The following is a 140,712-nucleotide window of genomic DNA, read 5'->3' as shown; positions in this document are numbered from 1 at the left end:
TGCTTTACAGCCCCTCAGCAAACTGCAGTGCAGTGCTGTGAAGCATCAGGTGTTCTGTGCCTGGGAAAACCTCAGGTAAAGAGGGAGGTGACATGTCTGAACACACACACACTCTTCTGTTACAGTCCTATTTCTGCAAAAATGATGAACAGAGCAAAGCTGAAGCTTCAGCAAACTGCAGGGCAAATTCTGTGAGCCAAAATATGCTGAAGATCATGTGATATCCTTTTAAATCTTGTTTGGAACTAAAATATTCTGTTGGATTTTTTTTTTTCTTCCCCTCCGAACAGAAAACATGGTCTATTGTTACTTAAATAGCATATATTTCTGTAATAGTCTTTTAATGCAGAGCTGTTTTTCTTTAGAGCCTTGAATATATGCAAATGGAAGTGAAGAAAAGAGCTGAAGTAGAAAGGAAGCACAGTAGTCTGGAAAAAACAGAGGGGCGAGTGACTGTAAAGATCAATGGGCAGAGCAAGCTTATTAGGCTTTTGCGGGAGGAAGGGGGAGTTATTAAATACCTCATGCCTCATCCTATGTGAATGTAGCTGCCTTATTGCAGAGGCTCTGCAGAAGTCAGAATGTGTGAAGGAAGCAGCCTCCACTGAGATAAGTGATACAAATCAGAACGTTTCCATTCCCTCAGCTGTGATGCCATCCGACTCCAAAAGCACTGTTCAAATATGAATGGCATCCTGTTTATGTGCATATTAGCAATATGTGTGTCCATAAAGACCTGCAGAAATGCAAATATTGCTCTGCACACAAGTGTCTCCCACTGAGGCTTCCTGGAAAAGTAGCATCAGGACACAAATTGGTAACAATAAGTGCAGCTGAAGCCAATAATGAGGTAAAATACATATGCATGTGTGAGGAGTGTAAAACCTTGGCTCTGAATCATGAATCCTGTGCCTCTTCGAGTCTGGTGATGCCAACTCCCCAGTGCCTCTGCCCCTCTGTCCTCGGTTGCAGGTGTGACCAGCAGATCCCTCCTTCTACTTCCAACACCTTGGATGAGTGTCCATTTCACATGGCAGAGGCTGCCAGAGCAGAGCAGATGGGCTAGGAACAGCTCTTGTTGCCCAGGTTTAAGCAAATGTAGCAATTATGCTGAAATTTGCTTGAAATGAAGATGAAACCTAGGAAAGGGTGCACAAACAGAAAGGCTGCAGTGCAGTATTGAGTGGGTAGGTCCTGTCTGATCAATGAATGCATTAGTGCAGCCCAGTTCACAGCAATATCCTATGCCCAGGCTTTCAAGGAAGGGGTCAAGGCAATACAATTCCCAGTATGGAAGTTTACAGGTTTGTGTCTTTGGTTATTTCTGCCACGTTATCACTGGGAGGCTCACGGAAGGTCCCTGTACGTGGAGTTGGTTTTTTTCCAGCTCATCAGCTGTTTTAGTCTAATGTCCTCAGCTACGCTGGAAATTCTGACTACATTGATTTTGTTCCAGCCAAGAGCTTGCCAAAGCATTATTTGTGAACACTCATTCAGAGAAAACCTTAAGATTTGCCTATAGCTGTTTCTCATCAGCATTTGCACCAGTGATGCCACTGTGTCTGCCAGAGCGTTGGTGGAGAGCGCGAGCCTTGCCAGGGTTCATGTGAAAGCGTCTGCATGCAAATTCACAGAGGAGGATTTCCCCATCCCCCCATCTCTTTTTACTGGTTTTGCCATAGAAAGGGTAGAAATTGATCCTCAGAGAACACGCACGGTAGGGGATTTCTTCGTATCACATATCTCTGAATTATCACCACCCCCTCCCAAAGTGCAGCAGATGACTCTTCCTGTGCCTTCGTGCCAAGCTCCCACCAAAGCTCATACAGCCTGCAGAAAGCAGGTTGGATGGAAACAGGTCATTAGACCACTTTCCTAACAGTGAGAAGTGTCGTGCTTTTTGGCTTAGCTGAGAATAGTTAACCGAGAGAATCTTCTGAGTGATATTTCTCTGGAGAACTCCCTGAAATCAATTATCTTCTAAGCATGGGTAATCTCAGCCAGAAAGCTGAACCTCTGAGGAGCCAGGAGCTTTTGGTACAAAGAGAAAAATTAAACTATTTGCAGGAAAAATTCCGACACTTACAAGCCAAGCTAGTTACAGAGGATACGGGTGCATCACTTTTTAATTATTCTCTGTCTGTGTCAGTTTGTATTTGGTCTCTGTACAGCAGACCATTGTCTCACCCACAGTGAGGAATCTTTGGGGTTTTGCAGTGACAGGAATCTTTTTGCTGCAACTTTTGTTGTTTACCTCTCAAATTTTAATGAAATGGAAGTTTAGACGGGGGGAGGCTTGGGGTTTTTTCCCTTAAGCATTATCTTACTACCTTGATTCAGAAAACTTCCAAACTGTATCTCCTGAAGACAGAATTAATAATCATATGATCTGTCATGGGGAATTGACTGTCACTTTGACAAATGAGATATTAAGCTCTTCCAGGCTGGAGAGCTGAGAGGGTTTGGTGTTTTAGCAGGTGCTGAGTGCTACTTTTGCTTTCTTCCTCAATGTTTCTCAATCCAAAAATGTCCAGCCCATGAAGCTCAAGGGAGTTTTTCTCAAGAACAGCAGGATCTGAAATGCTGCAGGCCAACACTACCTAAAATTCAGAGGCATGACCAGCTTTAAAAAGGACCAGATATTACAGCTAAGATGCTGCACTGTAAAGAGAGACAGAGAGCGCTGCCTTTACCCCAGAGACTATATTGTCTTTATTCCCATACATGTATGTTTAATAACCCTGCTGTATCCTATACATTATACATTATGCAGTAGTTTGTCTATAAGCTTCTCCTTGTGTGGAAGGAGTCAGCCCCTAGCAATTTACAGTAAACATGAATGCCCAGGGAGGAACTCCCTGAGAGGGGCTTGAAGGATGCAATAATGCTGGGAGCATTTACCTCTGTACCTCAGACTGTGCTTAGGTGCTTTCCTCCTTGCCTAGGTGTATTGATATACTTGTTTCAAAGACCACAGAGGTACATGGGATGGGGTGAGAGGGCAGGGTCCAACCAAGCACTGCTTAGCCCCAGGCAGGGCAGAATGTGTCACTGTTCTGAGCCAGATCCTTTCCCAGGCTGACTCCTCTCATCCTTCCACTTGTCTTTGGCCCATGGAGCCAATTTCAGGGCTAGCCAAACTCTGTATCCCTGAGGATTCTCCCCTGCTCTGAACACCTGCATCACCAGCTCTCTCTGCTCTCTCACATGCTGAGGCATCATGTTTGGTGGCAGGAACAATAACATTTTCTGTCCCCAAGCTTTGAACATCCACCGAGGACCAGAGCTGCAACACCCTGCCAGTGTGTGAAACTGGGAAGCTGGAGGTGTCTGAGGCTCACAGGCTGGGAAAGCAGCTGTACTCACACCCAAAGCTGAGCCCAGTGGTGGGGCAGAAGCTGAGCTAATGGTTCATTGCTGTGGGGCCAGGAGCCTGCACTTGTCTGTTCTGACACCCAGCCTGGAGCAGGTCACTGCTCCTTGGGATGCACAGAGCCTGGTGACCCAGAGCTGCTGGAGCAGGAGGCAGCCACCTCTCAAACTGCTGCTAAAACCTCTCAAACCCACTTCTGGCCTGCCCAAAACCTCACTGCCCAGCAGCCTGGCTGCATTTTTGACCTGGAGCACAGCAGGTAAGAGCTGCAATGAGTCTGCCTCCAAATATGTACAGGACTGAAGCAAAGCATCCACTAATACCAAAGTCCTGCTCTCAATTTGCCTTCACTTTTTTTTTTTTTTTTTTTTCCTCTACCTCACTGATTTTCTACCATTTTGGGATGTCTTTTTCCAATTGAAATGAACTTACATTCTTTGGGGCACTGAGCAAGAAAGATTTCAGCGTTCCCTGGGAAAATTGAGCTTTTACACACTTTTTTCTCAAGTTTTGGTCACAGCTGGGATTTGGCTTCTTCTTTATTAACCAGCAGATGTGTCTGGTGGGACACCACAACCATCTAGGTAGTGCTGCTGTGGGTGTAAGGTTTGGCTGGATTGTTGCTGGCAGTGCCCTGCTTGCCCTGGAATTCTCAGAAAGAAAATAAACTCTCTTGCTCATCTCTTTCACTGCAAATTTTTATCCCAACTTGAGATATGGCTCAAAGTCTGAAAGCTGAAATAATTTAATTACAGCTGTATAGGCAGCAAATGAGAGTGTGCTCTCACTCACAATCCCTGCAGTTGATATAATAAGAGAAATTCCATTACACCCTCCTTTTCTGTCTCAAGAAAGTCTGAATTAAATCTTTCACTCTATTTGAATGGCTGTAATTAAACCAGTGCAGTGCTCAGGATTTTAGCTGTACCCCAAGTTGAGGAGCAGCCCCTGCAGAGACCATTCCTGCCTCTGAAAGCTGCTATCATCAGATTAAGAAATCCTTCTGAAAACCAAAATTATCAGTACACAATATACACTGGTATATTGCTTTTCATGAAGCACCTACATGAAGTCCTGAATGGTATTGGCCCCTGGAAAATGGCCATTATACATAGGCTGTAATCAAAGCACAACTTCAGACAAAATGAGATTACTTCAAATGGTCAATCCAGCTGTCAAACATCTGGTAAATATGCAAGGATTAGGGGGGAAAGTGTTTGTTTACAGACAGGAATTGCCTGTGTGTGTTTTGAAAAATTTCCAACTCAACTGTTAATTTAACCCCTCAAATTCTAGGCTTACAGCTGTTTTCTGGTGGCTACAAGCCTCAGTTGAATGGTGTTTATTCAGCTTTCAGCTTTCCAGTGGGGTAAGAGTTAAGGAGGTGGGATCAGTCATGTTGGATGGGCTCTGAGGACCTGACAGAATGAATGGCATCCCTGGCTCTGTTGGGAACTGGATGGTCTTTAAGGTCCCTCCCAACTCAGGTTCTGTGATTGAGTCTGTGATTCTCTGATTCTCTAACACAATTCTGTGATTATGTGATAACACAATTCTGTGATTCTCTGATAACACAGTTCTGTGATTCTGTGATTCTGTGATTCTGTGATTCTGTGATAACAAAATTCTGTGATTCTCTGATAACACAATTCTGTGATTCTGTGATTCTGTGATTCTGTGATTCTGTGATTCTGTGATTCTGTGATAATAAAATTCTGTGATTCTCTGATAACAATTCTGTGATTCTGTGATTCTCTGATAGCACAATTCTGTAATTCTCTGATAACACAATTCTGTGATTCTCTGATAACACAATTCTGTGATTCTCTGATTCTCTGATAACACAATTCTGTGATTCTGTGATAACACAATTCTGTGATTCTCTGATAACACAATTCTGTGATTCTGTGATTCTCTGATAACACAATTCTGTGATTCTGTGGCTCTCTGACTCTGTCACTCTGTGATTCTGTGACCACCAACCTGTGGATGTGCTGGTCTCTCAGTGCCAGCCTGCCCAGCTGCCACGGTGACCCAGCACCCTCAGGTCCCATGGGGAGTTCCTCAGGACTGGGCTCTGTCTTGTTTGCATGTTTGTTTTGCACCAAATATCAGAAAATGGGGAGAGTCATGGGTTGGTGAGGGCTGTTGCTGCTTCTGCCCTGCCATGGACATTCTGCCTGCTCCTAACATGATTCATTTCTTATCCCAACACAGAATATTGGTACTGGGACTGGAACCTGGCCATGATAACTGCATTTTTTATTTTTTCATTAAACTAAACAAATAAGTCTCAAAAGATACATTGTGAGCCAAAAGGGGCTTTACCATTTTTTTGCCAATTTTCTTATTGCTACTATAAATGCATGACGAGATGCATTCTAGGGATATAGTTAAAGACCATGCCAGCAGAAGAATTGAGATCTTGTCCAAAATTAACAAATCCAAGTGTTATTTCTCCCAGAGGTTAGATGGTGTGATTTTAAATTTTTTTCCATCATATTTAGGTAGCATTTTCTATAAACTCTGCAGCCAAGGAAACTTCTGAATAATCTTAGCCATTATTAAATTCAATTTTAAAGACAATTATCCAAGCCTGGCTAGCACATATAGCAGGATGAGGGTTTATGCACCTTTATTGGACAGGTAGGAAGTGGTGTTTATTTTTCCTGGATTACAAAGAGTCTGGGTGTCAAGACATGTCCACAAACACTATTGTTTCTGGGGACAGTCAGCTGTGTATGTCCATGGATTTAGCATCCTCAGAGGCTGCTGCAGCCTGCAGAGAAAGGCACTGGAAACTCCATCAAGATTAGAGATCAAGCCATGTGGCACCAAAACTATCTAAAGAAAGGAGCAAAGGAAAATGAGAATAAACACCTTGGTAAAGCTGTTCTCACATGTGAGGAAACAGATGATGGTATATGATCTCCTGTTTTCATTTAAAGTTTTCAGTTAGGTGGAGCAGTTTCTCCACTCCTCCCTCTCCAAAAAAAAAAAAAAAAAGGTTAATCTTAAACTTTATTGCATCTCCAGCCTCAAAATGCTGCCTTGTGTCAGCATGTGAATGACCAGAGCATTACTTCTTGTCACAGTGACAGAAGGGCAGGAGGATGGTAAATTGAAATTTGGTTTGTGACTGCCTCAATGTTTTCCCCTCTGCTTACCCTGTGTTGACAATGGGTGTTTATGTCAGATGAAAAGAGTCTGCAGATACATCAGCATCTCACTTTTCTCTGTCCATCCAAATGTGTTGGCAAGTCAATTTATGAAAGCTAAATTATAAGTAGTACACAAGAGAAGGAAAGTCTTTACTGGATGAAAGAGGCAGTGCAGGGTCCGGCTCTCTGCCTGAGAACTTACCCGATGCCAGGCTGACAGTATTGCTGCCTGCTGGAAATTACTGCTCTTTGAAAGGGGTATGGAGTGAAACAGGTGAAAAAGCAGCACAAAAGACATCCTGTCTGCTCCAGAGTTATCACAGGTAGCTACACCATGCTGTGTGACAGCTGTGGAGAAATCCACCCAGAGCTGGAGGTGCCAGCCTCCAGGACAGATCACAGAGCGTGCCTCCGACGGGTGGATGTGACTGACCCTAAAAACAGGCATGCAGGTGACACCAGCACCATTAGTTTTCAAAACTCCCAGCGATCACATACACTATTTTATCCAATTAACTAAAATCAGTTTTGTGCATTGCGTGCCAGAGGTGTTTCTAAGGCTCTAGGGGTGAAGACTGGGATGAACACTCTGCTGGTTCAGCAGACAATTAGGGTTTGCCCTGGTTTAACAAGGCACTTCAGCACATGCATAAACTGAAATATTTGAGAACTCCTGCTGTTGACTGTGGAACTGTCAACAAACTTTAGGTGCTTCAAGCTGAAATAACTGAATAACTGCTTAAATGCTTTTCGGAATGTGACAATGTTGAGTAAAACGGCACAGATCTGGAGCTTTTAAACATCATGTCAGGCAGAGCAAACACCATTAGTGAACACCAAGTCCCTGTCAAAAATTTTAAAAATTTGCTCCTCCAGGGCAAGGGAAATTTTGAAGTGGTGCTGCTGTGTGGGAGCAAAGTCAGATCTGACTGTAATTCACTGCACACTTACTTTTGCTTGCTGCAGAGACTGCCTCCCATCTCCTCTTTGGTAGCAGCTTTTTAGTAGAAACAAAACCCAAAAAAGTCACTCATAATCTAAGATCAAATTCTTAGTTTCATTCAAATTAGGGGCCACGGTGTGTTTGATCCCACTTAAGAGCTGGACTCATGATCCTGTCCCTTCCACCTCAAAATATTCTGTGATTCTTAGGCTTCTGTGATTCTTAGAACACGTCCAAGATGTACTGATCCATTGAGGAACTTCAGAGGCTGCAAAATCCAATGACAATTCATTTTTTGTTTCAGCAGATTGAGTAAGAAGCCAGGGAGGGGCAGGGGTGGAACATTTCCATGGCTGATATTGCATCCATGAATCCAGCCCTTTGTTCAGCTGGGGGCTGCATGCTGACAAATGTGCTGTTTCCTGAAAGCCATAACATCTTTGTCCTGTGTCCAGGTGCGGGATGTAGGATACAGACTGGGGTAGTCTGTTTCTAAAAAGGTTTGAGGTTGGTTTTTTTTTAATCATTTTGAGATTAAGAAAGCAACCCAAAATCTCAAGATATGCATAAGATCAAAAGAATTCCAGCTCAATAAAATGTTAGAGCCTCTTTTCATTCCCCAGCTAGCCATCTTTCTCCCCCACTGAAGCCTGGTTCAATCAGCTATTATCTACCTTTTTTCACAGACACTGCCTTGTTTATTCTTTCTGAAATCTTGATGAGCATTAGGTCTTCTGCAAGCTACAGATTAGGTAGTTGTGTGTGTATTGAGATACGGTGTCAGCCTTCTCCTTGGCTGGACAGAAGGCCAGCTCCGTGACACTCAGTTCGTCAGGAATGGTAATTCCTGAATGCTGACTTCTCACATATTGTCACTTCAGATCATTTTACCCTTGGATTGCCTCAAGACACAAGATAACACCCAGTCAGCCTCTCCGTTTCATGCAGCAGTTCCCAGTTTCAAAATCAATAGGAGGTAAGGAGAGGGTAGCTGTGCCCCATGGAATTTGACAGCTTGGTATTGAAGCACAGCACACACCTCTTAGCAAGAAAATGTGGTACTTGGCTCGAAATACACATCACTTTTTTGGTGCAGTGGTAGAGCTCAAAAATTGAAGGAAAAAAATACCTAGTAATTTTTTTTTTAGAGAACAAAAGATTCCTTGAGGGCGTTTTAAACAAGAATGGAGGCTCTTAGAAACAAAATACTGGATCACAAGTCTTGGACATGAGCTTAGACACTGCTCAAAAAACTATTGAGGAAGAGCTGTTCTTGTCTCTCCACCTTGGTGTGGTCATCCTCACTGCAGAAAGCTACTTGTCTGACTTCCCTCATGAACACTGCCCACAGTACTCTAGCAGGGTACCCAACTGATGTCTGAGATCTCCAGCACTTGGACCAATGAGTGTCTTCATTACTGACTTATGAAGTCCTTTTTAAAATTGTTTCTCATGTTATAATGGATGTTCAGGTGTTTCTTTCTGCTGAGTGCCATAGCTCTGCCAGGACATGAGAGCACAACCCTCTGGACCACTTGGTGGCCAGAACCTGCACCTGGCAGGGACTGACCAGATCTTGGTTATAATTTTTATTCCTGATTAAGCAGACAAATCTTGTAGTATACCAAGTATGACATGCTCTGGAATTGTACTTTATCTGTTGAGCTATCATGGACCAAAGACTACTCCACGAAAAAATAACAGGATCACTTGGATATGTCAAAATTTCAACATTCCCTCTTCTTTCTTTTTTTTTTTTTTTAATTACATCATAACTATTTCTCAAACTTAACTTGAAATGGAAAAAGATTTCCTTTGATCTGAAATTTCATTCCTTTTAAAATACACTTTTTTTTTTATTTTTTTTAACAGAAAAACAACAGGCCTACAGAGAAGCAGCTAATATGTTTTTACAGCTGTAGCTATTAAAGGACACATTCACGGCCCAAGCAGGATCCAGCCCACAGTGAAGCCAACACAAAACCACTGAATTAAATGGGCCTCAGGCAAGCCATGAAGCTCTCTGGAGATAGCATATAACTGGATATCAGAAATAATATTTAACCAAGGGGAATCATTGCAAAAGATAAAATCACACTACTGCTTTGCCACCTAGCTGCTGGCCAGCCTTAGAGGATCAGACTGTGTTGTCAGGAAGCACTGGGCTGTAACTCCACTGCTCATCCAGGTGTACTGGACACTGGTTATTTACCTGGGAAAGGGAAGGGACAGGTGGGAATAGTTTCTTATCTTGCTGAGCAAGCTTCTTCACAACTCACCTTCAATGTCTGTGGTGAGTCCCAGCAGCCTTTGGGAACACATGGGTGTCACTGTTCTGGTCTTAGGAAGATGAATGTTGCAGCAAAGGGGCCATTGCCTCAGTCAGACCCACTCTGTGCAGGGCCCCGTTCCAACTCCTGTCCCAGCTCTGCTAGCAAGAGAAGAGCTCTCCAGAGAAGAGCTGAACTTGCAGCATCCCTGGAAATCACAGAGCCACAGAATGGGTCAGTTGGAAGGGATCATCATGGGTCATCTTGTCCAACCTCCCTCCTCAAGCTGGGCCATCCCTGAGCACACAGCACAGGATTGTGTCCAGAGGGTTCTGGAATATCTCCAGTGAGGGAGGCTCCACACCCTCTCTGGACAATCAGTTCCAGTGCTTGGTCACTGCACAGGAAAGAAATTCTTCCTCATGTTCAGGTGGAACTTCCTGGCCATCAGCTCCTGCCCGTTCCTCCTGTCCCATTGCTGGGACCACAGAGCAGAACCTGGTCCATCCCCTGACCCTCCCTGCAGACCCTGGCAGACAGGGACGAGGCCCCTCTCAGATACCTCAAGGTTGAACAGCCCCAGCTCCCTCAGTCTTCCCTCACTGAGATGCTCCAGTCCCTTCATGATTTTTGTCACCCTCCACTGGATCTGCTCCAGGAGCTCCACATCTCTCCTGTACTTATGAGTCCCAAATTGGACACAGCACTCCAGGTGATCCTCACCAGGGCTGAGCAGAGTGGCAGCATCACCTCCCTGACCTGCTGGCAGTGCTCTTCCTAATGCATCCCAGGATCCCATTGACCCTTTGGCACAGGGACACGGTGCTGGCTCAGGGACAGCTCCTTGTCCACCAGGACCCCCAGGTCCTTCTCCCCGGAGCTGCTTCCCAGCAGGTCAGTCCCAGCCCGTCCTGGTGCCTGGGGTTGTTCTTCCCCGGTGCAGGACCCTGCATTTGCCCTTGCTGGATTTCAGGAGGTTCTCTGCCCATCTCTCCATCCTGTCGAGGTCCTTCCCAAGGGCTGCAGGGCTCTCTGGGGTATTGGTCCCTCCTCCCAGGCTTGTGTCACCAGAGAACTCACTGAGGAGGCATCTGCCCGCAGCCAGGTCCAGGTGGATGACACCAGCTTCTCTTCCCTCAGCCACCAACACCATTACCCATCACAGAAAGCCACTGAATTAATCAGACATTATCATGCTCCTAGTGAAGCCAGGCTGGCTGTCACCAATCCCCTCCTTACCTTCCATGTGTCTTAGCATAGTTTCCAGAAGGATCTGCTCCACGATCTCTCCAAACACAGGATTGACTCTGACTGCTCTGCATCACTTCTTTTTCCTGCAGGAATGTCACCAAGACGTCTGGTGCCCACACAGCCGCTGTCATTTCACGGGTCTTGTGCAGATACGTTTCTGAGGTACACTAAGAGTTAAAAGCTGGAATTTCAGGACAGGAGAGCAGCAGTGGGGGAGGAAGATCTGCTATGCAGGCACTTGCCATTAGATGTCTCCAGGCCCCTGGCCTTGGAAGCAGAGGGAGCCAAGCGTGACAATCCACGCCAGCAGAAGGTGGGATTGCAAAGCTGGACATTTATCCTCCTGGTTAGCAGGCAAGGGCTGGTATGAAGTGTCCATTTGCTTGGGAAGGAGCTCTTGGACTGCAAACTAAACTTCTAGATCAAGGTTCTCTTTGACCTCTGGTGGACTTGGATTTTCTCAATTAAGCAGTCCAGTGCCCCAGTGGAAACAGAGAGTGGTGGAACATATTCTGAGGTCAGAATGCTCTGCGAGTTATGAACAGAAGCCTAAAGAATTTGCTTCTCAATGGTTGAGAAAGCTGCAGTTATTTTTCTCAGTTTAGTTTACTTATTTAAACAACACAATAGATTTTCCTTGTGTAATTAACAGGGATTTTTCAAAGTAATAAAGCTTCCACTTTCAAAAACACCAAGCTAAGCAAAGCCAAGCTTTATCTTAGTTGAGGCTGGAATAGGATTTCAATATGGATCAGCTTGCTATTTCTATTTTATATATGAGTAAAACAACCCAGAGCAAAGTGAAATAATTTGCAATGGACACTGTGCAAGTTAATGGCAGAGTTGGAATTTGACTAAATGCTTAGTCTCTTTCTAACATTTCCAGGCAGCTGATCACAGAAGAGAATGACAAATCTCTTCTTTGTGGTGGGCTCACTGAAAGTAATTAAGAATGGCAGCAGGTGTTAAGATTAATTAAGATCTCAAAGGTAACGACACAGATAGGAAAAACTGCAAAGCAGTGATTACATTAATTGTGATCAGTTAGAGGAAACTCCTCTGAGCAGAAAGGTTTTGGGGAACTTGCCTCATGAACTTGGCTCAGGAGCTCAGCAAAACCTTGGGGGCCCAAAGCTAACTGGAAGAGTCAAAACAGCAAAACTAGACCAGCAGCAGACATTGGAAGGGCTCCACCATCTCAAACCACAAGTCTGTGTCCCCAAGAATGCCTGAAATTAGAGGTCTGGGAGTGGGAATAAGCCCGTGGCAAAGGTCTGCTCCTTGCAGGAGGCTCTCCTCCTGCTCTGGCTGTGCCCGGGCAAAGGGAATTCTCACACCTGGGCATTCATGCTGTCGTGTGTCTGCACCATTTGCCTGGGCACCCCAGCCCAGCACAGAAGAGCCACAGGCACCAGCAACCCTCCTAAGGGCAGGTCCCTCGTGGGCAGGCTCAGGCCAATCCTGCTGTGTTTGGCTGCATCAGACTTTAAATCACCAGCCATGAACAGCTGAAAGGCCACATAAATAAAGAAGAAGTTCAAGATTTTCTGATAGTTTCTGTACTTCTTGCAAAAAAAGTCAACAAAGACGAATGAAGCAAATGCTAAATGTTTGAGATTTATGGTCTGCATGATGACCTTCCTTTGAAAGAGTGTCGGTGTCATTCCCCTTGCTGGCTGAGTGCACATACACTGTCTCTGCAGCAATGCCCAACCATTTCTTTCTGACTTCACTTTTTCTCCACCCTGATTTATAAGGATGTGTCCTGTCCTCATGTCTCAGGGAACACACTGGACTTTTCAGTAAACATACACAATGCAGTTCCTTTTTTCCCAAGAGCCAAAAGGAAAAGGCTCCTCCAGACAAGATAAACAACCCACCCACCCATTCCCTCAAGCAAACACATCAAGGAAAAGATGACCAGCTCTGTTGTGCCCTGGAGGTTTCCAGCAGTGGAGAGCTCTGTGGGTGAGGGCTGTCTCTTGAGGGTGCTCTGCCATGGGCCATCCCAGGCCGGGTCTGGGACTCTCAGACCCAGCAGGATGTGATGCCTGGCTCCTCCCTTACCCCCTCAGCAGAGAGACAGATGTTTTCCACCAGGGCAGTGTAATGCCCAAGGAGCCAGGCATTACACACTGCTCTCCATGGCCTGCAGGAGCTGATCCAGTTGATCCAGCTCATGCTGCACTGATATCAAGTGATTTCTCTGCCTGATGACTGAAATGTCTTTTAGACTAATAGTGTGGTATGGTTTTGATTGAAAAAAAAAAAAAAATCCATTGACCTAGGGACCTTGAAACTTGTCAAATTTGTCTTACAACCTGACCCCAAGACCATTAAAGTCAGTTTAAAGTCCCCCTTTGATTCCATCAAACTTTAGATTGGCCCTTGGCAAATGTTTCAATTAACCTTTGCCAGGTTCCATGTTTATAATGAAATCTAAATTCATGTTAGTTTTTGCAGTTCCCATTTCTATAACAAATGTTCTTCACCGCCTTGTTCCCAATAAAAAGATGTCCTTAGGCCCTACAGACCAAGTACAGCCTTAGATAAGAGATAAATCAGTGGCCACATGGGACCTGTTTTTAGAAGGATGCCAGAGCAATGTCAGAAACAAGGTGGTTATTTATCAGAAGATCCCAAAACCACTTTTCACCTCAGTCTGCTTAACCCTTTACCTCTGTAGAGGAACAGTCCTGTTATTGGAGCACAGCACTGACATGGTTACCTGAGGAGGGAGGAAAGAATTGAAGTAAGAAATGTCTCTAAGAAATGCATTGAAGTAAGAAATGTCTCTTAGGCAAAAAACCAAGCAATGAGACACTCATCCAGGCTCAGACAGAGAAACAAGAGAACACAGGAGAACCAGATGCCACCAGTCAAGGGGTAGAAGACAACTGTCTACATGGCAGCTCTTGAGCTGCAGAAAATGTGAGGTCATTCACACCAGCATAGACCTCTCTCATCTTCCAGGAGGATGCAGAGATCTCAAATTATCCCACATTTGCCACCTTGCAAATCATCAGGGACAGTTGCCATGGATCAGCAGACACCTGATAACTTGTTACCCAGCAGTGAGTTCTTCATGTGTTCAAACTCGTGCTCTCCCTTGAGACTGAAAGGTGCTCTGCAATGTTTTGGAGTGTGACAGGCTTTCTGTCTAGCACTCAAATGCTGTTTACCTCTCTTTGATGCCCCTTTATTGCTATTTATTTCTAAGAATGCCTTCAAAATTGCAGTTCCTGCTATCTTTTTATTAACTGGAATTTCTTGTTATTCACCTGCTGAGTGGAGTGATTATTTCAGAATACCCTTAGCGCTTGCCCCTCTCCTCACTGCAGCTTAAGGACTATCTTTTTGGAGACTACTTTTTTCTGGGATGGCTGTGTTTGGTGGTACCTTTGAGTGGGAATAAATTACTTCCAGATGGGCTGTGAAAATTGGTCCTTCAAAACACCAATATTAATCAGGCTCCTGCACTTATGTTTTGTATTGCGGCTGCTTGTCTCCCTCATCCCACCAGAACCACGAGAGCTTAAATTAGCTTTCAAGGACACAAGTCCTACATCATTTTCACTTCCATTCAATTTTGTTTACTTTCTGAACAGTGTTGGCTCAACAGCACCCTGGTATTCCCATCCAGTGCTTACTCAAGATCAGTCTGCAGAGCACATCTTCTGATGATAACTTGCATTTTCAATTTGTCGTCCACAAAGGGCCATGGTATGAAAGTGGCAACAAGCTTTGGTGCCTTCTAGAATAAAACCTTGCACAGGCAGAAGCCACAGGCTGTGCCAGAGCAGAAAGGCAGGCTGGATTGCACATAGCATATGGGAGACCTGGAGAAATGGATTTGGAGCAAATCTAGCTTCCACGGCAACCAGAAGCAGTGTCAGGTCCTTGGGGTATGTTCTGCCAAGGAACCCTCTGATGATGATGAAGCTCAGATCTTACTATCACAGGAGAGTTTCCTGAGGGCTGAAACGCTGTGGCACTTCAGTTGCCATCGTCACCTTCTGCTTTTGAGTGTCATTTCAGCCCTGAGTGCCATGTCAGCCCTGTGTGCCACGTTCAGTGCACGTTTCCACAGAAGTAATTGTACATAATAATAATAGCTCATGCTAATAGTCAGTGCTTCATATTCTGCAGCATGATGACTGAACACAGTGAAATCCCTTGCTGAGGTGCAGTTTGGGTGCCTTTCTTTACTAGTCAGCTAGTAAACTAGCACAGATATCAGCTGAACGAAAATTCCTTTCACTCAGGATTTAAGGCCCCACTTCTTGAGGAATGTGACAAATGTGGACTAAAAAGCCATTTTAGATAGTAACGCACTGCAAAAGATGGATTTAAGAAAAATATGGTATTCTTTACCAACCCCAAGATAACTGTGTTGTGTTAGAGAACTCCTTTCAAGAGAAAGATTGGCTTGATATGAGGCAAATCCTTATGCCTGACTCGGGGTGGTTAAAATAACAACAACAAAACCCCTATAAAGCAAGAAGTGAACTAGAAGGACAAACAGGAGCAAAGGGCAAAAGCAAATGCAAAACATACAGAGCCTTGGAAAGTACAAGAAAGCAGAAAAAGCCTATAAATACTTATGTCAATAAAACAAGCCACCGGTCCTCATTTAATTAGCAATTTTTATTAACAGTGGTTTGTTGACTTGTGCAGTGTTTACCCAGGGCCAACATAAAAAGTATTACAATCAGGAGACAGTGGCATTTTAATCCCCCTATTCCCAGTGTGGAAATGAAAGTGCTAAACTGGTCATTTGTGTCCATCAATAGATCAGGGGCAGAGAGATCACCAATCTTTGTATTTTCCTCAAGAGTCAGGACACAATGGGGTATAGCCATGGGCCCAGCTGAGCTGCAGTTTGCAGAGAGGCAAGAGGTAAAATAACTTTGGCAGATGTCATTTCATCTGTTGCACATGGATTCATAAGACCACAGCCAGCAAAACAACTGCTGGCTCCCAGATCCATCTCTTCCTGCTAGTGGTGTAGCAGGATACAAGCCCGAGGCCACATAATTTATTCCAAATCTTTGAACTCAAAACCCATTAATTATAAAATCGTGTCTATATTTAAAATTTAGGATTCCATTCCAGAAAAGCAAATCTGCTGGAGGTTTTGGGCTGGAGGTAATGGGCCAGGACCCACCTTACCTGGTTTATTTACCACTGTGCTGAGTAGTAGAGTGATCTCTCTCTGTCTGTGTTGGTAAAATAGGAAACATGATGGCCCATGATCATTTATTTCAGCAGTTCCTTTCTAGAATTCAGAAGACATTGCTCTCTGCCCTATTTCTGTTTCCCTTAATCTGAGGTCAGGCAGGGGCTGAGCCACATCCAGAACTGTCTTTAAAGGTCAGAAAGAAGTGTGAGATGAGGCTGCTAAGGGTGACCCCAGGGGATCAGTGCACTGCTGAGATTTCTGGTCCCTCTCCTTTCTTGCTAAGTGTGCTGTGCCTGCCCAGAAAGGTCTGTGCTGCCAGGGGCAGGGGCCTGGTGACAGGGAGCTTGTGACACTGCCTCTGGGCACAGGGAGGGCTTCCCCCCATCCTCTCTGTCCCAGGTGAGCTGTGCAGGAGGTCAGCCAAAGCCACCAAAGTCCGGATGGTGTGGGAAGGCACCAGGATGTTGTTTGCAGTCCTGGCCTGCACCCAGCAGTGGATCATCCCCTTGCTGCTGGATCCTCAGCCAGCTGTGGGGTGGCAGGAATGGGTGCACGGAAGGCTGGGGTGCCAGGAATGCCGCCTGTCTGGGCTACAGAACCTGCAAGCCCGAATTAGTCAGATGCTCCCATTCAGCCGCAGGTGAGTAAGTGGGTGTGGGCTGAAATCCTCTTCCTGGTGGCTCCAGGGGCTGGCATGTGTCTGGGACAGCAGCCAGCCCCCTGCTGCTGTGGGCCAGCGCACTGGCAGGGCTGCTGACACCTCACGGTGTCCCTGTGCCTGCCACATCCCAGCTCTCCTCCCACCACCCTCAGCATGCCAAGGTCAGGCTGTGCAGCCAAATCCAGCAAGGTCCCCTTGGCACCTGCTGGGGCCACCTGTGACTCCTCCTGGCTTTGCCCCTGGCTCGCAGCTGGCACAGCCCTGGGATCGGTGACACTGGAGCCACCAGCAAGGCTGTGCCTTCAGCCAGCCCAGAGCAGGCACCCATCCTTCACAGGCACCCCTGTGATGCTGACATCCTTCCACTACCTTAAATAATTCACCTCTCACACCTCAGCCCACTGCAGTGGGCAATGAAAACACAGCTTTTTTTCCATCTTACAGTTTCCTCAAGAATGAAGGAGACTGAGCTGTCCCTGGCTGCAGGAGCCAGAGTCAGAATTTCTGACTTGCTGCTGGTGCTGGGGCTGGGTGTGAGGCATACCTGGTGGCTGATGGCATTAATGACCTTTGCCTCCAGGAGCAAGGAGAGCAGGGATAACTCAGAAATGGCTTTAATGGGTAACTATAAATAACTATAAATATAATGGGAGACTTGCAATCACATACTTGTCTGTCTAATCCATCCATCCATGGTACACACACTTCATTGATCACACACACACACACACACACACACACACACACACACAACATATATCTGCAATATGTATATATATTTGTAAAATGCTTGACAAATCATCCATGGTTTGGAAGATTTATCCTACTTGTCATAGCTGTTCAGGCTGCTCTTTCCATTACAGCTATTCTATTCCAGCGTGCCTAACTTTCTTCAATGTGGTTCTTTTCTACTGGCATTTAAATGTTGTGTTTCAGCAGACTCCAAAAGGAAAAATAGGAAGAGACCTCATTGGGCCACTTTTACATTCACTAAAAATGAAAAATTACTTTTGCCATGTTTTTGTGGTAATAACAAATTTGTGTGCTCTCTTTGACTGATGATGAGACAATTTACCTGGGGTGCATTGTGATTCTCTCAGCAAAATAAAGCAAGAGACTTCTGTAACTCTCCCTAGTCCTAGCTGCCTCAGGGGAAAGGAAAGGGGGAAAAAAAGGCAAATAAAACTATTTTCTTCCAAGGGAAGGAAAGAAAATCTATGTAAAAGAAAGAAACCTTTATGTCTGGTTTATTAGCAGTATTTGTAAATATTCTCCAAGCTTAAAGCCTTTTCCTTCCTTCTTTTCAATTAAAAAAAATGTGGGGAGGGATTTTATCTCCTTCCATGAGAAGACTTGAGCTGTGTCATTGTAGGTGGGGATGCCATTGCCCTGCTAACCCCCTGCTGCAGTGTAGCATTGCCAAAACAGGAGAGCTGTGAGGAGTGTGAGGGCAGGTGACACTAAGCTGAGAGTTTGAGACAGCACAGTTTCTAAAGGTTCATCTGTATATAAAAAGAAATAAGCATTGATTTGGGTAATGTGTTTCTTTTCTGTTTCCAGCACTGACAGAAATATGTGGAAGTAGGGGTGCAAAGAGTGCCTCTCCCTCAGTGTGTGAGCTGGGCTTCTCTCTGTTCTGCCTCGTGCAGGAGATCAGAGGGATGCACAGGCAGGCTGCCTGCTCTGGAGAGCTTTAGGTCCAAAAGGTGTGCATGGGAAAAAACCTACAGGTATGCCCATGGCCAAAATAACATTGTTTTAGAGTCTTAATTCTTACATTTCCCTCTCCTGTAGCCAAAAGCCAGATATGCCAGGACAATAGCTGTAAAGCAGATGTTGAACCAAAGATTGCGGAGGCTGAGCAAATATTTCTAACTTTGGGATCACTGTGTGCATGTCCTGTGCTTTGCAAGCCTCCCTATGCAGCTGATGGAGACAAGGCAATGGGTTAGAACAGAACAGAACAGAATAGAATAGAATTGAATATTTTTCAGTTGGAAGGGACCTGCAATGATGGTCTGGTCCAACTGCCCAACCAATTCAGATGGATCTCTGATATGACCTGACGCAGCGAGTCTTATTTTCTGACATGTTATCTGTTAAATCCTCTCTGTTTAGGTCTATTACAGTACAAAAGGTGACTGCTCAGTCCTTTTTAAACTGCATTGGAAAGGTGTGAAACGTCCCAAACTCCTCTGGGAAAAACAAGGTGGTGTTACTGCTGCTGCCCCACGTAGCAGTGACCGAGCTGGTGGCTGGGATCAGGAGGTTGGTCTCCACATGAGGCTGCAGATGCTGGAAGCCAGGCTGGGGAAGAGGAGATCTGGGCACCATGGTGTCAGTGTGGAAGGCATGTGAGAGCTGAGGGTGGATAGATGGTGAATTTTAGGCAGCTTTGCTGTTGATTGCAAGATGTTGAAGGATTGCCCTGATACGAAGGATGTTTCTGTAAGCAGGAACAGATTGGATTTTTTATTTTTTTAAATAATTGGGCTATCCTGACTTGAGCACATATGTCAGTCTTTCTGTGGTGTAAATTAGTCTTAGCTGGTGATTTAGACCCACTGAAGGTCCCGTGCTGAAACAGTACAGCCGAGCTGATCACACAGCTCGGTGTGGGTGGGTGGGATGGAGCAGCTGCGTGGTCCTGGGGCTGGGATGGGCTGGAATAGCAGGGAGCAGGGCCAGCACTGGTCCCAGCAGAGCTCCTGCCCCTGCTGTGACACTGCAGCTGTGAAACCCCACAGTTCGAGCTGTCTGCCCAAAAAGCTGGCACTGCCCGTGTGCCTCTGGCGTGAGAGCAGCATCATAAGGGAGGGTGCCAGTGAGCTACCAAACCGTGACCCTCTTCTGAAAGGGTGTCCCCTCCCCACCCGAGCTGTGGGCCACCAACCAGCCCTGCCAGCCCAGCGACACTCACTGGCAGCTCCAGGGGCTCCATCCCCTGGGGATGGGGCAGGGAGAGCCGGGGCAGCAGCTCCGGGTGAGAGCCGGGGCATGCAGGAGCCTGATGCCAGCAGCCCCCCTCGCTGGCTGCGGGATTTGGGAGTGCCCGGCAGCTTGTCTGGCATGCCCCGGTGCTGGGCACGTAGATAATCCCAGGGCAGGAGCCGTGCTTGAACTGCATGTGAACCGTAAATCCCCGCTCCCAAAGCGGAGGGCAGCTCCCGCTGGCGCGCCCGCTGCGGCGCTCAGCCCGGGCCCGGCACCGCCGCCCGAGCAGCCGGCTCGTCTCAATTGCTTTATAAATGGGCCAAAGAACTCCGGCTCCAGCCTTCATCTGAGTAATAAATACACAATAAAGCAGCCTCGGTGGCTGAGGGAGGCCAAACAAGCAACACTTCCAAAACGGGGAGGATGCTCTTACTGAAAAGAGGTCGTCTTTTGTCATGTTTTAGCCCTTTTCTGCCCCTTTTAAGGATTTCTCCCGGAGGAGATGGAGTAGAGGCTATGTTTAGCCAGCTGTATGCCCAGATGGTCACAACATTTATGAACAACATCCCCTAGGAATAATTGTATTAAGTCTTCTTTGGATTTTATACTCTTGGGTGGGGTGGTGTTTTTTTTGTTTGTTTGTTTGGGTTTTTTTGTTTTTGTTTTTGTTTTTGTTTTTTTTTAATAAGAATCTTTAATGAATGGTTTGACACTTCTGCATTTGATTACTGTATTAATAAATCAGCCAGTGCCCGATAGGTTTTTGTAACCACCTCCAAACATAAGACATCACACAGAACTTTGACTTCTTAATGAAAGGCTGGAAAGTGTATAATTGAGGCTGAGGTAGGATGTGCTGACATGCCAGAAAGGACATTTGAACCCTGCTATACCAGTATGCCCACATGGATTTAACCCCATACTCAGCAGCCAGGTGAGGAGCTCCTCTCACAGGGACAAGAAGAGCCAGTGAAGAGTTTCCATCCTCCTGTTAAGCAGCGCACATGGGAATGAATGTGTGCTCTATTTGGCTTGCAAATTTTACATCACCTATTGCATTTCCACTCACTTCTTTCTTTGGGGAGAGAGAAAGGAAAGCAACCAGAGAAAAGAAAGCAAGCAAAGGAAAGAAAGCAACCAAAGAAAAGAAAGCAACAAATAAGAGAGATCAATGAACCATGGCAGAGCACTCTGCTGCACACACACTTTGCACCCGCCTCGGGAGAAGGCAGGGAAGGGTGGGGGGAATGAGGGGATTAATGAAGGCAAAGCCACACAGTTCAGCTCGGGAATGTGCTGATGGTGGGAACTGGCTAAAAACTTTCCAGGGAGACCATTTGGAAGGGTAGGTAAGTTTTAAAAGCTAGCCTGCCCTTTCCTGGTGCATCCCAGTGCATCATAAAGTGCTTGGCGAGAAGCAGCACTGCCCTCTTGTTAGCAAACTCCTGTCTGATGACACCTATTTTACAGAAAGGGACACTGAGGCTATTGCAAGGAGAAATTAACCTCCACTAGGGAAAGATAGATAACACCTGTGATTGCAGAGAACTAACTTTGATGGCCAGGAGGCCCTTGCCCAAAAACATGTATTTCTATTTATTATTGCAGTGTCATAAAAGCCATGAATAGAGACGCAAAAAGGATCTGCAAAATATCCACCCCACACCAGCATCACCAATACTTCTCTGCAACCCATCACAAACTGTCGTCAATGACTGCAGCCATAAGTGTTATATTCAGTAAAAAGCAGCTGAAAAAGGCATGACCGGTGGTCTGGGTCCTTGTGATAGCAGGGAATGTATAAAATTGCTAAAACAGATATGAACACTGCCTATTGCTCCAGTGAGATCTTGGACACCAAAGATGTCCTGCATGTAGGGCATGGGAAACTAAATCCGTGCTTCCCTGAAGCCACAGCAGCCTACAAAACATCACAGCACAGGCAAAAGCAGCTGGTCCTGGCCCAGGAGACCCCAGCAAAAACCAGCTGTTTGGTGTCAGAGGAATGGGAGCGTTGCTCTGTGCCCCATGTTTGGTAGTTGAGCTCTGAAAAGTGGCTGCTGCAGGACTGCCCAGGCTTGGGTGTTAGCGCGCCTCAGTCCGAGAGGCTGCTCTGGCAGCTGGGAACAACAAGACTGCAGCAGTAGCCTGTCAGTCCCTGCCATGGCCCCTGGTTGGATGCTGTGGGGGAGTCTGGCAGATTCTGGGGGCTTTCCTGCCCCTCTCTGTTCCTGCACCACTGCAGGCAGCTACAGCAAACCTCATAACTGAGGCTACTGGCATTATCCTCCCACCACACATAGGATTCCTGTCTCTAAAACAGAGCAGGGATGAGATTAGCATCTTCTCCCTCTCTTGCTATGCCAGCTTTTGACAGACAGAGGGATGGGGGAGTAGAAAATGGGGTAAAGATAGAGCTGTGTGTTTTGATAGGAATTGTCATTACCCTGATAGCAGTGAGGTTATGTGGGGACACCGTGGCTCTGACTTGCTGCAAGCCACTGGCTGGAGGGAAGGGTGGCAGAGGAGCTCACCATGGGGTGAAGGGGCTTTCCTTTAGTGTAGACCATGGAGTTATAGGGATAACAAACCTCTGCTGGCACCATGAACATGTAATGCACAAACCCCAAGAATCTCAGGTGACATGATTGATCCTACTGAATCCCACAGCCCGCAGGATCAGGCACAAACTTTAAACCTGTTTAATGTATCATTCAGGAATGAAGCAGGTCTCTTTTACCTGTCTTTTAGAAGGCACATATTTCTATTGTATATGCTCCAAGTAGAGGCTAAAGATCCAGAAGCTGTGGCCATGGAGTTCTGGCGTTCCCTCTCATCAGTTTGGTTAATTGCTCGTTTCATTTACTAGCTGGGTTTTAACTTTCCTATGGATCACTTGGCTCTTGAAATTCCGTAAGTACTGAAAGTCAGCAAATTTTGGGAAGTGTTCTCTAGAGGAAAGTCCTGGAACTCTTACAACAGGCATAATTTTCATTTGTGCAGGTTTAGTGCTCTCACAGAATAAATAAGCATTAACTATCCCACAACTGCGCCAAAATGCAGTCAGTTTGTAGCCTGCTGTGTGCTGCACTGGAAGCCTGAGCATTTTACCTTGCAGGCTAAATGCCTCTGTGAACAGAAATTGGGATCATTACTCAGGAGATACTTTCCAGATGAAACCTCACTCAAAAATAGCTATGCCTGGATTTAATACCTGTAATACCAAGACAGTGGTATTTGCATTTAAACACTGACTTCAGTGTGAAGGAACTCATATGGGAGAAAGGTGTATTTTTAACTAACCCTTCTAGCCACTGGGTGCCACTAGTGACTTGTTGGGTTGAGGGAAGAGCAGCTATCCTAAAACTTCAGGGGAACAGCCCACACGTAAATCCTCACAACATATTTATACATAGGAAGTTGACCTTCAACCTATTCAATTTCCTTAAAAAGCATCCACCCTCCGTGTCTCTGATTTCTCTCTGTTCTAATTCCCAGTGTCTGTGTTTCAGTGCCAGGGTATCATTCAGGGTGCTGGGTTAGAGGCTGTGGAACCAGCTCTTGGAAACCCTGGTGAAGCAAGCAAAGCACTCAGGCCTATGCTTACATTTATGACAACTGAGCAGCGCCTTTGCAATCAGTGAAACTGCTCACGTGCTTACAGACAAGCACATATTTGACTGGATTAGTGCATGAAATGACTGGAGCTGAAGGCATGGTCAGCAAAGAAGTCCAGTGAGCTACTGCTTTTGTTGCTGGCTATCCTCCCCAAATTCATCCTTTGCAATGCAGATGCCATTCCAGACACTCACGTATGATACATATTATGGCTGCTATTAGTTCTTACTAGGGGACAGGATCAGACCCCTGGGTGTAATTGTCTGCTTTTCGTCTCTGTAATCCCCATCCCATCTCTCATTCTGCTTTTCACTTCAAAATTGTTTTGCCTGCCTCTCTATCCTTCATTCTTACTGTTCTGATGTTCTCTGCCACAATTTCTCCAAAGGCAGGATGGCAAGGCAGTTCATCTGCAACAGTCCATTTCCACAAATAGGCAGATACTGGTGGAAATATGTACATGAGTTTATTCTACATCTGAAAACATACAGGGCAAAACAAACCCCTGGAATCTACTTGAACACTGCACCTACAGAGAGATCTCCACTATTTTATTATCTGATTTAAACTAGAGTGATTCAAATTCTGTGTAGGGACAAGTCTTAATGAGCCAGTAATTTGCACGTGTACATGAAACCCCTGCAAACCAGGTTGAAATAGAAACTGAGCCCTCGAATAAGAAATCCAACAGAGGAACAGGTTTTTGGGGGCAGTGAGCTACTGTGTGTCAGCTACCTCAGAGCAACAGCCTGGCTGCAATGCCCTGAGCCAGTGGTACCTGCAGTGAGCAGGTCTGTACCCTGTGTCTGTGCCAGTCCTGCTTCTCACATCTCCAGTGTGAGAGCAGCACCAGCGCTGTTGCACTGCCTGATGTGCTGTGGATCCACACGCTGCTGTATCTCACCATAGGAATGCCCACAGACCCCAGTTCACCTTTTCCTTTCTTTCCTCTGGTTCCAGGGCTACCCAAAGCCCTGCCTGTGCTCGCCCTCCCCTCGCTGCTGCCGCTGCAGCCGCAGGGGCTGGCTGCTCCCACGCTCCCATTTGTATGTCACTCACGCGTCTCTCCCCACTTAGAGCTGTCTTCTGTTTCCTGCTGCCAAGAACCGTCTCTATTTGAGACTCCATTTCAAACCCATGATTACCAGGAGCTTTCCTCTCATCTCATCTCTCTTCAGCTCTTTCTTACCCTTCGCTTCTTCGTCTGCATTTTATTTTGGTCTGCGAGCGCGTGCTCTGGGGCAGGGAAGCCCCACGCTCGCTGTGCTGTGGGAATGATGTGACAGCGTGATCCTCGCTGTGCAGAAGTGACCTGGGAAAAAAGGCACCTCGTCATCTGAAGGCAGCAGGGAAGCTATTGTGATGATTTTTTTACTATTATCCCTGATTTCGTGGTTGGGAATACTCCCATGCCTTCCTCCTGCCACTGAGGCAACCTTCTGGATCTAGAGTACGGGAGAAGAGGAGCAGAAGTGTCACACAGCTGCCTCAAGTCCCAGGTGATCCTCCCTGCTCTGGGCCACCTTCTAGCATGGGCTGGGGACCAGGCTGGGAGCAGCTGGGTGTGTCAGGCTGACGGGAAACTGTGGGTGCAGACAGGCTGAGCAGCAGAGTAAAAAGGTTCCAGCCAGAGTTTCACTTTCCAGTAGCTGTACTGGGTAAATAGGGCCAGGACACAGACAGATAATGTGCATTGCTGAGGCCAAGTTCATGGTCTGTGTTCAACTGCTCATACTCACTAGGACTCTCTTTTTAATTAATAAAGATTTTTCTCCTTTAGACATTTAAAAAATTGCTCAGACAGTTCCTTCGAGCTGCAGGTTTCACACGAGAGAAGGGTTGCAAGAAATCACCATTTAATTAAATAAACATCTCTTTGAACAATGACCCTTCCCCAAAGTAGGAACCTCCTTGCCATCATTAGAGCCCCACATAAACTGTAGCAGTTAGCAGTGTGCTTCGGGATTACAGTGCTCCTAGCAAGAGAAATTGCTCCTGAGATCATTTAACCTCCCTGGGGAGATGACAGGAAGGAATTAATCTTCCGCTGCTAATCCGCCCTGTGCTGCTGGATCAAAAATTGGCATCGATGGGGGTGCCTGCGCAGGGGAGCCTGCGGTGGCATTTTCCATCCGCGAGCTCTCCCTCCCACCTCCTCCTCCTCCAGCACGGCTCAGGAAACAGGGGGCAGCTATTTCAGGAAGTCTGCGTAACATACTATTAAACCATTTGTGCTGGCTGTGAAGGAGATTTGGTTTCTGGCATTCCCGTCCAGTCCTAGCTGTGTCAGCAAGGTGAACACTACAGAAGGGCTTCCACTTTCGTCCCAGGAATCAGGCTGCTCATGGGCTTTGTCACTACTTGCCATCTATTTTATTTTATATCAATTTGGTTTATATTATCATTGTTATTATATTTGTTAGTCATTTATATGGATTATTCACCAGTGCCCAGGTACACCAGGTTTTTATCCCTCAGAGCACTTGTAGGAAATTGAATGTGCTGATGTGACCCTCTGCTCATGACAGCCTTTGTGTCAAAAGCAGTTCTGCATGGAATGGAAACCTCCATTTTTATTTGTTTTTTCTTTTCCTGGAGAGTAAAACAGACCCAAGAAACAATTCAATATTTGCGAGCAATCTGCGTGCAGAAAAGGGGTTCAGGTTTACAGAGCTGAGGTGGGACCAGTCCTGGAGCATGGAGAATTCCTTGGGATACAGCACCCAGCCACACAGAGAGAATAGCAAGTAGTGAACGCCCTTAGCAACTGCCCTGTGGAAAAAAAATTAATTTGCTAAAGAGCATCGGCACTAAGTCGCCTTGAAGAGTTGTAAATCACGAGGCTGTAGAAAGGGAAACCTGCTCCTGCATGGTCTGTGAGCAGAGACAGACTATTATGATGGGTTCAACTATTCCTAACTAATAAGAACTTAATAGAGTTCATAAAATGCTAGGCTCATCCAAATCAAAGACCAAATTCCTGCTGATGTTGGCAGAGGCAGGATGGGACCCAATGGGCAGATTCTTCACAGTAGAAGACAACAGCTTGTTTCCTTCTCCACAGAATTTTTGGTTTTCAGCCCAGGACCAGCTGCCCCTGGCAGACCTTGTGCCCCCACAGCTCCCACCTCAGCAGGACCAAGGGGATCCAGCAGGATGCCCAGCTCAGGCCCTGGCACAGAAGGTGCTGTGGATGGAACAGCCAAACCCAGAGCAAGACAAAGCTGCAGTGAGGGCTCTCAGGAAGGCCCAGCTGGAGGAGGGGAGCAGCCCCTCAGGCTCTCAGGAAGGCTCTCACCAGCTGGGTGGTGTAGGAGCAAAGTCAGACCCTTCTATTGCTATAAACCAACCCTGACACAGGATCTTTTCTCCCCGACTGATCCAAACACTTGCAAAAGACAGGTTTTCTTTTCACTAGCAGCACACCACCAAATGGGATTTGCAACAAGGAGGTGTGAGGGATAACAGCCCATCCCTCATACCCAGCTGAGCCTGCAGGCTTCTCTTGCTGCTTTCAAGTTTCCTGTGCATTAATCCCCACAATAACACACGATTACCAGAAAAACCTTAGGAAATAGGGGGCAGGGGGATATGGACACTTTTCAGAGAAAGAGATATACAAGGAAGCAAAAAACAATCACAGTGGAAAAACATTGGTCATTTGCTCTTCCATTTTTCTGTCAAATGGTGATTAGAAAAGAAAATGTTCTTTCTGTACCAGTCGGGAAAGGAAGAAACATGTTCCATTTCTCTCAAAAAAAAAAAAAAAAAAAATAAAAAATCCAGTGAAATAAGAGTGATGCCATTTCTCTAACTCAGAGAAGCAAAGCAAGTCTCCAGGAGTCTGTGAAGGTTTGTGAAGGTGCCCTTGTAGTTATTGTGTTAAACACTGAAAAAAATCTTGTTTCCTGAACATGTAGGGTGGCACAGATGACTCCAGCAAGCTGCTTGTCAGTTCTTGGGTATCCCCAGCTACCCAAACCTGCCTCCTCCACTGTCTCTCACCTGCAGTTTCAGAAAGTTTTCTGAAGGTCTGGAGAGTTTCTCTGTAGATGCTCCCCCATCCCTCTGAAGATCACAGAATGACCAGGTTAGAAGAGAACTCCAAGATCATTGAGCCCAAACCAGCCCTAAAACCTCAGCTAAACCAGGGCACTGAGTGCCACATCCAGTCTTTTCTTAAACACATCCAGGGATGGTGACTCCACCACCTCCCTGGGCAGACCATCCCAAAACTTTAATCACACTTTCTGTAAAAAACATTTTCCTAATATCCAACCCGTATTTCCCTTGGCACAGCTTGAGACTGTGTCCTCTGGTTCTGTCAGTGCTGCCTGAGAAAGAGCCCAACCCCAGCTGGCCACAGCCACCTTTCAGGGAGCTGTAGAGGGTGGTGATGTCCCCCCTGAGTCTCCTTTTCTCCAGGCTGAGCACCCCCAGCTCCCTCAGTCGTTCCTCCCAGGGTTTGTGTTCCCAGCCCCTCTCCAGCCTCATTGCCTCCTCTGGATGTGCTCAAGTGTCCCAAACGGAGGGAGCAGAACTGGACACAGCACTCGAGCTGTGCCCTCACCAGTGCTGAGTACAGGGGCAGGATGACCTCCCTGCTCCTGCTGGCCACACCATTCCTGATCCAGGCCAGGGGCCATTGGCCTTCTTGGCACCAGGGCACACTGCTGGCCCATGTCCAGCTGGCTATCAGCACTCCCAGGTCCCTTCCTGCCTGGGCACTGCCCAGCCACACTGTCCCCAGCCTGTAACACTGCAGGGGGTTATTGTAGCCAAAATGTAGGACTGGGCACTTGGACTTATTAAACTTCATCCTACTGGACTCTGCCCATCCCTCCAACTGTTCCAGGTCTCCCTGCAGAGCCTTCCTACCTTCCAACAGATGGACACAGAATCCCAGCTTAGTGTCATCTGCAAATTTACAATTAAAGATTCAATACCCTCATCCATGTCGTCAATAAAAATATTGAAGAGAACTGGCCCCAGCACAGACCACTGGGATGGCATTAAGCCTCAGCAGTGCTTGTCCTGACATGTCTTGCTCTGGCTGTACCCTCCAGATGTTGGTACTGGAGGAAACCAAGGTTCCCTCTGAATAAATCTTTTGACTTCTCTGCTGCACAGTAGGAAGCTACAGGTAGGAACTGGGACATACTGAAATGCATTTGTGGAAAAGACAAACTTTGATGTTCTTTATTTCTGGTCTTGGATCATGGGTTATTGTATTCTTGAAGCAATGATAACTCAGATGATACACACCTAACAAGTATATTTCTAGCTCATCTCTTTCCCTCAGCATTTCTGCATTGCGATGCCTCTTTTTTCATACAATGAGCATTTTTAAGTTTAAGCCAAAAATTATGTTTGGATGTGTTTAGGATAAACCTATTCTGCATTTTCTTTCAAGGAGAGCACATTTACCTATGCCAAGGCAAGTCCAAGCCGCTTGCTAATTAGGCACAGACTGGAGCTGCCTGATCAATGTGCAACAACGAGTGGGGCAGAATTCACAAATGGCCATGTCACCCCTGTGGGCTCTGGCACCACAGTTCAGCCAGTCCCAGTGCCCAGCCATGGCCTGTGTTAGTTTTGTGGGTGACATGCACAAGCACAAAATTGTCTCATTTAATACCATGTCACACAAGGAGTCACTCAGGCTGGTGGGTGTAAAAGTCCTTTATTCCACCTGGCCCTCTGACAGACAATTCGTGCTCCCCATCTAACACAACATGGTTAAAAACAAGCAAACAACCCAGTACAAAACGTTAGCAGCTGCAGCAGAATATATATTTCATTTTTACATTAAAAACTACTTACAGTGATAGATGACAGCACGGTACAATCCAGAAACCAGCTGCCTAGATTATGCATTATATCAATATTTATTTTAATTCTAAAGAACTATAGTCTGGGGACTTTTACTAAAATAGACACTGCAAATGGTATCCTGATGGATTATTCTTCATTCCAAAGTAACTTTACTTGGACATCTCTGAATTCTGTTTGTCACTTGTTCTTCTCTCAGTTTTTCAGCATGCCGAAAAAAAGAAATGATAGAATAAAAATAGAGCTAACTGTGTAACTGAGGTGAGAATAATCTTCCCTGGCAATAGAGCGCAATTGGTCTCCAATTGTAATTGCTGCCTTTCTCATGCTCTAACAATAGGTCTGAAATGGTGTTTTGGGGATGCAGGGCTTTCCTTCACAGAGCCTTTGCTGTGTGATTCCCTGTGTTGAGTGGCTGTGCTTCTTCCCTGCCCCCCTTAAACCTTTCCCAGTAGCAGTGACAAGCTGCCTAAGCAAATACCACACACGTGCAGCACGTTGTGATGTGCAGAGGGAATCAGCTCAGCACATAACCCGAGCTGAGGCTCTGCCAGCACTGCCCATGCTGCAAACTCTGCTGGGAGCAAGGGGAGCCAGTGCTGGGCAGGGGGGCAGCCAGAGCCCCCTGTGCACAGGAGCTTGTGCTGCCCCGAGTGACCCAGGGTAGAGGCTCCTCGAGGCCACTTCTTTCACAACAGACAGGCACTCAACATTCAGAAGCCTCAAAGACCATAAATAAGGACATTTTGCTGCATCACTAATCTACAAGATTTTTCAGCTGCTCTTCCCTTGCAGAGCCAGAGGTGAAGTAGCGTAGGAAACACAATTCTGGAGTTATCAAAAAGGAACACAGACAATTTTCCTTGAAAATGTGTTTATGTTTTTGTGTCATCTTCAATGCATAATTGCTCTTTTTGGTGGGCAGCATGAATAAAATGTAGCATTTGTGTCTATTGGAAATTGGAAACAGTGAGCTATTTCCTTGGTGCAGCCCTGTTTATTTGCAAGCAATTGGTATGTAGAATGCAGGATGAATCAATCAAGAGGAAACCATTTCTTTTCCTCCAGTTTCAACTTAGTTTCTGGAAGTACTTTAACCCCAGAACTCTTTCTCTGAGCATTTTCTCAGTCCTGCTAAAAGTGGTGCTATGATTACTGCTTGTTTGCTGACTTTCCTGAAGCTGTCCATGTGATTCCTCTTACTAACCATACATACAAGCGTCCTCTTCTACTCATTTCCATAGCTACCTATTTCAGTTTAATCAATCTTTTAAGTGAAAGATGGTGGTTGGACCCTTCATTTCCCATGTAACTGTATTAGTCAGGTTAATGATGATATTTAAAACTCAGTACTTTCTTGAGGATATTAAAATAAATGACCATTCCTTTGTTATTGCTGTTACTGCAATGATCCAGAATCACAGAATCATAAAATCACAGAATCACAGAATGGGTCGGGTTGGAAGGGACCACCATGGGTCATCTGGTCCAGCCTCCCTGCTCAAGCTCTGGGGAGCACTTGGCACAGGATTGTGTCCAGATGTGTCTGGAGTATCTCCAGTGAGGGAGACTCCACACCCTCTCTGGACAATCAGTTCCAGTGCTTGGTCACTGCACAGGAAAGAAATTCTCCCTCATGTTCAGGTGGAACTTCCTGGCCATCAGTTCCTGCCCTCTGACCCTCCCTGCAGACACTGGCAGACAGGGATGAGGCCCAGCTCCCTCAGCCTTTCCTCATTGGGATGCTCCAGTCCCTCCATCATCTTTGTCACCCTCCACTGGATCTGCTCCAGGAGCTCCATGTCTCTCCTTTCCTGAGGAGCCCAGAACTGGACACAGCACTCCTGGTGATCTTCACCAGGGCTGAGAAGAGGGGCAGGATCACCTTCCTCAACCTGCTGGCAGTGCTCTTCCTAATGGACCCAAATCCTTCAGCCGAAATCCTTTTGGGGCACAATTTCAGAGGGAAGCAGCCACTGCCATTTGCTTTGTGCAGTCTGTGCTCCCCTCTCGTCTGCAGGATGGCTCCTATGCACAGAACAGTGCCAGCATCCTGCTCCTTGCTGAGTTCTGCACTGCCTCACCACGGGGAGCTAGGGCAGGACCAGCATGTCATCTCCTTCCCAGCACCAGAGGAGGCACCACAGGGGCTGCATTTCCAGGAGATCCCAAGTAGGGTCTGACTCTGAGGCAGATCCCTGTGGTGGGATACAATTTTGTCTTGGGTAGCTTGCAGCAGGCTACGACCAAGCTCAACCCTGGCACAAGAGCTTTTCATCATCTTCAGACTGTTGGCTCCAGGAATGAGCATTTCTAAAAGTCTTGAGTTGAAAAGTTGTCTAATCTCCCAGCAAATCTAAGAAAATCAAATCCCACCTCAGAAACAAGTTTACTAAAATGTTATGATGCTTTTATTATTGATATTAAACCACAGCCAAATTATCCTGGGAGATGCTCAGTGGTGACAAGGCTTTTTCTGCCCTTGCATTATTTAAAGGTTAAAAGTAGAAGGGTATATAATTTAAGATATAGGACAATATATATATATGTATGTAAAGATAATGATCCTTCAAATAGTGAACCCTGAAAAGGGCTGCGTGGGTGTAGCCTAAGGAATGACATAAACATCAACCAATTATTTTTACATTTTCTCTTTCTTGGCGTAAGCTTCAGCAGCTGGGTCCCATATGAATATGTCATGACAGATGACAGTGATGTGAGCAGATGAACCCCAAGGCAACCCTCTATCCTGTCAAGGAGAGGGCAGAGCTGGGTCCCCTCAATCTGCATAGGCTGTGTCACTGACAGCAATTTACTGTTGTGGTCAGGCGCCTGGAGTCTGTATTCTTCCCCAAGAAGCAGGTTTTGAAATATTTTTAGCATGAATACCATTGAAGTTTGTCTTCAGTAAGAGTCACTGACAAAGGAGAGCCCGATCTTCCACAACCTGGTGAAATTCTGCCCTTTTTTATCTGGCATTTAAAACGATGCTTAACTAAGCCCTGCCAGCTGCTTTACCTAGCAACATTAAACTGAAAAGATAGGAAAAGAGGTTACTGGGATGATTTGTAATAAATATTTACATTTTATAATAGGTTTACTATTATTACTAAACCTGGGGTTTTTTTCTGGCTGTGTCCATGTAGTTCAAAACACTGAAAATGGAGGCAATTGTACAGTTTCTTCTTTTGAAGGTGAGGTTTCCAGCATCAGAAGGGTGCAAAAGGAGTGGCCAACCCATTACCTTCATTAGGAGCTGTATAAACAAAGCAGCCACCCTGTGATGCTGACAACACACAGCCTGTTGCTCGAAAGGTTGGATCAGTTCCTCTTCTGGCTTGCACCACAAAAAAAAGCATAGTGACTATCACAGACTGTGTTTGACAGTGCAAAGCAAGGGCTGAATCTTGCTCCTGGTGTTTCTGTAATGTGAGGAATTCAAGAGCCTCATTTAAATATTAAATCTTTCCTTTTCCATGCCCCATTTTCAGTAGGTTTCTCCATTTCAAATACTTTCTCTGCTCTCAAGCAGTGACCAAAATCTCGCCATGGTATTTTGAAGGGATGCCAGTGATTTCTTATGGCAGGGATTCATATTAGGGGAAGCTGGTTTGCATACTGCTGAAATGAACTGTGCTCAATCGAGTAAAAGGGGGGATGTTAGTGCTAAGGTCACAGTTAAAGCCAGTCTGGAATTTGCAGCCAAAAGAAGAATCAAATCCCTCTGTATCAAACTTCCTTGGCTGGGTTTAATCTCCAGATTTTAGAGACTAGATCTTGCATAAGGCACAGAGGGGTTAACATTATTTTCTGGCATATCAACTGATTTCTACATTATGTTCATTTTCTTTCTCATTTATTTCTAAATAATTGTAAATACCAGATTTTACAGATGGAAGATCTGATGGCACCTCAATGTTCCTGTTGCTTTGTACCTGGGGAATTTCAGGCACCACAATTTATTCCTCCTGCCTTGGCTGGCAGGTCCGAATTATGCTGAGTTTAGCCAAAGAGAATGGTTGGGTTTGCCAGTAATGCGAGTTTAAAAGCCTTCCACCTCTTGCATTGCTCACCTGATAATAGAAACTACGGAGGTGGATTTTCAAGGTAACAGGGGAGTGAGATGTGTGGGATACATGTGCTGTGCACATGATGCGACGAGCAAGTGACAGCACTGGGTGTAAGTGCTTAAGCCCCACTAAGCCCCAAGTGCTCCAGTGCCTCTGCAGTAGAGGAGGAATGGACTAAGCCTGGCTCTGGGCCCAGGTTCTGCACCAGATCAGCAGCACGTGCAGCTGTCCTTGCAGTCGTCTCGCCCACGTCACCTTCTCCTCCCCTGCTCTCAGCCCATGCCAAAGCAGCTGCACCTTTGTGCTGGTGTGTGCCAGCCCTGACCGCCCCACAGAGCTGAGACAGGAGCAGGGGGCTTCCCCATGGGGTTATGGGGTCATTTACCCCTCCAGGAACCCAGCTCTGGTCCTGCTCCCTCAGTCTATCCTGGAATGCTGTTTATCTGCACCACAGGAATCTCAGCTGGCAGGGCAGAGGGGGGCAGGCAGCTGCAGCAGTGGGATTGTGTGGGGCAGCATGGAAGGGAAGGCAGAGCTTACATGAAAGCTGCTCAGGGTAGAGGGGCTACCCAGGCTTTGTCAGCTCACAGTTCCTCTGTTTCTCCCTGCTTGGGTCCAGATTGACTACAGAGCCAGTTTTCTCACCTCTCCCTCCCCCTTGGAGCTTGTCAGTCCTGAAAACCGACAGAGAACATTACAGACAAGCCCCCACCTACACTTCAATATCTTTACCACCTCTTCTCATGCTGCCCTCCTTACTGTCCCACACATACCCCCTTTCTCTTTCTCTTCTCCCTCACTGCTTTTGTTTTTTTTCTCTCTGTGCCCATAATGGATCAACTCTCCAGTGATTCTGTATAAACGAGCAGTGAAAGAGTTGAACGAAGAGTCAGAAAACAGAAGAAAAGAGTTAATCTGGGCTCTAGCAGCATATAGAATTCATCCAGGACATAGTCTGGAAAAGGGGAGAGAGAGAAGGGGAGTCTGGTAAAGAGGTAGAGAAAGCAAGGTGCTATGTGAAGATTTAGGGTTTTGCAAGACACTAGGGTAGGAACAGAGATGAAAATACATGAGCTACCCATGCCATCTGTCAATGTTTGCACAGAAATCCCACCAAACCAAAAATATTGTTTAAAATCCATTAAAGTTGCTAGTGGCACATCCCACCAACAAAAACATTAGAAAGCCGTGAAGTCCCCAGCCAAGGCTTCACTTGGGGTTTGAAGCCCTTAACCGCAGTTTCACGTTGGGCAAGTCACCCCACCGACTTCTGGAACCCACAGGCTTCCTCCCTCCCTCCCTCCCCACTTGAAACCTTTAACCTGAACCCTGCACGCAAACCTCTCCTGCCAAGAAAACAAAATTCAGCACCACACTTCCTCAGCACACCCCCTAACTCACACCAGCACAGGGAGCAGGGGAGAACTTCTCCAAACCATCAACTCTCCAACAATAGATCTCCACCTACAAATAAACAAAAAACATTTGTGCCATCTTACTTAGCTCCCTCCCACCAGCTGCTGAGACCATACACGCTGAATTCCTGCTGCTTCTCAGGGCACCACTGATCCACACAATTTCTTCTGCTGCAAACCACACTGCACAGTTTGAGTTTACAGTCCTGCAGCTTGTGTGGGGACTGAGGGAGGAGGTGTGTGGGTTGTGGGTGGTGGATGTGGCTGATGTAACGTGGAGAAGGTGAAATCATGCTCACAGATAGCTGAGGGCTACACTAGCAATTTCACTGATTATTTCTACGGTTTTGGAAGTGCATGGTGTGGGTAAGACACTCTTTTTTTTTTCCTCTTTCCAGCAAATTCTGAGAGAAGATGAACGTGGTGGTAAGGAGTAACCACTAAAACATAACAAAATGACAATCTGTCTTTCTTTCAAAACTGTTGTTTTGTTGACATATTAAGATCACAAATGTTGGCTTCACTCACCCACTGTGAATGAGAGTGCACTTCTGTGTTGGCCAGGACGTGGCCCTATAATCTCATGAAGATCTGGGCTGCTGCAGCATTGGGTAGGAGGAGCAGATGGCCTGAGACAGTGCAGTCTTTAGTTAAAAAACAGAACTCAACTGTATGCAGCAAATGTAGTAAATTATTCTAAAATTAATAATCTCACGGTGCAGAAACAGTAGAAAATATCTTGAAATGCACCCTCTGCTCACAGTTTTCACCGTCTTCCAACATTACTGCACGTGCATGTTTTAGCATTTTTATCCATTCTTGGCTGACCAGAATTAAGCTGGAATTTTTCTAAATAGCTTCTGATTGCAAGTGCACCTACTTTTCTACACAAGCTGTAGCTGAGTGCCCAGAAATTAAGGCCTTTATAATCAGTGGCTTTTTCTGAAAGTGTGTCCCATGAGGTACCTCACCAGGACACTGGGCTTTGCCTTTAGAGTTCTTACAACACGGAGAAGGAGCAAGAGCACCATTTTTCTCCTGATGTCATATCTGCAATGAGTATTGTAGCTGGTTTTAAACTAAACAAGGTAAGTTTGGAACGTAGCATTCTGTGACTGGGGAGATCTGGGTCCTTTTTGCACTGCTATAAAGAAGCAAATATGATATATCACCATTTAGTAGGGTACAGTCTTAAATGGTTGGCAACTAGAGTGGCAAAGAGCAGAGCTTTTTCAGGCAGAGAGGGTAAAAGCCTGCTGAAACCCAGCAGTTGTGTGCTTTGCAGGATGGGCTGGCCAGGTGCTCTCCTCTGGCAGCCAGATCGATGCTTCCAGCCAGACACCGCCTTCAGAGGAGGCTTCTCAGCAAATCACAAGGCTCTGGGAAAATCTCTTTGCTCATCAAATGCTTGATTTTCCTGCCAGGGATTCCCCAAAAGATAACAGTTGTAATTATAATGAGTCCCCAGTTCAACTTACCTCATTTAACAGAAACCCTAAGTTTAAAAAAACTTTTAATATAATCATGGGCATGAATTTAGTAGAGCACAGATTAGAAATTACCCTGCATGAGAGTTGATTGTATGGCCTCTGGGAACCAAGGTAAACCCTCCCAGTGATCCAGTGATTGGGACAGATTTCTGGGAGACTTTGGATCAAGCCAAAAAATCCTTAATCCACTCAATGCTACTCACTAGGTACCAAATATTGTGCTGTTATTACAAAGGCTGGATCATTATGCATAGCATAGGAAGAGTCCACTGCTTTGAAGTTAGTGTTTGATCAGGCACCAATGGCCTGACATGATGGCAATTGAGAAGTAGAACACAGAAGGGCATTTGCACCAAGTGACTGGTATGGTTATTGGTGCAGAGACCACTGACTGATTGAAATTAAATGAAAGGAATTTAAAATAAAATAAAATAAAATAAAATAAAATAAAATAAAATAAAATAAAATAAAATAAAATAAAATAAAATAAAATAAAATAAAATAAAAACAATTACATAATATAGCACAAAGCCACGTTACTCAAAATAAAGTATTGAAATCCCTCGCGTGTTGCGAGGGTTTCCCATCCACCAGGAAATCATTTCTCCAACAGGAGGAGCTCTTTGCTTTGGTGAGACGATGTCAAAGGAGTGGCCACAGTTTTACTCCAAACCCCCTCCTCCTCCTTCCCCTCCCGCCCCCGTTTTATACGAGAGCGGCAGCTTAATTGATTTGATAACAAAATAAACAGCAGCCGAGGGCTGCCCGCGGGAGACGGCGGAGGAGGGTGATGGATGCCCGCCGCACGGCTTTCCCCGCCCGCCGCTCCCGGGGCCGGGCGGGGAGCGGCTGAGCCGTCCCTGCGCATCCCGGTACCGGCCCGGCGCTCCGCGGGGCTCCGCTCGCTCCCGGCTCCGCCCGGCTCGCAGCCCTCCCGGCGGGCCACGGCTGCGGGGAGCGAGGCTTTCCCCGCCGCTATCCCCCCGCCAAGGAGGAGCGGGGCAGTGCCGTGCAGAGGGGACGGCGGACGCGGCATCAAGTCCTGCCCTGGGGGCTTCTGAGCGGAGCGAAGGGTCAGCGCCTGGGCTTTCTCCCGGCGCCAGGGCGGGTGATGTTTTATTGTGCTTGGATCCCCTCGCTGCGCCGAAACTTCGAGGGGGGAAACGGCCCTCACGTCTGATTAGTCCGGGGGTGGATGTCCGAAGTGACTTTGTAGGGTCACTGTTGCCTCCAGGGCGGATGCTGCCGTGCCTTAAACGTGCCAAAGTCATCGCGGGGAGAAGCTGCCTCCTAGCCCCGCTAACCATCCCTCTAACCGCGAGCGGTACAGGGGTTCGCCGCCGGCCTGGCATCTCCCACCCGTGCAAAAAATTCCCCGCAGCCGCCCCAGGCGATAGTGGCTGGCTTTGCAGAGCAAATTAATCTGCTTTCGGTAAAGGCACTTCACTGTAATTCTGGGAACCACCGGGCCGAGAGCCCGCGTAAAGGTTGCCACGAAGGGAAACCGCCAAGGGGCTGAGCTTGCCCGCAGGGCATGCTTGTGACGGGGAAAAGTGGTTCCCCAGCAGCCGCAGCAGCAGAAGGAAAAGCTGCCGGAATAGCTGCGCGAAGCGGCGCTCAGCCACCGCCGTGCCCTCCCGAGGGGACTGACTGCCCGCGACCCTCCCGGGAGTATCCCCGCACTGACCCTCGGCTCCCCGTCCCTGCCGCAGGAGAATCACTGCGCCTGCCCCTCCACACCCTCCGCTGTCCCTTGGGCAAGGCGGAGCGGCTCGGAGCCCAGCGATCTCGGGCGGGGGCTGCGGGATCCCCCGCGGCTGCCCACGCGTGTGCGGTGGCCGGGCGCGGCCGCAGCGGGCAGGGCAGTGGGTAAAGGTTCCATCTGCTCCCGCCGCCTGGGATTAGCGCAGCCACGAGCAGCACCAGCGTGGAGTTTCCATCGCCTTGTCCGCAGCTTCAGCTTGTTTTTCTTCCTAATTATTTTTTAAAGACTCGATGACTTCTCTGTGTGGGTTGTGCTTTTTTTTTTTTTTTTTTTTTTTTTTTTTTTTTGTTGGTTGCTGGGGTTTTTTCCCTCTGGTTTTGTCTGCTCTGCGCTGCAACGGGGATTTTTAGCTGTAGAACCCAAAACCGGGAACCGTGATTAATTTAGGGGTGTATTTCTTCAGCGCATTCATTTTAAGATAGTAAAACTTAAAAGATGGAGTGGAGGGGCTGTGATAGGGAGAGGCGGGGACGCGGTGCTGAGGCTCTGGTGAAGTTTAAGACACTGACGGTCGGTGTGCGGGGCTGGGGGCGCGGGGGGGTCGACAGGCAGCCGTAACGAGCAGATTGCTGTATGATTTAGAGCGATGATGAGGTTTATCATTTGAACACTGATGAATTCAGGGAACATGAGAGCTGCAATTGACATTCCTAAAAACAATTAAATCGGTGGGGAGTACTGCTGGAAAATCGATACGGCCCAAGGTAATAGGGTTTGACTATAAACAGATTCCTCCCGTCGTAATAAACCACGAAGTGAGTGTGAAGTACCGCGATTCCCTGGCTGAAAGGAGGTCTTCTCCCTTCAAAACACATCCCCCTCACCCTCGGCAATGCTCCCCGGCTCCCGCCGCGCGTCCTGGTGAGCCGGGGCGACGGTACCAAATACCTTTGTGAAATTCTCCAGCAGCAAACGTTCATAACCCCGAGGGGAGGTCGGGGGAGGTATTTAAATAGCTTCCCGAATAAGTAGCGAGCGTCTTTGGTCCTGGACGAAAATAAACTGGGAGTTAAGCTTTAAATATGCAGGCTTGATTTAAGAGCACGATGCACTTGGCTGAGTGCGCTCTCGGGGAGGCCCCCCGGGAGGAGGCCAAGGAAAGGAAGGGGAAAGGGAGCTGTGAGAGAAGGGAAGGAAAAGAGGAAGAATGAGGAATGGAAGGGAAAGGAGGCCTCCGGGCCCCGCTCGGGCTGTGCCGCCCCCGCTGCTCGCCGCTGAGCGCGGAGGCGACGTTTCCTGTGTCCCCTCGGTCGGATTTGGGGGGGTGTGGGGGACCTCGCCGGCGCCACTGCCCCGCACCGTGTGGAGACTTCCAACAGAGGGAGAGGGAAGGTCGGCTGGGCTCCGAGTCCGCGCGGGGACAGGGATCGCCAGGGGGGCCCAGGGACAGCTCGGCTTCCCCGGGACCCCCGCACGCCGCTGGCGGCTGCCACTGGAGAGAGGCTGCGGGGAAGAAGAGGGGAAACAGGCGCCAGGCAAACCCCGGGGGCGTTGGCGGAGCTGGCTCTCATTTCGGCTTTGGCTGGCGAGCGGAGCGCTCGGGGCCGCCGAGCCCCGCTGTGCCCGCGGCTTGGCACGGGCAGGCAGCGCCGGCTGCCAGCGCCGCGCTGCGATCGTGCGGTCCGCCGAGCAGCGGGCGCACGCCGGGGCCCCCGCCCGCGGGCCGGGGCCGGGCGGTGGCCAAGCCCCGCAGGGGAGCCTGGCAGGGCCCGGGGCCGCGGCCGTGCGCCGGGCGGGGGCGGAAAGCGGCCGCTTCCCCCGGGACCGCCGCTCTCCGCCCGCTGCGAGGGAAACAGGATCCCGCTGCCGTGCGCTGCACGGGAGCCTGTTCCTGGCAGCCGCCGGCTTCCCGGTGCCTCCAAGGAAGAGGATACAAGCTGAATATTGTTTATGCGGCCGGGACAAAATATCCAGGGTTGACGGGGATGGGGGGAGGGATTGTGTTCGTCCGCCCATGATGAATAATCCGGGCCGGCCTCCCGGCTGTGGCGGCCAAATCGCTCTTGGATCTGCCAAGAGATCGGCCGCTACCTCTGCCCGCGCCTCGGGCGCCGTTGGCCTTTCCCCGGCTGCCTCTGGCAGCACGCACATCGCAGCCGCCGAGCGCACGGCGCTGCCTCCGCCGGGGCCGCCCGCCCGGGGGCCGGGCCGCAGCCGCAGCATCAGCCTGGGACGGAGAGCGGGGGACGGGCGGATAAAGCGTGGCAGAGAAGTCTCGGAGGAGTGGGGGTTTCCCCGGTCTGGGGATGCCCGGCGGCAGGTGGAGGCTGCGCCGCTGCCCCGCAGAGCCCAGGGCGGGGGGCACTGCGGGGAGAGGAGCCCCGGGCTGCGCGGTGCGGGACCTGCTGACCCTTCCTCCCCCCGCCCGCCCGGCCGTCTGGTGGGAACAAACACAAGCTGTTCCGGACCGGGGCCGCGCAGCTGGCCCGGCGGTGGCGGCGGAGCGCTGCCAAAGAGGCCGCGAGGAAGGTCCTCGGGTTTCCCGCAAGCGCACGGGCGCGGCGCTGGGACCGCTCCCAGCGGCCGTAAGCGGCGGGGGCCCGTGGGGGTGTGCGGGGGTGTGGAGGGGGGAGGGTCGGGCGTGTGCGGGCGGTGACGAGCCCGGAGAGCAGCCGGGGACGGCGGGCGGCTCCGTGTGTGTGGAAGTCTGAGGCGGCGAGTGCCTGCGAGACGATGTGCGTGGGGAGCGGGAGCGCGCTGCGGGGAAGGCGGCGCGCGTGTGCCTGCGTGGGAAACCCTGCGCTTGTGCGATGGCGTGTGCGGGTCAGCGTGAGTGTGTGTGGCTGTGTGTGTGACAGCCCGGGTGTGAGAAAGGGAACGTGAGAGGTCCTCGGTGTGTGTCCCAGCGGAGAGATGCAGCAGTGTGAGAGCTGCCGTGCTTCCCGCGGAGGATGCCGTGCCCGTGCGAGAGGGCCATCGAGTGTGCGTGGGAATAAATGTGCGTGTGACACGGAACGTGAGTGTGACACGGAACGTGTGCGTGACACGGCACGATCGAGAAGCAGCACTGTGTGTGCCACACGGAGCGTGTGCGTGACACGGTGCACGAGAGGCGGCGTGCCCGTGTGACTCAGCGTGCGACCGTGTGAGTGCACGCGTGGGCGAGAGCTGCCGAGCCGCTCGGGGGGCGGACGCGCTGCGGGGCCGAGGAAGCCGGGCAGAAACTGCTCCGCAGCCGCGCTGGCGCCCTGCCCGCGCCCTGCCCGGGCGGCGCCCACTCCCGCAGCGCCCGCGGAGTCTTTTTGCCACCGGTGGTCCCGTCCCTTCGCAGGACGGAGCCCCCGGGCCCACCCCCGCAGCGCAGCGCGGCCGGCGCCCGCCGGAGGAGGGAGCTGCCGGGGCAAGAGCCGCGGCTGGGCGGGCAGCGGGCCATGGAGGAGGGACCCCACGCCCCTCCCCTCCCGCTCAGCGCCGAGGGCCGTTCTGCCCGTCCCCACCTTGTTTATGTGCGGCAGGAACTGGGATTTTCCATCTGCCTGCTCCGCTGGTCGTGACCTCCGCGCAGAGCTCGCAGGCACCGGCTTTCGTGAGCGGGCCCGGGCCGCGGGGGCAGCGGGAGCCCTGCCGCCTCCCCGGAGCAGGACGCTAATCCAACACGGGCTCCCGGTGTGAAAAGGGGACGATGGCAACGGCGGGGGGAAGGGATGGAACTGGCGGTGGGAGGCCCTGGAGACCTGCCCTTCCCGGGGAGCCCTGCCAGTCCTGTCCTGCCTCTGCACGTCCAACCACTTCGACGCAAGTTTGCGTTTTCCTGCCCCGGCCCGATCCCTCCTGCCAGGGACAACATAAGCCCTTAGAGGGTTTTCGGGAGGAGGGAATCCCAGCTTACTTACACCACAGGGAGTAGGCAACCCCGCTGTGGCTGTTGAAGCGCTGACGAGAGCAAGGCCCTCAGTTCGGCGCGGAAATCTGCTCCTGCTCCTGCTCCGCTGGATCCCAGAAACATGAACAGCTGCCTGGGAAAGATGCTGCGCCAGTACGGGTGCCTGTTCCCACTTGCGGCGGTGTGACTCGCCCGAAAGGGCTGGTTGGTGGGTGGGTGGGACGCGGACACGGGTCCTGCTCGCTCTGGCAGGGAGGGGAGAGGGAACGCCGAGGAGCCGCGTAGCCCCGGCCGGGTCTCGGATCCGCTCGTCCTCGCCCGCTCCCGCACACGGGCTGGTGGGCGCTGCCCCGCCGCTGGGCTCACCCCGGAGGGGCGGGAGGTGCCGGCGGGCTCGCGTGGAGGCGGCACAGGAGCAGCGCTGCGAGGCAGCTATGGCTCTCCTCCTGCGCTATAGAGCAGAGGCTGGCTCAGTCTGAGCAGCCAGCAGTGATAAGAGCTGATTTACAGGTAGGGGTGAAACGTGCTCTGAAAATCTCGTAACACTTTCCTCCGGTGGATTCAAATAATATATAAAGACCGTGAGGTGGCGATCTCCCGGGTAGCTCCTAGGATGCGTGGCGTTGTTGTTAACACATGTTTCAATTTTGGATTGAGACTGTCAATTACCCGCTGAGCTGTGAGTCTTAGCCTCAGGCGGGCTGGGAAGAGGGGACGGGTGTATTTATTAACCTCTCAAGCCTGGCGAAGATGCGCTTCCAGCCTCTCAACTCGGCCTTTCTCGCACCTTCCTTCCGACCCTGCAGGTGCCACCCGGTCTGCCCCGGCGGCTCCCGCTGCCCGTGGCAGCCGTACTTTGCTTCCTCCGGCCCCTGCAGTGGCTCTCAGTCCTCACATGGGCACAGCACAGAGATGAGCCCACAGCTGCGGGGGCAGGAGGCGGTTCGCCCCGGCCGAGCCGGAGGTGGCTGTCTTGGCCAAAACGACCCCGGACGGAGCCGGCAAGTGCACGGGCAGTGTTTCCCCTTCATTCCCAAATACATTCTCTTGCTCGGTCGGAAAAACAGGCCAGCTCTCCTCAGTGTAGTCGATGTGGGTTCGGGTTTTTTCCCGGAGCGCAAGAGACCCCCATCTCCCCGGGAGCATAAGCAAACAGCTCCGAGAGCCCGCTCCAGAGGCTGAAGCGGAAGGGCTGACAATTAACATTTCCTCTGGTAGGAGAGATCTGCAGGCAGATCGCTCGGGAAGCGCATCGCCCCCTCCCGCGGCGTGCCCTCGTCGCATCGCACGGTGCCTGCTAAGCACCGTGTGCTGTTTGCAGAGGAGATTTCCTACTGGAAAAACCCGCTCGCTGACCCGGACCCTGCCCCTCACTGCCCCGGGCACGCTCCGCTAGAGCAGCCCGGGGAGCCCCCCAGCACCGCAATTTGCCCCTTTTGCGTCTCCCCCGTTCCTCTGCAATCACCTGAAAACAAGCCACCTTAACTCGCTCAGCGCAGCGCCTCTACCGCTGGCTTTTCTTTTCCCTTTCCCTCTTCCTCCCCGCCCTGACCTCCCAAACTTCGCTGGTCGGGGCCGAGTCGAGCCCGGCGACCCCCGCACGGCCCGTACGCCTCTGTGTGCCGGGAGCCGCGAGTGCGTCTCTCCGCACCAAGCCTCCGTGACGAGAAAGGCATCGTAGGCAGCCTATAAATAATTTCCATTATGTTCAGCTGACAGCGCGAGGCGATTAATTTTAATAGCTGTATATTTGCCTGTTTCTCCTAATGCTCTGTAATGAGATGAGAAGCCATCCAACCCCAGATGGCTCCAGCCGCCTCGTTATTTATTTATTTTGTGTGTGCGTGTGTGCAAAAGAGGGGCGAAGGGGGGGTGGTGGCGGTTCCTGCGGGACCGGCAGCCCCCCCGGAGCTGCCCCTGTCCCCGCCGCTGCCGGTGTCGCCCCCGGGACTGCCCGCGGGCCGTAGGAGCCATCATGACACTGCACATTCAGCCGCCGGGGCTCTGCCACTCGTGCGCGGGGCCGTGGCAGGCAGGGCCGGGCCACCCCCGGCTGGGTGTTTCGGGAATATTTATTTATTCTCTCCGGTCGCGCAGAGAGTGACTGCGGGAGCTCCGGGGGCCGATCGGCGCGGGAGTAAATGCAGCGGATCGATGTCGTTCGGGGTGAGGGGCGGGCGAAGGGGACCACGGATCAAAGCCCATCCTATTAACCTAAATTTCGGCTCTGCGTGGCCTGCGGTCCGGGGGCCTGCGGGAGGGGAGCGCTTTGTGGGAGCCGGGAAAGCGACCACGCCGCCCGCCGCCGGCACCAGCCAGCGCCGTGGTGGTGTGTGTGTGTGGCGGTGTGACAAAGCCTCGCCGCGCTGAGCAAGCTGTCCCTCAGCCCAGGCGGCGGGCGGGGGAAGGGAGGGTGAAGGGAGGTTTCGACATGTAGGAACGGCGGAGCGAGTCCCAGATTTGGGGACTCCAAAACGGGGGAGGGGGAGACGGGGGCATTCCCTGGTAGGACGAGGCTGCTAAACCAGGTGGAACAGTACCGAGGCGAGCACCTGTGTCTTTTTCTAAAAGGCGTGTACTGATAATTACGAGAGTTAATTGCATTGCTTTGAAGGTCATTTGAAGTTACGGGGCTGTGTTGGTTTTTTTTTGGTTTTTTTTTTTTTTTTTCAGGCTAGCAGACAATGCCCGTGCACTGTTTTAAATGTAAATCAGAGGGTATCCGCATAAACCTGTATTGTAGGATCGAGGCGTAATGGATTCACTCCGGCTGTGCCTGAGCTCGCCACAATACAGCTGAGCAGCCGAGCTGCGAGCGCGCCGGGGTTTCTCTGCGGAAACGCAGTTGCCGAAGAACATGAAAAGCATTAAATCGTGACGGGAAGGGGGCGACGGGAAGGGGGCAGCGGGGGCGGGGGGGATGCGTTTACGCTGGGCGGGGGGGGAATCTCGGGACCGAAAGATGCGCTGCAGCGGCGCAGGCACCCGTCGCTAGCAGCCAGGAAGTTTCTCACCCCGGAGAGGCACGGGGCTGGCGTGTCACGCACCGTGGCACCGGCGGGGAGGGCCCTGGCATCGCTCCTCCCGCGGGCGTGGAGAGGCATCGTCCCCTGTTCCCTGGCAAGCCCCACCTGGGGCACGGCCGTTCCCAAAGGCCGCTCAATCCTGTGTACGGCGGGGGGAGAAGGGCTTGTCCCCCCCACCACCAGGCTCGGAGGACCTTGTTCTCGCCGTCCCCTCCCCGGTGTGGGGCAAGTTCCGGCCCGGCCCGATCCAGAGGAATGTGGCATAAGGGAGACTGGCCCTTAGCCCATCCCTGCTGCCTCTGAGCCTTCATTAATCGCACCGCCCGGGGCCGCGGCGTGCCGCCGAGCTGGCCTGCCATGCGATTAGCCCGGCGCTCCGGGGTACGGCTCTTCCCGGCGGCGCTGACAGCCAGCCCGGCCCCTGTTGCCCCCGCTCCGGCACCTGCGAGCAGCTCGCCGGAGGCGAGGACGTGCGCAGGAGTCCGCAGAGAGCCTTTCTTCTCTCCCCCTTTCCCCACTCATAACAGGCACCGCTCGCAAGAGGGTCGCGCCGCACGGAACAAGCGTTCATTGATTTGCACCGCGGGGCTGCGGGAGGGACGCGGGGCGCCGCGCCGCGCTCCCGGCCCTGCAGCAGCGGGGGCGAGGCGGGCACGAACCGCCCAGGGACCCGACCGCATCCCAGATGGGAGGGTGTGTGCACATCCGCGGGGCCGCCCGTAAGGGACGGCGTTCCTCTCCCTGAGGATGTGCCGGTGGTTCGGGGCTGCCTCCCGCACGAGCGGAGGGGCCGCAAGGCGAGCGGCGGCCGCGGAAGATGCGGTCTGTTCCTTGCCGCGATGCCGGGCCACCCTCATGCAGATCGTGCCGTGTCACCTCCCTGATGGCAACCACCACCCGCCTCTCCAGAAAAGTCGTCAGCCCGGTACCGCCGCTTCCCCCGTTGTCCACGGCAACCGGCGTATCTGATTGAACCTCGTTGTAGGCAGTGACACCCGCGTAATGGATCATCCTGTCAGTGCTTTTTTATCACAGGCATTTATTTTGGTCACGGCTGGTGATAACTTTGGTGTTTATCCCTTGTGTCGTTACGGGCCCCGCCGCGATCTCCCTTCCGCCCTCCCTCCCCGGCGGGCGAGCTGGGCGGACGGGCTGCTCTGGGACGGCAGCTCACCCCCGCCCGTCCGGGAACTGCTGCGAGGGGTGCCCGACACCCCCCACCACCGCCCTGGGCTTCCGTGGCCCGGCTGCGGACGGATCGATCTGTTTGGTTTGGTTTGGTTAAGCGCCCTCCCCCGATCGCCCTGGCCTCTCCGGGGCCGGGTTATCTTGGGTCATGCTGGCGCGGAGCGCCGGGTGCGGTAAGAGGCTCCGGCGGAGCCCTGGTGCAGGAGGGAGCCGGGGGAAGAAAGTGCCGTTCGCAGTTCTCCATCAATCCAGACACTTCAAAAGTAAATAAAGCAGGGCAGGGAAGGGCCTCCAGGGAGGGGAGAGAAGAGGCCTCTGACAGGCGATTGTCCAGGGCGGAGCCGGGGCTATTTCCAGCCCGGGAATAACAACACTTGGGCTGCGGTGGCTCCGACCCGCGTGTCCAGGAAAGACCGGATCGGGGTGTTTGTTTTGCTTTTAATTATTATTTTGACGGCGGGCTGACGCAGCGCAGGCAAACAATAACCCCAAGCTGTCCGAGAGGGGCAGCGGGGAGCAGCGCCGCCCTCCCCAGCCGGGAGCGAAAGCGCCCAGGGAGGGGGCGGGCGCGGGGCCAGGTTCGCTGCCTCCCGCGGGGGTCGGGGCCGGAGCCACGGGGCCGGGAGGAACCCGCTGGGGCTGAGGCGGCCGGCCGGGGACGGCCCCGCGGGGAGGCAGCGGGAGGCGGCGCGGAGGGCAGGGAGGGCCGGTGAAAGCAGGACCGGGGCCCCCGGCGCGCTTGCGGCCGGGGGTGTGGGGGGAGGCCGCCGCTCTTATCTGGGTCACTGGGGTTAGAGGGAGCAGCTGATAGAAACAGAGGAGCTGAGCTCCCGCTGCTGCAGAGATAGAGCCGCGATATGGGCCAAGCAGGCACCGAGCTGGAGGAAGGGCGGGAGGGAGGGAAAGAGGGAGGAGGAGGCGGCGGCTCGTTCCGGCTCCCGAGCCGAGCCCAGGTGCGCTGTGGTTTCCCTGCGCTCAGCGCTGTGCTCGGCGGCCCCCCTTCCCTCGCTCCCCATCCCCCGTCCTCCTCCCCGTCTCCCTCCAACGTTTAACCCTTTCCCACCTCCGCGGGGCTGGAGGCTGAGGCGTGCGTTGGCCCGGCCGCGTCCCCTGCGGTTCCCCACTCCCTCCGTGGCAGAGACTGATCACGGTGGGGGAGAAGCGGGGGGGCCCAGGGGGTTTGGCCTTGTGCTGCCGAGCACCGCCCTCGGGCAGCTCCCGGGACCCGGCTTTGTACACACACACACCCAGCTGCGCTGAGCCGAGCCAGCCCCGGGCCAGCCCCCGCCTGCCGCCGCCGCTGCCCGTGCGGCCGATCTCGGTTACAGCCAGCCACCCAGCGGGCTTGGCTGCTGCAGCCGCCGCCTTCCTCCTCCTCCCCGGTCCCCGCCGCCCTTTTCCTTCCTGCTCGGGTTGAGCTGCCCCCGAGCTCCCCTGGCTCGCCGGCGGCGGCCAGTCCCCGCTCCCGGGCCGCTGCCGGCGGGGAGGCGGATGCGGAGCGACCGGGTAGGGGAAGGGCTCTCCGAGCGCCCCCATCTCGCGCCCAGCCCTTTAATCAATTTCACCCTATTAATTATTAATTTTACGCCAGTCAAGCTTGCCCAGGAGGAGCGAGGAGGGGGAGGGGAGGCTGATGTCAGTCGGAGGCGGCGGCGGGGCCGTGTGCCAGGCTCCGCGCTCAGCCCCGGCCCAGCAAGTTTCGGCTCCGCTGGCTCGGGCAGCTCCGTTCGCCGAGAACCGGGGGAGGCGGCGATTCCCATTCCGGTGAATGATGCGGTCCCCCCCTCGCACACACATCCACACACGCTCTCCCTCTCTCTTTTCCGCTCCCTCCCCTTCTTCTCCCCGCCCGCCCCCCGTGTAGACACATCCATACAAGGGCCCATTGCATCGTAGCGATGATGGATCGTGCCTAGCGGGGGTGATTTGGTGTTGATCGCATATTATCACGGGCAGGTTGGACTGGTTGCTGATGGACGGCTTTCTAGCAAGCCGCTCCTTCCGACGCTCGGGGAAGCAGCTCGATCGAAAAAGCAGCTTGCTTTTAACTCCTTCTCTCACCAGCACGCGTAGGGCAAAGCTTAGCATCTGTCACAACAGCTCTCCGGATAGCACTTTTCCCTCCTCCCACTCCATTTTCGCCGCGGCAGCCCCGCTGCCGGCTGGTTCTCCCCGGCACCGGACGAGCACCGGGCAGGTCCGGGGGGCTGGCGAAGAGGGCTAGCCCGGCTCTTCCGCGGCCGAGCTGCCTGCCGGGCGGCGCAGTGCCCCGGCGGAGAGAGATGTACGTGGGGGTCCCCACACCCGCGGGGGAGAGCCCCCAGCCCGCCGCCCGGGCTCGCTCCCCGCCTGCAGAGAGAGGCTCTCTCTCCTTCGCCCCCTTCTCGCCTGTTTTTTATGTAAGTTCCTGCAGATACAAAGGCAGTTTCATAATGCCTCCCGTCTGCGAGGACCGGAGACCTTGGCTAACCTTTGGAAAAACTGGTGGCAAGTGCGTGGTAGCGGCCCGCACTGGCAGCACAGGGCACCAGGGGAGGGTCAGCGTTTCGGTGGCGAGCACCGAGGTAGCCATGGATCCCCTGCGAAAGGCCTGCTCGCAGCCTGCCTCCTCAGAAACGCTTCGTGCGAGCGCTTATTCTCTGGCGAGAGAGGAGGGCGGTGGAGGGGAGGTTTAACCCTTTCGCTTCGCGCCGCCAGCCGCGTCCCAGGCGCCCGCCCGCTCCGAGCCGCGCCGTGCCGGTCCGCCCGGGGCTGGGGCACCTCCGCCGGGACCAGGTCGGGCAATGCTCCGGGATAAACTGCCTCTTGTCCTCGTGATGGTACAAGACGAGGAGCCACGAAATGTATTTTTATTTGTTTATTATTTATTTATATTTTATTTTTATTTAGTTTAATTTTTCTTTTTTTCTTTTTTTCTTTTTTTTTTTTTTTAAACGCAGGACTCGAAAGCGATGGTGAAGCGAGCTGCCTCCTTATCTCGCTCTTCGCTGCTAGTTTAACTCTTTCCGCCAGGCCCAGCACAGGTTCCTCGGGCCGGGGATTGTTTTCTGTTTGGAAACTGGAGAAGGGGGGAGGCTATCGGCAGGAAAGCAATAGCTCGCTCTCTCTGGAGAGCTGCTCTCCAACAGGCAGCGCCTTGAAATCTATTTAAAGAGAGGGAAAGGCGGGGGGGGGGGGGGGGGGGAAGAACAAAGGGGGAGGAGGAGGAGGCCGAACCAGAGCCAGCCAGAGAGGGAGAAAGCGATGGATCAGCCGGTTTGCAGCGTACATCAAGCTATCACATCTGTATATGCTCCGATCGATGAAAAGGATGGATAATATTTGTCAGCTGCAGACCTTTTTCTTCTCACTTCCCAAGGAAAGGACAGGGGTTGGGGGAAGAGAAGTAATAGGGAGTTTCAAGGCCAGCGGCACTTCCTGGTACAGCCAAATAGAAAAAAAAAAGGGCTAGGGATTATTATTAATGATTTTTATTATTTTTCAGCCATCAAAAGGACGATCAGGGGACCGTGCAGCCCTCTCTGCCCACTTCTTCACGCTTTTACTCCTTTTCCCCCCCCCCCCCCCGCCTTTTTCTTTCTTTTTTTTTTTCTTTTTTTTAAACTCTGGTTCCTTGCAGAGCTCCGAAGATTTAACCCTTTGCTTGAGGCTTGAGGTGGGTGAGGCACAAAAGCACAACGTAAAAACCTTGGACTGGAAAAAGAAAAGAAAAAAACGCACCCTAACACAAGCTCAGCGAGAAGTCAGTAAAACGCACCGTTACACACACAGCGACGTGGTTTGGCTTTAGGGAAGACAAGAGGAAGGGGTAAAGTGTGAGAGAGACGTAGCCTCACTCTCCACCGCCCCCCGGTTCTGCCAGCCCCTCGCCTGGTGCCTGCAGTTGCACTCTGAGTAAATAGTTCCCACACATGGTCCACATTTTGCACAGCAGCAGCGTGTTTCCTCTCGGTCTCTCATTGCTGCTCTGCGAGCAAAGGAAATAAAAGAGAGAGAGAGAGCTTTAGAGGAAGTTAAAAATCAGACGAGCTGAGAAAAGACTGCGTTACACACATCCTGAACGAAAGCGAAAGCCCAGCATTTCGGCCCTTTGAGCGCCAAGCTCTCACCTCCTTAGTAATGTCACTAACATACGTGTTGGACACAGCACAGTTAATCGCTTACGCCCGGCGAGACGGGCTCTCGGGCGCTCACAATGGCTGGGCCGGCTGCGGAGCCCTCCGGAGGAGGATGCCTGCCCTGCCCGCTCACCTCCTGCCCGCTTGCCGGCACGCCTGCAGGGCCGCAGCTGCACGCAGGGAGCGCCCCGGCTCAGCCGGGCTCCTTCCCGGCCACCGGGGGATTCTTCTTCTCTGGAAATGGGGGTGCCCGGCAGCTAAGCCGTGTGTGCAGAAATGGTGATGTCCTACACTCACTCGGCGTTCACTTTCCCAGGGCATCAAGCATCCCTGGAGGGGCGGTGGGGTGGGTGGGCGGGTTTGGGATGGGGATGCTGGGTGTGTTGGGTGAGCTCCTAGGAAGGTCACCACCGTTCCCTGCACTGGGGTCCACCCCGGGCCTGCGAACTGCTGCTCTCCCCTTGCTTGGAGAGCTGCAAGACAGGGTGCCAGAGGGGAGTGTGCTGCTGGGAAACCATTATCCGGCGTTCTCTTTTTCTTCTCCCTCCAGGCCCTGGCTCTGTCCCCGCCCGCCCCTGAGCCGGGATCAGCCAGATGATCCTCCGGCCGTCGGCTGAGTGGCCGCCGCTTCGTGGGTAGCATTAGGGCTCGGCCACTCCGCGCTCCCGTGACCCCGCCGTGTCTCTCTCCCTCCATCGCAGCCTCTCCGAAGCCCAGTACCCCATCAGCTCTCGCTGTGTGATATTTAAAAGAAGGGTTGCATTCTCCCCAATAGAAGCCCACTCGTTTCCTTGTTGCCAGGAACAAAGCGTACATTCAGAGGGGTGGCTGTTGACGGCTCCCTCTGTATAGCACTGGAAAGCGGGTGGCCTTTGGTTACTGGCAAGGAAAATTCTAATCAGGGTGCTTGTAAGCGGGGCTTTATAGAAGCTTAGTTACAAAAGGCTTACACCAGAGTAATGCAATAACTATAATAACAGCCAGGGAGCCCTAAAGAGGGTGGAATGTGCTTGTGTCTGGATGATTTTCCCCGCTCGCACAGAGAGGGACTGTTTACCACGAGTGCCATTAAGTATCGCTGGAAACTCACCAACCGCAGACTTATTTCAATATACTTTATTGTTGTATCTGCTCTAAAAGCAACTTGCTTTGGACGACTTCTAGATCGTCCTAGAGGAGGAGAGAGGCCGCCCTCGGGTATTGGAGGAGGCCCGGCACACAGGGGTAGTGCCAATGGTGAGGGAGCTGCGAGCCGGGGCCCGGCCGGGTCGGGCTGGCCGGAGCGCGTTCTGGCGGGCAGTGCCGCCGCCGAACAAAGTGGCGAGGAGCAAAGGCCCCCTGAGCCCAGCGGCACAAAGCTGTCGGGCTCCAGCCCCTGGAGGTGGGTAGGCAGCAACGACTCCTCCGCGGCCCTCCTCGGCTGTCTCGGCTGATAAGGGCGTGGGGACCCGAGGGACACGGGGGGAAGAAGGGGAGGAACCCAGCATCGCCCTCCCGCCACTCGGTTCCGCGGCCCGGGGCGCCCCTGGCAGCGGTGACCCCGCTGTTCCGGCTCAGCCGCTCCGGCTTGACGAGGCTAATGGGATCAGCCGCTGCCCTCCGCCACCGCTGCCGCGTGTTGATTTTTCCAACCTCTCCGCCCAGCCCCGATGCCCGCCGTCCCTCAGCCAGACCCAGCTACTGCTTGGCCGCCGGCGAGGGGCCGCGGCTCCGGAGGGCAGGAAATGGCTTGGCCGGGGAGCCGGGGCGGTCACCCCGCCCCGCCGCGATCCCGGCGTACGGCGGCGGCGGGCGCGGACTGCGCCGGGAGGCGCCCCGGAGACCGCGGTGGCCCCGGGAGGGACGCGTGAAGTGGGCAGAGCTCCACCACCACGCCACCCCCCCATTACCAGCCTCCCCCGGCACCCCCGAGCAGACTTTGAAGCGCTTTATTTTAACGAAAAAACAGAGCGCGGCGAGCAAACTGCTGCTCCGCGCAGGGCAAGAGAAATGGGTTTTTAATAGGCAAGGTCGGCGTGCTTGGCAGCCGGCCACCGCGGCCGGGGAAATAAACAAACAGAGGAGCTGCAACTTCAGGTCGAAGCAGAAGTTGCGCTCCCGGCGAGATGAGCCCGCGGCATGGCCCGCGGGGCGAGTGAGCAGCCGCGTACGGAGCGGCCGCGGAGAGCATCTCCGGCCCCTGACCCCTCACCGCGCCCCCGGGACAGGAGCGGGGCCGGGCGAGCAACCCCCGAGCGCTGCCAGGCGCAGTGCCGGCGGGCTGGCAGCGGGCGGAAGGCAGATGGCCACCCTTGTTTATCGCGTTCCGGCGGTGCTGAACGCCTGAACCGCTGCTGTGCGGCACGGCCGGCCCCGGGGAGGCAGGAAGGGAGAGGTGGAGGGAGCGGGAGTGGAGCCTCCCGATCGTGAACCGGCAAGACGGCGTCTGCCGGAGGGTTCGCAGCCATGCGAGGGGTTCCCGCTCCCTCCGCCGCCGGGGCTCGGCCGTGTCGGCCCCGCCGGCCGCACCGCGGGGGCGCCGCGCTCCCGCTCTCGCGGCGCGTTCCGGGCGCGGTGCCGAGCACTCTCGGCTGCCGCGCATCAGCCTCCCCGCCGCCTCGCTCACTCCCGGCTCTGCAGGCGGCAGGGCAGAGCTGATCCCGCAGCTTCTCCAGTGGCACTGACCCCCGACTGGCCTTCACATCTTCTGGAGGAACGAGCCCGGGGAGGGAGTGGGGGGGCGGGGGTCGGCTCCTCCGATCGCTCTTCCCGAGCCTTTCTGCAGCACGGGAGGAGAGGCGGTCCCCGCCTGAGCAGGGGTTGTGCAGCCCCTCTGCTCGCGGAGGGCTCGGAGGGGACATCACTTTTGCATCCGGTTGCTAACAGGGCCAAAAAAGCTCTCGTGCTCTCGGGGTGAGGAAGGGACTCTGCCTGCCCTCAGCAGAGGAGGACGAAAGGAGCTGTGTCAGGAGACCCGGGAACAAAGTCCAAGCCTGGGGAAGCTGGACGAGAGCTCGAGAAGAGGCCGGCAACACTCGTTCCGGCGGTCACAGACCTTTCTTTCCTGGCGTGGCAGTGGCAGGCGACGACCTCTTGCCGCTGCCATGGTTCCCACCGCAGCACGGCCCGAGCTGGGGCCTCGGTACACCGGGAGGAAGAACGGGAGCGAGCCGCGCCCCTCGAGTTTCCAGGGAGCCGCGGCCTGGGCTCCCAGGGGTGCTAGAAGGCCACCATCATCTCTCAGCCACATCACGGCAGAGGGGAGAATGTCCCCCGGTTCTGTCACCCCACGCCACTCCTCGCAGCTGGAGACAACGGGAGCTGCGACCGGGACCGGGGCCGGGCAGGGCGGCGGCCGCTGCCAGCGGCACTCCCGCTGCTCAGCCCGGGCAGCTGCCAGCTTTTTGGCAGATCTTTCTGCAGACGGCTCCCAAGGACTCCTGCAAGGGCTGAGACGGGTCACGGGGAATAGTTGAACAGTGCCATAGGCCGGGCTAAAGCACGGCAGAGTCGAGGCAGTGAGAGGGGGGACCGGCCAGGGTGGAGAAAAGGGAGAGGTGCAAAGGCCCGGGGAGGGGTGGTGGGTGGGGGTGGCGACAGGCAAAGCCACCAGCCTGCAAAATGCTGAGTTGGCAGCATGCCGAGAAGCTGGGGAGCACTGCAGTCCCGACAGCCAGGGGAAGGGGACATGAAGAGGCAGCGTGAATGGGGTAAAGACTGTTTCTTACAGACCTGGTGTGATCTGTCGTTTAAAAAAATCTGGCTTCCCCTTCTAGTACCAGGGTGTACCTGCAGGGTAGTCTCTGCCTTTTTGCTCTCCTCCCATTATTCCACTACAGTCGAATCCTTCTGTTGTGACCTACAGCAGCACTCTGATTTATTTTTAATGCGTTCCGATTCCTGTTCCGTTGTCAAGAGATGCATTGAGATTCATTTTCCATCCCCTGTTTTTCATACTTCTGTTCTGCTGGAGGGACCCGCCAATAGAGTTTAATTCGATTTGATATGATTTAATGAACACCTTTATCTTTTGTTTTTAGCAGAAGGATAAATAATACAACTGCATTCAGCTTTTGCTAAATCAGACATGTTTCCCACCAAAATCCTATCTGGTGACACACACTCACTGTAACATTTCATTAACAACCTCCCTGATTTATTGATTTTTAATATTTGTATTAAATGTTGTGTAAAATTGAACTCAGGCGTTAGAAGAGATTGTGCACGTCACAAGACATGACTCCTACTTAATTGTTTTTTTTTTTTTTTTTCGGTCTTGGAACAACAGTTGGAAAGAGGCCAGCAGGAGGAAAAAAAAATTAAAAATAAATTATAAAGGGCAGTGCCCGGGAGAGTGTGGCGGAGCTGGAGAGAAAGTGCAGCCCTGAGGGAGGGAGGGCAGCAGGGCCTGGCTGACGCTCTGCCGAGCCCCGCAGCCCCCGCAGGTCCCTCGGGGGCTGCCCCCGCCCGCCCCAGCGCCCCGGGCCGGAGCGGCCACCCGGCTTCCCACTGCTTCCCCTGCTCTCCCGGCTCGCTCGTTCCGTGTCGCCTCCCTCCCTCCTGCTCCATATGGTTTCTCCCCTCCTCCTCCTCCTCCTCCTCCTCCTCCTCTTCTCCCCCCTCCATGCTGTCTCCGTGACGCTCCCCACTCCACGCTACTTCTCCGTTTCCCGGGGGAGCGTTTCCCTGCCGAGCGTGGAGAGGCCCCGCAGAGCGGCTCGGCCCGGCCTCAGTGTCTGAGGGGCTCAGCCGGGCCAGCACACAGCGTGGAGGGCGAGCAGGAACAGCAGGGGCAGACTGCGGGTCAGGAGAGGGCCGTGAGGAGGGGTGCCAGCCAAAACTCCCGGCCAAAATGTTTCCCGGGTGTGCGGTAGAGGAGCTTGAAGAAGTTCATCTCCCCCACACTCCCCCTCTTCTTGTTTTCTTTTTCTCTCCTCCCCTTCTCCCCACCCCCCCACCCCCTCCCCGGCCGCCACCAGGAATAAGAGGCATTCAGAGATCAACATAATTCACCTGCATCAAAAAAAACCTCGCGAGCTATAAACTAGCGGCTGATCCTCCGCTTAGACTAGTGTTTAGCCGTTCATGCATCATGAGTGTCAAATAAATGCCTGATTGAGGCCCTCAGCGGAGGAATTAGCTTTCCTTGTGCTGGAAATGCATAATAGAGAAAGTGCTGAGGCATCCTCTCCGGAGTTAGCTCGGGCTCCGCTCCCTGCTCTGCTCGTTTCGGGAGTTTTCCCTCCCTCATTCCGCGTCCGTCCCCCTCCCCACCCTCCAACCCCCCCTCATCCCTCGCCCTTATCAGCACGCCCAGCTGGCCAGGGGTGAGGGAAGCCCTCCGGTGCGTCCCGGACCGAGGAGGCCGGCTGAGGGCGAAAGGAGCAGCCGAGCATCGCTCCCGTGGCCCGGGGCCCCGGCGCTGCCCCGCGGGGAGCGCTGCCTCGCCCGCCCGAGGGCGGAGACGCAGGCGGAGGGAGCGGGGAGCGGCGGGGGGACTCCTTCAGCGAGCTCCTTCTCGCTTGGCCGCTCTTCCGCGCCGGGGGCCTCATCCTGCCGGCGGGTACGACCCAGCCCCGGCGTTTGGTGGCGAAGGGGGCGGGGGGGGAAGGCTGGCGAAGCGCTCTGCTCCGCCGGACCGGCCGCCCTCCGCAGCTCCGCGCCGGGCTCGCTGCCCGAACGGGTCCGAAGTCCCCCCGGGCAGGGCACGCCGGCGGAGCTGGGCAGGCGGCCGAGGCACACAGGGGTTAACCGTGCCGCGGCCGGGAGGAGCAGTTAAAGTGCACGGGCTTGCAGATGCTTTTCAGGCCTCGATGTCTACCGTTTTAAATTAAAAAAATGCACCCGGCCCGACCATGCACCAGTGACCTGCAATTTCCCCTTCTTTTCAAACTGAAATATGGCCAAACTATCTTCAAGTTAACTTAGGGGCTGGGGACGGGGGTGGGGGAGGTGGGAAGGGGGGGGGGTGGGAGGAGGAAATCGCTCTGGGTTGAGATCTCTGTGTCAAGTTTCATCCCCTCCTGACATGTCTGGCTCCGTGCCAAAGTCCTGAAAATGGAAAATTGGGGAAGGGCGGGCTGTGAGGGGTGGGTGGAGGAGCAGGGGGGGGTGGGGGAGCGGGCCAGAGCTCTCGGCGGAGCGGCAGTAGCGAGAGGTTCTGGCCAAGAGGGATGCATGAACGAGCCCGTGTGAGCGGAGCGCGGCGGCATCTTCCGCCATCCATTCCGCCGCCCAGGCGCGTGGAGAGCCGCCGGCCGCTGCCATTGTTACCGGCGGGCGATGCGGGGACCGGAGCCGCCGCTCCGGCGAGAGATAAATAGCCCCTGACAGCGCCTCTTCGCACCCACAGCTCGGCAGATCGGATTCGGTGGACGGCCGCAGGTCTGTGTCGCTCCCTTTCGCGGGAGTTCCTTTAAATCACGGCTCCACTCCCCCCTCGCCTCTCCCGAGGGATGTCCCCCACACAGCAGCCCTGCCGCCCTGCCCTGCTCGCTCCCCCTCCGCAAGCGGCGGCGGCCCCGCTGCCACGGCTCGGCCCGGCGCGGAGCTCCGCCGGGGGAGGGGGGAAACTCCCCGGTGAAATACTTTCGGCACGCTGCGACTTTGCCAGGAGGGGTCTTGGCGTCGGATCTTTTGTCTTGGGGACTTCGGCGTCGTGCCCCGGAGTGGCTGGCGGCTCTCCCGGGAAGTGACTCTGGGCAAAGCGCCGGGGAGTCCCGGGCTGCCACCGCGGGCAGCAGTGCCCCGGCCCCCCGCTGCCAGCGCCCGGCTGGCACTTCTGCAGGCTCGCCCGCCTCCCGGTTCCCTTCTCCCGCCGCAGCAGCCGGGCTGGGGCTGGGACCTGCCCTCCGGAGCCCCGTCCCCCGCCAGCGACGCCCACGGCCGGTGACCGTGACCGTGTCCCCACGCGGGGGCTTGGGGGGCGTGTGTCCCTCGGCAGCCGGGGTGTCCCCCTCCCCCGGCCATCCCGGAAAGAGGAGCAGGGGATAACTCCGCTAGCCAAGGAGTTACTTTCCAGCTGCTGCCCTCCCCTGCGCCCGACGGCCGGGAGCGTGCGCTCCGGAGCCCCGGCACCTCTGGGGCTGCCTTCCCCGGGGACACCGGGGAGTGCCACATCATATGCGGGCGCCCGCGAGCGGCTCGGCGTGAGGCGAGCCCGCACTTCATTTTTTTTTTCCCATCATCACTTTCCTGCCTCCCGCCCCAGCCGGAGACGAGCCCGTGTGCGTGTGTGCAAGACGAGGTTATCGCCAGCTCCAGTCATTATTTCCAGGCCGACTGCCGGCTCCTCTCCCAGGTGGAGCCGGTGTGGGCGGCCGGTACCCGGGGAGACAAAGGCCGGAGCCCGGGGTGCGACCGGGGTCCCGGTGCGGCGCCCCCGCCAGCGGCGGGGCTCTGCCGGGACCGCGGGGCGCTGCCGCCGCCCCGGGGAGCGCGGACTAGGTTTTCCGAGTTACATTTGTTACATTTCCGAGTTATACTTTCAGTTATACGGCATCTACTTTTAGGCGATTGTTTTCCCTTTCCACTTGTTTGTCTCCTGCTAGCCTCGTAAACTGCCTCATGATTTATTACCTAGGCTAAGTGCTTAATTTGTGAATATGAAACAGATTAAAAGGAGATCGGCGTATTTTAGCAGTCAGGCCAGAGCAAAGCCCGGCAGCTGTTTCGAGTTTGTAGGCATCTCCAGCCTCGTGTAAGCAGCCCAGTCTGCTAGTGATCAAGGGGGTATCCCCGGGCTCTCTCCGAGAGGCCCACCGCCGCTGGCTCCCCGTGCATGCTGCTGGAGCGGAGACCGCCACGGCATGGCCGCTGTGGGCTTTTTTTGGGGGGGCAAACATACGACTGATGCCGTCCGTCAAAGAGACACCCGTGGCTCCGGGATTCAGGACCGGCTGCGGCCCCGCCACAGGCGGGCTCTGCCGGCGGAGGGCCCAGCAGGCACGCAGGGGGTTAACGACGACTCTGCCCTCTCCTTCAAAGGACTCACTCGAGATAGAGTAAATACGGTCGGGGCGGGGGGGATGTGTGTGTGTGTGCCGCTCGGGCCACATGATGCAAAAGTAAGACAAGCACACTCCGGAGAACAAAGGCTTCCTACCCCCTTCCTCCCCCTCCCCCCTAAATCTGTCTTAATTCTGCAAGTAAAACTTGAGCAGCTATAAAACAAAGGCGAACGATGAAAGTTATAGCCAAGGGACAATCAAAATAAATACCTTTGATGCGGTCCAAGCACGCACTTGGTATTTTCTGGAGCTCCCTGCTACCCCCAGGCAGCCGGGATATCGAAGGCTCTTCCTAGGACAGGGGTGACTCGCACGGCCGGGGTTTTGGCTCGGTCTGATGCGGGCCACGTTCCTCAGGCCAGAAAACACTGCCCGGGGCCAGCACCACCGCGCAGCCCTAGGCGAGGCGGGCAGGGCAGGAACGGGCCGTGCCGTCGGGGCTGGGGCAGGGGACGGCAGCAGCGGGACAGGGCTCCTCCGGGTGTCCCCCCCGGGCTGAGCAAGCCGAGAGATGTCCCGGTGAGACGTGCCCGGGTCCCCGAGGAGGATGTGCAGCGCGGCGTGGGGCTGGGAGCGGCGTCTGAGCTGTGCCCCTGCCCCCGGGAGCCCGACGGGAGCCGGCCAGGGCGGTTTGTCCCCCGAGCCCCAGGTGATGCGAGTGACACCTCCCTGCTCCCGGCTGCCCTGTGCTTGCAGAGCTGACCAGCTGCCTTCCTGCTCGTCACCAGCACCCTGGAGCGATTTCCACCCCGTGTTCCACGGACCTCTGCCTTCTCCCTCTGCTCCCCTCCAGCCCCTGGCCTTTGGAGGAAGTTTTAACCCATCAGGGATGGCAGAGGAAGAGAAGGGCCACAGCAGCAAGCCAGCTGCCTGTGCAGCCCCGCAAGCAGAGGTGCTGCTGCTGAACCCAAATTCAGAGAGAGACAAAAATCTATAACCTGCCCTGTACCTCTGAGCACCACTTAAGGAGCTGGAGCGAGAGCACTGTGCCACTCCTGCTGGAGCACAGCAGAGAGGACTGGCTAGGAGGTAAATGATTCATGTGCCCTTGCTGCACCAGAGCACTTGCTCTGGTCCTCCAGAAGTGGCTGGTGTTGGCACAGTGGAAGGTGCAGGAAATGGGGATGGACTCTGGGCAGACCATGGCGAGGAGGTGTGGTGTGGCACATGCCTGGGCAGGCTGAGCCCTGGTCTGCCTGGGAGCAAAAGAGCAAAAGATGATGCATATGGCATTCAGAGAGATCCCTCTGTGTGTGTGGAGATGTCAGAGTAACTCTTGTCTGGGGAAAACTGAATATAAACTGTGGCTGGGAAGCAGTCCTGTAGTACTTGTGAATGAGGGCTTGGGGATATCCTCTCCCATGGCAAGGAAACACCTGAAAGAAGAGTGCAAGAATGAGACAACAGCAGATATGTGTGTTTCAATACAATTCTTTCACACTGGCTTAAGACAAGGTCCTTCTACGTTATCTGGGACAAGGCTTGTGGCAAACCAACACTAAAACTCATTTCCCAGGGCCTGATGGGGTTTGGGTGTAGTTGATTGGTCCCTGCCTTGTGAGGGGAGAGATATTGCATAGATATTATATACCACCACTCTTTCTAGCCCTGAGCCTTGTTGTTCACTGTCTGAAGGCAGGACAAAAACTTTTGAGCAACCTGAAGAGCAGTAGGCAAAAACGGCCCCAGGGTCTCCACACCTTCCTGTATGTTCTGCGTGGAGCTGCTCTCTGACTAGGTATATCCAGCATTTGAGAAGACAGAGAAAACACAGGCTTGTGTTGTGATGGTAACATATATCCCTTTTCAAGCAGTATGCTTGAATCAAGAAGCTGGAAAACCAGACAGTAGCAATGAAAAAGGAAAACAATCCTTTCCAATTTGTTGGCTTGGCCTCTGCAGTCATCGCTACCTCAGGGAGGGCTGTGGTTACAGTGTTAAGCCTTGGTTATGCAGCTGAAATTCACTATGCTTAAAGTCACCTGGTCCCCTGAGCGCTCTTGTAAACCACTCCAAGGTCCCATAGAAAATGGTTTGTGTGTACTTGAAGCTATGTGGATTTGCTTCCAACAGCACACTGTGCCACTTTCAGCCTGATCCTGTCTGGCTTTCACTGAATTAATGCCTGGAAGGATCTAAGTCCCAGCATCTCAGACCAAGGTGGTTCTGATAATCTTTCCACTGCTGTCCCCTTGCAGCATTTAAAAATCTCCTTGGAAGTGCTGCTCCATGGTGATGGCTGAGCCTCAGAAGCAAAGCAGTGGAGAACATTACTAAAGCAGAATTGGCAGACCCCAGTGGCTTGGAAAAGTTGGCTGGTATACCAAAAGGTATGAAAGCTTCTTCAGTCTGGAACACAGGTGTACCCCAGGCCCCTCTTCTATCTAACCTCAGCCCTTTGCTGCCTCTCTTAATTCTGCAAGAAGTAGCAGGCTGCAGGCACCCATCCCCACCAGCCTGCAGGCCTTCTTGCAGCCAGGCTTACACCTCTGATGTTCTCCCAGCTACAGTTTGTCAAGTCTTGTCTCTCTTTTTCACTGTTTCGACATCTCACCACCCTCAGAACACTTCTGAGAAGGGGAAAAACAATTTCAGAAGTCTTGTCATCAAAAGTTCTTAAAGACCACTACATGACCACCTAAATGATGCTTTCATATTCTTAGAAACACTGTCTATGCTGCCTGTTTTGTTTCTTTGGGGTAGACTCTGCCTTGCATCATCTAATACATTGTTCTTATTATCAAAATTTAAAACAGTATGGAGAGGTTTTGGACTAGGGTAAGGCTCAGGACACACAGAGATAAATAGGGAGATTGACATATGCTAAATTTGAGTAGTATTTTATCTTTCCAGGTTCACAAATGTTGTGTTGTTTCCTGGAACATAACACAGGAACTTTAGAGTTCTGGGCACTCTGTAGACACAGAAGACAGATTGCTCCTGCCTGCCCCAGAAATGGAAGAAAAACTGTAAAGTCTAGAGAGGCAGATGACCACGAGTGCTATGCTGGTGGTACAGGGAAGCAGGTGAGCTCCTGGACTTAGTCATGGGCTCCTTTGCCATGTCTCACCAAGGCCACCACTCCCAAAGTCTGTGTCCTGTGGTTAGAAGGGAACAGTGTGTGTTTGTGTGTGTGTGTTCATGTGAATGTAATTGTGTTTCCACATAATGTGGATTATCTTTCTTTTGGCAGCAAATCTGTTCAGGGGTTTAGATAAAAAGATAAATCCTGCAGCCGTTCCCTCCCTGGGAAAGGCCATGTCTTCCATCACTTTCTGTGCTCCTTCTCCTGAGCAGTCCCCAAACACACTTTTTCCTAGCTCAGCATCTGATAGCAGCCTGACAGCCTGCTCACTCTCAGCATGACACTCCCACATCAGGAACGGGGGAAAATGCATGGAATAAGGCACAGCAGGTGAGGTGTTGCTTGGATGAATGGGAAAAGAGAGGAGCCAGGGTACAGGGTGTAGAAGGATGTTGCAGAGGCGTAATCTTCTCACAGAAGGATCCCCCAACAACATTGCCCCATATGGTGCTGATGTGAGGGTGACTCTTCCACAGCTTCCCAGGAAACTCTCCTGGCAGGGAGATCAGGTGTGCCGTGGGTGCAGGACACCTAATAGTTTCCTTTCTTTGGAACCCTGGTAGAGCTGCTTGTCTTAGTGTGAAGACAACCCTGTCAGGAAAAAGAGCTCCATTGATTTAAATGCAAAATTACCCTCCTGCAGTTCTAATTTCCCAGGCGAGGGCCGTACAGGCTCTGAAAACATGAAAGTTGTTGATGTATTGGTTCAATTAATTTTTAAAATAAGTTTGAATGCCATTTGTTTCAAATTTGATAGGAAAGCACTGTAGATTTTTGCAAGCAAAGAGTGAGCTGAGCGTGGATGGGGTGTGTATTTCACATGGCCTTGAAAACAGGGCTTAAACGATGCATTCATTTAGTAGCAGACCTCTGCACAGGGATAAGTGAGGCCCGTGGTGAAAGAAAAAGACCTGAACATCTGTATTTGCTAAGTGGCACTGGCAGCAGTCAGCCAGCTCACAGAGAAGGGCAGACAAACGGGTGTGAGGCCCAGCTGAGACTGCTGGCTCCCTGGTGCTTTTAAAAGGAAATAATAGCTTGTGGGGGAACCCTTTCTGGTGGCCTTGGCTCCCGTGACCCCCCTCTGATGTATGATATTTAAACAAGAAAATGTCAACATTGGTTTTTACACAGACAGCCTCGTTCTGCTCTCCATGAAAACCACTGGCAAACCCCTAAGAGAGCTGGAGGGGAGCAGACCCCAAAAGAGTCACTCAGACCCAAATACTGCTGGCTGCAGCAGCCTGGCAAGAAACAAGTGCAGGTTGTCATGAGTGGCTTGCAGGTAAATTAGACAGAAGAGAAGCAATCCCATCCTGCATGTGCCTCAAAGCTGCAGGTCTGATGGTTTGAATGATTATTGCTTTTTGAAATTATAAATTGCATTTTTGTACAGTGAGTGAGGATAATGTGCTGCTTACTAGAATTAAGTGCAACTCAAGGGTGTTTTGTTATAACAAAGGTGACTTCTCTGTGCTGGCTTTTTTGTAGTTGGGTCTACTGGAGAGTTTGATTTGAACCCGATGGCTGCCTAGCAGTGGTTCTGGAAAGGAGTAACGCCCATTGTATGAGAGGATATCCATAAACTGGGCCATCAGATGTGTCTTCTGATATATGTGTCCTCTGAGGTAGGAAAGTGTAAGTCATAGGAAGAGAGGGCAAGTGTGTCTGACTCATTGTAAAACGAGGGCACGTGGAAAGTATAAACGAAGGGAGGGCTGCTACTAGTAGGACTTGAAGGCTGTGCTATGTGTCATGGGAAAAATAATTTAAGCTAATGGATAATTTATGATTAAAGGGGCAGATGTGGTGCTATTGCATGGTGCAAAATGTGAGATGGGGCATAAGCATAAAAGAAACATAACCCTTGATCCTGAGCTGTCCCTGTCTTGGTGTTGGTTTATGCAGGCTGGGCCTTGACAGGTATTGCAGTAGCAGCCTCCAGGCTCTCTAATGTAATGTGAACTTCATCACAGATCACCTTAGCATAAAAAGTGTAGTTACACTGGCTTTATGCTCTGCCACCACATTCCCAGAGGTAGTGGCAGAATAAGTGGCATGCAAGTCCCTTAAGCATCTCTGTGCAAATGGAGAATCATTCCTACATGGGGACCAGCTTTCCTGGGCAGGTCATAGCTACTTTCCCACTGGGAGGTGACCATGGTGCAGGCCCACTAAGCTCACCCAGTCTCCAGCATGTGCCACAACCTCTGCTAGGGCACAGATCTCAGTAAGGACAGCCTGGGAAACCAAGTGAGCTAGAAGATGCCAGTCTGATTGCCCTTGGTAGGAAAAGCACCTTTGGTCTGATATGTGACCATGACCAACCTGTATCTCCAATCAGAATCATGAAAAAAGACCTATAATTTGGGAGGAAAATAAATAAAGGAGTGTTGCTCAGGTGTGACTCCTGCTAGGAAGCACAGAGATAGTGTATGAAGCTGAGGCTCAGCCATTTCCTAGAATTTGCCTGTCCTATGTGATTCTTTGCTTTTGAGCATACAAATAATATGAAAAGAGACTGTTGGGACAGAATATTTCATCCTTGCTGTACAAAGCACAGCACAATGCAATCCCAACTACTGCTGAGGCTTTTGGGAGCCTGTCTCGCCCAAATAATCCAGGGCATTTTTGGCTTCATCTCAGGCCACCTCTCATGCAGAACAGAGTCCAGGCTTGCAGCACCCAATGCAATGTCACTCACAGCCTAACCATGCTCAGTGTCCACCTTTTGGAGCAGTGTTCATGAGAAGGTGGACGGGCAATGGGCTGAGGTGTGAAAGCAGACGCTTTGACATGGCTGAAAAAGCCTTCATGGAATCTCTCTGTGAGCTACCTGGGGAGGAGTGTCCCAAAACTGAGCCCCATCACTGGGGCACTGACAGGACTGAACTACCCTGAATCTTGGAGCAACTTAATGAGGGCTTTGGTGCCACAAGAGACGAACGGGGAAAAGAGGGAATGGTGTAGTGAAGCTCTGCCCACGCTTCTCTGTCGCTGTACATCCAGGGCTAGTTAGTGCCATTGTGAGAATATGCAGCAGTTGCTTCTTACAGACAAAAGAAAAAAGTATGAAGCCCTACTGAAGGCTAGGGCTGATGGAGTGCTGAAAAAGCCCCAGCCAGTAAAACTAAGCTAGCTCTGCACTTTGCTCAAGCTACGCTCAGCACTGTGATTTTGATGAACAACACTAGTCTGCATGAAGACAGGTGACTTTTTAAATGGGGTTTTAATAAAGTCAGCATTGCTAAAGCTATCTATAAAAGTATTCTGCATAGGGTTTTAAACAAGTAAACTTAATTACGCCATTAGTGCTTCCGACATGAATGAGGCTGTTGCTGCAATACTGTGTCCGGCTCTGTTGTGGTGTTTGCATGTTAAAAGTGCATTGGCAAATTAATACGGGATCAGAAGAGAGCTAGAAGAGTGATTCAAGGTCTGGGAATCGCATCTTATTGCAAAAGACTAAAGAAATCCCATCTATTAATTTATCCAAGAGGAGGCTATGACTTGGTTTGATCATAGTCTTTAAGTGCCCTAAGTGTCTCTATGGGGAGATTTCTGATAGTCAAGATCTCTTTAATGTGGCAGACAAAGGCATAATGAGATCCTATGTTGGAAAATGAAGCACTATGAATTCTGAGCAGAAATAGGTACTTTAACAAAAAAAAAAAACAGTGAGGGGACATAACCACTGGAACAACAGAGGCAAGCGGTGTTTTTTCCTGTTACTTAAAAATCTTCAGAGCAAGATTGGATGCCAAGTTAAAAGCTCAGGCAGAATTTATGGGTCTGATACAAGAACGTCTGGCTGAAATTCACTGGCCCATGATATGTGGCAGGTCAGACCAGCTGATCATAACAGTCCGTTCTTGGTTTAAAAAACCTATGAATTAGGTATTTCCAGTCCCCTGAGTCCTGATGTTACTGGAGGTCTCAAAGGAATGCATTATAAGCTGTCATCATTTAATTGTAAGCAAGCAGGGGCATTGCCTTTTCTTTTTTTTATTAATAAACTTATTTTCCAAGAGCTTGTTAGACACTAGAGTTAAGCAGCTGTTAACAAACATGACAACATTTTAGAAACAGTTCAAATAATTCTCCTCCCGTTTGTTCAGCTTTGTTTTGCAGCAGCACAATTTCATTCATGCCACATCTACCAGTGCTTCTCTAGATGAAACAGCAAATTCCAGCAAAATGAAAAGCACAACCTCCATACTTAGGGTGGGCTCCTTACGCTGTGCCCCCTTTCATGTGCATCCCTAAGTCTCACAGACGCGGTCCAGGTTTTCTCTGAGCACCGTGTATGAGCAGAGCAGGGAAGAAGTCCATCCGTTTTCTGGTGCAGGCCCCTCAGATAGGAGGATTCAGGTAGGAGTCCATTGTCTGTCACGGGAGTGCTTGGCCTCCAGAGCTCCTGGTTTGTCTGAGTAAATGGCAGAGAATGAGAAGAAGGTATTAAGGAGAGACCTGACATTCCTGAAATTATGCAAGCTATTAACCTCCTTGAGGTTTCATAAAATGGCCTCCAGCAAATGGTCAGAATGTTTTTCTTACAGGGGAGTAGTTTTCAAGACAGCATAAACTTTCTTAATATCCTTTCAAAGAAAAAAAAAAAAAAGAAAAAGAAGGGAGAAAAAGAAGATAACACAAAATCCCAGCCATGGCTCCTGGGAGTCTTGAAAATCATATCCACGTTTGCATAGACATTCTAAACCTCTTATACATTCAGTGCCTCCTTAGCCTCAGTTATCAAAACTGAAACAAGAGGTGGCAAGGAGCGCAGCAGAAGATGGAGTTTGAAGTCGCTCGAGGACTGCACTGCCGTCGACGGGAGTCCTCCGCCGCCTCCCTCCGCTCCGAACCCCGCGGCGGGTTTGATGTGCAGGCAGTGAGTCAGAGGGACGAGGCTCCGCCGCCCGGCCGGGGCCGCCGCCGCCGCTGCCTCCCGGGGCACGGGCGGGGAGGTCGGCGGGGAGCCGAGCAGCGGGGGGAAAGGTGAACCCGGAGCCGAGCGGGGCACAAACCCATTAGTCGCACATAACTTGGGAAGACGCTTGGCCTCGCCATGACAACCGGCGGCCCGGGCTGCTCCCACGTCCCGCCGCCTCCCCCGGGAGCCCCTTTCCGTCCTCTTTCCCGGCGCTTGGGGAATGCGGGGCTGGAGAGACGAGCCCGGTGCGGGTAACAAAAGGGAATGAAAGGAGCTCTGTAGCTCACTTTACACGTCCGAGAGGCATTTTCATGCCCCGTAATGAGAAGGGATCATTCCGAGGAAGTTCAGATCAAAGGGGAGAGGAGAGCGTCCCGGGCATTTGCATAATTGCCGGATTTCGGAGCACGGGCTGCAACCTGGGCACCTCACCGGGGCTGCTCCTCGCTCGCCCAGCGGCTCCGGGGAGCCCTGGGCAGAGGGGAGGCTGCAGATCGCGCTCCCGCGGGGACAGAAGGGAGGCCGGCCCCGGGAACGAGACCGGGAGGCGGCCGGGCCCCGAGCGGGGTGCCGGGGCACGGCTGCGGTGCCCGACGGCAGGAAACCCGCGGGGGCTCCGAAGGGAGCGAGCCCTCCGGTGCGCGGTCAGGCGGTGTCCGGGTCCCGGGGGACTGCTGCCCTTGTGGAGGTGGTGCCGCTGGGGATCGGCTCCCTGCTCCCACCCGGCGACATCTGCGGCGCCGAGCCAGCACGCTGCCTCCCCGGCGGCCGGCGGGTGGCTCCCGGCCCGGCGGCTCGCACCGCCACCAGCGAGCGGGGATAAAGGGATTAAACGGCACGCTCGTTCCGCCGGCCGGGGGGGCACTTGGCCGGCTCCAGCCTCCCGCTCCCCCCGAACGCCTCCCCCGCCCGCTGCGCCCCCGGCCCCGCGGCGCTGCCCCCGGCCGGCCCCGGCAGCGGGGAGGCACCGGGCGCGCCCGCGGTGCTCATTGTTCCCGTAACCAACCGGGGCCGCCGCCGGCGCCCGCGGTGCTCGGGGCGACGGGGTTCGCCGCGGCTGCTCCCGGGAAGGGGATGCCCGGGGACACCCTTTTCAGCCATTTTAAAACAGCAAAGCTGGCGTCTCGCCGCGGGTGCCCCGTTCCCCCCACTTCTCTTCGGAGCCCGTTCTACGCCCGGACGATCCTGACGGAGACGCGGGGGTTCTCCCGCCCTGAAGTCAGCGGCACCCGCATACGCCCCGCACCTGCGGTCCCCGGGCGAAACTCCACCCTGCGCGGACACCGCGCTCTTCCTCAACCCTGTCCTGGGGATCTGGCCAGTCCTGGCCCCTGCTTCCGCCCCCGTGCAGCCAACTCCCGTTCCAGCCCCAAACCGGGATGCAGCCGGGCGCTTCCCCAGCTCTGGCTTGGGCTGCTGCCAGCCCCAGGCCGGGGTGCAACCTCCCCACGGGAGTCGCGGCTTCTCCCTGCGCGGCCGGGCCGGGGCGGGCTGGCCGGGCGCCAGGGAGGTGAGGTTAGCCTCGGAGCTGGCTGGCGGATGGCATGTTATTGTGAGAAGCGAAAAGCGAGCGGGGAAGGCAAATAGGAGCACGGCACCGTATAGACTCGCCACGTGACCGAAATGTGTTTATCTCGCCCCGGAGAAGCCGGGCTGCTTTGCGGAGGCCAACCCTGCCTTCATGGCACAGGCACAACTCCCGTGGCCGCGGACGGTTCTGGGCCCTGCGAGAGACCACTTCTGTTTGCTTTTGCTGTCGCTTCGGCTCTTATCATTTGCCTTGTCATTCATCATCAACCTCTCCCGGGCTCCCTCCCCCTTGCTCCCCCCCACCGCCTCCCCCAGGGTCAGTCGGGAAAAAACTGAGAATCCATCTGAGGAGTGAGACGCGGGAAGAAGGGTTGGATGGTGATGTGGCTGTGTGTGTGTGTGTGTGTGTGTGTGTGTGTGTGTGTGTGTGTGTGTGTGTGTGTGTGTGTGTAAAAGCAGCTGCATGCAGAACAAAGGTGCTGGAGGGTGGCTTTTGGTGCTGGAGGAGAACCTCGTAAATGGGAGATTTCCGTTCACAAGACTCCGCTTGCACAGTTTCTGTCCTGCCCTTGAACTGACAAGTGTGTATCTGCATTGCAACCAGAAAGTAAATCACACGGAGCCTGGCTCGGGGAGGGCGCGCACGACGCCTCAGTCTGTTGCTAAGTGCGAAAAAGTGGAAGATCTCTGCTTCTCAGCGCAGCCCCGCTTCTCCGATACACTATTTACTTTGGGCTCCCAGCGAAACGCGCTCGGTGTTTATTACGGAGAGCGCCGGGGCAAGCTCGCATTTGCGTGATTAGGAGCAAGCGGAGGAGCGGCCGTGGCGCGGAATATCAAAGCGAGACCGCCTTGGCAGGGCTCCCAGGCAGGGCTTTACTGGCACCCGCGGGATTCCGCGGGGCAGGGCGAGCGCGGCCCGGGCGGCGGCGGCGAGCGGGGAGCGGCAGCCGCCGCCGGGGCACGGGGGGAGCCGGCGGCGCTTCGCGGGAGGCCGGAGGCGAGCGTCGTGCCTGGCCTGGGTCCGCGCTAACGAGGCGCAGCGGCCGGGCCGGGCCGGGCTGTGCCCGCGGGCTCGGCGCTTCCCGGCCCCAGCCGCGGCCAGCCGGCCGCTAATCTCATTAGTGCCGTCGCGTTTGGGGAGTAAAGCGCCCGGCGTCCCCGCCCGGCCTCGGGAGAGCAGACAAAGGTCTGCGAAGCAAGGCCCTGCGGCCGTGCCACGCCGGCCGGCCCTGTTAATGTTCAATCGGGAGCTGCAGAGCCGTGCCTCTCCGTGCCGGGGGGCGCCGACCCCCGCCCGCCGCTGCCGGGCAGCCCGCGACGAGGCCGGCCCAAGGTAGCACGCCTGGCCGCCTTGCTCCGCCGGGATGTTTTCTCCCTGGAAGTTATGCTAAAATAACATTTGTGTGCACGTTAATGATTTATTTATGTGGCTAATAACGCTCACATTCTCGCTGATATTTGTCTAGGCGAAGGACCAGCTGCGAAATGCCCCGCAGCTGTAGCCAGAGCTAGAACAGAGTGCCTTGGAACCAGAAATCAATGCTCCTGAAATGAACAAGTGGACAACTTATTAGGCTCAGTCACTCCACACGCCGTCCCCTGATAACGAATAGATGAAGTAGACGCTGGAGAAGGGACATGCCGGGAAACACATGCCTGCTCCTTCCCGAAGTGGCCGGGTAACAACACCGCGGGGCACAGCCAGCCGCACAGACATCCCGGGCAGGGCAAGGGGCCGTGACACGGCCCTCGCGGGCTGCCTAGGGTTAGATGGCGATAAATGCAGCGAACGCCCGGGAGAACGGCTTCGGGGGTCACTGATAAAGGTGTCCGGTTTCCCTGCTGCTCCAGAGAGCACAACCGACAGGTTCGGCGAGATCACGTAGTCGTGGCTTCTCTGCCTAGAAACAGTCACGCTAATTTTGCATTTTTACCATCCACAGGGAGGAAAAATACCTGTCGTCCCGCAATGCAAATCCTTACGCAAATAGATCTGCGGGTGCACAGGGAGCTGCTGGCAGCCTGACCTGCCAGCCGAGAGTCACTGGCCCCGAGTTTAGAGGTGCCGGCCAGCAGCGGCACGCCCCGAAAGCACATGGGATCTTGAAGTCCCTCGGAACTTGCTGCTGCCTCAGAAAAGTCCGAGAAAGAGTCTGCGGTTAATCTCCGAGGCCTTCATACATCCCTGGCGAGCTGCGCCCCAGCGCTAAGTGCAATTAACATAACAGACACTAAAATAGGAGAGCGGCGCTGAATTTAATTTGCAGGCTTAGGAAAAAAAAAGAAAAAGAAAAAAAAAACTTAGCACTTAGAGCGGTCTAGTGATGAACGCAAGAAGTGATATGGAAGGCGGCAGAGTAGCCCTCCTTCCTCAGAGCGGGGCCGCGGCCAGTTACATGGACCCTCTCTGGGAGCCGGGACCAGCTTGGTGCGTGCAGGTTTCTAGACAGGTAAACTCCTCCGACGGAGATGCCCCCGCTGCATCGCTCCAGCGCGGCTCGCCCCCACGGCGAGCGCTCCCGTGGCCGCCAGGTCAACCGCAGCGGGACCAGGTCGCCAGCGCGGGCAGGCACCTCCCTGAGCCTCCCTCTGCCCGCCCCGACACCCACGCACCTAGATCCGGCTCACTTTCCTGCCCCCGCTGCCCCTGGGTAGAGGGAGGACATGGATGGGGGGCAGAAGCGACGGGATAACCCCCTCCCCGCTTTTCCTTCCCCGCCTCCCCCCGGCCTCCTGCAAACTGCCGCTGAAGTTCACAAAAGAGCGAGACATAAAGAGATCGAGGTTTCCGAGAAAAGGGAGAGGCGAAAATAGCGAGGTAAAGAAAAAAGGGAAAAAAACCCAAAAACATCGTCGCAACAGAGGGACCCACCGACCGGCTGGGAAGCTGGTGGTATCCGGCCGGGGGAGACGGGGGGAAGGAAGGAGCAAAGAGGGCTTTAAAAAACTGGAAGGCAAAAGCTGTTGGGGAGGAAGTGTAAACCGAGAGGGAGGCTGGGGGAGGGGAGAGAGCGCCATCTTTTCATGTCACAGTCACAGAGACAGCGCTGGGCTCGGCCACAGTGTCTCGGTTTCTTTTTAACAGCGGAAAACGTGCGATTAGCAGGCAGACGGGCGGAGACTAGCAGCCCTGCGCGCACACACAGCCCGCAGCTCTGTCTCCGCGCCGTGTAATCCCAGCGCTCAGCCCTTCTGCACCCCCTCATTAAAAACCCGGAGATTTCCTCCTCCTCCTCCGCTCTCCGAGGAAAACAACGCCTGCCACCGCCTGAACCCTGGCAGCGCCGCCCGCCCTGCACCGTCTGCCCGGAGGCCGCCCAGGGGCCCCGCGCTCCCCGGCGCCCGGCACAGCGAGCTGCGCGGTCCCCGTCACCCGGCCCCGGCTTCCTCTCGGGAGGCTGATTCTCGCCCTCCCATCGCAAAGGGCCGCCCCCGATGGGACGCACAGCGGGGGCTGGGGGTGGGGAAAGCTGGCTACAGTCCCCTCTACCCCCCGTTTCCGTCCCCAGGGGCTGGTGCTCCCCCGCTGCCAGGGCGGCTGCTTGTTCTCTCCCCCCCCCTTTATCCATCCCGAGGGCGAGGGTGGGGTGCGCCGAGCCGGAGCTCCCCGCACTGGGGCCGGCGGCGGGGAGCAGCGCCGAGATCGCCCGGGAGCCGGCGATCCCGCGGTGGAGCCGGGCACCGCCGCCCACGGCCCCATGAACAGCGCTTTATTCCGCAGCGCTCAAACCCCTCATTGTGTTTGGCAGAATCACCTGCCTCCTCCGGAGCCGAGCGATTAATTTAATGCGATACAGAGTGCGCTCCCTCCCGGCCCCTCCTCAGCGGGGAGATCTCCGCTGGGCGCTCCGCGCCGCGGAGGAGGGGCACGGCACGGCACGGCGGGGCACGGCACGGCCAAGCGGGCTGGCATCCTCCGAGCACCGGCTCTCCCGGCGGCGCCCGGGGAAACATTCCCCGCCCGGTAGCGGCGGAGCGTCAGCTCCAATCGGAGTCGCACACAAGCATCCGCCGCGCAGACCTGCTCGGTGCCCGGGGGGGCTGCGAGGCGGGCGGGGGCCGAGCCGTGCCTGGCCAGGGGATTTGATGGGTCGTTGGCTGCGCCTGGGGAAAGGCGGGCGGGCGGGGGGGGGTGGTTGGCTGCGCCTAGCGATGGGGGATTTGAGAGGAAAGGGGAGGGGGGCTGAGCTCGGTGGAGGGGGTGCTGACTGCCGCGACTGCTGGGGACGGCGGCTGTTATTATTGTTATTACTGTTATTGTTATTTTTAGGGGGCGGTGGTGGTGGGAGCGAGGGGGGCTGGGGCGGTCCGCGCTCGGCGGGGGGCGACGTGGTAGGGGGGCCGCCGGCTGCGCCCGCGGAGGGGGCATGAGGTGAGGGCGGTGGGAGGGAGAAGCGTCTCCTCTGTTTCTAATAAAGGAAACGACTTTTATTGAACGATAAATGCAGGGGAACGAAAGTCGTGTGGGTGCGCCTGGTGGGGGCGATTGATTTGGCAGGGGAGGGGTGGCGGCTGCCCGTGCCGGCGCGGGCTGTTTGGGGCGGGAGGGGCCAGCTGGCCTCGGCTGCTCCTGCCCGGGAGGGATCACGGAGAGGGGGCGTTGGCCGCCCCGGTGGAAGGGGCCGAGGGCTGCCCCTGTTCGTGGCGGGGGGAAGGGGGGGCTGAAGCGGAGGAGAGCGGGATGCTCGCGGTGGGGGGTCCGGCGGGACGGGGACGTGGGCCATGGGGTGGTGCCGCCTGCCCCGCTCGGGCAGGGGGGGCTGAGGGGGAGGTGTCGGCTGCGCCTTGCCAGTTGGGATTTGATAGGGGCGGTAGGAGACACGTCTCCTGTTTCTAATAAAGGAATCGGCTTTTATTGAAGGATAAATGCAGAGAACCAAAGTCGTGTGGGCTGCAGCCGCCGAGCTTCGTTAGCTGCCGATGTGACTGTGAAGATAAAACGCTCCACAATAACTCGAGCGCGCACAGCGCCGAGGATGGGGACACGCATTCCCCGACGGCCTTGGCCTCCGGCCCCCTCAGCCCCGGCCCCCTCGGCACCGGCCCGGCGGCGGAAGGTGCCCGGGGAGCCTCAGACCGTGTTAACGGCTCGGCCTTGGGACTTCGCCAAGTTTCTCTGACTTAGGGGAACTCTGGGGATGAGTAATCGCGCCAGGCTAGGGTTTGGGAGGGAGTTTTTTTCGTTCGCTCGCTCTCTCGCTCTCTTCTTTTTTCCCCTTGTCATCAGCTGCTGACCCACTCACTTCGAGAGCACGGCACCGACGGGTTTCTGAGAACGGCGGCAGGAGGAGATCGGGGGTGTGCAGAGCCTGAGGAAGGCCCCCCCCGCCATCGTCTTGGCTCTCTGCCGAGCCACTCCTTCTCCGCTCCGGTCCTGAGCGCGTTGGGGCAGCGCGGGGTCGCTGCTATCACATTTCCCGTGCGGTGCCCTCGATGTGTCTTTGCCTGGGGACAACGGGACGCACACCCCCGCTCCCCCATCACACACACTCCGCTGCCTCGCGTGGAGGCCCGTGTGGAGGTTTCCCAGGGCAGCGAAGATGCGGCGCTGCCGCTCCTTGCCCTCGGGAAGGTGTCGGGAAGCCTTTTCTACTCGACATCTCGATTTATCGCGCATGGCGACGGCTCAAGGACGAGAGGGGGAAACTCCGGGCCCAGGGGGAGGCCCCCGGGGACTGGAAAGCAGCGCGTAACCCCGGCCGTGGCCGTGGCAGGCGCGCCGGGCCGGGGCGGATCAGCGCCCGCATCCTGCCCGCGGGCCTCGGGGCGGGAGCGGCGGGGCCTTGCCCGGTGCCGTGGAGGGCAGAGCCACCGCCGTGTGCACCGGGCACCCTGCCCGCACCCTGCCTCCGCCCGTGCCTGCCGGGCAGCGGGGCGCGGGGGCGGCCGAGAGGCTCACAATCAGAACCGACTCGACGCCGAGCACGGCCCGCCCACAGCGGATCCTGCAGCTCGGCTGGGGCCAGGCCGGGCTGGGGGAGTGTCGCCGTCGGGGGTGTTGCAGCGAAACGAACCGGCAAAAGCAGCCCGGCTCTGGCTTTGCCTCACCCGCCGCAGCCCGTGGGGCCGGCGCGGGGCTTTCCCTAGCGCAGGTCTCTGCCCACTCCACGGGCAGCGAGGGGCCGGGTCCCCCGCCTGCGAGCGGGCATGGCCGGGGAGCGGCGGGGAGCCACTAATCTCGGCGCCTGACAGGTTTCGGTCCTCTGATTACCTGCGTGATTTGGCTTCCGAGAGGCGCTCTATGAAGCGGCTGCTGCCCTTGTTTGGGTACCGTGATGGCGGGGGGGCGCGGGGGAACGATGATGTAGAGAGATGAAGTGAGGACGGGGTTTTAAATGGCACTTCTGAACGGAAAATACTTTTATTTTCCCTTGGATTTTTGAAGCTGTTTTCGAAATGAACATTTTCTGAGATAAGAGGTGACCGATCAGAATCGCTGGGGGGAGGTTGTAAGCAGACGTTTTGCCCCAGCTTACTGTTATCTTATCTTTCACACTTGCAGGGCGAAAAAGTGGCTTATCTTTATACCCACCCCCCTCTCGCCTTAATTGCTAAAAACACTGTGAAGTGTTAAGTACAGGACTAAAGAATCTCTCCGCGTGTCTGCCATGCGAGTGAAGGGGCGGAAGGGGGGGATGTCCGATTTTAAAAATTAGGGGCTTTTCTCTGGAAAGGTACACACATGTACGCACCGAGAGCCCCTCCCTGCCTTGGCTCTGCTGCTGCTTTGATGTTGCAGGCTCTCATTTCATATGTATGCACCCCAACGAGCTACCCGCCGCTGCCGGGCTTCCAGCCGGGGCGCAAATCCCGCTCGGCACGCTGGCGAGCCCGGGGGCCGCGCCGCGGGACGCGGGCGCGGAGGGCGGCGGAGGCCTCCGCTGTCACCTCTGGGGCGGAGTGAATAACCCCAGTGTTTATGAACCCGGGCTCGGAATTGGTATTCAGCGCCGAGCCACCGTCTCCTCGCTTTCTCTCCCCACCCCCTTCGAAACAAAACACAACGCAAAAACAAAACCAGAAGGAGGACGGAGGTGATTCATCGACTGTATCCAATTATTAACATACAAGCTGTAGTCTGCACAAACACACCTTCAAACCATGGCGGTTCCCCCGGCCGCCGTATTATGTTTAAACTCGGGAGCATGGTGGCTTCTGTTCCTCCGCCAAGTCTCCGCTCGCTACCGCTCCTCCCCAGGCCGCCGAGAGTCGGGGACGGGCCGCAGTCCGCGCCTCCCGGGGCTCAGGGACCCCCACCGGGAAGAGGGGTTGTAGCCTCCAGCTCCCGCGCATCGCCTTCAAAGGCGAAGGCTCAACCTCGTCCGCCTCGCTTTCCGCCGGGCCGGGGTTTTGTCTGGCTCCCGAGCCTGTTCGCCCCCCGAGCCCTGCACGCCGCCCTCCCGCCGAGCCCCACCGCTGCCCCCCGCTGGGATGGGGGGAGGCGAGGAGAGCGACAACCTCGCCGGCGCTATTTTTACTCCTCTCCAGACTTGTGCGGCGCACGCCCCCTCCCCTGCAGGGCCTTGCCTAGCGGCTGCATCTCTCCGCTCCCAGGAGCGGCCGGGGCCGCCCGCCTTTCGCCTCCGCCTGCCCCGCCGGCCCCGCCGCCGGCACGGCCCGGCCCCTGCGCCCGGGGCAGCGCCCGCAGCAGCCCGAGGGGACGGGGCGGGGGACACACACACGGGCGCGCCGCGAGCAGACAAAATGGCCGTGGTATGCAAGTGGGAGAGGTGCAGGGGGCAGCTCGCAGCCGGCCTGCCCTCCTCTTGCAGCTGGGCTGCCGCCCCCCTTCCGCAGACCGGGGCCCGGGCCGCGCATCGAGCCCCGGTGGGCTCAGCGCTGCGAGCTCTGAGCTCTGCCCGGGCCCGGAGCTTTCCCCGGCCGCGGCGCGGCAGGCCGAGCTCCCCGGCTGGGGGCAGGCCGAGAGTGCGAGTGTTTGTCTGCCTGCCCTGCCGGGCTGTCCCCTCCGGGGGACAAGCGGGGAGCGGAGGATCGCGGGCATCTCCGCCGTTTCGCGGAGCGGGGAAGGGGTGCGGAGCGAAGCAAACGCAACCGGAGCGATTTATCATTCGCCTTTGTAAGAAAGATAGCGGCGCTTAGTCCGTGAACCGAGCGCATTTCGGGCTCTTCTGGGGAGATGGAAAGAAAATTATGGATCTCCTGTCAACGGAGTAACCCTGAACTACGAAGTAAAATTATAGTACTTCTGCTATGCAAAACCCTTTTGATTGCACGAGGAGTTTGCATGGCGGTGTTACAATATGCTGACGCCGTGTCAGGTCTGAAAGCGCTGCAGACCCTGTATAACGCCAATTGAGGCTTGTCTTGTTTTGTTATTTAGATTTCTACACTTCCATTAAACAGAGCCTTACAATAACCAATGATAAAGGTCTGATTTAAGACACACTCAAGCGGGGCAATTCAGAGCTTAGGACGGTGATCGGTTATTTATAGGCTTTTCCTAGCACTCATCACCAGGCTGTCTGAGCACCTCGCTCGCATTAATTCATATTACCTTCGCAGCACGCATCTCCCCTCTGTCTCATTTCCCGTGCCCGAAGGACTCGCGTGCTCCGGTTGTCTTTTGGTGAGCAGGGGAGCGGGCCGTGGAAGGGCCAGGGCCCGGCCTCGCCACTCCTGCGGTTTAACCCTCAACTTTCTGAGGTGCGCGGGCCGGGGGCGCGGGGAAGCTTCCAATTAGAGGCGGCGCTGGAGGTAAATGAGAGCCGGCATAAAGCCATCCCACTTGGAAGCCTCCTGCGAGAAGCCTATTCTGCCATTAACAATGGATTTGTCTTTACGAGGAGGTTAAGTACTTAGCATTATCGGAGCAGCCGTTTTTGCGAGCGCATCCTCGCCCGGCTTCTCGGCGGCCGCAGCAGCAGCGACAGAGCGGAGCCCCCCTCCCCTCCCGGGGAGAGAGCAGTGTGCAGCGGCCTGACCCGGGGGTCAGCTCCCTCCGGGGCGTGTGGGAGGGGGGGAGGCCGCCCGGTAATCCGCAAGGCAAGAGCATGCTTTGAATTTTCCGGGGTTAGCTCGGCGGTGCCCGCCGGACCCGCGCTGGGGAAGGCGGCGGGGCGCGCAGCCGGCCGGGGCAGGCCGCGGGAGGAGCGAACTGAAGCCCCAATGTCTTCGCCGGGAGCCGCCAGCCTCCCGCTGCAAAGCTCGGGGACCCGGGGAACAAAAAAGGCACAGAGGCGAACAAGCGCGGGTCTGTTCCTCCCCGCCATGAAGGAAGCTGCGTTCACAAAGAAAGTTTACGGTTAAAAATAAAAGCGGAGCAAGTTTACCCCGAGATAACTTTTAAGTCATTAGTGAAAAACAAGAAAAGCAACCACCCCTGCCCCAGCATCCAGCCCCACGCTGTAGGCACACAGTTGTGATCCGGACTTCGCAGCCAGGGGGAAGGGAAGCGGGCGACTTTTGTGATGCAAGTGCGGGCCGCTGGCAGCGCAGATCCAGACCTGTGGGGAGAGACAAAGCCCAGATCAATGAAGCCGGGAAGCTGCGGCCACCTCGCCAGGAAACGCGCTAGTTCTGCTTTCATATAGAAAGAAGCAATTTTAATGAGGTTTTCCTAGGAAAGGGGGAAAAAAAAAAAATCAACAGAGGCCTCCCCTCCAGCTGTGTGCCTGTAACTCACGTGTGTTCAATCTAATAACTTTTAATGTCTAGCCCTAAAACATCTTTATAAAAAATAGCTTTACAGCGTAATAGGCCAGGTGTCCTTCTGCTTGTTACTGGAGATTAAAAAAACGTGTGGGAGCCTTTTCAGATGCGTGGCCCACTGCACCAGGATCAAACTCGGCTGCTGCTCGGGGCAGTGCTCCCCGTCGGCCAGCACGGTGGGACCGCTGCCTGTTCCCCATACTCGGCGTCTTCCAGGGCTCCCCTGCGAGGAAGCTGAGTGGTGCGGCTGCCGTTTCGGGTTTCACATGGTGGATATTTCACTTCTGCTTTGAGACGGGCGAGTTTTTTAAGAGACACAGTGACACTCCAAAGCCCGTGATGGCAGTTTCATGAAATGCCAACCCTCTGGCCATGACCCGGCTGCGTGTGTGTATGTGTGGAGTGTGTGTGTGCTTTTCTCTGAACTCTGTGTCCTTTTTCCGTGCATTGGGCGACCCGCACTTCTTTTTTTCCCAGACTTAGTGTATTTTCTGTATTAACCGCTTCTGGATTTGGGAGCAGGGAGAGCTTTAGTAGGGACAACTAAGGAGAACTCTAATTTTTCTACCTTCAGAGATAAGCAGCGGTGCAGAGCATGCAGGCAGCCCCGGCCGTCCTGCTCTGGCGTTGAATTCCCATCGCCCTTCTTGCTGCTCGGGCGCCCTCGGAGAGGGAAGCTTTTGCAGCTCATAGCGTCTCTTCAAGCCTTTTCGCGCAGGGTCCTGAACGAGGCGATTAAAAATCCCTCCTGGGGCAAACTGTCCGCGTTAATCGCCTGGCGTTTGGCTGGCAGTCGCTCCCACACGGAGCGGCGGCGAGAAGGGCTCGATGCGGCGCCGGCGGCGCTGAGGTGGCAGAACTCCCGATTCCCCGGGAGGTGCGGGGGAGCAGTGGGGCCGAGAGCCCGCCTGGCCCTGAGGCCGGGGCCGCCCCGGGAGCTTCCACGCCGCGGGCTCTCCGGGACCAAACCTGGGAGTATCAGCGGGGATGGGCGTTATGAACGTGAAATTTACGAGTCGAGCTCGCCGAGCCAAAACTTGCTTTGCCAAAGTAAATAGATGCAGCCGATAACTACCAACCCGGAGATTAAAGGGCTCCACGATCCGGGCAGAAATCTTAAAGCAGCCCTAGAAATGCCAGCGAGGGAGACGGCGCTTCAGTCGTGACCCCACCCCGGGTTGCCACACTGCTCGCACCGGGTAAAAAGCGCGTTAAGGGCTGCCAAAGCCGGATCAGGCGAAAACGCGCTTTAATAAGGTCCCCCTCGGCCCCCCCGCCCCCCGCAATGCAGACGTTGACAAACGAGTGGCTTTTTTTCCCATCCCGATTCAGAGCTCAGAGAAGCGCACCGGGGGGGAAGCGCGGAAATCAGCGCGGCCGAGCCGCGGACCACGCGAAGTTGGGGCTGGCGGGTGGGACCAGAGCGGGGCCCCGGCGTCGGGGGGCGACACAGCCCCCTCCGCGAGTGCGGGAGGCTGCGGCCGAAAGGCCCGCTCGCCGTGTGACCCCTGCGGGGGGTTGCGACGGCTGCGAGCCCTCGGCAGGTCCTGGGGGAGCGGGGATGCCTTTGCGCGACGGGGGAAACCCGGAGCCGGCGGGTGTGACTGTGGGCGCGGGTTGCATCGCCGGGGGTTATTCCAGGCGCCGCTGGGATCACGGGGGAAGCGGGCCGGGGGGGCCGGGGGCGCCCAGCGGAGGGGCCGGGGGCGAGCGGGGTGGCGGGGGGTGGCAGCGCGGCGCGACCCGCCGCGGAGGCTCGCAGCGATGTCTGGCAGCGCCGCCGCCGCCGGGGTTTTGACAGCTTGGCGGAGCGGAGTGAACGGAGCTTTATGGTAATTGCGGTTCTCCACTGGCCTTCTGGGTAGCGAGAGAGGGGAGTATCGGCGGGGCGGGGGGGGCGGCTTTCCCCTCCTGCCTGCCGGGGAGCGCGGGAGCGCGGAGTCTCCCCCCGGGGCGCCGCAGCTTGGCAGCGACCTGTGCCAGCCGGGGGGAGCGAGGGAGGCGAGGGGCTGGCGGAGCGGCGAGGGGGGGCAAATCAATTAGTCAGGGCAAGGCGGGGAGCGGGCGAGCGGCCGGGCGAGCCCTGCCTGAGCAGGGAAACGCAGCCAGGGGAGGGGGAAACTTGCTGAGGGAAAAAGCGGTGGCGGCGCTGCTGCCGCTGCTGCTGCTGGCGGCGGCTCCCTCGGTGCAGCGCCTGCCCGGGGGGAGGGGAAGGGAGGGGAGGCGACGGCTGGAGGAGGAGGAGGAGGAGGAGGAGGGAGAGAGGGAGGGGGGATGCGAGGGGAGCGCAGCGTGCAGCAGACGGAGCCCGGTCTCCCAGCGGCAAGGTGAGGAAGAGCGGCTTTCCCGGCGGACTAAAGAGGGGAGGGGGGGAGAGGAAGAAAAAGAGAGAGAGAGAGGAGGAGAAGAGGAGGAGGAGGAGAATTAAATCCCCAGCCACACACACACAAAGCCGCGGCGGCCAGGGCACGGGAGACGGCGGCGCGGGCGAGATGTGGGGAGCGCCGCGCTCGCCAGCGCAGGAACTTCGCCCGGAGCAAGCCAGCAACATGGCGCTGCCAAACCAGAGCCGGCAGCCGGAATGAGCATCGCGGGCTGCCGCTCCCACTCCCGCTGTTGAGCCCAGTCGAGCCGAGGAGCAAAGCCCTTCCCGCGGGCACCTGCCCCGTCGGCGCAGAGGGCGGCCACGCTCCTGCTCCCCGCAGCTCCCTGGTCTTTCCGCGCCCTTTCCCCGACCCGCCCGCGCTGGGGCAAGCCGCGACACACGCACCCACGGAGAGGGGGACTCGGATCGTGAAACTTTTCTCGCCTCTTCCTCCCACCCCCGACGGGGCTGCCCTTCAGGGAGAGCAGCAGGGCCAGGCGACGGTGTGGGGACCCGCGTCTCGGACCGCGCACGCCAGAGCCCCGCGGCGCGGCAGGAAGGTCAGTGTTCCGCTCCGCGAACAGCTCCCGTGCGGAAGCGCCGCCGCCGAGTCCCGCGGTGACGGGGCGGTTGCGGGGCTGCTCTCGGCCGGCCGCGGGGAAGGCAGAGCGGCGGCGTGGCAGAAAGTTACGGCGCGGGCCAGCGGGGCTCGGGCGGGAGTGGCGGGCAGGCGGCGGCGGGGGCAGGAGGGTCTAGCGGAGCGCCTCCGGGGCTGCGGTGTCGGAGGGGAAGTTTGGAGGCAGTTGCTTGTGAAGATGCCTGTTCGGGGCAGCGGAGGCGGGGGGAAGCACCCGATCGCGTTGTCGGCTCCGGTGCGCCCGTGTGGGGAGTGGTGGCGGTGTTCCCGTCGTCTCGCACTTTGTGACTGGGAAGGCGCCGGAGCAGCGGCGTTACGGGGGCTCCCGTGGGACGGGGCAAGCAAGGAGCGGCGCTGCCGGCTCGGGGAGCGGGGAAAGCTCCCGCGCCGGGCGGGCCGGGCTCCGCGCTCCCCGCCCAGAGCTCACCTCCCCGGCGGCGGCGGGCAGGTGAGCGGCGGGGAGAGCCGGCTGCCGGCTGCCCTCTACCCTCCGGGAGAGCCCGCTGCCGGCCGCCTTCTCCCCGCCGGGAGAGCCCGAGGCGCCGCTCCCCCCTGTCCCTCCGCCCCGGCGGGGCGGGCGCCGCGGCGCACGTGGGACAGGGCGGCCCGGGGCTTTCCCGTGCGCGGAGCTGTGCTGGCGTGAGGTCCGGCGTGACACGGAAGTTTAGTCAGCCCGAAAATGTAGTTTGGAGTTGGGAGAGCGAGCCAGAGGGAGGCTCGGGGCTTGCCATCAATGGGGCGGCCGGAGGGGGACGGCCAGGCGGGGAGGCAGCGGAGGCTGCTTTGTGAAGGCAGGGCCAAGTGGGGCGGCTCTGCGCAGCATATGAGGCATGCATTTGATGTTCGCGGAGCGAGTCCGGGGGCGAGGGCTGCGGAGCGTTCACGTTCCTCTTTCTTTCTCGATGTGTGTATGTTGGGTGGTTTGTTTGTTGGGTTTTTTTTTTTTTTTTTCTTCTTTCCCCTTCCTTCTTCCTCCCTCCCTCCCTCTCATTTCCGCGATGTCTGTCGGATCCCGGGTATGGTGATCGCAGAGGGGGCGAGGGGGAGGCGAAGAGCACCTCCCCCATTTACCCCGACAAGAAAAAAAAAATAAAATGCCCTGACCATAGCGAGCGGTATAAAACTGACAAAGTATGGGGACTGACTTTAATGGTATCGCTCGGAGCTCCTCGCAGCATTAATTCCCACTAATGAATCTTTTCCAGAAACTCCGTTCATTGCTTTCATCTGCTCTTTAGAGCTCGCAGCTTTTGTATTCGTGTTTGCATTAAAAAAGGGGGGGGGGCGGGGGGAGCCCAACCCGCACCACGTAGCCAAGCCCGGATTTTCCAAAGGTTTCTATTAACTTTTTTTTTTCCCCGCCCCCTCCCCGTGGCTCTGCCGCGGGGGGCGGCCGGGAAGAGCAATGCCCCGCCAGAGCCACTTGGGAACAAAGCTGGGGGCGAGAGCGGGCGGGCGGTGCGGGGTCTGGGTGCCCCGGGCAGCGCCCGCAGCCCCGCCGGTGCCTCCGCCGCTCGCGGGTCGCCGCCGCCCGCGCTCCTCCCGCAGCTCGGTGCGCGCCGCTGCCCGCCGAGACCGGCGTTCCGCTTCCTCCGCCCGCCGCTCTCGCCGACTTTCGTCCCCGAGGTGCTGAGCCTTGCCTGTCTGTCTGGAGCCCGGTGCTGTCGCCCTTGCGACACACCGATTCATTTCCTTTCGGTTCTGCTGTTGGAGCCGCTGGGTGGGTTTTTTTTTCTTTTCTTTTCCTTTTTTTTTTTTTTTTTTTTTTTCTCCTTCCCGAGAGGTAGCCAGCGCAGCGCTCACCCTAATTGCTTTTAGGAGGATTAGGAGCAAATTCCTCCTCCCCCAGCGCCCCCCCCGCCTCTTCCCTCCCCGCCCCCCCCAGCCGGGTTGCCTTCGCACGCCGGGGTTGCAGTTTATCCCTGGTGCAGTTCTTTGAATTGCTGTCACAAATAGGTGACTCAGAGTTAATTAGGAAGTATGCACCGGATCAATGGGCTGCACAGCTCATTAGTTATTCCCCAGCCTTTTGCAGCGTTGGACCTCCGGCTCCTCGCCCCGTATACCTCTTTAATACGCAACCTGGAGGGCTGGCAGGGCCCAGGGAGTACTTCGGGTGAGGGGGGCCGGGTGCGAAGGGGCGTGATGAATACGGATATTGAAGCTTCCAGGACGGGAGGTTGCTTACGGACCAGTGACCGAGACCCCTTCTGCTCCCCCCAGTCCCTCCTGCCTCCGCTGTCAAATCTGCCGTCACGCACGGGCGTGGTGGGCTCTGGCCCGCCCCGAGATCGGAGGGACGAGTCCGGAATGTTACCAAAAACAAACACACACACACAGAAAAAAAGAAAAAAAAAAAAAAAAGTGTGTGTGTTTATTGGAGCGTACGTTAAGAGAGCAGACAAAATCTCATTTGTCAGGCATGAAGGTGGGCTGTGTGGAAGGCTATAAATATACCGGGGAGGATTGTATCGCGGTCACTTTTCTGTTCTTCGCCATTTCTAAGGTGAGTGGCGGAGGCTGAGGGACCGGGCAGGGGCTTCTCCTGGTATTGTTTGTCCGTCTGTGATAGATCGGTCTAGACAGCCGCTCAGGCTCCCTGCGAGCTCAGGAACCGGAGCCTGAAAGGGAGAGTGGGGGAGACGGAAAAGGTCACCGCGATATTTTTTTCCTTTTTTTTTTTTTTTTTTTTTTCTCCGTCTTTTCTTCCTTCCTTTTTTTTAGTCTTTTTTTTTTTTTTTTTTTTTGGTGGTGGTGATGGTTGTTAACCCTTCACGGCAGAGGGGATCGGGGCTGGCTATCCCGGCCTGGAAGGATGCGGCAGCACAGCAGCGATCGCAGCGATGATGTCGGAGCCGGGGCGGGGGGACAGGGTAGCGCGCCTCCGGCGCTGCCCCGTCCATCTGATGGCTTTATACGAGATGTTTCCCACAACAGGAAAAGAGTTCACGAGGCGAGTGCCAGATGATTTCGTTCCCAGGAGTTTCCTCTCGGGAAACTCCGAGGAGCGCTTGGAGCCAGGCAGCCACAGGGCCCGGGCAGCGCCGCAGCCCCTCGGGCTCGGGGGCGTCCCGGGGCTCTCCGCCCCTCGCGGCCCTGCCGTGCCCCTCCTCTTCCCGAGGAGGAAATCCCGAGATGGAGGTTCCCGGCCCCGCGGGGGGAGCAGTTTCCGTGGCCGCCTTCAGGTTCCCTCAACTTCTCCCCCAGCAGCTGGGCGCCCTTCGCCCCACGGGGCCACATCTGTGCTCACAGCGTGGGGCAGCCCTCGGCTCGTCTCTGTGCAGGCAGGAGCCGGGCGTACCAGCCTCGGGGTGTGTGGGAGCCCACGGGAGCAAACACACCTCGTGGAACGCAAGGGCAGGTGGAGAGCGGGGTCTGTGTTGCAGCTCGGGGGGGTCGGGGTTGTTTGCAGCTCCTCCGTGCGTGTGTGCTTCCTTTTGTGCTTGAGACGTCCTCGGTGGATGAGATGCGATCCTGGCGTGCAAGCCTGGGCGGTACAGATTAAAAGCAGTTAAGGCTTTAGAGCCATAGATAAAAGCTGGTTTTGTTGGATTCGCCTGCAGCGCAGACCATTCCCATCCCTCTTTGTCTGAGCCCTGGTTCCGGGCGCTACAGCCTTATTGGAAATGCTCCCGAGCAGTCCACGCATCCAGGGCAGCAGGCAGCTCAGCGCTTATTTACACGTCACATCTAAATACATCTCTAATTAGATAGAAGCAGCGCCGGAAATAGCAGATTTGTTGCATATCTAATAGAGACCAGTGCAAACAGACTCAGCAGGGTTTCCCTCTCTTCCCCCCCCACAAAAAAGCCCCCACCCCCAAGACCAAGCCAGTAATCTGAGAGCGAACAGAAATTACTTCTCCCATTTGAGCGCATTATGAACCACATTGGCGAATGTCTCTAATATTTAAAGCAATACTTGGGATGTGTGAGCTGAATGCCCAAATATGGACTGGGTCTTGAAACAATACTGGTGCCTTGGCTTTATTCCTTTGCTGGTGGACAATCCAGGCTCCGTGTCACACACTGTATTTGCCTTTACCAGAATGCACCAAGAGCTGCAGCTTCTCAGGCAGTTCAAAACTGTCATCCCTCTTCCCTTCTCTTCCTTCACCCCATGATAATACACTTTTTTGAAGACTGATGAGGAAGCCAAGGTCCCCTAACTGTGACTGAGCTGCAGGGGTGCCTATACAGTCCGTGCAAGCAAACTTTCTGGATCTGTGCAGCTGCGAGAGTGCACAAAGTTGTTGACATGTTTTCATGTCTCCGTTTGTGGAGAAAATGGACCCAGGTCACCATGGCCCAAAATAATGGGTGCTGCACGTACCGAAGTAGTTTTGGCAATGTGTGGCTGTCGTTTACAAGGTCTCTCAACTTTGACCGATGAGTGGCCCCTGCAAAGACAGGCAAAAGGCCTGCTGCAGTTCAGGTCGTAGCTAAGCAGCCACATTGCCCTCAGACTAAATATGGCTTGGAGTAAATCGGTGCTTAGTGTGGAGGACAAGTGATCTCCGATTTCTGCATGTCTTGACAGAGGTCTGTGCTCTTGCTGGGACCTTGCAGCACAGTTGGGTTGCACAGGTGATGTGCCATGCGCTGTCTTTCCCCCGAACTCTGCAATACATCACATTTTAGTGTGGACTTAAAGCAGCATGAAGCCAAGTTTAATACTTCCTCCTTATGCTGGTGTTGCTTTAGGAATAATTGATGGGCAGAGCGGGCCTGCGCCCCTCTTTCTTGGTCTTGCAGTAAGTGAGTAGTGGCAGGGAGAGCCGGGCTCGCCCCTTTCGATGCGCCGAGCAGCGCTCCTGGCTGCATCGCGTGTGCGTGCCGGAGGGAACGCGGAGGCCCGGGCTGCAGGCAGGGGGAGTTCCCCTGGCTGTGAGCAGATCCCGTTAATCCTCTGGCCTTTCAGGGAACCGGCTTACAGCACTCGCTGCTCCGGAGCGACCTTTCCCTCCGCCCTGACCCGCTCAGGTCCCTGGGCTGCGGCGGGCAGGGAGGTCTCTGCCAGGAGAGTGCCTCGTTCCTCGGGTTTCTCCGGAGCAGGATGCCAGCGCTCCTTTGAATGGCCGAGCAGATGAGGTGGGGATGGAAAGGAGGAGGCCAAGAACTTCTTGCAAATGTGGCTTTAGGAACGTTCTGCTGCTTTCCAGAAGGGAATTCATTTTTCCTTGTTTGTTGGACAGCAGTTCTTGGCCGAGGAGAGATTTTTTTTCCTCTCCTCTCTTCCACTGCTGGAAAAGTTAGCGAGTGAGAGCATCCCTCTGTACCTGCCTGCCTGTTTTCCAGAACTGTTGTCTGAATCATTTGGGACTCTTCCTTTGCACCCCAAAACTACCTCATGAGCTGATAGATTCAGTGCCATGTGATTAGACATGCAAGGAAGTCCACTTGGAGAAGATCCTGACAGCATGAAATATAATTTGTGATCTGAAAGACAGTTTCCAGTATAATCTCATTATGCACCACAGACTCCCGGTGTTATTTTGTAGAAGGCGGACAATGATCAATTTACATTGACCTAGGGCTGGGTGAGCTTTTAGATGGTAATTGCCATATTGATTTGCATGCAAAAAGAAGACCTGCTAAAATTAAAGACCGGAAGCTAAATTAAACTAAATTTATTGTCTAGGTGCAAACTAAAAGACTTGTTAAAGTCTAGGGTAGACTTGGAAAGCTATGAAATTGAGAGAAGCATGATTCTCATCCTGATAACTCTAAAATGAGTCTACATGATGGGACAAGGGGCTGCAAAGCGCCCATTGTGAGTGGAGGCACAGAAGCTGGGGCTGTTCCGTGTAAGCCCTGACTCCCTAAACAATCAGAGAATAAAATATCTCCTCTGTCCAATGAAAATCTCGGTCTGAATGTTGGGATTGTCGTGCTAAGGAAAACAAAGCTTTATTTGGATAAGACAATTAAAGTGGAAAGCACAGAATCCACCAGCCACACTGGGAACAGCTCGTATAAAGAGCTAAGTGTGTTCAGTAGAGCACAGGGGAAAGGGGAGGCTCGGCGCTGTGCTCCGTGGCCGAGCCTGCATCAGGAGAACCTGTCATTGTGCTTCCTCTGCCTGCTCCTGGGCCAGGAGGGCCGAGAGCGCTCCCAGCCTTGCTGCTCTCCTTTCCGCAGCTCCTGCTGCCCTTGGAGGAATCTCCCACAGCCAGGAGCTGCAGCGGCTTGGTGCTGTGGTGGGCTCCTTCCCTGTGCACCTCTAGACAGCCCACGGTGGGTTGCAGTGTGCCAGCTAATTCTTTCTCAGAGCATGGTTTGCTTTTCATTTTCAGCTGGAGTAGATCTTGGTCTTACCCCGAGTACCTCAACTGGGGGCCTTGTATGCCTTTCAGTTTTTGCATATTATAAAACATTCGGGCCTGTATTCTCAGTTATAAAAGTGAGAATTCCACATTCACAGGAGTATTGGAGTAGCTGGCACTTGGCACAGCTGATAGCAGAGAGAAGTACACCTGTAGTTGCACAGAGAGCAAACTCCGTGCTTGGGGCAGCCTGGTGGGTGTCCTTGTCCCTGTGTGAACAGGTGCTGTTGGGGCTGCCTGTCCTTCACCCACCGCTGTGTTTCCTCTGTGTTCCCCTGGGGTGGGGTGGTGTTGCATCTGGGAGTCTCCTGGAGGGCTGAGAGAGCTTTGTGGGGCTGGTTTAGTCATGGTTTGAGTACGCCATTTGGGTATGGTGACAGGTAGGGATAGAGAAGTGAAATCAAAGCTGGAGGGGCGTATTCTCAGCTCTCCTTGAAATTCACAGAGAACTTGTTAATGGCACAAGAAGGGATGGGCTGAGCTCCTCTTTCTAAGTGTAAATTCCCCGCCTGAGCCAAACTTTCTCCATGTGAAAGCTCCTGGCTATGGAGAGATCCTACAAGGATCTCTGATCCTCGGGCAATCCCCTTTGCTCCCACGCCCTGGTGTGCTGGGTTGTGCTTTAAGCTTCTCCGACTTGCCCACAGCAGTAGGAGGCTGAGCTGGGTGTTGAGGAGAGCCCTTCCCACAGGCTGCAGTCCCCCAGGCTCACCTTGCTCTGGCCTGGTCGTGCTCCCCCGTGCAGTGTTTTCCTTTCCTCCTGTTTCAGTAGTCAAGCACAAAGTGGATTAGCAAAGCCCCGTGCAGAATTAAGCAGCCCGGTGTGAAGTTATGCGGAGCTCTGAGGACTGGCCTGCCTTCCCCTGCAGACCTCCTGTGCTGTGCCGTGCTTTGCCGTGCCAGGGCAGCCCAGGACCAGTGGGCACGGGTGGATGCTTCGTGGAGGCTTTGCTGGGCGAGGAGAGAAATAGCTCTTCGCTAAAGTTAGGAGCAGCAGGGGAAGCTGGAACAGTACTTTTGCAAGCAGGAAGTGATCTCCCAGGGTAAACGTTTTAATGGAAGTGTAACCTGGCATTGCACAAAACCCCAACCCAGGGCGGCTGCTGCCAGCTGGGAGGATGCAGGGCTCGAGGAGATGCGTGGGAGGCTGTGCCCTGCAGTGCCAGGGGTGCCCACAGCAGAGCCGTGTGTGCGGAGCTGGAGGCGGCTGTGGCGCGGCCTGCCCTGAGCAGGTGGCTGAAGGTTGTCTTATTTTAGCTACAGAAGTATCTCTCTAGATCCATTACTGCGGGATCTCGTTTGCAATAAACTATATTGGCTCCCCTCTTTATACAAATTGCTGGTATGAAAGAAAACCCAGCCTATATGCATGGAGGCAGGCATGAGCTAGTGAGATCAGGTTTCCTACTGAGCTCCCAGAGGAGAAGTCAGCATTTGATTGAAGCTACACTTGGTTCTTGGTTCCCAGGGGACAGCAGCCCTGAAACACGAGAGCCCTCCCTCCTTTTTTTCCCCCCTTCTCTCTCTTCTTCCTCTAAAAGCCTTTGTGCTGAAAGAGCCTCAGTAGGCACGAATCGCCTGTCTCTCACAAGACTGTGTTGCAGCCTTTGCTGACATTGTTCTGTTAGCAGTGGTTTTTACCAGGCCAGCAGATTTCTAGCTACGTATAGGCAATGAATAGTCGATGATACTGACCTGTGAATATGTAGTGGTGTCTTTGGGTGGTGAATCTGATTTGGAAGTCGATTGGAGACTTACCACATTAGTGTGAAGCATCATACCTGCCGGGGTACTACTGCCCTTTGGCAGGAGTTAGGCCAAGACGGAGACATGCTTCCAATAAAGTCAGCTATTTTTCCTTACTGGTGCCGTCTCCCAAGCTGCATATAGGTACATAGAAAGTGTTACTTCAGCTCCTGTGGCCTCGTAAAGAGTTTGTGTGGGACGCAAATTTCAGAGAAAGTTGCCGTGTCTCAGTTTTCCCTTAAGAGTTGCGCAGTTTGGTTAATGCCAGGACTCAGAATGGCAAGGAAAGGTTTCCTCAAACAGATTTATTTTCCCCACGCTTCTGTAAAGTAAATTCCATGTCTCCTCCAACTTTGCTGCTGTTGTAAAAATAAGTAAGGGCAGGGAAGGAGCTATGAGTATTTACACTCAAATTCCAGCTGTGCCCAGCAAAAGGCCCTCTGAGAACATCCAGCGCGCTTCTTTGCTTCCAGGCCGGTTGTATCATGAACGAAGCTGGAGTCGTGCTTTAGGTTATCGGCATTTTTGTTTCATGGTGATTTTTTTGTTTTTCCTCCTTACGGTGGAAAGCAGAAGGTGGTGGAAGCGTGTCTGTGCCGCCCGGCTGAGCGGAGGGGCCGGGGCCGCCGCGGGTTGCGGGGTCACCGCCCCGGGCCGGGGTGGCGGAGGGGCCCCTCGGCGGGAGGTTGGCTGTGACGGCAGGTCGGAGGCGGCCCGGTGCGAGGCGGCCGGGCAGGGCTCGGGGAAGCCCGGCTTTCCCGGGGAAGGGCTGCTCGGAGCGCGCCGCGCCGCGGGGGCGAGCTCGCCGTGTGCCGCGGGGCGCTGCGCAGCTGCAGGCGCGGCTTTCCCCGCTGCAGCGGGGTTCCCCCTCGCCTTTCCCAAAAGCCAGACCGAGAGCGGAGCTCAACCTGTGATTGTGCAGGCGTTCCGTCGGGCGGGAGTGCTGACTGGAAACCCCTCCGTGCTGCGGGGGAGAGCCCCGAGGCGCTTGGCACCCACCGGCATCGGGTTGGCGGAGCAGCGCCCCGCAGCTCCGGCCCGGCCCGCAGAACCCCCCGAGCACCGCGGCTCCGCCCGGCCAGCCTCCGGGAACGAGCACGTTTCTGGCCCCGGGGCGGGGGAGGTGGGTAGAAGGGTGTTCCTTGTTTCGAGTAAACCAGCTGCAGTAGTTGATGGTAAAGCAATGAAGGCAGACACAATGCTGCTGTTGTTGGTTTGATCTCTAACTGGGGATTGTTAGTCTGGATTTAACTCTGTGGCAAGGGGGGGCGGGGGTTTGGTTGGGGTGGGGGGGAAGGCGAAGGCTGTTTACAGCCAGTGCAAATAATGTGACAGCTGTTGGAGCGCGAAAAGCCCGCGCCTCGCTGGCACTCGCACACAAAAGCTCTCGCTGCGGCCGGAGCGGCCCCGGGGCCGCCCCGCCGCTCCCGGAGGCACCGCCCGGCGCTGCGGGGCCCGGCGGGGCTCCCCGGGGCCCGGCGGGGCTCCCCGGGGCCCGGCGGCATCCCGGGCGGCGGCGGCGGGGCGCCCAGCCGCGCTCCCCTGCCGCCCGCCGCGACGCTTAAGCAAACGCCGCTGGCCGGGGAGAAGCGTTCCGCCCCCTCCCCCCGGCCCCTCTTTCCGCCTCCGCTTGATTTACAAGCGCAGGGAGGCAGCTGGAGGAGCGGCCGGCTCCGTGCCCGGCGCTGGGAAATCCCTCCTGGCGGCAGGTTCGCGCCGGCCCCGGTGACTTTGCGGGAGCGGCGGACGCGGTGTCCCGGCAGCCCGGCTGCGAGCCTCGGCCGGCACGGCACGGCACGGCACGGCACGGCACGGAGCCGTGCTGTGGCTGTGGCAGCACGCTTCCCTCACAAACACGTGTTGGCAAAGAAGTTGCCGCTTGAGATGGCAGCGTACGACCCTTGATAACCTGGATGTGCAGGGATCCCTGGAGTAGGTCTTCAGTGAAAAGCTCCTCGTGCATAAATGTCCCGAGTGGCTATTTTCTGCTCAAAGCCTCGGCATCTAAGGGCCTCGGTTTGTCTTCTGAGTGTAGGATATAAAATGCTGTGTGTTCTTGAAGTTTGCTCCGGTACCCAGAGTGATCTCCTGGCCCTTTCAGAAGAGCCTCTGGAAAGTCGAGGAAACTTGGAGAACTGGGTTCCAGCCTATATTTGTACCTGACATAATTTCACTACCTACGAGAACCGCTGTGTTTTATATAGTAAGTGACCTCCACGTACTATTGTTTTTTTGACGAGGCGTCTCTGGGGTGGAAAGCAGGTAAGAAGGGGAGATGCGTATTTCCTCCCTCACCCCCCTTTTAGTCGTTTTGGTCGATGGGTTGTCTTTATCTATTTCTCTCCAGTCAATCTATTATGTTTTTTTTTCTCTTTTGGCCTTGACTGTCCCCTTGGTCCTTTATGGATTACACTGTGCTATTAGTGGCAAAAGTACACCAGTAGTCATTCAACAATTTTAGCATCAATTCCTATAAACTGGTGTTTTATATGACATGTGCCATTTTTCTGCAAGAATACTGCTTGCGAAACTAGTTTCGCCTTGGAGCAAAGGCGGAAAGATAAACAAGCCTGCATAGCCAAAACACTTGCATAGCCAAAACACTGGCAATTGCTGCCTCCTTCCAAATCTTTTAAAGTCACGGAGCAATATTTTAAGGATTATGCTGCTGCCTCTGAGGAGGGAATGTCGGTGGCGTTAAAAAAAAAAAAAGAAGCTAATGCAAATTAGAGAAAAATAATTTTCTTTCAGCGATATGCAATGTATTAGTCACTTGTTATCATGCTTAGAGGCAGACCTCATTTGCGCGTCTGCCAACTCGTTCACATCTGCTCAGAGCTGTTCAGGGCATTTTAACCTTGGCGGTGTCGTGTCGTAGTCCCACGGATCAAGAACGAGTAATTAAAGCTCTAAGCAGCAGCAAAAAATTCATAGCCGCCCATCTGCATCGCACTTGATTCGCTGCTTTGTTTCGGTGCGGAGCGCCGGGATGGGCAGGCAGGGCCAGGCGGCCTCCACCCTGCCTCTACGCCGGGGCACCGCTGCTGCCGGCAACTTTATATCCTTTTTATTTCCTTTTTCTCCTTTTTTTTTTTTTTTTTCCCTTTGTATTTTTTGTATTTTTTCACGTGGTTTGCTTTCCCTTTTTTGCCCCCGCTGTCTTCCGCACGCTGAGTGGGGCGGTGTTTGGCACTGGCTGAGCCCACCCTGGACTGGCTAAAGGTTTCCTCTAAAGGTGTGGAGAAGGTGGTGGATGTGATGTCGGGACGCGTTGCGGAGACGTTTAGTCGAGGTGCTCGTAATGCAGCTTTCGTAGCTGAGGGCTCGCCAGCGCTTTCCAGAAGTGCTCGGGAAAGCGTTTGCCATTAAGGAGAAACGTTAGCGCCATAAACCCGACATAAACTTTGGGGCGAGGCTAATTTTTATGCATTGTTCAGCAGAAGCCAGGCTGTTTATCTGCTTGTTGTTGGGAGGAGGAGGAGGGAATTAAAAAAAAAAAAAAAAAGGGGACCCCCCCCACGACTTCCCGAGCACTTTTTCCTTGCATGCAGTCGCCGAAAGTCCCCGTGCCCCGGCCCTGGCGTGGCTGTGCAGACAAAGCCCTGCGGGAAGCGAGAGGCTTCCATGCTGGCCACGCTAGGTAAAACGAGAGACGGAGGCACCTAAGTTTAATATTTGCCTGTTGTGCGCGGCCATTTGCTGCGTGAGGAGCGGAGCCTCCCCCGGCGGGGCTGCGGGGCTGGCGCTGGGGAACCGAGTGGGGGGCTGGGGGAGCGGAGGGAGCCGCTCCCCATCCATCAGCCCCGCGAAGCTGTTGCTCCGTAAATGAGGGAACCACAGGCCCTGTCAGCCGCAGTTATGCAAAATGAAGTCGTCCGTGATCAATATCTCCCAACGTCCCCGACGGATGCGTGCGGGGGCCGCCCCCGCCCTGCGTGCCGCGGCGGCTCCGCGCCGGGGAGCGGTGTGCCGGAGTGGCCGGAGGGAAACCAAGGGCGTGCGGCCCATTAATCACTCCACCCCCCGGGGGTGCGGCGGGGGCTGGGGGAAGGAAACGGGGGCCGTGCTCCGGTATTTCTGCAAGGATAACGTTGCGGAAGTGAGCGCAGGCCTTCGCCAACTCTCGCAGGAGCGCTGGGACTTTTGTATTCAGTCTGGGGGGGCTTCCCCCCCACCCTGCCTCCTAAGTTTCCCGAGCTCCTGGGGGCAGGGGAGTGCTCGCCGAGCCCGGCTAATAGCGAGCCCGTGGCGCTGCGCTCTCCCAGCTTCCCGCGGACGAACAATGGGGGACGAGCGGGGGGAAGGGGCTGTCTCGGTGGTATTTTTCTTCCTCCCCCCTTCCTTCCCCCCCCCTTTTTTTTTTCCCCCTTCTTTCCCCCTCCTGGAAAGCAAAAGCCATACGGAATAAAGGCAACAATGAAGGGTTCCCGGGATGCCGAGTGCGCGGCGGGTTAATGGGCTGGTGGGGCGCAGGCCTGCGCTTTTCCTTTCCTGCGCCGGGAACGCGGCCTTAAATTACCTGAAATGCACATTTCTGCCTGGCCCGCGGTGCGTGGGTGTGTGTGCTTGCGTGTGTGTGTGTGTGTGTCCCTCTCTCCCACTGCTGCCGCTGCTCCGCCTGCGCAGCCCGGGCTCGGCTGCTGCCTGTTGTCTCTGGCAGCGGCAGCGGAAACCTCGCTCCCGTGCGCGCGCTTCTCTGTGTGTGTGTCTGTGTGTCTGTATGTGTGTCTGTGTGTCTGTATGTGTGTGTGTATCTGTGTGTCTGTACGTGTGTGTATGTGTGTATATCTGTGTGTGTCTCTGTGTCTGTATGTGTGTGTGTCTGTATGCCTGTGTGTGTGTGTATGTATGTCTGTATGTGTGTATGTGTGTGTCTAAAATGGCGCGGCCGGCCTGGGTAGGGAGATGCCGCGGCGGGTGGGCTTCAGAAGGGAGCCCGGGCTCTCTCCGTAGGCCCCCGTCTGTGCGGGGGCCCGGGGGTTCCTGCGGCTGAGCCGGTCTGTGGCTCCCTCCTCCGCCACCGCCTCCTCTAGTAGCCTTGTTTCCCGGCACGGCCGGAGCGGCGGCAGGAATCCCCCGGCCACCCCGGAGCGCACGTCCTGCCCGGGGACAGAGGCATCGCCCGCGCCGGGGGAGGGACGGGGGACCCCGGGGGCGGGCGCCGGAGCGGCGGTGCGGGGCTGCCAGCGCGGCGAATGGGCTCGGTGTTTCCCGCGAATCTCTGGGAAATCCTTCGTGCAGCGATGCCTCAAAGTTGGGTACCAGCCGCTTCACGTCTCCCCTCTGTGTGTGTGTGTGTGTGTGTGAGAGAGCCTTTGCAGCCTTTCTATCGCACCCCCATGATGTGGTTTAACCGGGGGGAGTGGGGGGACGGCGTGAGTGCCCCCGCCATACCAATGTTCCGTAACCTTCAGGTACGGGCTTCGCTGTGTGCGAAGGCAGCCTTGGCCGCCCGAGGCAGCTTTGGCCTCGAGGATCTTGTGCCTGGGTCTTCCCCCGGGGCTCCGCGACAGGCAGTGCCGTGTGGGCTCCAGGAAAAGGCAGCCAGGGTTATTTGAAGGATCGCCAGCCATTTTAACTTTCCCTCATTGGCCTCCACCCCCGCCCCCTTCCCCAGATCCTAGGCTTATCATTAATTGAAAACTTTTTTTCCTCCCCCCTTTTGGCTGCCGCCGGCAGCTGAGAGCGATGCAATGATTCTCGCAGCATATGGGAAAGGGGAACGCGCCGCTGCCGCTCCGGCGCAGCGCCCGTCTGTGCAGGGTCCGAGGCGTGACCGGCGGCGCGGGGCCGCCTGTGCCGGGGGGCCGCCCCCGGTGGAGCCCCGCCGCCCTGGGGGTGTCTCCGTGGGGCGCAGCGCGGCGGGCGGCAGTGCGCGGGGCGGGGAGGATGCCCCGCTCCGTTGTCTTGGCTCGGCAGCCCCGGGTGGCCCCGGTCGGCTCCGCCGCGCCGCGTTTACGCGGCAGAAAGTCCCGGTCGCCGCTCGACACGTGACGGTGTGGGAGCCGCGGGAGGGGGAACACGGGGGACACGGGAACGATGGGGGGGTGGCTGCGGCAAGAGCCTTAAAATAGTCGCCGACCCCCTCGTGCTGCCTGCATGCTGCCTAAACCGAGATGCACTAGTGTCGTGCATGACTCTATATGTATTTTAAATCGGTTTAGCGATCTCGCTGGCGCATTGTGCTTAGCTTTATGGTTAAATGAAATGCCACACGTCCCGGGTAAAGGTCAAACTTCTTCTCTAATCCGCGGATCCGTGCGGCGGCTACTTAGTCTGCAGCTTCCTCCTCTGGTTTACAAAACGTGTCACTAGTGGTGATGTCGTGTGGAGATTGCATAAAAAACCCCCACAGTATATTTTATTTTTTTATACATATATATAAAAAAAGCACAGCCAAGCCTATTCTTTTAACACTTGTCTAATATTAGATCGCTGACTGCTGCCAGAGCTTTATACGGCGCATTGTAAACGGTGCAGCAATACGGTGTCTCTGAAGTCTCCTTTCTAGCCGTGGCACAGGTCGTTGTTCCTATAAGTCGTAAATATGTAAGTCGGAGGTACAAGATAAACGAGGTACCTAAACACATTCATAAGCATCAGCCCGTATTTAAGCTTATAAATACCGTGCGACCGCTGCCCTTTAAATCAAGCTCCAGATGAACGGGGCTGAGGGCTAATCGAAGTAGATCGCTACGAGTCCCCGATTGCTTTTCACTTCTTTCTCAGGGATTTTCACAAATTTAGAAATGATCCTGCCAGTGGCCTGGAACCGGGCAGCAACAGAGCCGGGGGGAAGGGGGGGGCTGGGGGGTGATGTGGGGGAGGGATCAGAGGCCGGTAATTTATTGCATTGCTTTTAATATCCGAAAGGCTGGGTTGTTTGCCGAAGCTCCCGGCGCTCCGTCGGTGCCATGGGCTCTCGCAGAGGTTTTTTTTTTTAAACCCCGCGCAGCCCTCCCCGCCGGCTGCCGCTGCGCTGCCGCTGCCGGCTCCGTGGCTTGTGCAGTGGAAACTGGCAGGCTGCCAGGCGGAGCTCGGAGGTGGAAAAGAGTAAAGGCGCCAAAAGGGAACTCGTGCGCCGCTGCAATTCTCCTCCCGACCCGCTTCCTGGCTCGCTGCAGCCGCCGGCCCCGCCGGGCTTCCTCCAGGTGCCCCTCCCGACCCCCTCCGGCCCTCCACGCCCCTCGCTGAGACTTTCACCTCGCCGAGTCGCCGGCAGGCACCCCGGGGTCATGGGGGTGGAGAGGGAGGGGGAAGAGCGGGCTGCCCTGTCCCGGGTGGCGCTGCCACCGCCTCTTTCCCCCGGAGGCACGGAGAAGTGGAGTCTTCCTCTTCCTCCTTCTCCCCCTCCCCGCGGGCATCGGGTTTTTCTCGTTTCCACGCCAGCAGCGTGTTAACAAAACTTTGCTGCTGCTGGCGTCAATGGCTGCCAAAAGTCTGTTGACGTTGCGAGGGAGACCCAAACGTTTCCCTTTTTAATCAGCTGCCCGAGCAGTGCGGTGTGTGCCTGTGCCTGCCTCTGCGGCGCGGGGCCGGCGGGGCGCGGGAGGTGGGTGGGTGTTCCCGGCGCGGCTCGGCACGGCACGGCACGGCTCGGCTCGGCACGCCGGGAGGCAGGTTAGTGCTTGCAGGCGCTTTTCACAACTGGTTTCACACGGCGGCATCGCTGCCGAACCGCGTGTGCGTTGCGCGTCTCACTCTCTTCCACCCCCCCCACCCCGCGCCTCCCTCCCTCTCTTCCTCCCTCCCTCCCTCCCTCCCTCCTCCGTGCATCACCGTCTATATTTAGCCGCAAATGGCTTTATCGGCCAGACACCTCCCGGAGGAAATGCCGTGCGCGCTCCGGCTGCCGAGCCCCGCTCCGCGCCCCGCCGCGCAGCGCAGCGGGGGCGGCCGGGGGGGCGCGGCGCCCTGGGGCGCGCTGGCGGTGGCCCGGTGGGTGACAGGAGGAGGGAAGGGAGACAGAGACGTGTCCTCGGTTTCCTCCGTGCGCTGGGGCGCTCAGCCCGCCGTCGGGGTTGCATAACGGGACCGGCTGCGCCCACCCCCGCGGAAGCTGGGTGTATAAATAGGTGCGGTGCCCCCCACGCCCCTCCACTGTCCCCCCCGTCCCCGCAGCGCAGAGCGCTTGTGGCGCTGCCGGCGTGTTTGGCCGAGCCTCTGTGAGCCGGTATCCCCCAGAGGCAGCTGCTTGTGGGGAGGGAGAGGAGGGGAAGGGACAGGGTGTGCGAAGAGTTAAAAGTCTGCTGCTTGTTGCAATGAAATTATGGCTGGCAGTGGCGCCGCTGCTCGTTCAGCAGACCTCCACTTTTAAACAGTTCACAAGAAGTTCATCAGGGCGGCGATGATTATAACTGCACACACGCGCGCACCCGGGGCACACAGCGAGAGGGGGTGGCTTTGGGGAAGGGGCTGGCAGCCGTCGAGGACGCGGGCTCTGACCTGCCCGGTGGCCCTGGGACAATCCCACCAGGTCCCTGCCACCGGGCGGGTTTTGCCCTTGCTCGGGTGGTGGTGGTGGTGGGACATGGGGCCTCCAGATTCCCCTCTTTTGGCTGGGGACGCTCTCACTCCCCCCATGCAACTTCAGCGTTTCGCTATCTGCACGTGTCAGGGGATTGATGGGCTCTAGTTCAGGCACCTCGCCTTATCTTAATGATGCATTTCCACCGAGGAAGGCAGGCAGCCCCTCGGAGGGAAGCGGGGCGCAGAGTGCCGTGGAGGCCCTTCCCTGAGCCGGTGTCTGTCCCTTGGAGATGAGGCAGTGCACGGGGTGGCTACTAACCTTACGTGGAATCCTAAATCACTCTCTCCATGCTGCTGCTGCCTCTATTGAAAACATTACGAGCGGCGCATCTGGAAACCAGTAAATCTGTCCAGAAAACGTCTTTCCAGTGAAATAACTCCTTTTGAATGATAGCGCGGTAACTAACCTCCGTGGATTTTTGTTTCCTCGCGGCGATTTGTGCGGACTTCATTAGGAAAAGCTAACCGTTGTGGAGAAAGGAGGGTCAACGCGCCGTTTCATTAATATACATTTGTTCCAGACGTGGAGTTTTGCACAAAAGGCCTCTCTGAGGGGAGAAAAAAGTGTTGGGGAACAAGGCTTTCCTGCCGTTTCAGTTCTTAAACCTCTCTGAACGTGTGTGAAGTATTGTGTTAAAGGCCCAATCTGGGCTTCTTCCCTATTAAATGCCAAAGTGATCATTTGCATATTTTGTAGCCTGACAAAGGAAATGAGTTTGCTGGGGAAGCATGGATGCTTTGGGAGACGTTAGGCATTAAACTCCCAGTGGTCAATCGCCCGTTACTGGCTTGTGTGTGTGTAAAAGGAGTATCATGCCTCCTGCTTAAAGGCTTCTATTTTTGTGAGAGAGGAAGAGCTGAGGGATATCCTGTGCATTAAAGGCTCCCCCTACTTATTAACCCAGCATTTAGCAGCAGGATGCAGGCTGAAGCTCAGTCAAAAGAAACGACTCAACCTCCGAAGAGCAATTAAAATCTTGCACTGGAATAAATCATGCGCCGCGATAATCCTGTTAATAAAATGCAGCTTGTCCTGACACTTCGCTCATGCAGCAAACTAGAATTTAATGCGAGCGGAGGTGGCATTAGGCAAGGTAGAGGGGAGGAAAAGCCTTTCTTTCCCTCTCTGCCACTGGACGTGAAAACGTGGTTACCTTTCACCTGCCTCCCTGGCTGCACACGGCGCCGATCCTCTTGGACTGCTAATACTTCTCCAGTGAGCCCGCTAATGATTTCTTTCCCTGGAGTGAGCAGGCATCATTGAATTACTGAAAGCACTTGCAGCAGCAGCAGCAGCAGCAGCAGCAGCAGCAGCACAGCAGCTCCAATGCAGAAGCCACCAGGGCTCCTCGCTTAATCAAATCAAGGGGTGGGGAGCTCGCCAACCCACTTACTATTTTTAACCCCTTTCTCCAAGTTAGTCATGTGCAGACGCTAAAAGGGAGGGTTTTATTTAGATGCCTTCTGTAGCAGTGTCTCTTCAGTTTTAAGTCCTCGTGTAAAAGCCTTATCAGCAATCAGCGTGGCTAATACACGCAGCATGTGGTTGTTCTTACCATGCTCTCCTGCTCCTGTGTCTTCATAATGCAGGGCTTTTGTGGGTTGTTTGAATGTTCCCCCAGGCTCACGGGGTCTCCCTCCTTGGTTCAGTCTATGTGAGGTGAAGATTTGGGGACTGGTGTGTACTTGGCCGGCTGAGTCATTTCTTGTGGAAATGAAATGCTGTGGAGAAACTTTTATTTGTCGATAGTCTGGAATGATTCTTAATTTTCTAGATGTGCACTGGGGAAAAGATCCATCTCCTCTGACCTATAAATGCCCTCAATTTGCTCCTTTATTGCTGGGTATCTCCCTGAGCGGTTAACGTAGGCAGCTCACTCCCCACACCAATCCTGCATTCATTATTAATTACCCGGAGGGAGGCTGGCTGCTCCGCTGTGATGTTTGCACTTCCTCCTAGACAAATCTGCTCAACTTTTTTTTTTTCTTTTTTCTTCTTCTTTTCTTTTTTTTTAATAGAATATAAAACCGTGAAGAAAAGCGTTGATTTTTAAGAAGACGTCATGCTTTCTGCAACTCCCCTGTATGGCAACGTTCATAGCTGGATGAGCAATGAAAGGGTCCGCATGTGTGGAATTAATGAAGACAGGTAAATATTTAAGCTTCTGGCAAGTTAAAGCACACTGTAATTCTGCAGAGCGAGGTCTCGGAGTTTGCTCGCTTCCCTAATACTGGAGCAGAAAGCTGCCACCCTGAATCGAGATCAGCCCAGCTTGGAGGGAGGGCAAAGGGAGAGAGTCAAGACGTGCCTGAGAGCAGCAGAGCAGATGCTGATTTACTACGTAACAGGCAACGTGGGTCAGTGAAGTGGGGACGCACCCAAAGCAGCCTTTGAATGTGCTTTAACAATTAATTTATTACTTTGCATTTGTAAAGGGGAATTAAACCAAATAGTGCATGTTTTCTTGTGGTTATTCTCTGTGGCAGAGGGGGGGCTTGTGCCTGCAATTTGGTGTTCCTTGTCTTTGGACCAACAGCTTGTCATGTGAAATAGGATCAGTAGTGTCTGTCTCCCACAAGTGAATTTCTCTTCCTCCCCATCTTTTTTCCTGCTGAATATAATTCAATTGATGATCAAAATTACAGTGTTTGATGGGATGACACAGGCACTAGCAGGTGTCCCCTTCCCTTAAATCCCAGCTTTTTAAAAAACAAAATTATACTGGACAGAAGCTGCAGATGCGCCTCCAGTTCTCTGTGCCAGTTTTGTGTGGTTTTAGTGCTTTTCTCTCTTCTCGTTCTCTGTTCTCACTGTTGTGTGAAAAGCCTCCAAAAAGCTGGTGGAAGTTTTTGGTCTTTGCAGGGAATACTATTTGCAAACATAAGCTGAAGGAAAACAGCCAAGCATCTCACTTTGCTTTCTCACCCTCCATTCCCACTTTCCTCCCAGTTGTTCAGGGATAATAACTGTATGTGCTACTTGCAGGGAAGGTGAATCTTTTAAAAACAAATGGATTAAAATCACATTTCTGCTTTATGGTGATGATGTGCCTTTAAGCACTTCGATTGAAAGGAGTTCTTTTGGGTAATACTGAAACTTTCCTTCTGCTGCATGTCAGTGATTTTTATCCTTGGGATTTGAAATTTGGCACTAAGGTATATTCTTTATTGGTGATATCTGTGATAACAAGTCCCAGAGCTGCAACACTGGAATGGCACAGATGTGCAGCTCCCTCTTAAGCATGGAAGAGCTGATGTTCATATGATATTAGCGTGTGTGTTTTAATTTTATCCTCAGCAGTGTTTATGGATGGTATATGAGCAGAGTATGCTTAAAATGGGATATTCTCCCCCTGGAAAAAGGAAAGGGCAAGGAGCAAAAGAGAAGACCTTGACAAAAACTGCTTGCTTTGGAAGAGGCTGCTCTGAGATGTACTTGGTGTGTTCTTGTTGTCAAAACCCTTTATGCTTATTTTCAAATGGTCCTTGCTTTTCAAAGTAGTCAGCATGTATGGGTACAGAGGATAAATATGTTATCTCATGGGACTTCTCTAGGGGATTCAAAATATGGAGGTGATATGATATTGCACTGATCAGAGATGCACAGGATGCTTTCAGATAGTAAGCTTCTGTTTTTCAATAGGAAAATCCCCGTTAATGATGGTGATGCACCGAAAAGCAGACTGGAGTTGAGGGAGGAAAATCACCTGAATCACAGTGTGGTAAGAAGTTACAAGCTTCGTGCTGCAGATGAATCTGTGCCTGTCCTCCCCACCACGACTCCTACCCCTGGCTGTTATTACGCGGTCCATTTGGAGAAATGATTAAAACACTTTCCTGTAGCAGCCCTAGTGGGCTTGGGCACATTCAGGTTGTTTCTGTGAAACAGTGAAGTTGGGGTTTTGTTTATTTATCTTGTTAGTCTCTTGATGCTTTGTGATATGTGTTGTTGTATGGCTTCACACTCTTATTTTGCTGTTCTGAATAATGCCATGTGGAATACCAGCATGTGTGACAAAAATAGTTCATGTAGACATTAAGAACATCAATGTTCCAGCAAAGTTGATGAGGTTTTCCTTTCTTTGAGTCTACATGGGGAGCAGCCAGGTGGGAAAGAAATTTGACAGCAGACCTTGTTCATGCTGCATCCTCAGATGCCTTGCCCCGTGAATCATGTGGCAGTGTGAGCCCCAGAGCAGAGCTGCAGTGGAGGGAGAGGTCCTGGAGGATGAGGAGGAGAGGCACTCCATCCTTCTCTTTCTAGTCTCCATGCCACAGCCCACATCCTCTTGCTCTGGGAGGGCTGGGACTGAAGAGCCAGCGGTTGGACAGGACCAGTACCTCTGAGCATTGTCTCTGGGCCACTCTTGGCTGCTTGAGTCCTCACACCTTTGCTCCTGGCTGTTTGAATTTTGGATTTGGAGAGATTGGTGTTGGTGTTTGTGGTGTTAGACATATTGCTCTGTAGGTTTCTCCCATTTTCCAGTGTAATCAGCCTCTGTATGTTTTCACAACAAACAGCATGTTTGCATTGTTACTGTTTCTTGTCCAAAATGCTGATCTGTCTTTAGCTTGAATGGTAGTTGTGTTAGTGAGATGTGAAAGTAACATGCTTCTTGTTCTGTAAAGGTGGATGCAACTACAGCACATCGCATCGACAGTCTTGCAGCTCTGAGTATGGACAGGTCTGGGCTCATGCGAGAAGGACTCAGAGTCCCCAGTAGCATTGTTTATTCCAGCTTGTGTGGACTTGGCTCGGAAAAATCGCGGGATGCTGCGGGTTCGATAGCCAGCCTGGGATTTACTCCTGAAAGAAATCCAGAGATACAGTTTAAGTCTAATCCCCCCGAAGCGGTGGAAAGCGCAGCTGTCTCTGGAAAAGCCCCGAACGGCTTCAGCGCCATATACAAAACACCACCTGGAATACAAAAAAACTCTGTCCCAACAGGGGAGACACTGGGTTTGGACCGAGCTGCGGGTGACAGGCAGAGTCCCCTCGGTGTCAATGGTGCTAATTACCTAAGGCTCCCCTGGGTACACCCATACATGGAGGGTGCAACGCCCACCATATACCCTTTCCTTGACTCACCAAATAAGTATTCATTGAACATGTACAAGGCATTGCTACCTCACCAGTCCACCTACAGCTTACCACAGCACCTGGCTTACTCGCCCGTGTGTACGAACGGTGAACGTTTTTTATACCTGCCTCCCTCCCACTACGTTGCCCCTCACATCCCTTCGTCGCTGGCGTCGCCCATGAGGCTCTCGACCGCTTCAGCTTCACCAGCAATCCCGCCTTTGGTGCACTGTCCAGATAAGAGCTTGTCATGGAAGATGGGTGTGAGCCCAGGCACCCCTGTCGACACGCACGCCTACCCCCACATCCAGAGCAGCAAGCAGCCCCGGGTCCCCACCGCCAAGCCAGCCCCTGCCAACTTGCCAGCAGATCCCGCGCTGCTGCTGCCGCACTCGCCTCGGCCATCTCCCCGCCTCCCCCTGCCTCCCCAGGTCGGGGATGCCTATGCTGATTTCCACAAGCATTTCCCCAGGATCACCACCTCTCCCTCCTCTGCTGTTACGCTCCCAAAGCCCTATGTGAACATCGGCAGTGAATTTCCACCTGCTCGCCTCTCCAATGGGAAGCTTCCCAAAGGCAGTGATGCTGGGGAGGCACCCCTGCCATCTGCCCCCCATGCACGGAAAGCTGGCCCTGACCGGAAGGACAGCAGGTCTCCCCCACTCCTGGAAAAGCAAGCCCCGACCAAAGACGTGACTGACAAACCGCTGGACTTGTCGGCGAAAGTGGTTGATGCGGAAACCGCTGGCAAGTCAGACCACAGTAAGAAAATTATGCCAACGGTGCTGGTGCATGGGAGGGCAGGAGGGGGGACACACTTGCCAGGCAGTGACATGGTTCAGAAAGAAACCATTTCTCCCGGGAACAGCTGCCCCATCTACAGGCCTGAAATTATCAGCACGGCGCCATCCTCCTGGATCGTTCCGGGTCCTAGCCCCAGTGAGGAGGCTGGGAAGAATGTCCAGCTAAAAAACAAGGCACTGGACTGGGTTATGCCACAGCCGCGGAGTTCCTCCTGCCCCAGGATGGGTGGCACGGAAGCAGTGGTTGGCAGCGTTTCGGGGACGGTGTCGGCGGGAGGGCGGCCAGCGTCGGCGTCACCAGCTCCCAATGCCAACGTGGATTGCGCCAAGACGGCCCGGAGCTCTGCAGAGAGCACCCCCTCAGTTATACAGCACGTCGGGCAGCCCGTCGCCGCCCCTGCGAAACACAGCAGTAAGGTGGCCAAGTCCTGTGGTCAGGAAGCCAACTTCAAGGCGACCGAGACTGCCCTGGCCTCCAGCCCCATCTTCCTGCCGCCCAACGAGGCGTTTCGCTCCCCACATCTGCCCTACCCGAGGAGCTACCTCCCATATCCAGTGCCGGAGGGGATCGCCATCAGCCCTCTCACCCTCCATGGGAAAGGACATGTCTACCCTCACCCTGTCTTGCTGCCCAACGGCAGCCTCTACCCCACCCACCTGGCTCCCAAACCCGGCCTCCCTTACAGCCTGCCAGCCGGGAGGGGGGAGTTCATGACCTACCAGGATGCGCTGGGAGTGGGGATGGTGCACCCCATGCTGTTGCAGCATTCAGCTATGGAGATGAATAAGGAGGAGAAGACGGAACGGAGGTCACGGTCTCACGAGAGGGTCCGCTATGAGGACCCGGCTCTGCGGGGCCGGTTGCCAGAGCTCCTGGAGAGTGGTGGGAAGATGCATTTCGAAATGCCCAGTGACAAGAGCGTGAAATTGCACCAGAACTCTGGCCATAGTAAAAACTCTGCAAAAAGCGACAAACACCTCTTCCCCGATCTTCTGCGAGACGAGCAAGAAGCTAAGAGTGAAGCAAATGTAACGAAAGCCAGCTTTGCTACAGAAAGCAGTAATCAGACTAATGACCCTACAAAGCACAAGGTAGAGCAGGCGTCTCAGCACAGAGATTTTATTGTAATGAGAGAGGAGTTTGGAAGAAATAATGATGTTCACGAAACCTATAATTTCAAGCAAGCCCAGAGTTCATCAGTGTTCGGCTTAAGGAAAGAAGATTTAGCTGTGAGCCAGCCTAAGGAGAGAGTGGCGGTCCAGCCTTCTCCCGTTTTCTTGGAAAGCGCGCACGAGAGCGATGCTCCAGCTCTGGCTTTTGGCAAGGTGCAGGAGGACCCGAAGCCATTCTGCATGGGGACCGTGCCGCCAAGCATTGATGCCAGCCAGACCTATACCAAAGACGGAGCCGACGACGCGGAGTCTGCTGATGGCAAAATACTGAAACCCAAGCCGTCTAAATTGGCCAAGAGGATCGCAAACTCTGCCGGTTATGTAGGTGACCGATTCAAGTGTGTGACGACTGAGCTCTACGCCGACTCCAGCCAGCTCAGCCGGGAGCAGCGGGCGTTGCAGGTGAGTCCACGCGGTCCAACAACCGCCGCGCTTTTTGTCGTTATTTCTCTGTTGCAAGTCACAGTTGAGTTTTTAAAGTTGAGAGAAGCGAACACAGGTGGGGAGACCAGGAAATTTTTTTGTTGGGGCGTACTCGCCATAAATGGTTTTAAATAGCAAAGTAAGTTTATTAATGGAGAGTGAGGCGATGTAAAGAATAGTATGTGTGGCTTATAGGTATGTATGGGCTAGCCAGCTTTAAAGGGCTTTTACTAAGATCTGGTACAAATGTTAATGCACGTTAATGCGATGTTTGTGCAGTTTCGAGGGGAGTTGGACAGGCATGCATGTTACCTTGGCGCTGGCTGTAATTTCTGAGCTGGCCTGTAGTGCCAGCTAGCACAGCGTACCCAGAAGTTTTGATTAGTATGCTAAACGTGCCATTGGATGGTGAGGAGTTGCAGTCATGCATTAGTGGGTCTCAGGCAACGCTGGTTCCAAGTGAGCGCCTAGGGAAGTGTAGGAGTGGTATTGAGGTTGATGCTAAGGGATGATAGACAGATATTGTGTAGGAATATTCTTAGGGTGTTTTACTTTTAATGAAGGGATGAGTTAAGCCAAATTGTTTTGCATTGTTAAGAAAAGAATTGGTTTGTGCTTATAAAAATGGATGAAATTATCTAAATGATCCATTGAGTGCCCATTTTAATTACATAGATGGAAGGATTACAAGAGGACAGTATTTTATGTCTACCTGCTGCTTACTGTGAGGTCAGTTCTTCAAATTTTTATTACTAGACTCTTACATAAACCTTTGAGTTAAATTTCATTTCCAAATACACAAAGGGAAGTTTGTGGGCCATGGTCGTCTTTTATTCATTGTACGGTTTTGTGTTGTTGTTTTTTTTCTTTTCTTTTTAATTTTATTTTATTTCTTTTTTTTTGTTTTTGTCTCTTTTTACCTCCAAAATGGAATGTTTTTGTTCTATATATAATATACATTTATATATAATCTTTTATATATATATATATACTTATATATGAAAGAATTGTGTGGCTATTTGCTTATATGATGCTAGAACACTGTTTTACAAGTCAGATGTGTTAAAATCCTACCCATAGCTGTTTATCTGAAACCTTGGTTTTGAGTCATTGTTTCTTTGGAAATGTTTTCATATAAGGTAAGGTAAATGAAGTAGTTTTTATTGCAAGACTTTTTTTTTTTATATCAATTCTCTTTCTAGCGTGCAATGATGCGCTTCTCAGAGTTGGAGATGAAAGAGAGAGAAGGCCAAACAGCTACCAAAGACTCAGAGGTCTGCAGATTCAGCCAGGCAGATTGGGAAAACTTGAAAGGAAACAGTGAAAAGAAGCCAAAGTCTGTTGCTCTGGAAGATGCCATTGCTGACCAAAATGACAATGACAGATGTAAGCGAATTTAGATGGCTTTCTGAAGCGTGTATGTGTCTCTTTGCCCTTGCAGCTTGCAGCAAAGCAGGCAAACCTTTGTGTTCTCGCTGTGTTGCTGGTGAAAGTCACTGACCTCATCCTCTGCAGGTGCTGAGTTGCCATGGCTGGTACCCTCTGTGCTTGTTTTGGGGCTTGCAAGTTTCTGGTTGCCATTGCACCTGCTTTTCAGGAGATAGTTAACATCCTGTCACTGAGTTACTGCCTCAGAGAGGTCCTCCTTTTAATTCATGGGGTACTACGTCAGTGAACGCAAAGGTCCAAGGTTATATTTTAAATACAGAAAGGTTATGGGGGAAGACAGGAAAGCAAGAAGGAGTTCAGCTTCCTGAAGTTGCAGTAGCACTGAGATATGCCAATATTGCAGTCTTCAAAGCAAGGATGGAGGACAGAAGAGTGAAGGGAAGTGGGGAAGGATGTGATCTGCCAGGCTTATCCATAAAAGCTGGCAGTAACAACTGCAAATGATAAGAACCTACTTTTCCTGGTGACTTCTGTTGCAGTGGCTGGGAAGTTTGTGTGTCACACGTTCTTGCAGGCAGAGTCTGTGAAATTCCGTGTAGGTCTGTATGTTCCCTCTAGGCTGTTACAGGGTGTCAGAGGACTATGGAATGTCCTAAAAGTAAGATAAACTTGAAAATAAATAAATGGAATTATTTTTTACTATATGCACTTATTTTTTGTTTGCACTCTTGGTAAGCATATGGCTTCTATCAGTTTCCACTTTTTGTTTTTTTGTTGTTGTTTTACCTAGGTATTTAAGGAACGGATCAGTTCCTTCTGTTGCTACTTTGTTTTGAAAAACTTAGAAAAAAAGATCTGTGCTGAAAGCATTGTGAAACAATGACTGCACTCTGTGTGTGTGTGTGTGCCTCTGTGTAACTTGGTGGTTAAGTGTGCTCTTTGGTAGGTGGAGAGTCGTGGCTAGGGCTAGTAGAAAATTTCATTCAGGCAATTTAATAACGTTGAATTATTGTTCTGGTCTTTGGTTAATGCTTTTGCCAGAGAGCATGCTGGTCAATTGTGCTTGCTCAGTTACTCACCTAAGTTCAAGTTAGTGTGGCATTGCTATCACTGAAATGACAGCCTCAACAAAAATTGGCATGGCAGAATAGCAAGGGAAAGTTTTAATTGTGGAAGTGGCGAGGGAAGCAGGGTGGGGAGAGGCAGGCTGAGCCTCTGGAAGCTGGGCAGCCTTTTCCTTCTCCAAGTTATATCGAGGTAGCTGCTGGGAGGGAGGCACAGCTGCCTTTGCAGTCCCTGTACTAAAGCTGAGGGCTGGGCAGGCTGCTGCCCTGGCTGTCCCCTTTGCAGCCTTCCTTGCTCCTCAGAGGGCTTGGGATGCCCTGGTGGTGTTCTCTGTTAAATTCTACCCTGGGTGTGCAGGAGAGCTAGAAGAGCAGTCCTGCTGGCTGGTTCTGGCTGCAAAGAGGGTTCAGCAGAGGGGGGATGATGGGCTGTGGAGAGGGGGGCAGAGGGATTAACAGAGGGAGGGAAGGCAGGCTTGCTCAGGGACATGGGGCTGCCTGTGGAGGGGCAGCAGGGCTGTGGAGAGGATGACTGTTAGAGCATAATTGTATGCTGAAACCCCTCCCCCGTCCTTGCAAAAGGCTGATGATCTGGTTTGTCTGTAAATTCACCATTTAGTGAGATCTCTGGCACTTAAATCTGCTGGCTAAAATTTGTTTGAGACTGTTAAATAACTGTTGGAAGCAGGGAAAGTATGTTCAGTCTTATGTTAGTTCATTCCTCTCCTCTGCTAATTAGCTCTGACTTAACAGGCTATTTCAGACTTTGGCCAAACGTCTAAACTCCTAAAAGCACGGATCTGTTCTGCTGAGGGAGCTCCTTTTTTTGTACACCCGCCTGGGCAGCAGCAAATACTTACCAGTACAGATTCAGGTCTCAGTAAAAGTTTTTTATCGTGGTGGTTCACCTCCTGCCCCTCGGGATAGCAGCTGATAAATCAGGAAGCCGAGCTTCACACCTCTTGAATGCCTCTACTGTGGTGGCTTGGGCTCTCTGTTGGGGCTTGAGCCACCAGCAGCCTTAATGCATCTCTCACTGAGCGACTGGCATAGGGGTGATGAGCTCTGCCTTCTCTTCCCCTTCGCTGAGAGCCAGGGCTGCTTATCTTTTGCCTTCCCTTTGCCTTCAGCTTCTGACCACCTTCAACTTCTGTTTGGCTTTAAAGCTCCTGAACAAGAATGAGCTGATGGTTTGCAGCCTCCTGTGTTTCCTTTCTGCCTCCTGTGAGCGATCTTGCTGCTTGAAAAGTTGTTCCCCTGTGTTTCATGTTTGTCTGGCTCTAGCTTGAAAGTGAAACAGCCGTGCCTTTACCTGTGTAAAGGAGGGAATTCAGGAGTGAAACCAGCGGGCTGTTCTGCCCGCGCTGCCAGCGCTTCACCTGCCTGGTGTCGGCAGGGAAGAAGGGAACTGCATCCAAAGCATCCGAAGCTGTGGTGGTGGCATGGAGCCAGCTCCCAGGGCTCCCTGCCGCCGCCTCGGCCGTGCTTGGCACGGAGCGCCAGCGCAATCGGGGCCCTGGCAGCTGCCTGCCCCCTTGGCTCCTCTAAACCTGCCGGTGCAACAAAGGGCTAAATAACACGGGCAGGTGATGCTTACAGAGGCATTTGATGGGATGGAAACTGCTTTTTTTTTAGCTTGTCCTAGGACTTGCTGTTTTTCCTAGCTGCACTGCACATGTATAGACTTTTTTGGAAGCACACGAAGGCACAGTATCCGGTTCCTTAAACTTTGACTTGGCAGTGAGTGATTTTCTGTACTGGGAGTCTCTTTAAGTTTGAGCATCAAGCCTCCTGGAGAAGAGTAAAAGAGATGGGCTTTTGTTTTGCTTAGCTTTTTGTTTTGCCCCCACCCCCCTTTTTTTTTTTTTAAGGTCCAATTTAAGGCAGGTAGCCATATTAGCTAATTAATGAGCAATTAAAGCCAATAATTAAATTAGAAGTGCTTCAGTTCTCTCCCATCTCATCTAGGCTTTGCTGGGCATCTGAGACCGGGCATCTGAGAGCAGCCGCAAAGCTGCTTTGTTGCCAAGGTGACTTGTAAATGTTGCTGAGGCAATGCTGCTCCAGTGCATTTTTGTAGCACAAACATGATAAATTATGGGATGCATATGTCATGAGTCATAGGATTGTTCAGAGATCAAGTGATTTAAGCTATTGGCATGGACACACACATCAATACTGGCATGTGATGATCGCATGTCGGTTCATAACAAAGCTCTTCCAGAGGTTCTGAAAATCATACCCGAGTATGAAAGATTTAGTGAATTCTCCAAACTGTGAATTTCTTGACTAGGGAGCATAACTTCACCTCTTTATTTAATTTTTTAGCATGGGAGACCCTGCCTATTTAAGCCTTAGCTGGGCAAAATTACCCAAATATATTAGAAGCCTGATCTTAACGTGTGAAGTCATAAGGAAGACGTTAAAGCAGTTGGTATGTGTGAAGGTAAACGGTGCAATGTGCCAAAACGCATTGCACAATTGTTCTTAGCATTGTAGTGAAGTGCCAGTGTCCCTTTGCATGGTGATGCCCTGCTATTCTTTTTTCTTGCTGGCCTGTGTGTACACTGGAACAAATGAAAGATGGAGGCAGCAAACATGTCCTTTGCCCTGGTCAGTTATTACCTTCCTGCCACAGGACATAGTGGAAGGAAAAAAAAAAAGTCTGTGCACTGAGAGTGGTGGTTGCTTGTTTGTGCAGTGTGGTAGGCTTGGGTAGAATGAAACAAACGTGGAAAGCTCCCAAGCAGAGGTTCTTGGAAGGAAAAGTGAAATCAGTTGGGTTCCCTCAGCCCCATGGGATACTCAGAGATGAATTCTGAGGATATCTTAGGGAATTTCTTACTGTTGTTGTGATCTCCCTGCTGAATACTGGGTTTTAGCATTTGGATAGTCATTACTGTTCTTGAATGAATAAATGGTGCCTTGCATGTAAGTGAGTGCAATGAGAGGTTGCTCCAGGGAAGAGGAAATGCTGTTTTTAGCTGCCATGTTTTTTGAACAAAAGAATCTGCAGCTTAAACACTAAGATGTATTTCCTTGTTTGCATCGAATGGGAGCGTCTGGTCTTGTTGACAGCAGTTGACAGCAACAGGAAGATGGAAGAACGAAAGAAAGTTTTTTGGGTAGCGTGTTTGTGCGTGTCTGTAACTGCTTTTGAGACTGTAACCCGTGCACTAAGAAGATACTGCTTCAGACAGAAACAGCTGTGAAGAAGCATTTTCTTAATTCTTCCTTGTTTCAAGATTGGTAGGACAGTGAGAAGTGGTTTGAATTGTTGGTGCTGGTTGTCACAGCTGGTGTGAGACTAGCAAATACTGAAGGCTTGAGGAAGGAGCACATTTAAGAGTTTAATCTCCTTACTCATAGAGGTGTGTTGCTATAAGAACTCAGCATTTATCCTGTGTTTCTGGCTACCTCACCACTGTTAGAATAATGATGATATGAGAACTCCCAAGTATTTTGTTGTTTTCTTCCTCAGGCAGAGAAAAGGATGTTGTAGATACATGGCATGGGAGGGGGGTGGTGGGAACAAAAGCAGATAAATTCTCATCCTTGTTGGGCACGCACATTATGCTTATGTTGCTGTACTTCTTGTTGACATTTGTATCTTAATTTGGGGAGACATTGCGTCTGATCCCGGTTGCTTGCAAAACAGTTTGAGGACAGAGTGGAATCCGGTGGTAAAATATTAATAGAGCCTGCTCTCCATGAGGCAGCCACCGCTGTGCCAGGGGAAAAAGCCTCTGGGCTTGTGACGTGTCCGTGCAGGATGCGAGGAGAGCCTGACAGCCCACGGGCTGCGCCGTGTCCCCAGCAGGCAGTGACCTTTGTTCTTGGCACTGAAATCCGGCTGCGGGAGCGCGCAGCACAGGGCAGGGACACGTCCTGTCCCGCAGCACAGGGCAAGGGAATGTCCTGCAGCACAGGGCAAGGACACATCCCGCAGCACAGGGCACATCCCGCAGCACAGGGCAAGGACACATCCCGCAGCACAGGGCAAGGACACATCCCGCAGCACAGGGCAAGGACACATCCCGCAGCACAGGGCACATCCCGCAGCACAGGGCAAGGACACATCCCGCAGCACAGGGCACATCCCACAGCACAGGGCAAGGACACATCCCGCAGCACAGGGCACATCCCACAGCACAGGGCAAGGGAATGTCCTGTCCTGCAGCACAGGGCAAGGACACATCCCGCAGCACAGGGCACATCCCACAGCACAGGGCAAGGGAATGTCCTGTCCTGCAGCACAGGGCAAGGACACATCCCGCAGCACAGGGCACATCCCACAGCACAGGGCAAGGGAATGTCCTGTCCTGCAGCACAGGGCAAGGACACATCCCGCAGCACAGGGCACATCCCACAGCACAGGGCAAGGGAATGTCCTGCAGCACAGGGCAAGGACACATCCCGCAGCACAGGGCACATCCCACAGCACAGGGCAAGGGCACATCCTGCAGCACAGGGCACATCCCACAGCACAGGGCACATCCCGCAGCACAGGGCAAGGACACATCCCGCAGCACAGGGCACATCCCACAGCACAGGGCACATCCCGCAGCACAGGGCAAGGGAATGTCCTGCAGCACAGGGCAAGGACACATCCCGCAGCACAGGGCACATCCCACAGCACAGGGCAAGGACATGTCCTGTCCCGCAGCACAGGGCACATCCCACAGCACAGGGCACATCCCGCAGCACAGGGCAAGGGAATGTCCCGCAGCACAGGGCAAGGACACATCCCGCAGCACAGGGCACATCCCACAGCACAGGGCAAGGGAATGTCCTGTCCTGCAGCACAGGGCAAGGACACATCCCGCAGCACAGGGCACATCCCACAGCACAGGGCAAGGGAATGTCCTGCAGCACAGGGCAAGGACACATCCCGCAGCACAGGGCACATCCCACAGCACAGGGCAAGGGCACATCCTGCAGCACAGGGCACATCCCACAGCACAGGGCACATCCCGCAGCACAGGGCAAGGACACATCCCGCAGCACAGGGCACATCCCACAGCACAGGGCACATCCCGCAGCACAGGGCAAGGGAATGTCCTGCAGCACAGGGCAAGGACACATCCCGCAGCACAGGGCACATCCCACAGCACAGGGCAAGGACATGTCCTGTCCCGCAGCACAGGGCACATCCCACAGCACAGGGCACATCCCGCAGCACAGGGCAAGGGAATGTCCCGCAGCACAGGGCAAGGACACATCCCGCAGCACAGGGCACATCCCACAGCACAGGGCAAGGGAATGTCCTGTCCCCCAGCACAGGGCAAGGACACATCCCGCAGCACAGGGCACATCCCGCAGCACAGGGCAAGGACATGTCCTGTCCCGCAGCACAGGGCACATCCCACAGCACAGGGCAAGGGAATGTCCTGCAGCACAGGGCAAGGACACATCCCGCAGCACAGGGCACATCCCGCAGCACAGGGCAAGGGAATGTCCCCCAGCACAGGGCAAGGACACGTCCTGTGGCACAGGGCAAGGACACGTCCCGCAGCATAGGGCAAGGGCACATCTCGTCCCACAGCACAGGGCAAGGGCACGTCCCGCGGATCCCTGGCTGGCTCCCGCCTCGGTGCAGGGTGATTACACAACCGGGATTAGTTTGCGGAGATGCCCTAACGCTTCCCTAATGGTCTTAGCTGCAGCGAGCGGGACGGATTTCACAGCCGCGTGTGCGGCGGGCGGTCCTTGAGAGGGATTTCTGGATTTCTGCCTCGGCAGCTGCGGAGATGTAGCTCCGGTGCCCCGAGGGTCCCTCTGGGATGTCACCGGGCAGCAGAGGCCAAGGTGTCACGGAGCTGCTGGCAGTGAGGGCTTTCTGGGTGAACCGCAATAGGTGTGTGCTGTTCCTCCCAGCATGCGGAGCCCCGGAGGAAGGCTGGCAGTGACAAGCTGTTAGCGAGGTCTCTCCCCTCTTTATTTTCCAGCACAGTCTGAATGAGCGCTCGACATCCCCGTGCCAAGTCCTCTTGCAGATAGAGAAGGAATTAATCTGCAGCAGGTTGCTTTCGGTGGTGGCAGGCTGGAATTAGCTTGCTGTTTCCTGCAAGCCGTAAAGATTAAGACCATCACCCCCCACCCCCATCTCCCTCCTACAGCCTGCTACTTCCTTTGACCCTGTGAGAGCTTCTCTGGGAATTGGTCAGGATGTGCCTGCCTTTTCTCAGGCCAGACAGTGTTAGGAGCAGGAAAGCTATCCCAGTGCAGCGACGCACAGCATGAACCATGGTGTGTAGCTGTTGGTGCTGCTGGAGATGAGAAGGCTCTAAGACAGCAGGGGTGTGGCTGAGAGTGCCCTTACCTGATCTCTTCAGGGAAACTGACCACAAAAGGATAATGTTTCCTTATGAAAGGAAGAAAATAGCAGATTGCATTAAAAATGTAAAATGAAATCTGATAGACGCATTTATTTCTATTGTGATACTTAAAACGTGGCTGGGCCAGCTGCTTTTGTGCTGTGCGAAACAGGGCTGCTGGGGCTTTTGGTGTGGTTATAGGGTACAGCTGTGGGGCGGCGTCCCCATGCCACATGTGTGAGCACAGAGTGCTGCCAGACTCATTCTGATCTGGGGGGGCCCTGCAATTCAGGGGCACGGTCACAGTGAGCTGAGATACCTGTTCTCTGGAACATCTCAGCGCTGTTGGCTGGAAGAAGTATGACAAAGTGCATTTTAAAGTCTTGGAAGGAGCATGTGTTGGCCAGACGGCCTTGTGGAGAGGAGCATCGCTGAACAGCGGAACAGCCCGAGCCTCCCGCTCGCCTGCAGAAAATCAGCTTTTGTTTTGATTTTTCTTGGCCGATATCTTGTGCTGTTTTACAAGCAGCCCTGCAGGCAGCTTCCCAAGCAGTGTAAAAATTATGCTAGGGTGTCTTCTGGTGCCGACAAACATTTCCAGAGCCTTTGGTGCTACTTGGAGCCATTTCCAGATTAGGGTGAAGAGAAAACTCATTAGGGAAGTTTCCCCTTGCCATCCCCCAGCCTTCCATTACTTATAACAGGTATTTCGAGGATGGTTGTGAAACCAGGAGGGGTTGGCAGAGCTGTAGGAAGGTGTTGTGGAGATCAGATGGGATGGAGTTGGGCTGCATCCAGATGCTGCCAGTGGTGGGTCCTGGAGGGTACAGGAGGGGAGAAGGGGTTGCAGGGGAGCAGTGTCAGCCCTGATAAGGGAGAAGAGAGAGAAGTTGAAAGCCAGGCTGGACAGGGCAACCTGTAAAAAACTGAGTAAAAGGGAGAGAGGATCCACGGGAGGGAAGGACAACAGAGTGTCAGGAGTCCAGGTATGAAACTAGCAAATGTGTTTACAGGAAGGGAAGTGGGAGAAGGAGGAAGGGTGAGAAGGAGGAAGACGAAAAGGGATGGTGAGCCATGGGGAAGTGGGATAGAACTTACAGTTTGCCAAACAGTGGTAGAGGTGTGGAGTATTAGTTGGCCAGGAGGGCTAAAACACATGGGAACTGCAACTTGTTTGTGGGAATTGTAAATAGGAGCTGATTATCTGTGTTGAAGTCTGTATTGCATCTCTGCCTAACCTTGCCTTTGCTAGTTTGGTTAAACCCAAGAAAATAACGTTATGCAAAATGGTGATTAAGTGTAATTTTAAATCAAGCATCCATTTAAAATTGCATAGGCTGTGTCTGAATTTGGGCAAACAGTATTGGAGGGAAGCTGAAGTTAGTGCGGGCGAGGCAGCATGGGTGTTTTTGTGGCTAATTTGTCAGACTAGTTTCTAGTAAGCTTTTCAGGGCTCACCCTCTTGCTGTTGCTGGAAATACTCCTTGAAAAAAGTGAGGTCTGTTTTAAAAGGAGGTGACAGAGATCATGTGAGGTACAGTGACTGGTTGGTTGCTTGAAGTGAGAAAGCCTTTTTATAACCTTGGATTCAAGTAGTGCTTTTTTGCAAAATATCACAGCTATTCTTAGCGGTATTTCTGTGTCCGTGTGTGCGTGTTCTGTATCCCATTTATATCTCCAGAAGAAGGGATGAATGCTCTTAAGTCAGACTCCTGCAATTTGATGGGAGAAGTTAGTGAAAGATTAGGAATTAAGGGAGGACTAATACTTGGTTTTCATCAGAGGGTGTTTTTGAACTGGATTGTGACTTGCCACAGTTTAGGGGGGTGAGGTTGCTTTCTGAAAAGGGTTTGTGCTTTCAGTACCTAAAGATGTTTCTTTATTCAAAAAAGCATATTGTGATGTTTCTATGGATACAAGTATAGTGAATATTGTGCTTCTTAAATTAATGTAAAAACAACACAAAGTAGTGTACATTTGGGAGTTTTGTGCATAACTGTTGAGAAAACTGCTGCCTTAGGCTGGGCAGAGGAGACTTGTTCCCAAGTACAATTTTGTGTTTATTTGCATGCCTCATGAGCCAAAATTCATGATGGAGATGACATTGAAGAGATCAGAGAGCAAAGCCTTCTCACAATGAATTGTGTCGTATTTATTAGGTCTTGTGGTGTTTGTTTGTTTTTTATTTTTAGGTAACTTTGCTAGTACAGAAAACAACCGAGGTCACTTTCTTGAAACTCCAGAGGAAAAAGATCTCTCAAATGAGAAATGTTATTTAGAGAGACATTCGGTATATGAAAAGGCAGAAGACCAGCCAACAGAAGATTTTGGCCAACATTCATGTCCACGTCTGGACAGGAAACGTAAACACTCTGGTGAGAGAGTGCAAAATGATGGCAGCCAAAATGAAAGCTTTGTGGATGAACTGCAGGACGAAGTTATATCAAAAGCAAAAAAGAAGAAGAACTCCAAAGGTAAGACAGCATTTTGCTTTGGTCTCTCTTAAGGAATGTCTTGTGAAAGGAACGTCCCTTTGGCTTAATGTGTTTCCATTTTTGAACTTGCTAGTTACTAATGTGAGCACTGTCATTTCACTTTAAATTATATATATGTATATATATGTATGTATATATATGTGTATATATATATGTATATATAAAAAAAACTTGGTATGTAAGGATAAAGCACTAGTCATTGGCCACTGTAGCCACAGCAGTGCAAGTTACTGTAGTGCATGTAACCCGTAATGAGCGAAGCTATAAAATGCATAGTGTGGTGGTAAAGCTGAGACTATATGCCCCGAAAGTGAAAATGTAGCTTTTGTTTTAAGTTGAGGGGGCTTTTTGATTAATTTTTAGTTATTTTTCCATTAGATGACTGGCCTGAGAGGGAAATGACAAACAATTCCTCTAACCACTTAGAAGAGCCCAATTGTAATGAGGTGACCAACCTGAAGGTGTGCATTGAATTAACAGGGCTCCATCCCAAAAAGCAGCGTCACCTGCAGCATCTTAGGGAACTATGGGAGCAGCAGGTGTCACCAGAGAGATCCCCGTCCGGCAAGTTGGGCCGGCAAAGCAGGAAAGATTTAGCTGAGGCTGTTCAGCCAGAGGCCACTGCAAAGGTCAAAGACTTCACAGAAGAAAGGCACACCAAGAAAAGGTCAGAGGCCAAAAGCAATAGAAGTTGGTCTGAAGAGTCCCTCAAAACAAGTGACAATGAACAAGGTATGCAGAGACTACTAGGGAAACCAGCTGGCTTTAGCATGTACAGTGACGCATGCTGCCACCGATGTTAAGGAATTGTCGAGAGTTTTTTTTCTTCTTTGTTTTTTTTTTTTAACTATATCTATTTCTGTAGATGTCCATTTTTATAAGGACTGACACCTCCTCTTTAAGAATTGCACTGTCAGACAAGAAAACGTGTTTGTGTATGTGTGTGTAACTATGTGTTTGTGTGTGTGTGTGCGTGCGCGTGTGTGTTTTGGCTCTAAATATTTTCGTAGATGATGCGAAGATGAAGTTTATCTCTAGAGGAGAGATGGGGAGGGCATAAAATGCGGGCATGCTTTTTGGGTGAGAGGGGGAGCAAATGGACTGCTAGTTTGCGTAAGGGTGTTTAACCACACGTAGGGTTTGAGGGGTGGTGAGCTTCTAAAACAGCATCAGCACCGCTATAGCAGCTCTGGATCTCGGGAACCCAACACCTCCAGCACCCTCAGCACTGCTGGTTTCCCCTGCCTTTCCCAGGCCATGTGCTCCAGAGCAAAGCTCATCCTCCTCCTGACAAAGATGCTTTGCTGGTTCATCCTGTGCATGTCCTGTAAACCCCTTGCACCCCACTTCCCAGCCCCTTGGAAGAGGTCTTCCAGCATGTCTCTGCTAAGGGGTTGCTTCCTAAAAGCATATCAGCTTTCCTTGACTTGTTTTTGGCTTTTTCTTTACCTCTCACTCAACTTCCTCCTTTCCCTATCCTCCCTCCCATTTCTGTCCATACCCTATCCTGGGGGAAAGCCTGTGGATACAATATGCCAAATTTTCATTGGGATGGGCAGGTCACTCTCCTGTCCTCACTGTCCTCAGCCCCTGGGCACATTTTCTGCTCTGATGTTTTTCTCCTTCACTGCAGCACTGTGCTGCTGTAGCTTGGCTGAAGAGCTGATGGGGAATGGAATCACACAGTGCACAGGGCAAATCCCCTTTTCTCTTCTTTCTCTTTTCCTGCTCTTACCTCTTCAAGTCCTCTGCTTGTTTTTGAGGAAAGACTGTTTCTGGGAGCGGGACTTGCCTGAAATGGCATTTGGGCTCCTTCCTCCTTCACAAACCTGGGATCTTCATTGACTGGAAGACGTTCACATTCCAGCTGGCCTAACTTATAGGTTAGCTGAGATCCCCTTGAAAGAGAGAAGCATGAGGAGAATGGATCCTCTTGTGTCATGCCATGGAAAGGACTGTGTCCAGATCATCCTGTGCCAGTGAAGATTTTCCTTGGTAGTGTCTCTGAAACAGTCACAGGCAAAAGTATCAGCTTCCCTTCGGTCCTAAAGCTTCTCATCTGTCCTTCTCCTTGGTAGGATTGTCTGAGGGCAGAAAACCTCAAACTTTGATGCTTACTGATGGGGAAGGATCTATCCAAAAGGATTTGTGCAGTAGGAGAGCAAAACTTGACTTAACAAACCAAGGACAAAAAGGAGCTTTTACTCTTACTTCCTTGCTTTATGTGCTGCCTTGGTGAGGATGGTGTCAGCTCAAACACCTCTGCCCCTCACCTTAGTCCTTTCAGAGAGAGATACCTTGTAGAGATCAAACGAGGGTCACTAACAAGAAGCTGTATTGTGTAAGGATGCTCTCACTTTCCCCTGGAATGCCTCCTGTGGCAGTGACGAACTTATGGCCTTGGGAAAGAAAAAGAGGAGTGTCCCAGTTTATGCACCATTCCCAAAGGCATTCAGATTCAGTTGCCCTATGACTATGAAAAACCTCTTGGGTTTGGAAGCTGCTGTAAAACCATTAACTTGACTAAATTGTGCCTTGCTGTTCATTGTACAAAGACAGTGGATATCATTCAGATAATTTTGCTGGTGCTTCTCCAGCCCTGTTGAAGTGTAAACTTATGAATCTCCTCATTCTTAGTTGACTGGGATGAGGACATTTTCCCCCATTGTGTGACAGAGCATCCTCTGCATGACAGTCTCATGGAGACAGAGACTTGCAGCTTGTCTGTCTTGCTCAGGACCGGTCCTCAAAGTTTTCTTAAACAGGCAAAGACTGTCCATATGAGAATATACACTGTCACTTGCAGCATTTTTTTTAGTTTGGGGCTGGGAGCAGCTGTTCTCTGTGCTCAAGCACTGCCTGCAGTTGTGGCAGTCTCTGCTGCTGGGCAGCTGCTTGTATCCCAAGGAGCAGGCTGTAACAGGACAGGAGCATTGCCTCTGTGCTTCTGAAGCCTCAGTCTAACATTAGCAGGATGATTTGCCACTCCTGCCTTCAACTCTCTGGCAATGTGGAGGTTTCTGACTTCTGGGCTTGTTACTCCAGCTGTGATTTATGCAGAGCAGTGTGGGCAGCAGGTTGGGGGAGGTGATTTTGTCTCTGCTCTGCTCCTGTGAGACCTTGCCTGCAGTGCTGTGTCCAGTTGTTGGGCCCCCAGCATGGGAAACATGGGCCTGCTGGAGCAAGTCCGGAGGAGGCTGCAAAGATAATCAGTGGGTTGGATCAGCTCTGCTGTGAAGACAGGCTGAGGAGGTTGGGGTTGTTCAGCCCAGAGAAGAGAAGGCTCTGGAGAGGCATTATAGCACCTTCAATACCTAAAAGAGGGCTCTAAGAGAGGTGGCGAGGGACTTTTGACAAGGACATAAAGAGATAGGACAAGTGGTAACAGATTTAAGAGGGTGTAGGCTTAGATAAGGTTATTTGGAAGGAATTCTTGACTGTGAGAGTGGTGAGGCACTGAAATAGGCTTCACAGAGAAATTGTGGCTGCCACATCTATGGACGTGTTCAGGGCCAGGCTGGATGGGGCTCTTAGCAGCCTGGTCTAGTGGAATGTGTCCCTGCCAATGGCATGGGGCTGGAGCTGGATGATCTTTAAGGGATGATCTCCCTTCCAACCCCAAACCACTCTGTGATGCTGTTGCAAAGCGACGTGTCCGTGCTGGGTCTCTGGGGTGCAGCAGGTCCATGAGCGTGGGGATACTGCTGCTTTAGGGCATCCCACTGCTTGCCCAGCCCATGACAAGGCAGAAGCCACGGGCTGTGCTGGAGTCCCAGCTGAGCAATGCTGCTGTACTGCTGGCCGTGCAGCGCCAGCTCTCTGCTGCTGCCCCGGGGAGCCGCAGCCGCTCACCCGCTGCCAGGAGAAAGCTGGAGCAGCGCGGAAACAAAAGCCCTGAGGAGGGGAGCTGGAGGATTTCACCCACCGGGAAGCATGTGCCAGCCCCTGGGAGCTGCCTGGGGCTGCAGGCAGCGTGGCAGCCATGGGCTTGGCAGGCAGGAGGAGGCAGCTGCCGGCGGGGAGCTGAACAAGCGAGCATTCAGGTGCCGCGGCAGCAGCTGCTTTTCCGCACGGACCTCGCAGCAGCCGCTCCTGCGGGAAAGGAGACAGGTCCTGCTCTGAGTCAGACTTGCCACAACCCACATCAGTCAGAGGCCTGAGCTTTTTGGGGTTTTTGGTTTGGGTTTTCTTTTTTTCCCCCCACCGTGAATATTTAGGTATATTCCTGCTCACTCTTGTTATATTTCTCTCTTCACGTGGTCAGGAAGATGGGGTGGGATTCCAGAATCAATCGCTTGCTGCTTTTCTGGCCCCTTGTCTTGCATTTCCCAGGCTGATGCTTGGCTTTTTCTGTGTAGTGCTGGCATATTGCAATGTTATTGATCCTGAAGCTCCTGGGCTCACAGCATAGCTGCTCTCCATCTCTCAGCTCCGGTGCACATTTAGCCTGGTGCCTGCTGTCACCACTGTGGAGGGTCAAAGGGAAACACAGATTTGATGTGGAGTTTGCACACAGGAGTATGCATTTTCTGTGGTGATTAAACTTCTGCTTTCAATGCCTTGGCATCTCTGCATGGGAAAGCCTGCAGTTCTTTGAGATAAGCTTCCTGTGTTTTTTTTTTTTCCTTCATCCTTTCAGTATTTCTGTCCTTCTCCAGACCTGTGAGTTTTTAATTCTATTGCAGTTTTTCTGCATGCAGCTGTTTGTTCCATTTGCACTCACCAGAGCTCCTTGCTGTTGCTTTCCATCTTTTCCATCTTTTTTTTTTCTTTAGAAGTGATTAAGTAGGTAATGATGGTACTTCTGTATTGGAATTGGGCTTTTCACACGCTACTCAATTAAGTTAGTTGGGAACATGAGAATTAAACATTTTCCTTACTTTGTGCTATCTACAGGGTTGGAAAGACAGCCTTGCCATCCATAGGCTCAGCCTATGACTAGGTGCCATCTTTCAGTATTGCAAAGCCTGAAAAACTTGCATGATTTTTGCTGAATAATCTGCACATCATGTGTCCCATAAATTCCCTGACATCTGCTTGGCAAACCGTGGTATGTGCCTTTTTCTAGAAAGTGGCTCAAAAGAACTGAGGGATTTCTGTTTTCATCCTTAATCTAGAAAGCCTTCTGTGAGTTGCTTTCACAGATCTATTTAAAGGAAGACTAAAGTGTGAAACTGCCCACCAAGAGGATTCTGGATTTTATTTTCTTTTTTACCAACTGCTTCCAGACCGAATCTCTTTAAAATAAGAGTGTCTCTCCTCTGAGCATCTGCTTATTTGCTCCTGCCATCTCTTCTATTCTGAAAGTAGCATCACTTCAGAGACTTCTCAGAGCAAGGGAGCTTCTTTCAAGTTCTCAAAGTTTTTTCCACACCTTCCCTTGGCAGTGTGGTATTGTTTGGCTGAAGTGTCCCTTCCTTTCTAGCAACCTTTAATTTTTCTGCAAAGAAGTTGGTTCTGAGGTCACCACAATTCTTTTCCCAAGGGAAATTCAGACTATAAAAAGTCAACTTTCCTGTCCTTGTTTTGTTGTAAGCTTGCTTGCACTCAAAAAAAAAAAAAAAGAAACCCAAAACTAACCATGCTTTTTGCATGTGGCCCAGATTGTGGGATCCAGCTTGTTGGAGCTAACCCCCAGAGAAAACCCAGCCCTGCCAGTATCCTGCCACAGGGAGCAGAGTACTGGCCTTACTGTCCCAGTGTCCCAGAAAGACTCACTTCTGAATGCTGTTCTTGGGGGAAAAAAACATCTGATTTCTTTTCCTGCAAAATCCCTATGCTTTCTGATGGAGAGCTTGCACAGAGCTTCTGTAGGGATGGCTCCTTGAGTAGTCTTTCTTCTCTTGGCTTGTTTTGGAAGTTAAAATGCTGCCAAGGAGGTGTTCCTTGTCTTAGGGCCATCTTGGGACTAAGCTCAACATTCCCACCTCTCCCAAAACATCACTTCCATGACGCAAAACCATCCCATTAAAATCTGATCCATGCTCCCACCTTTGTTCCTGTCCCATCTTCCCTCTCCATCCCTGTGTCTGCACTTACACCCCACTGAGACAAGCTGGGCTGGGCCCAGGCTGCTGGAGGAGTTGGTTCCCCTTCAGATCAGGCAGTCCTAGGTAAGGAGGCGAGTTTTTCCCTGCAGCTGTTCCACTCTGCCCGTGGTTCCTGGGCTGTGGCACTGCCAAGCTGGCCTGGCACGCATCCCCACGGCCCTGGCACTGCCCGGCACCTGCGTGGGGCTTTTCATTCAGGGATTTTTATTAGAGCCCGATAACCGCTAGCGTGGCGTCAACGGGCGAGATGCTATTTACAGTTTGGATGTGGAACGCTTAAAATATTAACCATTTGAAAATGTAATTGTAGATCTCTTAAGCAGTGAGGAGCTTGTGTTAAGTGCTAGCAATGCATTTTCCTTTTAGTGCACCGTGCGATGTGTAATGCCTTTCCTTCCCATTTAGGCTTGCCCGTATTCCCGGTGTCTCCGCACATGAAGAGCCTTTCATCCACCAATGCAAACAGCAAAAGGCAGGCTCAGCCAAGCTGTACTCCAGCCTCGAGGTTGGCTGCCAAACAGCAGAAAATTAAAGAAAGCCGGAAGACAGATGGGCTGTACGCAGACGAAGAGGAGGATTTCCAACATGCATCTCTGATGCCGAAATACAGCGAGTGTGAGAAGCCATCAGGGAAACGTCAGTGTAAAACAAAACACTTGGCACTGCAGGAGAGGAGAAGGAGGTCATCTCTGACAGGGGATGACACCACAGATATCGAAAATGCTGAAGATAAGGTATCTTTATTTAGACTTAATTGTCCACCAGCCTCTGAGAAGGCAGAGCCGGCTTGCTTAAAACTAACGCACTGTCGTGCATGCAGGGTAGCGGGGATTGCGTTCAGATTTGTCTGTGGGTGCTTTGCACATTTTGTGTTTGCTTTTCTTAACCTTAGTTGAAGGCACTGTTTCGGGGTGAAGCATCTTGTGTTTACAAGCTGTAGCGGGACTTCCTTTAAAAATTAAATATGAGAGGAAAAGTGTAATTCCTTGCTGACAAAATACAGTCCCGTCACTTCACTGTGCAAAGATAAAAACCCCCCCACCGTCACGGTTTTGACAGGTAACGAGGAAAGTCAGGAAGCGACCGGAGCCGGCTTCAGACTGCGACTCCTCGCCGGCCAAGGCGCTGGAGCAGAAGCCGTACGAGCGCCTGCCGCTGCCGCCCGCGCCGCCGCCGCTGGCCCTGGCCAGCCCCCCGCCCGACAGCACCCCCGGCCGGCCCATGCCGCCCGAGGCGCGGCGCCTGATCGTCAACAAGAACGCGGGGGAGACGCTGCTGCAGCGGGCGGCGCGCCTGGGATACGAGGTGAGGCTCCCCCGGCGCCCCGCGGGATGGTGGTTTCCTTTTCGTTTCAAAAGTTGAAGTCCTCTTCCCCGATCTCCAGGTGGGAATTCTGCGAAGTACAGCAGCGTTCGGTTGGGTCGCTGAAAGTTGTAGCTCCCATTCCCCTGCTGCGCTCCCTTTCCTGGTGTGTGGGGTTTGGAGGCAGGTTGCTGTGGGAATGACTCCCCGCACTGCAGGGATGCAGGGTGAGCAGCATCCCACGGGAATGAGCAAAGGGTAAAGTTTTATTGGTAACCCTCACTTCCCTTTAGATATAAACCATCTGCAAACAGAATGAATGTCTTTTTTTTTTCTTTTTTCCTCCCAAGTAATCTTTATGGTGATCTTTAATAAGCTGTATGTTTTCTGCTTTTGTTGTTTGTGAAGAGGGTGTAGTTTAGGAGCAGGGTTTTAGTTTTGTTCTTCTCTCCAAGGAGTATCTGGTATGTGACACAGGATGTAGCGCTTAGAGTGTCCTCCTGCATGATCAGACACATCATAGGAGCACTCTGCATGCTTTATACTCGGCGTCTGGAGCTGCTTGGTGTAGCTGGAACAATGTTGTCTAATGAAAGGGGCCCCCTGTTGCTACAAAAATCAGAAACCGATGAATCCCTTGGCTCGGCCGTTTTGAAGCACGCTTTTATTGGGGAAATATGGGCATGTAGGTATGAGCGTCGTTGCTGCTCAGTTTCAGATCTGCTGCAGAGGTGTTTCATTGCAGAGAGTGCCTGCTGCCCTCGGCATGGTTGCAGGGCTTGCTGTGCTGCTGGGAGGGCTGCTTGGACCTTGGGGCTGAGCCCCACGTGGGAAGGTGGCATCAGCCCGGGTCTGGGTGAGGCCTGCCCAGCCTTGGGGATTTGCTGAAACCTTGAAATGGCCTTTGTATAGCTGGAGAGAGCTTTGTGTGGAGCAAGACCTTGTCCAGCTCTGGAAGGCAGCGTTTATTGGAAAGGTTTTGTTTACCTTAGACAAAGACTTCTTCTAACCCAGGGCACTTCAGCTGTAGCTGGGAGAGGTGGTTGTTACAGCACTTTAATGGAATTCTCCATAATTTAAATGGTTTAATTTTCTGTGGGTCCAAAATAAAAATGTTCTGTAGCACGTGCTCCAAGCTATCGGTGTGTCTTTTCTTCCTGCTTGGGGTTTGTCAGGGTGAGTATGCTTGAGCACTTGGCTTTCTGTGCCCAGCACCTCTACTGAGCACAGCTCAATGGGAGCAGCCCCCAAGCTTAGTGATGGGCTGACATCCTGCTCCAGCAGGGGCCCAGGGCTCTGCATTTGCTTTGGCAGCAGGAGCTCTCTGCTATCAAATTGCCTGCCTGCAGAAAGCTGGGGATACCCAGGCTTGCCAAGGTGTGGGTAACATTGTGTGCCACCATGCCTTCCCATTATCAGCTGGTTGGGGATTTTCATTTTCTGACTGGAATTCCCTCAAAAGTTCAACTTGAACAACGTGTTTTTAAGAGGCTTAAATATTCAGCTCATTTGATTTGATTATTCAGGTGGTGTTGACCATGCAGCAGCTGGTTCTGTTGCTGGTGGAATGCAGGGCAGGGAAAGAGCCCGGTCCATGCACCCAGACTGCTGCCAGAATCTGATGTTGTCTGTGTTTTTTGTGCCACCCTGTTGGACCTATGTTTGGCCCATGGTGAGCTGTGATACTTTTATCATCCATGGACGCTCCATAGCTGAGGGATTTTTCTTGATAATAGAAAGTTGAATTGAACTTCCTTTGTCTGCACAAAGAATGAGATTGGTGAAGAATTTAAAAATTCCTCTATGTAAAAAAAAAAAAAAAAAAAAAAAAAATCTGGATGAGTCAGGGTAATATGCTGGTGTGTGACCTGTGGCAAGTACACAGGTCAGTTTTCTGCCATCCCTGTTAGCAGGGCAACAACCTCTGGTGGGCGCGGGGGTTTCCCTGGCTGCTGCCATGGCAGCCCTTTGCCAGCTCAGTGGCAGGGGAGGCAGGGGTTTGCATCATCAGGGCCACAGCTTGCAGAGGGAGCCGAGTGCTGATTCAGGACTCGGAGCTGGAAGCAGCTGGCACCGCAGGGCACCACCGAGCCCTGGCAGGAATGCTGTATTGCCCTGAGACCGGATGAGCTCGTGCCTGCCCTTGGCAGCCTGCCTGCCTGTGCAGCAGGGATGCCCTGAGGCTGTGCAGAGATCCCACTCCAAACCCTTCAGCACGCAGAGGTGCTGGCAGGCTGTGTGTGTGTGTCACTCCTGGACCCAAGGGGAGCCCAGTGCTGGAGGCCATGAGCCCCTGTGCTGCTCCCAGTGCCGCAGGCAGCAGGACACGAGCGGGATACGGTTTTGTGTGCAAAGCTGGCCCGAGTGTGAAATATCGAAGGAGAAGTGTGGCTTGTGTCTGGTCAGATAAATTGCAGGGCTGCAGCCAGCAAGGCTACTTAAAGACAGTGCAGCAAATGGTCCTCGGCCCTAGAAATCCCTGATGAAGCTGGTGGGAAGCTTTGTCTTTCCCTTCCTAGGCTTCTGCTTCAGCAGGATGTTACCAGCTCATCCCAATGTATGGCCACTCTCGAATCCATTCTGTTTTCCCCATTTGAAACAAATGACTTGAGATAATGGTAGTCTTAAAACTGTAATTTACTTTTTGTGAAGAGGGAATTACAGGGAGCGTAGAGTCTTTTTGGAAAAAAAATTACAAAAGGCTTGTGTAATGAATTTGATGTGAGAGGAAACACTGGCTGTCTTTCTGCCTCACATTGCTTTTTTGGTGTGTGTCTGGATTTGCTGGGTTTGGCTGGGGTAGGGTTAACTTTCTTCCCAGTGGCTGGTATGGAGCAGTGTTTTGGATTTGTGCTGAACGCAGTGATGATAATATAGGGATGTTTTTGTTACTGCTGAGCAGGGCTTACACAGAACCAAGGCCTTTTCTGCTTTTCCTGCTGCCACGCTGGTGAGGACAGTGGTGTGCATGGGAGGCTGGGAGGAGACACAGCCAGGACAGGTGACCCAGACTGACCAGAGGGACATTCCAGACCATGTGGCATCATGGATCAGAGTGTAAAGTTGGGGGAGGAGGAGGGGGATGTTTGGAGTGATGTTTGTCTCCCCAAGTGACCAATGAGTGGGATGGGGCCCTGCTCTCCTGGAGATGGCTGAACACCTGCCCAACCTTGGGAAGCAGTGAATGGATTCCTTGTTTTGCTTTGCTTGTGTGCATGGCTTTTGCTTTCCTATTAAGCTGTCTTTATCCCAATCCATGAGTTTTCCACCTCTGACCTTTGTGCTTCTTTGATTCTCACCCTGGTCCTGCTGGTGGGGGAAGTGAGTTGGCTGCCTGGGGCTTGGCTGCGGGCTGGGGTGAAACCATGACAGTGGACTGGGAAAACTCCATCAGTTTGTTACTAAATCCTTCCTGGGAAGGCAGTGAAATCAGTGAAGTGTGTGGTGTGTGGTAGGGCGTTTAAACACACGTGAAGGCAGGGTTTATCCAGGCACGGGGAGTTCCCAGTGTCACTGCCACAGGAGCAGGAGCTCCAGAGCACCATCCTGCCCCTGCACAGCTCCTGCAGGGCTCCTGCATCCTGCTCAGGAGTGGACACCACTCCAGGGCTTTGGTATGATGCTGGGGGGAAGTGTTAAGGCTCAGCATATAATGCCTGATCCAAGGGCTGTGTCTCGAGGTTGGATGTGGAGGAATAGTGCTTCTTGGAGCCTGGGGGATGCTGAGCTCTTCCCCTGGAGGAGGAGTATATAGGAAGGGCAGCTCCTTGCATATGAGGATGGACCATGCATATGTGCATACTTTGACATTACTGTTTGCAGTTTGGATAAGAAACTGCAAGAAGCAGAGGCGGAGGTGTCTGGTTATATTCTAGTTTGACTCTTTGGATTAACTGTGAGTGATTTTCAGAATGCTGGTTTAAATAGAGCACCTGAACAGACATTAAATTGCCCTGTGGCACTCTCACAGCCTTCCCCAAACCTTAGCGAGAAATGCTTGTGAAACCAAAAGTGTGTTTGTGGCACCACATGTTCCTGTATTTGGCAATGGTGGCTAATTTTTTTGTAAATTGAATAAATCATGTTAAAAAAAAAGTTAATGAGGCATTTAATTAATTAACAATGTAGAGTTTTATGGTCTTTATGGTTACATTTTGTGGTTAATGACATTCTTCTTATAGCCTCTTAACACAGAATTGCCTGACAAAATGAGCTTTTTTGTCCAGTAGTAGGTATTCCACCCTAGGATGAGTATTTCCTTTTTACAGAAATAGATGAAACATCTTTTATTTTGAGTTGCAAAGTCTATTTTAAATGGTAACTGCATGCTAAAAGTGGCGCTGAATACGGCAGCTGCTTCTGCTACCTTTTTCCATCTGCTAATTTGCCTGGCAGGGTGGTCTGCTTTGAAGGAAAATTCATAGCTCCGGAGTATAATTTTGCACGGCCCTTTTCTTACGGGCTTGAGCATGTGCAGGGTAAAGAGCATCCGTTCTGGGCCAATTTTTGGCCCTTGGGCTGATTAGCAGGAGCATCCAGAGCCCCTGTTTGGTGAGGGATGGGACTGTGGGGGTCCTGTGTGAAACCAGTGGGTGCATCCCCCATGGCATTGGAGGGGATGCTCTGGAGCCTGGGACAGGCAGCTCATTAGCTCTCAGCTCTAGGCTGGTTGGTGAGGGCCTGCTAAAAGAGCAGCTTCATGCTGTATCCTGGATACCAGCTCTTGAGTCAGGTGTACCCAGAGCACAGATTATTGCGGGCTTTCTGGTTTATTTTGAAACGGGAGGAATAAATGCAGTGTGCCCGACGTGGTTTTATTCTCTTGGTTTGGCAAAACAAGCACTCGCCCCCCTCCGTGCCGTATCTGGCTTTGCAAGGATGTCACTCAAATGCAAAATTAACGGTTTACCACTAATCTGGGAACGTGGGGGCTGTTTTATGCATGGAGCTTTTCTTAGAAATGTGTTTTGTTTTGTTTTACCTTCTTTTGCATCTGGCACGAGTCGAGGAAGACTTGCACCATCCTAAATTTTTGGTTGAGTGATGGAGCAGTCATTGTTCCAAGGCTGCACGGCAGCGCAGAGCTGGGTCTGGCCCAGGCTCTGGAGCGTGGTGTATTTGACTGCAAGATGAATTGTGTTAAATTCACATGGCTTCCTGCGGCGCCGGGCTCGTTATTGGAACCTGGCGCCTGCCTTTACTTCTGCATGCAGAAAACTGGGGTGGGTGAAAATGGGATTTCCCCAGTCTCGATAGAGCCAGGCTGGGTTTTGTTTGCTGATAGCAAACCATCCTTTGTGTGTCTTAAATGTGTTTTGTTTCAGGTCATGCACTTTTTCTTTTAAAATCAAACTGACGTTGGCTGTGCTGCTGTTGCTCTCGCAGAATTTTCTGTTAAAAAAATGCAGATGTAAGAGTAACAACCTTCCCACTAGCTTTACGTGTAGAAGTTCTCAGAAGTGGAACACTGAGTTTTGTCTGTGAAATTTTTATGTTCTCCCTCTGTGACAGTTCTGATGTTGGGGGTTACAGGGTCCTGCAAGGCATGGAGCTCTTGGTGTCACTTGCCCAAATTAGCCTGCTCAGGGAAGTCTCTGCTGTGTCTCCTGGGCATACAGGACTGTCAACAGACCCCCTTTTATTTTCCTTTTGACTGACCAATCTCATAAAGGGTAACTTAACCTATCTTAGGGATTTTGTCTTCAATGCACTTTCCCCCGCTTTTTTCCTTCAAGCAGAGCGGTTTGCACGTTGACACGACAATAAATAACTCGATGCTCATCTGTTTTCCTTCCCGCTTCCAGGAAGTGGTTCTGTACTGTTTGGAAAACAAGGCGTGCGACGTGAATCATCGAGACAACGCGGGTTACTGCGCCCTGCACGAGGCCTGTGCCAGGGGCTGGCTGAGCATCGTGCGGCATCTCCTGGAGTACGGCGCGGACGTGAACTGCAGCGCTCAGGATGGGACCAGGTGAGCAGCACCCTCTGCTCTCTGCCCCCCCTTTATCCCACCCCAAAACACTGGAAGCAGGTAGGGCTGCCTTGCTGCTGGTCCTTGGGCAGGGGCGTGCAGGGCTCAGTGTCCTCCTCTGCTCCCTGGTTAATAAAGCAGTGGGGACACGCTTCTGTTGGCACTAGAGTTCAGGGTAATTTCTTCTTTTTTTTTTTTCTCTTCTGGGAATTTTAATAAGTTGTGCTTTGGTTGGTTTTTGTTAGCGGAATTGCCAGCTGCAGGGCAGGAAGGAGTGATACTTGAGCTGCAGCCCTGCTCATGTGCCCTCCAGCTCCTTTGAGCTGTGCCAAAAGAGTGGAGTTAGCCTTGTTAGCAGGGTTACTTTTGAGAGCACTTCAGGCTTTTGTGGCGATCGGGTGTGTGAGTCCTGTATATGCTGTATAAAAATGTTGTTTGCTGAACTGTTAAACTATCTACCTATTTGATATTTTGGGTTTACGTTTTTTTTCTTTTTCTAATCCCGAATTAGCCTTTTTGTTCGTTTCCTTCACAGAATAGAGGGGTGCTTAGTTCCTGTGCTGGCAGAATAGATAGTGAGCTTTTGTTTTTAGCTTTGTGGAGAAAAAAAATGCTGCTCTGAACCTTGTTTTTAAGCTTCTTGTGTATCTCCTAAAGCGCCTCTTTGACCACCTCTGCGAGGCTGACCTTGGGGTAACTTGTCCTGAGCATATGCAGAGCTGTTATTCAGTCTGTGCATTTTGGGGACAGGTCCCTTTGTATTCTTCGAATCTCCTGCAGCTTGTTATCTTAAATGGTTTATCGCCTTCCCTATCACCATCCAAATAGCCAGGGAGGTAAAATTAGCGTAACTAAGAGCCTGCTTCTTTTGTTTTTAAGCTCTTTATTTATTAACTTGGGAAGGGAGGAGTCTGGAAAACAAAAAGGGGTCTGGTTAGGATGGTCCATTAAAAGTTCATGATGGTCCATTGTTCCCGGCCCATCACCAGCCCATCACAGCCCAAAGGAAAGCTTTTTGGAGAAACATTAAAACCCCGACTGGATTGTCAGATTCCTCCTCTGTCGCCCACGTCTTTGTAAGAGTTCTGAGCTCTCCAGGCTGACAAACAGCCTCGCATTTTCTGCTGCCTTCAGCTTTTGTATGTGACCTGTGAAACAGCGGTGAGTTACCGCAAAAAGAATCCTAAATTATTTTTGTCTCACTCGCTGGAATAACCTATATAGAAAAATTATCCCTGGGAAGTGTCTGAGCAGTCTTAATCACCCGCCAGTTCAGAGTCCACCTTTGATCTCTAGTCACAGATGGAGCAGATTTTCAAGAAAAAACTTGGCCAGTGTACCCTGAAAAGTTGTTTTTGGGAAAATGGATTTAAGAAATGAACATAATGATGATCTGATCATAGATGGTAATGTCAGAATTCAGCGTGCTGTTGCCTCTCTTTTCTGAGGGCAGACTTACTTTTTGTTTGGAAAGCTGCCAACAGACAGCAAGAGTCCAGAACACAGCCACTACACAGAGGAAAGATGGTCTGAGTTGGGCAGGACAGAGAGCAGAAGCTTCTGTGAGGAGCTTTGGATCTGTGTAATGCACACTGCCTTTTGGCAGGATCAGACTGCTCTGTCTCTGCAGAGTAACTCGGGACATTCATAAGACAGGTCCCATTTCTCTCTTGAAGGTTTTCCTCCTTTAACTTAGAAGGAAAGATGTGTCAGTCTTCCTCAGCTGTGTGGCTTTTAAAATTAAAATCCAAAACATGTTCAACCCTTAGAAATACACCGAAGCCTTAAAATTAACAACAAAAAACCTCCAAAACAAAACTCAAAAAGCACACCATCAGAGACTTGTCCTTCTCCCCTACTTTTCTGGCGACTCTGAATTTGCTTTTTATTTTCCCCTCTGCCACCTCACTTATCCAAAGGTACTTTTGGTGGTGCAGTGGAAGCTCTGGAGCCCGCAGACCGTGGCGGTGGATGTGTGTGGTTCTGTTCAGGCTGTTAATGTGAAGCAGCACAGAGGAGTGATGTAACTGTGATGCAGCTGCGTGTGCTGTGCCAGCACAGCTGTGCTGGTGAGGCAGCTTGGGGGGTCACCTGCAGCTCTGGGCTCTGTTCCTTGCTGCTTCTGCCACCAGCTTTTTGGGGGACACTCTGAAAAGTTGTGAGGACATGGGTTTGGTCTGTGCAGGATGTCCGTGGGAGTGCGAAGGATGCAGGAAAGTTCTGTGAAGTCTGTGCATCTCTCGGTCCTGGCTGATCATCGTGCTGGCGCTGCTGTGCGTGTTTTGGGATGAGGCAGGCGTTCAGCCTCTGGTTCCTGAAGGTAGCAGAAATCTCGGTGAAGCCAGAAACAAACAAAGCGCCAGACTGGTGCAGGGCCAGTGAGGAGACAAAGTTTGGGGGGTAGGAATGGTGCAGCCCTTCCCTTCACCCCAGCTCTGCGCAGGATGTGCCCCTCTGCCCTATTCACAGCACATCTGGCCAGGCTAAATGTGGTAGGTCTTGGATGTTTTTCCCCTTAAACTCGAGGCTGATAGACCACATGCAGTGCCTGCAAACCCTGAATACACAAGCACTCTGCTGCTCAATTAGTGCCTAATCAAAGATTATTGTAGAACCCGGAGATCTTTAAGACCTGTCTCCGAGGTGCTGCAGTCACTAAGGGCTCTTAATCGTCTTACCTATAAATAATAATAGACCGTGCTTAAGAGGTGAGAGCTTCCCTTCCCCGACAGGACCCCAGTAAGTGCAGTTGCTCCACTAGGGGTGTTGGAACTGACATTAGCAAGGCTGTTTGCCGCGTGTATTTGGCTTTATCTCGCTGTTCTTCTCCTCTTACCTCTGCAAAATGCCCTAGCTGAACCCTTGCCATTATCGAAACAAAACCACATGCCAAAAATACAGACATCCCCTGCCTGTTCGTTGCTTCAGAGTTCGCTCGCTGGATTCTCTCTCTGCAGCCACTTTTGCTGTATCCTCCCCGCTGGCAGCTGATGAGCTCAGCCTTTTTTTTATTTATTTTTTTTTTTCCCTGCGAGGACCATGCCAAGATGGCTCTCTTCCTGTGTCCTTTCAGCTGGTCTTGGCAGAGCCATACCTTCCAGCAGCTGATTGCGTTACAGAAGAGGCAGCCTGCGGAGCTGCCCTCCTGCAGCTCCTGCCTTGCCTCTTCCGTGGGGCAGCCTTGTGGAGCAGAGCGGGTGGAAATAAAAACAAAACGCCAAAAATAATGGCATTGCCCGGCGACTTGCAACACCTCTTACTGCAGTGAGGAGAGTTCTGGTGGTGCCTGAAAGCCTGAGAGCAATCCCAGACTGGTCTAAATAGTTTATCATTTTGGTGGTGGAATGATAAACCCCCAGTGAAATGTTTTCCTAACTCTAGCGGCAGTAAAAATAGTAGGAAGGATTCAGCAGTACACAAGAGAGGGTTGAGATGCGTGTCTTTTGTAGGATATTGCAGCTCTCGAATATCTCCAGCTCCTTCTGGGGCCTTTTGAAGGGTTTGTTTTAGAAACGAGCTGTGCTAGGTTAACTGTACCATTAGGGATGGAGAGTGTTTATTTCCACGGTGCTCAGGGTGGAAGAGATTGTATGGCAGAGCAGCCCAGGAGAGGACTCCCAGGGATCTTCTTTTATTTTCACATCTGAAAAAGTTGCCTATTCCAGTAGTTGCTTTTGCATCCTACAAAGAGGATGGTTAAACTCTGCCAAGACTGAAGAATACTCCCTCCTTTGCTGGCCCTGCTGGGAGAAGCAAACAAATAGCTGTGCCTTTGCACGGTCTCGCTCGTGAGCTTGCCAAGAAGCTGTTCTAGCCAGTAAAAGAGTCTGTCAGTGCTCTGTTTTGGCCTTTCCTCCCTTAACTTATCTATGGGGAATCTCCTTCCCCGCCCACCCCCCCATCCCCGGCAGTGTTTTCTTTGCTTCCTTCTATTTATTGTTCTTCCTTCTTCCGCACTGCCTTACTACGCCTTTCCTTCCCCATGCCTCTGTAAATTCCCCTCTCATGCCCAGGCAGCCTCCCTGTGTACTCTCAGATGATGAATCTGGTTCTGCCTGCCTCGCTACCTGCCCTGCTGCCTCTGTCTGCAGCACCACGTTGGGCTTGACCTGTAAAGAGGCAGAAGGAGGTTCCATCACAGGATTACAGCCCATGTGCTGCAATTTTTCCTTCCTGGGGAATGCCCAGGCACCCTTTAATAAACTCGTCTGAGTGTCGTTAAATCAATTGAAACACTGGGCGGTGATTTAGATGCTGTTTTTAATAAGTTAAGGGATCATCTTGAATTCATTACTGCTTCAAAAGCCACTTAGGTAAGTCAGTTTTAAAAAAACCCCAAGCACAAACAAGAAAACCCACAAACCAATAATCCCACAACACTCCTCAACCCCCTCCCAAAACCAGAAAATCGTAATTCTGAAATAAGATTTCAAAAGAGTTCCAAATTAAAGACTCCAGTAAAGCGAAGGGGTGGGGGGGAAGGAGCATTGCCAGCACTCGGCGACAGCTCTGATCTGCTCCTGCTGCCTGTTGCCAGACTTTCAGCCAGGGATGCTTCATGCCCAGTGGGGGACAGGAGGGTTTGCAGCAAGGCTGACCTTTCCTGCTGTAGATGCTCAGACTGCCATGACCCAGCAGCTCAGGCCTCAGATGCTTGCTGACAGCAAGAAACACCAGATACTTCTGCAGCCTCCGTGTCGGCACCTCTGTTATTTGTTGCCTCCTGCTTGGTGTCACTGGGATGTGACGCTGCGATGTAACACTGATCAGATCCTGGATGTCACACTTCCCTGGGGGAAGCACTGAGTCGGTAGGTGGAGGTGGGAGGGTGAGACTTGCAGGGGAATCCGGGGGAATGTTGGCTCCTCCAACACTCTCTGTCTCAAAGGCATCAGTTTCAGTGTTATTGTAGAGGCGTTCCATCAGAAACTGAGAAGGGATATCCTGACCCTTTGCCTGTGATCCTCATGGACCTCTCTAGTCTTAAAATGTGAAGGTGGCTTTCCAGTGAGTGGTATGGTGGGATTTGAAGGCATCCACATGATGTGCTGGATGGTCTGAGGATTGGCACAAGCTGCACTGAGGACTGTGCTCAGCAGCTCGAGGACCTGTTTCTTCACTCTGTTGGTGGCATGGGGTGTTTGGGAGGCAGGCAGCATGGGATAAGCCCTCTTTCCGTAGGGAACAAACCAGCAAGTCCCCAAGTGCACCTCCTCAAGTCAGTATATTGTACTCAAAACCGATAAGACATGCAGCTTTCCAGCAAGATGGACACAAGCAAGAACCCTTCACATGTAGCTGTTAGTCACCGTAAATCGTGGTCTTTTGGAAAGTACTTGGAGCAAATCCAGATGTGTGGGAACATCTTTCTGAGACTTACCAGTCACCCTCCTCCCCCTCCTACCAGCAATGCTGTGTGATAGATGGGAAAACCATGGTGTGCCATCCTCTGCTGACTGATTTGATCCTCCCCTCCTTTGTCCTGAGCTTTTGTGTGTACCAGGTCATGCCAAAGCAGTGGTGACTCGGAGGGGACATGGCCCTGAGAGGCAGGAGTGCTGGGATGTGACAGGAGGGAGCTGAAGCCCTGGTTGTCAGCTGAGCACTACTTGGCAGATGGGGAGACAGAGCAGAGAGGTTCACTTGGCTGTGCTTCCAAATGACTTCCCTGGTAACTTCTTTGTGAAAGCTTTCCAGGAAGGCAGTGTGTGATCCTGCTTAAAGTCCTTCCTTGCCTTTTCATACAAGCTCCCTGAGGGCTTTGACAGCCTTGTTGGGGGGCAGCAGTGTTGACAGCCCAAAGGAGGGGCACTGTGCTGAGCTGGACTGCCATGATCAGTGTCCACGCATTGGACTCTGCTTTTAGTTCCTGGCTCTTGCTGTCTAGGGAAAAGATAGGATTTTAGCACATCTTCATTAGTCTGAAGGGTAATATGTTCTACTTCCAGACAACTTCCCGTTACGTATAATCAATTTTAAAGGCAGAAGTTAATGCGATTTATAATTAGCGATAAGGAATTCTAAACCTGGAATTGCAGGCCTGTGTATTAATGAATAATCCTTCTGAAGGCTCACAAAATCTATGTGGAGCTTGTATAGATTGCTCACGCCGCATGAAATGCTTTAATTTCTGGGTGGACTACACTTAAAATAACATGTTTTTTCTATTCTCTGATTAGAAGGGTTGAATTGTGCTGCAAATATATTTACAAGTACTGTTTAAAGAGGATGTTCTGCACGGAAGTTTAATTCCAAGCAAATTTTCATAACTTATTTCTGTGTACATAATTTAGGAGCTTTGGGTAACTGATTTCCTTGCTTGCCCAGAGGCAGGCTGAATGAGCCTTGCTCCACAGCACGCTGTTATATGGCAGAGATTTGGAACGGTAGAGTGACTTGCAGCAAAATGATGTTTGTGAGGCTTCACACAAACTCCTGCTTTCTGTTACAGCAGTGTAATTATTTTACTGTCCCTCAAAAATGTGTACAGCAAGGAGTAGACCTAACAGACATATGTGCCCTGAGCAGTCTGACTGAAGACAAGAGGGGAGGGGGATGATGTGCAAGTAAAACCGATAATAAAATGATTGGCAGCTGTATTAATAGTGTTAACTTTCTATAAATAGCTTTGATCTACAGTCAGAAGTTTCTTGTCAAAAATATTTGCATAATACTGTTGAGTCAAAATGTAAGGCCGTGTTTTTTGTTTTATTTCACACCAGACCAATCCACGACGCGGTCGAAAACGACCACTTGGAAATTGTCCGCCTGTTACTGTCCTATGGTGCTGATCCAACACTTGCAACCTACTCTGGGAGGACCATTGTGAAAATGACCCACAGTGAGCTCATGGAGACCTTCCTCACAGGTCTGTGCCCACACCGCCTGGGTCTTTCTGGTCCTGGCAGATGGGGGCTTGTTCCCTGTCCCCCAAAGCCCCTCCTGCCTGGCAGGGGTGACTTCATGCCAAGGAGCTGTGGGGTGGGATGGGCTGGGCTGCTGTAGCTCCCTCTTTGCCTGCAAAAACCCAGAGGTTGCAGGTGGGAAGCACAGCCATGCTTGGGGGCTCCTTCTAATTGAAACTCTTAATAAGTCATAAGGATTATTCCACTGTCAGATTTGATGGGTGGGTAGGAGGTCAGCGGGCTGTTTCGGTGCCTTCAGTTTTCTGCTTGAAATGAAAATAAGAAACTTGCCAATTCAAATAGCTGTTTGTTAAGCATACTCATGTTTTCCCATGGTCTTGCTTTTTATCTTAGACTATTTTTGGTTTTGCCAGTTCTGCCTTGTTTTACATCTGAAATACTGTAAAAACACATTAAAGGCCCTTGTCTTTAAACATATCCATGTTGTAACATGGTTTTAGGGTTCTTTTTCCTCTTTAATTTTGGATTAAGACACTTGCATTCCCTAATGACTTACCTCTGAGCATGTTTGCAGTGCTCATAGTCCATGAGTTTAAGTACTCACCTGTTTACCTGTTTAAATGGTGCAGTATAGAAGGCACACAGACATTTTAGAACTCCAGTAAAGTCCAGTATCTTTGAATTCTAGCATCCTGGATCCCAGTAATTTTTCACCAATTCAACTTGTAAATCTCCCAGATTATATCTGCAGAAAATAACTACATCTTCTGAACATACCTGTGTGAAAAAATCTTTTTAATCTCTTTGTTTGGGGCCACAGTTTCACCCTCAAGTTAGTGTCCAGAATAATTGTGAAGGCCAAAAAATGCGGTACACCCTGTCTTCACAAAAATAAAATACTGCCCTCAGTATCTGAAGCTTCATGTTGGGCCTGTCCCTGTTAGACCTTAAGTGGTTATTTGATGTGGTGGGTCATTATTTGATGTGGGGGAATGGTGTATGTAGCTGTTGTTTGTAGCACGTGTGCCAGGAGTACGGTGTGGGATTTTTTGATGGAAGGTGTTGAGTCTCTGTGACGCGCCGCCGTCTCCTGACTTGCCAGCTTTTTGTTCTCATCAGTATGTTTTTGTTGTTGTTTTTTCCTCTCCAGAGTATTTAACTGACCTGCAAGGTCGAAGTGTTGATGACCCTGGTTTGTACTGGGATTTCTATGGCAGCTCTGTGTGCGGTGAGCAAATGTTGCCCTTTATTTCTTTGTATGCAGAGACTTTAAAAACATGGGGCACGTGGGGGTGGGGGCTGTTTTGTTCTTGTGGTGGAGGAAGCTAGGAAGGAAGCAAACTGATTTTGTTTGCAGATCACGTTATTGGGGGGAAAAAAAGCAAGACCTGCAACAATCTTTTTATTGCTGACTTAGCACCTTTATTCAATTTTATTTAGATCCAAAAGATGAATCTGGATTTGATGTCTTGGCAAATCCTCCTGGCCCAGGTGATGAAGATGAAGATGGCTTCAGTGATGTGTTTGAATTTGAATTTTTGGATGAGCCTCCCTTACCGTGTTACAACATTCAAGTGTGTCTCTCTCAGGGGTAAGAACAAATACAGATTTTGGGGCAAAAAGCGCTATGATGATCTGCTTGGGCTGGTAGCAATTTGTGTCGGCAGGGAAAAGTGTTTGTATTTATATAACATAAATGAGAGATCAATACTGTAACTGCTGCTGTTTTTTATGGAAATAAACTAATAGAAGGTGAGAGGGGAAAAGGCTGGTTTGTCAGGACTGAGTTTTTACTGCCGTATTCCAGAGCAGGACAAGTGATGTTTGAACACAAAATCCTTTCCTCATCCCAGACAGGCATCTTGTTTATAACTTCTCAAAATAGAAGTGCTTCTAGCACTTAAATTTGGGTATGATGTTTGTACGGTATTAATTCTATTTCATGAGCTTTTCTGTTCTGCTGCTGAGTGGACATGCTTTTCTGGATGACAGAATGACACCATTACTGCTTTTCTAGACTTTGTAGCAAAAGTGATTTAAAGCTCTGAATTGGAGCAAACAAGTATCTTAGGGAAGATCCTGTGATAATAATAAGCAAAGACCTGGAAAGTCGAATTATCTATTATATTCAAGATATAAATTAGATTTGTTAGCAACTGTTGTTTACCATTTGCACCAATTTTGATGTGATGGCAGCTAGTTTTAAGTATTGATCATGTAGGAGTGTGGGTTTAATAAGTTTTTTTTACATGGGCGATGGATCTAACTTAATTCCCTGAAGTGGACAACTATAAAGATTGAATTTTAAAACAGTTTCGTTTATCTGACAAAAAACCAACTTACTGTTGACTTCTATTTAATATTGGCCTCTCTGGTAGTCAGGAGTGCTGAATTTTGTAGTTGTAACTATAAGCCATATCCTTATTTATGAAATGAAAGTTGGGTTTAGGTGGGCTTAAGCTTTAGGTGTTGGAGTTGGGGTGGCTGTTGGCCCACATGGGCACTGTGAAGCCCAGGTTTCATAGGTCCCCTGCATCCTGGATCTTCCCAAAGCTGCAGGCAGCAGTACTCTGAATAAATACATACACACCTGCTCATCTGTTATTTTCGACCCTTGGGCAACAGCCTTGATTTCGGAGGGATTGTTTTGGGGTGGGATCGGGGAGGGGTTGTCACACAGTGCTGTGGGGAAGAGTCAGGAATCCTGTGACTCAATGTCAGTCACTGGAGCCTCTTTCTCCTTTGCCTCCACAGACCACGGAACTGGCTTCTGCTCTCGGACGTGGTGAAGAGGCTAAAAATGTCATCGCGCATCTTTCGCTGCAACTTCCCCAACCTGGAAGTCGTCACCATCACGGAGGCAGAGTTTTATAAACAGACTTCCCTCAGCCAGTTGTTCTCTTGTGCTACGGACCTTGAAGCTTTTAACCCAGAGAGCAAAGAGCTCTTGGACTTGGTGGAGTTCACAAGCGAGCTCAAGACTCTGCTGGGCTCCGAGCTTCACTGGCTGCACCCGCACGAGGACCCTCCCTTCGACATCCTCTGGTGAACCTTCAGCCCTTTAATGTACAGTGCTCTATACAGCTACTTCTTTATGTATATGTGTTCAAATGAATTGTTTCTGTAAAGAAAGGACACTATTAAATATGAAAATATCTTTCCTTTATATAAGAGATCTGAATTCCAGTTGGATGGATTTTGGAAGAATTTTTTTTTAACTTCAATCGGTTTTTACAGAAATTGTTATATAATGTTTCTTTAAATGCACACAGGCTTTGGGATAAGTTTGTTATTACTCGGAACACTTTTTTTTTTAAAGAACACACCCACACACATTGACTTTGTTTCATGCAAAGCACTGATTACACAGAACATACTTTTTCTAGGTGATGTGATCAAAGTCGTGTGGCTTGTTTGGGAGATAGAATTCGGTAAGGCACTTGGTGATATTATTTTTCGGTTTTTTTGTTTACAGAATTACCTGCTTTGGCCAGGTAAGCACTATTGAATATAATTCAATAGTTTGTAATATAAATTAAACCATATCCATACGCAACAACTAATTGTAAGAACTTTTATATCCTAATTTAAAAGCTGTGAAATTTAGTTTTCACACATCAAACCGGATTGTTTATATATGTTTAAACATTTTATGCTCTTTATTTAAAGAAGACTTTGAACTATTTTTTCTGTACCTTGTAAAATATTGAAAAACTAACATATGTTGAAGTTGCTTGAAACTGTACATAAACTAAATTTTCTGAATTGTGTGTTTATGTTTGAGATCTGTGTTTTAACTTTGTAAGTAAATCTTCTGCCTTTGTATTTATATTTTACAAAAATTTTCTTAAAGGCAATAAAACTTGAGAAATGAAGAGGCTAAAGTGACTCCCATTAACTCCTTTGCCTGGTTGTGACATGACCTTCATTTTATTAATTTTCATTAAAAGAGGGTGTAGTTTCCAAAGTGGGGCAGGACTGGTAGAGGTGCAGGCAAGCAGCTGATGAAATCTGGGGTACACTCTGTGTTGGCTTTCTAAATTCCATGTTGCAAGAAAACATCAGGTTTGTGCTTTTAGTGGGACAAGGGTTTAAAAGTGGTGTTCACAATACCTAACTGTGAATAGGTTCCATCATTTTCCCTCCTTTGACATCCTTTTAATTTCAATTGGCTGAATTATCTTTTCAATGGGGTCTGCAGAGTGGGAGTTAATAGCACCAGGGGAGATGCTTTGGTTTTAATGTGGAGCATTAAACCTATGAGCACATTTTGGGAGGATTTAAAGGGACAAGAGCCAGAATGTCACTTCTGTGCAGCTCTGGAATTTCTGTCTAAGAGGCTGATCTCTCTGGGCTTGGGCAAACTTTCTCTGCCTTCCCTTTCTGGAAGGAAATTCTAGCTGTGATCTCAAACTCATGAGGTTTAATTAGGGCTGTTATTAGGAGTAGTATGTCTTAGGATAGCCAATTGCCACTGAGGTATTTAAACTGCTCTGCTCTTGTGGTGGGGGCCAGCACCCCACCCAAAGGGTCGTGAAAAGCATCTGGGAAGAAGTTTCTGCACTGTCCTGGAGGCTGAAGGTAAGGGAGAGCTGTGCTTCACTTCTGAAGGTGCCCTGGAGGGGAAGACTCAGAGCTGCTGCCTCGTGGTGTGCTGCCCGTGAGTCTTTTGCCAAACATTTCTACGGTGTGGCTTTACAGTGGGGCTGTTCCTGTGGGTTAGGTGGTTTTGTAGCTGAGCCAAGAGGTGAGAGAAGGGTCCAAAAGCTGGCTGCTGCTGGATGCTGAAGTCTTATTTCCACACAGGACGGGGAATTTTTAATCCTAACACGTCTGCCAACCTCCTTT

General features: G+C 52.7%; 1 protein-coding gene and 2 long non-coding RNA genes across 18 annotated transcripts; 1 reads left to right on the top strand and 2 right to left on the bottom strand.

The window, feature by feature from the left end:
* Positions 1 to 56,230: 56,230 nt before the first annotated feature.
* On the top strand, positions 56,231 to 139,748 carry BCOR (BCL6 corepressor). Of its 16 annotated transcripts, none has more exons than XM_085585957.1 (15): positions 56,231 to 56,483; positions 98,951 to 99,080; positions 100,575 to 100,653; positions 101,561 to 104,389; positions 105,086 to 105,139; positions 105,613 to 105,796; positions 115,373 to 115,654; positions 116,054 to 116,407; positions 122,131 to 122,459; positions 122,785 to 123,030; positions 128,832 to 128,998; positions 135,721 to 135,866; positions 137,015 to 137,092; positions 137,305 to 137,455; positions 138,619 to 139,748. In XM_085585957.1, exons 2-15 carry the CDS (start codon positions 98,995 to 98,997, stop codon positions 138,911 to 138,913), a joined length of 5,280 nt encoding a protein of 1,759 aa, XP_085442083.1. In that variant the 5' UTR covers positions 56,231 to 56,483; positions 98,951 to 98,994; the 3' UTR covers positions 138,914 to 139,748. The 16 variants fall into 16 exon arrangements, with proteins under 16 accessions (XP_085442083.1, XP_085442115.1, XP_085442141.1 ...); XM_085586002.1 differs by having other exon boundaries at positions 56,251 to 56,483; positions 116,156 to 116,407; XM_085585971.1 differs by lacking the exon at positions 56,231 to 56,483 and adding an exon at positions 58,697 to 60,438.
* Positions 65,183 to 68,904, bottom strand: LOC116184811 (uncharacterized). The gene is made up of 2 exons (XR_004149491.3): positions 67,373 to 68,904; positions 65,183 to 65,619 (listed from the first exon to the last, which is right to left on the bottom strand). It is a non-coding gene; the product is annotated as an uncharacterized LOC116184811 (long non-coding RNA).
* Positions 83,083 to 89,860, bottom strand: LOC146768824 (uncharacterized). Its single transcript, XR_014956957.1, has 2 exons — positions 88,352 to 89,860; positions 83,083 to 83,817 (listed from the first exon to the last, which is right to left on the bottom strand). It is a non-coding gene; the product is annotated as an uncharacterized LOC146768824 (long non-coding RNA).
* Positions 139,749 to 140,712: the final 964 nt, after the last annotated feature.

This window comes from Lonchura striata, chromosome 1 (genome assembly GCF_050655825.1).
Source record: "Lonchura striata isolate lonStrDom1 chromosome 1, ASM5065582v1, whole genome shotgun sequence".
Classification (NCBI taxonomy): Eukaryota; Metazoa; Chordata; class Aves; order Passeriformes; family Estrildidae; genus Lonchura; species Lonchura striata.
The sequence above is the reverse complement of the archived record's forward strand: the minus strand, read 5'-3'. Positions and strand labels throughout refer to the sequence as shown.

Coding starts and splice junctions, on each gene's coding strand:
- BCOR (XM_085585957.1), top strand. CDS start 98,995: ATGCTTTCTGCAACTCCCCTGTATGGCAACGTTCATAGCTGGATGAGC. Junction 105,140..105,612: donor TACCTGCTGCTTACTGTGAG/GTCAGTTCTTCA, acceptor TTCTCTTTCTAG/CGTGCAATGATGCGCTTCTC. Junction 116,408..122,130: donor AACAAGTGACAATGAACAAG/GTATGCAGAGAC, acceptor CTTCCCATTTAG/GCTTGCCCGTATTCCCGGTG.